Genomic DNA, 144,179 nt, shown 5'->3' on the forward strand with positions numbered 1-144,179 from the left:
CCCCTTTGAGAACCTCTCTTAATGGAAATAGACCAATCTCTTTATCCCATTCTTTTTGGATTTTTATCTTCTACAGCCTTTCTCACGTATTTTTAGGAAGAATCAGGAGAGGGCTTTCTTCTAACTGATATTTTAGTGTTTCAATAAAGTGATTCCTTTAGAGAGTTTCCTTAAGCAGCCGGAGCTCTGGTTACCAAGGGAATGGAGCTCAGGGCAGGACGGGGAGGCTCGGCACAGCTCAGGGTCTGGGGGCTCCAGAGGCGGGGTCTGCAGCCGGGATGGCCCGAGGGGCTCGGCACAGCTCAGGGTCTGGGGGCTCCAAAGGCGGGGTCTGCCGCCGGGATGGCCCGAGGGGATCGGCACAGCTCAGGGTCTGGGGGCTCCAAAGGCGGGGTCTGTGGCTGGGATCGCCCGAGGGGATCGGCACAGCTCAGGGTCTGGGGGCTCCAAAGGCGGGGTCTGTGACTGCGATGGCCCGAGGGGATCGGCACAGCTCAGGGTCTGGGGGCTCCAGAGGCGGGGTCTGCAGCCGGGATGGCCCGAGGGGATCGGCACAGCTCAGGGTCTGGGGGCTCCAAAGGCGGGGTCTGCAGCCGGGATGGCCCGAGGGGATCGGCACAGCTCAGGGTCTGGGGGCTCCAGAGGCGGGGTCTGTGGCTGGGATCGCCCGAGGGGCTGTTCCTGTGCAGACCGAGCTGGAGCGGGGATCGCCCTCACTCGGCTCACGGTGGCTGATCCGGCAGAGACAAAGCCGGGACTGACCCCGGCTGCAGCGGCGGGAGCCGACAGAGTCAGGGCAGCCGGGGATGGGACAGACGGGACCCCCTCGGTGCGATCAGCGCGGTAACCACGGTGCACACGGCAGGACAGACCCCCACCCCCGGCAAGAACGCGGGCCAGGCGGCCGGACCGGGACAGACGGACCGGGACAGACGGACTGTGCTGGAGCCGGCACAGGGGCTGGGAGGGCTGGTGCGAACGAGTGGGGGAACGAACGGGAATGGATGAGGTAATTTGTTCTCAGCTCTGTACTTTCCCCGTTTTGCTTTTTGGATGCTTTGAAATGGTCGACGAGCTAACTGACGACCTTCTCATATTGTTTTTCTCATCACCCTTTTATTTATCTTTTGGCAAAGTATACATGTTTCAGGTACTTGTTTTTTACTCTAAAGGTCTCAATGCACCCATAGTTCTTTTAAAAAAATGATCACACCTAGCCTGTGTATCCCACCGGGCTTTTTGATACACGTCCTCTGCTATTCCCTCGTAAGCGTTTTATTATCTAATTGTCTTCCATATCAAGATGTTTCTATTTCCCCGATTTATCTTGTTCGCCACAATCTTGTTTTAATTCCCCCCCCTTTTTTTTTCTTCATTTGGAGTTAATATTAACTCTTTCAGCTCTATTTTCTGCTGCATCTTTAGCTTCTTGATCTGCCAGTTATTTATTTTATTTCTTCTTATTTCTAGGTCTTTACCTTTTGGTGTCCTTTAATACGTACTATTGCTATCTCTCTTAGGTAATTGTAATGCCTCTAAAACCTCGAAAATAAGTTTCTCATGTACTAATCTTTTTCTTCTTTAATTAAGCAATCTCCCTTTTAAAATTTTTCTTAAGGTATGTGCTACTCTAAAGGCATACCTTGAATCAATATATAACTCTTTTGTGTTAAATTTTCTAATGCTGTTTTTAAGTATATAATTCACAAGTTTGCATGTTTTTTCTCATCAACTTCTGCATACCCTGTATTTTGCAATGAGTTGTATTTCTGTTTGTTAACATAACTCCCAAAGTGCTGTCTTGGGGTATTTCTGTTGGTATTTTTTTTCTGCTTTTCTTTTCCTGTATCCACCTTACTGAATTTCTGTCTCATTTTTCAGTTTTCTATCTATTCGTCCCCTGCTTCTGTTTTTCACTTTTTACTAACAACTTAAATACCACTTTTCTTTCAACTACTTACACCCAAAAAAACCCCTTTTTCTCACACTGCTTTTCAATACAATCCAACTCCCTCCAAGGAGATACGGTAAGGCTTAAAATGCACAATCGACATTACCTATACTTTCATTCGTCTACATTCACTCACTTTTATTTCTCATTCACTTTCACACATTCCTTCACACTCTCAAGACACAGAGTGGATCCTTATTGCTAGAAAATCACAGGTCCTTGTGGCCCCCTCTTTCGCTTTGGGGTTTACCTCCAGGTCTCAGTGTCACCAGGCCCCCTAGAAGGGCCCTGACTCTGGCTGCCTCTGGTGCCCGTTCCCCTGTGAGGCTGTCTGCGTGTCTTTCACACTCTTCAGCTACGGCCCCTCACACGCCCAGGGAACGCTAGCTTGGTTCGCAGGTCACTCGCTCCTCTTGGGCCCAGAAGCCCCCACCCAGCCGGGAGCTGCAGCCTGGTGTGCAGGTCACTCGCTCTTTCCACACCTCCCCCTTCCCACCTGCCCGGGAAGTTGAGGCTGGCTCTGTGTGTGTGTCACTCTCACACACCACAAAACAACAGTAAGGTACCTTTTACTTTCACATCGCCTATTACAAGTTTAGGTGTTACTGGCCAGTCCCGGTGCCATTGGATATCCCTCAACCCAGCTGTGTTATCCAACCCCAAATGCTCTTGGGCAATTTTTCCCTCAATCCTGTCGTGTTGTCCAACCCCAGATGCTCTCGGGTAATTTTCCTTCAATCCAGCTGTGTTGTTCAACCTCAGATGCTCTTGGGCATTTTCTGTCCCTCAACCCAGCGGTGTGGTACAACTACAGATGCTCTTTGGCATTTCATTTGTTCTGCTGTGTTGTCCAACCCTGGATGTTCTTGGGCATTTTTTTATCCCCCAATCTAGCTGTGTTGTCCCACCCTGAGTGTTCCCGGGCATATCCTCACTCAGACAGAATTCTGCTCAACCCTGCTCTTGGATGCTCTTGGAATATAAATCCCTCAACCCAGCAGGTTTTAGGAGCCCCTCCTGTCCTGTTTCCTAGTGGATTGGGCTAGGAAACCTTGCTCCCCACCACCGAGGGGTCCAACCCCTCCCTGAGACCCAGTCCCAGTCACCCCCGGGGATTCTTTCACTCTCTTATGAGTCGCTTTGTCTCTTTACTGGCCGCTTTTCCAGCGCAAAGTCGGAAACGCAGCGTGGGAGACTCCGCACTCACTCGGCAGGTCTGGGACAACCAGCCCGCCTCTCATTCACACACATTCATCCCCCCGTACCTGCCCCCCGAGAAATACTTACCAATCCTTTTTCCTTCCCGGGTTCTTCGTGCGCACTACTACTCTTAGGGGGCAAATTACAGCAGTTGTAGGGACCCTTTTCCCGTTCTCTTTGTTTTATTGTCTCCTTTTGTCCACAGATCGTAACCTGCGTCTGTCGGTCACTTCAGGGGAAGCAGAGCGAGGCTGCCAAAGAGGGCAGGGCGCGCCTTCCCCACTCTGACTCTCCCAAAGCACCGGCAGCGAGGAGTTAGTAACCATCCTCTGCTACCAAACTGTGAAAAACGCCAATCACTTGTTTTTAAAATTTTTAAAGTTTAATAGTAATAAGATGGTTATATAGTAACACAATTAGAGTAATAACAATTTGGACAAATTGAATTAAGACAATATGAGACAATAAAAACAAAGAGTTATGGACGTCCAGGTACCTTTTTCTGGGCATCAGGAGTCTGAAAAAGGACACCCATTAACAAAGGATTAACCCTTAAAAACAACAGCCCGTTGCATATTCATACACTTCATACATGATGCATAAATTCCATTCAAACACAGGATTCTGTCTGACCAGTGTCAACTTCTTCCCTCTAATCCTAATAGCACCTCCAAGGGTGGGAAGAAGTTTGTTTCTTCTGATAAGAAGGCCATAAATTCTTTTTCTCTGAAAGATTTAGGTGTCCTGTGGCTGCAAGTTATCTCGCTGCAAGTCCTTTCTTTTAAACAAAGCATCTTACATAGCATAGTTCTATTTTAACAATTTTTATAACCTAAAACTATATTTAACACAGTACTTAAGAAAATTAATACAGCATTGCTTTCTAATACAACACATATAATATTCATTTTAATATTTGTGAAAAGCCAATCATAAAATACAGGCATTTTTCACACCCCATTCCTGGACATCAGGGCTCTCTGCTCCCCTTTTCCCGGCCATCCCATGGCTCCCAGCCTCCAGACTGGCCATTGGCTTGACCCTGGGACGCCCTGGAATGCCTTGATCCCCCATTCCTGCCTTTCCCAGTCCCCAGCCCCAGCTGTGTGCAAAACCAGAGACCCCCTGAACTCCTCGTTCTCAAACATCCCTGGTGTCCCCACCCTTGTCCCCCCTTTTTGGGAAACCCTGGACTCCCCTTTCCTGGGCTCAAGGACCCCCTGGAACTCCCTTCTACCTCCACGTCCCTGCCCCTGTCTCCTGTCCCTCAGCTGTCCCCTGTCCCTCGGCTCTGTGGGGCCCAGGGTGGCAGCAGGAGCCAGGGCAGCCCTGGGGGAGAACAACCCTGAGCCCCAGCCGGGCCAGTTCCCCCAGTTCCCCCCAGGTCACTCCCAGCATGGGCCCTGTGGCTCCCAGTCACCCCCAGGATGGTCCCAGTCACTTCCAGTTACACTCAGTGTGATCCCAGTATCATCCCAGTCACTCCCAGTATGATCCCAGGTGTTCCCATTCAGCCCTACTATAGTTCCAGACACTCCCAGTATGGTTCCAGTCCTTCCCAGTATGATTCCAGGATGAACCCAGTCACTCTCAGTACAGTGCCATTTGCCCCCAGTATGGTCCCAGTCACTCCAAGTCACCCAGTAGGATTCCAGCCACGCCCAGTAGGATTCCAGTCAATCCCAGATACTCCCAGTATTATTCCAGTGACTTCCTTTATGGTTCTTTTGTGATTCCAGTCACTCCTGGTCTCTCCCAGTACATCCCAGTTGTCCCTAATGTGTTTCCACTCACTCCCAGTTGCTCCCAGTAGCTTCCGGTATGATTCCATTTGCTCACAGCCACTCCCAGTCACCTCCAGCATGATTCCTGTCATTTCCTGTATATCCCAGTTGCCCCAACATGGTCCCAATTGCCCTCAGCCTGCCCCTAGTCACTTCCAGTATGATTCCAGAAGGATCCCAGTCACCCTCAGTGTGGTGCCAGTTGCTCCCAGTATGATCCCATTGGTCCCCAGCATGTCCCCATTTCCTCCCAGTGTGATCCCAGTTGCCTCTAGCACAGACCCAGTCCCTCCCAGTATGATCCTACTCTGATGCCATGATGATCCCAGTTGCTCCCAGCTTGGTCCTAGCTGCTCCCAGTTGCTCCCAGTCTGATCCCAGTTGTTCCCAGTGGCCCCTGTGTTACGTTTGGGAATGGGAGGAAATGTAGGGAAGTGATGCAAAGTTTTTTGTGTATCTGACAGTCTGTTGAGCTGCTGAAAAGCTAGACATGCTTTTGTGAAACACACATGGTAAAGACCAAAAAATTCAGAAACTTTTCTTTTCTTTGTTGGTCGGCAGGGAGGTGCTGGGTTTCGGTTTGGGCTTCAGCTCTGTGTCTGGGCTGGGCTGGGCCGTCTTGCTGCAGGCTGGGCTTCTTTTCTATTTCCTGGGCTGCTTGCTGGCTTCTCTCTCCATGGGCTCTGGTTTGGCCGGGCTGGGCTTCAGCAGCTGCCGGGCAAGGAGACAGGGGAGGCTGCGGAGCTTTAGCCAGAGCAGGGCTGGCTGTGGCTGCGAAGGTCTCGCTGTCAGGCTGCTGCTTCTTCTTCTTAGCCTGGCTGAGACCAGAGACTTCTGTGGCTGGCGTAGAAAACTAAACACTAACTATAAAGCTGATCTGAACACAACTGAGCCACAGCTTTCTGTTAGTAGTTATTGGTGGGTTAGGTAGGCTTCAGGCGTGATGTTAACTTTTTCAGTGCTTCAGTCTTCTTCTGAGTGAGAGAAAAGAACAACATGCAAGTATATTAAAAACAAGATGAAGATATTAAAGGTAATAAAGAAGAAGGTAAGTAAGTCCCAGATGGGAGGGGGAGAAGATGCTTTGTTTTTAGAGCTGAAATCCTCTTGTAAGCTATAAAGAAAAGACTCTTTTCCCTTATAACACATAAAACTATAAGGAAATGAAAGTGTTTGAATTGATATTAGGTAAAGGCTTCTATGTTAAAGTAAGCAGATGTTGAAATAGCTATAATCTCATGAGAAGTTTGCACAAAGAAAGAGCACAGTCTTGTGCTTCTAAAAATGAAGATCTGTGCTCCCAGAGATGAAGATGATTTTAGAGATAGATAATGAGAACTTTTGCCTTTGAACAGTTCATCTTTAAAACAATACCCCATCAATCAACATAGCCCGTCTCCAAGCTGTGGGAAGGTTTGTAGAAATAAGAAAGATTTTACGATAGCAAGGTTCCCCTGGCAGTTGTTATTCATGACAAAATTGAGAACCACGAGAAAACTGTTTTTTTCCTTTTGTAGAAAAGTCTCCATAACTTTATCAAGAGGGTCTTCTCTCCCTAAGTGAACTAAAAAAAGACTCTTTGAGAGGTAGTAAACTGACTAGAAATCTTAAGTTTAGTTTCTTTACATTGTCAGTGAGAAAGAAAAAGTTGTGGGGAGAAGTATTCTAAAAAGTTTGCTTTGATTCTTACTACCTTTTTTTTTCTTTTTACTTACTATTATTAAAATTTTTCTTTCTACCCTTTTAAAGTTTTGAGCCTGCTTTACCTTTCTCCTAATCCTATCTCACAACCAAAAATAAGTGTATTAGTAATTAACCAACACCAAACCCACCACATTCTTTAGTGCATTAGCCAAAAAAAAATCTCAAAATTAAAGAGATCTTATATTAGCAAACCAAAACCACGACACCCTAGCACAGACCCAGTCACTCCCAGTATGACCCCGGTAGGAATCCACTGTGATCCCAGTCTTCCCAGTTGCCCCCAATGTAGACTCAGTGACTCCAGTCACTCTCAGTGTGTTCCCAGTCATCCCCAGTATGGTTGCAGTCACTCCCAGTATATCCCAGTGGGTCCCACTATGATATCTTTTGCCCCAGTTCTGGCCCTGCTGAGTCCCAGTGTGCTCTGATCCTGCTCCCAGTGGGTCCCAGTGCTGGGCACGGTGAATCCCAGGGTGTCCTGGTGTATCCTGGAGTATCCTGGAGTGTCTTGGTATGTCCCGGTGTATCCCAGTATATCCCAGTGTGTCCCAGTGTATCCCAGTGTGTCCCGGTGTATCCCAGTGTATCCCAGTTTATCCTGGTGTATCCCAGTGTATCCTGCCTGGTGTATCCCGGTGTCCCAGTCCATCCCAGCCTGTCCCAGTCCATCCCGGTCCGTTCCCTTCACTGGGAGTGACTGGGATCATACTGGTGGAAAGTGGAATCTTACTGGGCCAAGTGGATGTGACTGGGAATGACTGTGAGTATGCTGAAGGCAACTGGGATATACTGGGAGTGTCTGTAACCATGCTGGGGGTGTCTGGGAACACACTGAGAGTCCCAGCAGGTCCAAGGACACCGTGGTGGCACTATGGAACCTCATGGAACCAAGGGGATCATTGTGGCACCCCTGGAGCCCATGGAACCGAGGGGCCTTGGTGACACAGCGGGGCTTCATGGACTCAGAGACCATTATGGTTCTGTGGGGCCTGATGGAACCATGGAGACCATTGGGACCCTTCAGGGCCTGGTGTCACCAAGGGGGCATTATGGCACCTCAGGGACACATGGAAGCAAGGGACCACTGGGTCTCATGGAACTGAGGGAACATGGAACAGGCCTGGCTGGCTTGGCCTCCCAGGGGCCACCGGACAGCTCTGGCTGATGTTGGAATGTCAAAGGCTGCCTTTCATCAGCTCCTGGAGCACTGTGGCTCTGTGCTTTCCTTGCTAGGAAAGGAACTGTCAATCTCTTCTAATTACTCATGGCCAGAACTGGGATTTCAACTCCAAATTTTTCCCATAGGAATATTGCCAGGACAAGTGTGGCAGGCAATGTTTTCAGGAGAGTCACCTCCCATCTGTCCCCAAAACACTGGGGAAGGCTCCGTGCTTTCCTCCCTATGAGAAAGAACTGTCCTACTTCTCCAGGCATGCATGGCTGAGATTGGTCTTCCACCTCCAGAATTCCCTAAATCCAAAGACTGCTCCCAAAAAAAATCTGCCATTCCTGACAAGTCTGGCTGGCCTTGGCCTAGTGAGACTCTCACCTGCCTTCCAAACACTGAGGCTCTGTGCTTTCCTTCCTATGGAACAAAACTGTCCTTCTCAGCCAGGTGCCCATGGCCACAACTGGGATTTCACTTCCAGCATTCCCTGTTGTGACAGACTGGAGGAGATTGTTGGCTCTAAACATTTTGTGTGGGGGGGAGGAAGGGGCAGGTCCAGCCTTGCCCTGCCCTGGAGCCCCAATCCCCCCAGAGCCTCTATCCCAGCCCAGCAGTGGCTGCCAGTCCCTGGCACAGCACAGGCAATGCTCCACAGCCACCTCTGCAGCCCCAGCCCAGCTCCTGAGGGACCAAATGAGCCCAAGGCCCACCTGGGGGAAGGGCCCAGGAAGACCAAGGGGTATTGAAGGCTGACCACAAGGCAAGCACACATCTTGACCCTACCTCCTGTTGTAATTTCTATCTGAACACTGCTGGAATCCAGGAGTTGGTAACTCTGTGTGTGCTCCTCTGTATCTTTTCAGCCAACAAAGTCAAGGGAAGGCACAGCTCCATCAAATGCAAAAGTCATTCCTCTGCTGGATATTAAATCCACTTTCCACAGCAGACAGCCTCAGAGCAATGGAAAGCACCTTCTGTGCCCAGCACAGATCCCAAGTTCCCCCCAAACCCTCCCTGCCCCAATTCTGCCCAGATTTGCTCTTTGCACACACGAGTCACACACTGAAGTCAGGAGCTCCCTCCATGCCCAGAGGGAGGAAAAGAGAGAAAGGGGATGAAGAGCTCTCCTGTGCAGAGCCAAGGTCCAAGTGCTCTGGGATGTCCCAGCAGCATCTGACATGTCCACCATCCCCCAGAGATTTCCGCACAGGAACAGTTTTAGACAAAGGCAAAAGAAAAGGCAATTCTGTGAGATATAAACACAATTAAGATGTTGACTAATATGATATTTATTTCAGCTTCAGAAAGATTGGGCAATTCCCTGAAGCTCAAAGCATGAAACCAGTCAGCTGAAGGGCACTTGAATGACCAGAAAGCACCGGGAGGAGTGCTGAGGGTTTTTTGGAGGACAATGGACATATGTAACATGTTCACAATCCAGCCTTCATAGAACCTGAGTAAGGTCACCATGCCCTTGAAGGACACAAAAGAAGGAGAACACGCTCAGCAGCAGACGGTTCAGGATGCAAAGGCAGACAAGAAAACCACAGCGAGATGCATGAAGAAGAAAGACTAACTAAAATTAACTGGAATATCAAAATGCGTGCGTAAAAAGGATTTAACCAATCATGTATCAGCTTGAGGTGTGAACAATAGAGAACAGTATAAATATGGCTTGCTTTTTGTAATAAATTGGTTTCCCTTATCATATTAATCATGGTGTGATGTCCCATTAATGATCCTCTGCACCTAGGGACCAGAAATGCATGCAAGCCTCCACCCCAAGAGACATTATGAATTCAAAAAACATGGCCATTAACTGCTTTATACCAACACAGAGTAATGGCAACCAAAATGCAGTCAGAACAGGGTTTTTTCCACTCTCTCTCAAGCCCCACACGTTGGGCACCAAATTTTGTCCTGGTTTAGGGCAAATTTGGGAGAAAACCTCCAAAGGGGCTCCTCCAGAAAGCAAATGCACATTGCCCCTCCCCACAACTGGGTCAGGAAGGATTCCCTGGAGAGAAGTGGAAAGAACCTGTTTATTTAACAGGCAAAGCACCCCCAGCACACAAAATGAACAATACCAGATGACAACACTCTTTCACCACTCTGAAAAAGATGACAAATTCAGAAAGTCTCTCTTGGGAGTGGTCGCTCTGTTATCAGTCCCTCCGGTGCTGGGGCAGCTGCTGCAGCCACAAGGTGCAAACTCTCAGTGTTTCCCAGGTCCCAGTCCGGAGCAGGTTTGAGTGGTTCCAAAAAAGAGAAAGGAAAAACAGTCCAGGGAAAAATTCGGAGTGCTTAGCTAAACTAAGTAATGAGCAGAAACAAAAGCAAGAGCAAAGCAAAAAGCCAAGCAAAAAGCAAAAGCAGCACCATGTACTGCCCTGTCTCTGTGTCCCGCCAGCCGTGGGGGAGTGGCTGATAACAAAACCAAAACAAAACTTCGCTCTTCAGAGCCAGTCTTGAAGGCACAGAACATAATATCCAGCATAAACAGAACACATGGATGGGGATACAAGCATCATAACGTCACCATAGGACAGTCCTGCACCCAAAATTCTGTCCTGCACCCACTGCTGCATCCTGAGTCCTGTCCTGCACCCCGAGCCCCGTCCTGTACCCAAATTCTGTACTGTCCCATACCCCAAACTCAAAGCTGCCCCCAAACCCCAACCCCACCCCTCATTTATCACCACATTCCTGTTCCACACCTTCTCTTCAACTCCTCCCCCTCTCCCACCCCAGTCCCACCCCCAAATTTATCCCATGTCCCTGATCCCCTCCCTGTTCCCTCCCCAACCCAGCCCTTCCCCGCAGGCCAAGTGGGCGGCAGCAGCAGTGGCAGCTGGTGGGGGCCGGTGGAGTTGGAGGAGCTGCAGCCCCTGAGCCTCCTCACCCTGGACACGCTCCAGAAGTGCATCTTCAGCTATGAGACCCACGGCCAGGAGTGATTGACACCTGTCCCCACTGATCATCTGTAAGAGACACTCTGAGGTTTCCCTCAGCTGCCTCACGACCACTGTGATGGAGACTGAAGCCCCCTCCTAAGGGCTGAGACTGAGACCCCTATAACTCTAACACAGGGGCTGGCCGAACTGAAGCCAGATGTTTGCCAAGTGTTGCCTGCAGGTGTGTTCCCTGGACCAAGAAAACAATTGGTCTCACTCACTGCTGAGAACATGGACTGTCTGTAAACTTACCTGTTCCCTCTCGGTGGTTTCAATAGACTTACCTGTTCCCCCCCTTGGTGGAGGACTATAACAGAACCAAGACTTTGAGATTCTCCCTGACGTGACAAGACGGATCTATTGGCTGGACCACGAGGGTTTCATCTCTCCACTGGCAGCTATTCCTCCCCTCTTTCTCTCTCTCTCTCTCTCTCTCTCTCTCTCCTTTATTCTCCTTTCTAATCCTTCCATCACATCTGCTGTGGGCACTCAACAAGAGGTGCATTTGTTTTGATTAATACCAAAATCCCCTTCCGTGTTGCTTTTGCACTCAGATCAGTTAACAAACCATCATGACCCTCGCTTGTACGAGCGGATCATGACACCATCCTGGTGCCCCTACCATTGTCCCTGCTGGCCATCCTGGTGGCTGTGCTGGCTCTGCCATGGTCCCCACTGGCCATCCTGTCCAATCACTGTCCCTGCTGGCCATTCTGGTGGCCCCAATGGTCCTGCTATCATCCATGCTGGTGGCCACAGTGTCCCCACATCGTCCCTGGTACAGGCAGCCCAGCGAGTACATCCTGCTGCTCACCAAGGTGGGGCTGGGGTGGTGGCCATGGGGCATGAAAGTGGTCAAGAGAGTGGTGGTGGCCATGGAAGGATTGACCATAGAGGTCAGTAGGATGCTGGTGGCCATGGGAGGTTTGGACATAGACTGGTGGCTACAGGGGAACAGTGGTGGCCATGGGCAGCATTGACCATAGAGTGTGGAGAGTTTAGTTCAGGCATGGCTTGAAGAAAAAGGCCATGAAGCCATGAAACTGAGAGAAAAGTAACAGGTAGCTGTGAAGCAGTTCCCAGCCTGACTTCCATAAACAATTAGACTCTTTCAGGCATCATTGTATAAACAATAAAGTTCTCAGGCAGTCTTCTCATAACAAGTGTAACACTCTCTCTGGGAAAAGATGGCACCCTGAGAACAGATGTGGAAGTTTTGGGAACCGTTCGTATCACAGTGAGAACACTGGTTTTGTTTCGTGTAAACAATCAATGGTGTAGTAAAACAAAAGGTGTGGTTAGAGTTTTCTCTGTTAGCCTATCATAAACCTGTATTTCAGAATATGCATGAAGTTCGTTAACACTATTATTTAAGCTGACTGATCGATCAATAAACTGAGTTCGATGCATCAAAGGATTGGTCGTTCTCCCCTCACTTCAACAAATGGTGACCACCCGGACGTGATAGCGGATACGACGATCGCGACCACCACGGGGATAGCGAACACCACGAGAAGTGAGGACTGGTTCAGGCTCCGAAGCAGCGGGAGCGGCAAATAAGCGCGAAACCAAAGCGGAGAAAAAAAAAAAAAAAGCCGCCAATACGCGCTGTGCCCTGGCGACCATATAGATGGGTCCAGCTGATACGTGTGGCCGATGCCTGGAAATCGCTGCTAGGTAAAAGTGCGCACTTAAAAAGAGGTATGGAAAGGCAAGCCGCATATGAACTTTTTATTACTTTTTTGCAAAAAAGGCAAATTAAGGGAATAGATTTACAGAAGGAATTGCAAGGTCTTTTGGCTTATGGTCTGGAACGGGGAGTCTTTGTGAATCCCCACACGATTCACGAGCTGTCTGAGTGGCGTAAATTTGGTGATATATTATGGCAGGCTACGTTAGACGATGATAAAACTGCTAGGAAAATGGGTAAATTATGGCGGGTCATTAACACCGAACTGTTGCAGTTTCAGGCGGAAAAGAGGGCTGCCCATCAGGCTACTGCCGCTCACGATCGTAATAAAGAATACGATCGAGAAAGGGAGTTTGATAAAGAGTCGGGGACCCCTCTCGGCCCCGCAATGAGGATGGTTTTATTACCACCCTCGCCACCTCCCTCGGCAAGCCCGGCTGCGAGCCAGGCGCCAAGCCAGGCTGCGAGCCAGGCTGTGAGCCCGGCTACAAGCCAGGTTCTGAGCCAAGCTCCACAGGCCGCTTTACTACCTGCCGCGCCGCTTCCAGCGCCGCTTCCACCGCCTCCTTTAACAAACCAGCCCCCCCTAACGAGCCAAGCTCCGCAGGGTGTTCCGCAGGGTGCTTTATTGCCCGCTTTGCCGCAGGCTATCCGTAGCACTTCTGAGTCTCCCGTATCGCTCGCATCGCAGCAGCCAGAGCCAAAAACGTGTGTTCCGTTCCCGAAAAGTAATCAGAGCCCTGGGTTGGAAAATGATCGAGCGGCGATGATTGCACGGGAAAGACGGGATGCGTGGGCAGCTCTGGCCAAAGATGCAGTGGAAAAGGGAGACCAGGAGTTGATTAGCTTAGCGAGCGAACTGGCTTGTCCGGTTATTTTCACCCCTCAGGCTGGTGGAGGCATGCAAGCGACAATTAGCGCTTTAGATTGGAAGATGTTATCTCAGTTGCGAGCCACTGTTAGTCAGTTTGGCTTTAAAAGCGAACCAGCCAAGCAAATGCTGGACTATATTTTTGACACCAGTATTCTTCTTATTAATGATTGTCGTGGCATAGTCAAATTAATCTTTACCCAACATCAGCAATTGCTTTTTAACGCCCATTGGCAAGCTTTAGTAAATGAGTGCGGGGCAGTACAAAGACAGCAGGGTGACCCCCTCCATGGCGTCACTGTTAATGAGCTTATGGGTCTGGGACCTTTCCTTCGCACTGAAGCACAAGCTTTAATAGGTCAGGAGAAGTGCCGGGAGGCAATGAGGTTAGTCAGACTCGCAATAGAAAGGGTAAAGGAACCAGGAGGGATACCAGTATATATGGGAATTAAGCAAGGTCGAGAGGAATCATTTGGCGCTTTTATTGATAGAGCTGCGGCTGCAATTGAGAGGGCTGGAGTAGCTGAATTTATGCGTGGGGCCCTTCTCAAGCAGTGTGCGATCCAAAATTGTAATTCTGCCACTAGAAACGTACTTAATACCTTAGGAGCAAATTGGACTATTGAGGAGGCATTGGAGAGGATGGCTCTTGTGCCAACTGGGCAGCAGGCTTTAGTGGTAGACGCAATTAAACAGCTAGGAGTAGGATTGCAAGAACAGGCAAAATCTTCTCAGAGTCGGGTTTTAGTCGCGCTTGCACCTCTTCAAGCGTCAGCTGCATTTTCAGCATCAAGTAAAAAGGGCCGCATAAAATGTTTTTGCTGCGGAGGCTTTGGACATACGCGCCAGGAGTGCCAGGCTACTGGAGTCTGGTGCCAGAAATGCCGTATGGATAATCATCATACAAGCGCTTGTAAGCGGAGGTCGGGAAACTTCTCCAGGAGCGCGTATTCCCGCAGCAGCCGCGCCCAGACACAAGTTGCCGCTGCAGAGTTAACACCCCCCCACGCTTTCAACCCTCCACAGCAGGGAGCCTCCAACCCTCCACAGCAGGCAGTCTCCAACCCGCCGCAGCCGGGAGTCTCCAACCCGCCACAGCAGGGAGCCTCGGCATGGACCTGGCAGCCGCAGTAGACGTAACGCTGATGACTCCGCACCCGCAAAAAGTCCCTACGGGGGTTCAAGGACCTATTATTATACAAAACAAAGCGATGGGTGCGCTACTATTTGGGAGATCTTCCGCATCTATGTTAGGACTGTTTGTTTTACCTGGCGTTATTGATGCGGATTACACGGGAGAGATTATGGTCATGGTTTATACTCCTTTTCCTCCTCTCCAAATTAACAAAGGACAAAGGATTGCTCAGCTGGTACCGCTTGAGCAAATGACGAAAGGAATACAACCCATTAAAACCCAAGAGAGGAGAGATAGCGCTTTTGGTTCTACAGGAGGACTTACTTTGTTAACTTTAAATCTTACCGAGAGACCGAAGAAAAAAATTGAGATAGAATATAACGGACAGAAAAGGTCATTTTCAGGTCTGCTGGATACTGGAGCAGATTCCAGCATTATTAGTCCTAGCTGCTGGCCTCATCACTGGCCCTTGCAACCGGCAGCCACTGCCGTATCCGGGGTAGGAGGATTTACCTTGGCAAGCCGTTCACCCCCCCTTCAAGTTCACATCGACGGCAAGCAGCTGACGGCGACTTTCTCAGTGGTGCAGTTACCACCTACTGTTCAATGCCTTATAGGCCGGGACATTATGGCTCAGCTAGGGGTTGTTCTAACAAATGAACACCCTTTGGAGTAAAAGCCATTGCTTGGACTTTCCCAATTCCTATCACCTGGGTCGATGACACCCCGGTATGGGTTAAGCAATGGCCTTTGAAAGGGGAAAGTTTACAACACGCACATCAGCTCGTTTCAGAACAGTTTCAACAGGGACATTTGCGTTTGTCTACCAGCCCCTGGAATACTCCAATTTTTGTAATCAAAAAGAAATCAGGGAAATACAGACTGCTCCATGACTTGCGTGCTGTCAATGATCAGATGGAACCTATGGGTTCATTACAACCTGGATTACCTAACCCAGCCATGATCCCGATGGATTGGCCTTTGCTGATTATTGATCTCAAGCACTGCTTTTTTACTATTGCCCTTCACCTGCAGGATATGCGACGATTTGCATTCACATTGCCCGCGATTAACAAAGAAGCACCCGATCAGAGGTTTGAATGGACGGTTCTTCCGCAGGGCATGCGCAACAGCCCCACCTTGTGTCAGCTTTATGTAAGTGCAGCTTTGCAACCTCTCAGAAAGCAATGGCCTAATACAGTGATATATCATTACATGGATGATGTATTGTTTGCTCAGCCGATGCCTTTCACACAACAACAAGTCCAGGAAATAAGAACGACACTGGCACAATATTCTTTAGTAGTAGCTCCTGAGAAAATTCAAACAACTGCTCCCTGGAAATATCTGGGATGGTCTATGACAGAACAAATTGTTAAACCTCAAAAGCTGCAATTAAAAACAAAAATAACTACCTTAAATGAAGCTCAGAGATTCTTAGGTGATTTACAGTGGTTAAAACCGATGGTGGGAATACCTAATGAATTGCTTGATGAGCTGCGTCCACTGTTAAAAGGAACTGATCCAGCTCATCCGGTGTGCATCACTGATAAGCAACAGCGGGCCATTCAGCAAATTATGGACTGTGTTATGCATGGACATGTTCATCGAAGGGATCCAGAAGTACCCATAGATCTTACCATCTGGAAAGGCCCACAATATCTTTTGGGAGCGCTTACACAATGTAAAAAAGAAACAGGGGAAACACGAATATTAGAATGGATCTCCCCCCCACTACAGCAAAGCAAGACTCTCCTTCAAAAAATTGAAATGTTAGCGAACTTAATAAAGAAGGGCAGAGAAAGGATGTTGCAGGTAGCTGGGTCAGAACCAGCTGCCATCAAGATACCAATGAAGAAGGATACCTTGGACTGGTATTTGAGTAATTCAGAGGAAATGCAGGAAGCCCTTTTGGGTGCATGTCGCCCTATTGAAACACACCAGCTTCGACCAGCATCCATTCAATGGATAGGGGACTGGGACTGGATAACTCGTCCAAAGCGAGAGAATTCTCCTATCTCAGGTGCTATTACTGCATTTACAGACGCTGGCAGGAAATCAAGAACTGCTGCAATAACCTGGCAAGAAAAGGGAGTATGGAAGCATCATATTCTGCAAGCAGAAGCAGTGGACAGTCTACAAACCATGGAACTGTTAGCAGTGGTATGGGCAATGGTACAATTTAAGGAACCTTTGAATGTTGTTACAGACTCTCTGTATGTAGCGGGAGTTGTAGCAAGAACTGAAGATGCTTCCATAAAAGAGGTGCAAAATCAAAGACTATATGAACTACTATTGCAGCTAAAAAGAGCTACTAGATCCAGGGAACATGCTTATGCTGTAATACATATTAGAAGTCATAAATGGAAGGTTGGTTTAGGTGAAGGAAATGATAGGGCAGATAGATTGGTTACTATTACCCAAAGTACACCTCTGTCAAGTCACCAATTGGCTCGAGAAGCTCATTCAATGTTTCACCAGAATGCAAAAGGCTTAAGCAGAGAATTTAAAATAACACTCTCAGAAGCTAAAGCCATTGTGAGGGCTTGCTCTATTTGTAGTCACCATAATGGGGGAAGTGGTTTAGGCCTAGGAGTAAATCCACGAGGCCTGCAAACAAATGAATTGTGGCAAATGGACGTTACACATGTCCCTAGTTTTGGCAACCTAAAGTATGTACATGTGTCCGTTGATACTTACAGCAAATATATATGGGCAACAGCTCAGTCAGGAGAAAAAGCTATACATGTAGAAAGACATCTGTACAGTTGCTTTGCAGTGATGGGTACACCAAAAAGAATTAAAACAGATAATGGTTCTGCCTATACTAGTCACAGAATAGGGAAATTCTTTAGAAATTGGGGGATTGAACATGTTACAGGTATTCCTAATTCCCCAACAGGGCAGGCCATCATTGAAAGGGCACATGGTACCTTAAAGAAGTATTTAGCCAAACAGGAAGAAGTAACTGACCCCCACTCCAGATTACTAAAAAGCTTATTTGTGATCAATCATCTGTGTGTGTTTGGTGATGTAGGGCAGCCCCCAGCAGAACTACACTATAAGTCACCAGAAACTGGTGAGCAGGAGAAAGAGGTATGGGTAAAATACCGGGACCCCAAGACAGGGCTATGGAAGGATCCTGCTAAGGTCCTGTTCTGGGGAAGGGGATATGTTTGTATTTCCACCCCTACAGGAGCATTGTGGGTACCTGCCAAGTGGACTAAACCTGTTCTTGATGCAGCACCTGGTGGATCAACTCACAGAAGAGGACAAGGACCGTCTGGAGAAGAAGCTGTTCCTGATCCTGAGACCACTACTGCTTCAACTGAAGGGACACTCGAAGGCGATCGACAGGGCCATAACACACAGTTGCCGGACAACCAGGGAACTGATTGACATTATTGAATCATTATCATCTTTCCATATAAAAGGACCGGCAAAAGAGAACTGTCTTGAATGTCACAGCCCAAATTGTGCTGCTTGGGTTGCACTGTGTTGTGGGGGTTGTGACAGGACCTTTTGGGTGGATCAGTTGTCACTTTTTCATTTATGGTGTAATACCTGTAATTATAGACATACCTGGGAACATAATTGGGAGTGGGCACTACGGAATGAAACAGGACTAAACACTGCATCAGCTTTAGCTCTTTATGAGTCACATGAGCAGAAAATCTTGGCTTATTATCGGTGGGAGGTACAGTGTATTTTGAAAAGGGTTAAAGCTCAAAGCGCATCATATATTATCTCTGTAAGGTGTAGAAAACTGGTGCCTTTAACACAACATTCCGTTGTAGGGCCTATAAAAGGAGATCCCAATCAGGCATTAGACAACTGCATTAGAAGGTTACAAAGGTGTGGTCTTCGGGCCTCGGGAACAGTAAGGTTAAAAACTGATAAGAAAAAGAAGGTCAAAGTAAAACCAGAAAAATGAGGTTTCCTTTTATTATATTACTTGGTGTAGTGGTAGCTGAAGAATTAAAGGTAACACATTTTAGTCAATCTAGAGATAATGTATGGTTAACACTTGCTAGGCAGATTAATCAGACATCGCTTTGTCTCAGCATTGGAGGAGTTACTAACCCCTTTCGAACATGTTTGGTAGGACTTCCAGTTTGGTCTCCTCAAGAATTCTGCAGTTTATTAATAACCGTGCCTTATGTATGCGCAGTATGGTAAATATTAAATTGCCTAAAGGGTATACTGCCAGTCAGAGTGACGGCTACCATCAATGCCTGTTAATTCAATCACTTAATATTCCTTTGCATTCTCCACCTGAGGAATTGGAGCTCTTCGGGAGTGCAAATGCTAGCATGACCAGCACTTCCGATGGTGGGTGGTTTAGCTTTGATTATTCTAATCCTCAAAAGATGAATCCACATACACAAACGTGGGCTACCCTGGATTCAGCTCTAAAGCCAAACATAGTGTCTAAACAACTCTACAATCATTGTAAAGGCTCTAGCATCATAACACCTAAGAAATTACCTACGGGTATATTTCTAATTTGCGGAGATAGAGCCTGGAATGGTATACCTGCCCAGCCTCAGGGTGGACCTTGTTATTTAGGCAAGTTATCTCTATTCCACCCTAACATATCTGTGCTAATGCAATTAAGCCATAAGATAAGCAGGCAAAAGCATAGCTTACATAATTTAGACTGTAGTCAAATAGGAGATCCATGGTTCTGGAGTAAATTTAAGCAAGTGATGGTTTCAGCTTTCCTACCATGGGGTGCTGCCAGCAAAGCATTGACTCTAGCAAAACAAATAGGGTGTTGGGCTAAGGGTGAACTGAATAAAACTTCACAGATATTAGATATGTTAACTTCAGATGTCCAAAGTGTTAATCACGCTGTTCTACAAAATAGAGCTGCTATAGATTTCTTATTATTAGCACAAGGCCATGGTGTGAAGAGTTTGAAGGAATGTGTTGCATGAACTTATCTGATCATTCTGTATCTATTCATGCTAAGTTAAAAGAGCTACGGCTAGGATTTAACAAACTTAAGGAAGAAGAAGGATTGGGTATTGATGAGTGGCTGAAAAGTTTCGGATTGGGACCCTGGCTAAGAAACCTTATAACATATGCTATAGGGATATTAGGGGTACTCTTATTGCTTTTACTTATATTACCTTGTTTCTGTAGCTGTATCCAAAAGATGGTTAGTAGGATGATAGAGAATACCTGGCAAACTAACCTCCTTTCTCTTAAAGAAAAAAGCGGGGGAAGTGTGGAGAGTTTAGTTCAGGCATGGCTTGAAGAAAAAGGCCACGAAGCAATGAAATTGAGAGAAAAGTAACAGGTAGCTGTGAAGCAGTTCCCAGCCTGACTTCTATAAACAATTAGACTCTTTCAGGCATCATTGTATAAACAATGAACTTCTCAGGCAGTCTTCTCATAACAAGTGTAACACTCTCTCTGGGAAAAGATGGCACCCTGAGAACAGATGTGGAAGTTTTGGGAACCGTTCGTATCACAGTGAGAACACTGGTTTTGTTTTGTGTAAACAATCAATGGTGTAGTAAAACAAAAGGTGTGGTTAGAGTTTTCTCTGTTAGCCTATCATAAACCTGTATTTCGGAATATGCATGAAGTTCGTTAACACTATTATTTAAGCTGACTGATCGATCAATAAATCGAGTTCGATGCATCAAAGATTGGTCGTTCTCCCCTCACTTCAACAGTGGTACTTGATAAATTCAAAGAATTTACAAGACGCATTATTGATGTCACCTGCTAAAGTAGAAACTAGTAAATTAGTGCCTAGAGTTTTGCAATGGATGACAGAATGGAACTGGATCACTCGACCTTTGAGAGAAGAAAACCCCATAGAAGGAGCTATTACAGCTTTTACAGATGCAGGAAAGAAATCAAGGCGTGCTGCTGTTACCTGGCAAGAAAAAGGACAATGGAAGCATCAACTCCTCACAGCAGACCCTGCAGATAGCTTACAAACTTTGGAATTGTTAGCAGTAGTATGGGCGGTGTCCAACTTACAGGAGCCTTTAAATGTGGTCACAGACTCTATGTATGTTGCAGGAGTAGTCAAACGAATAGAGGAAGCAGCAATTAAGGAAGTGAATAATAAACGATTGTATGAGTTACTGATACAGTTAAGGAAGGCTTTACGAGAGAGAAATGCAGCATATTCTGTGATTCATATTAGGAGCCATAAATGGTCTGAAGGTTTAGGAGAAGGGAATGAACATGCAGATAAATTGGTTACCCTACCCATTGATAATTCTTGTCCTATTGACAAGCACACATTGGCCAGAGAAGCACATAGTAGATATCATCAAAATGCAAGAGGTTTAGCAAAACACTTTGAGCTGAGTTTGTCAGAAGCCAAGGCCATTGTCAGAGCATGTCCAACATGTAGTTATCATAATGGTGGGATAGGTCTAGGCATCGGGGTTAATCCTCGAGGTTTAGAAATAAATGAGAAATGGCAAATGGATGTTACACACATAGCCAGATTCGGTAAAGTCAAGCATGTGCACGTCACCATAGATACATATAGTCATTACATATGGGCTACGGCTCAGGCAGGACAGAAAGCTATACACGTTATCAGACATCTGTTAAGTTGTTTCGCTGTTATGGGAGTTCCAAAGAGTATCAAAAAGGATAATGGCCCAGCTTATGTAAGTGCTAGGGTTCGGAAATTTCTGAATCAGTGGTCTGTTAAGCACGTGACAGGTATTCCACACTCTCCTACTGGACAGGCAATATTGGAAAGAGCAAACGGTACCCTTAAGCAGTATATTGAAAAACATCAAGATTTGACAGATCCACAAGCATGTTTGGCTAAGGTTTTTATGTGATCAATCATTTATGCATTTTTGGGGAAGATGATACCTCCCCTGCAATGAAACATCATCCGAGGTCAGGTCAGGAAAATACTAAGGAAACAGAGGTCTGGGTTAAGTATAAGAACCCAAGTACAGGATTATGGGAAAAACCTGCAAAAGTATTATATTGGGGTCGGGGGTATCTTTGTGTTTCCTCACCTACAGGGCCTTTGTGGGTGCCTGCTAAGTGGACTAAACCTGTTTTTGATGCAGCCTCTGGTGGATCGCCTTACGGAGGAGGACAAGGAGCGACTGGGGAAGAAACTGCTTCTAGTCCTACAACCACTACTGTTACAATTGAAGGGGTACTCGGAAGCGGTGGACAGAGCACTGACACGTCACTATCGGACGGCCCAGGAGTTGATTCGTTTCATTGACTCATTATCACCTTTTCACTTAACAGATCCAGCGAAACTACATTGCCTTGACTGTCACAATCCACATTGTGCTGCCTGGATAGCTCTACGTTGTGGGGGTTGTGAAAGAACTTTTTGGATAGAACAATCATTATTACGGGATTTGTGGTGTCATACTTGTGAACACGAGCACACGTGGGGCAAAAGCTGGCAAGATGAATTGTGGAGACAAACGGGGCAAAACGCATATATATAGCTTTAAATCTTTATGAGTCTCCTGAACAGAAAATTCTTGCTTATTATCGATGGGAAATACAATGTATTGTCAATAGAATTAAGGTTCAAAGTAAATCACGTATAGTTTCTATAAGGTGTAGGAAATTAGTGCCTTTAACACAGCATTCAGTTGTAGGACCCTTCCAAGGGGATCCTGATAGAGCATTAGATTGCTGCACTGACAAGTTGCAAAAATTGAGTTTGCAAGTGGCAGGACCAGTAAAATTAGGAGCAGCAAGATTGAAGACAGATAAGAAAAGGAAGGCAAAAAGGGAACGGTCTCATTTGAATAAGGATATCAGTGATTGCTAATTAATTTTCTATGATTAGAACAATTTTACAGTTGTGGGACCCTCAGGAGGATGTAGTTGTTGAGGAGGATAACGAACAAGAACTATGATTACGAAATAAGATACACCTTGTGTTAAAGAAAGAGCTTGAGCTGTTAGCCTCATATAGTAAAAAAGCTGAAGAGGCTTTGCGGTCACCACCATTGAATTGGTTGCTTTGGATTGAAGAACCAGAATTTTATACTGGTCCTTACTTATATTCACTTCCTTGTTATGTTTGCAAAAGGGATAATGATAAGTGCTATGCATGGGTAGCTTTGCATTGTGCAGATTGTAATCAGGTTTATTGGTATTCACAGAGGTCAGTAGATTATTTATGGTGTGCCCCTTGTTCTGGAAGGTGGATTCGAAATAATTTCTGGGTTAGAGCTCTTGAACAAAGTACTGGCCTGCCGGGACGGACAGGATTACAACTCTTTGAGAGTGCAGAACAAGTGGTTATAGCATATCTTAGGTGGAAGTTGCAGGAAGAACTTAGAATATTTGAAATTAATAAAGCCTCACGCATCATAGCAGCTCGCTGTAAAGCTGATTTGCCTGTAAACTTACCTCATGCTATACCTGTGAGCAAAGATGCTGATTTAGAATTAGATCAGTATATTCAAAAATTGACTCAGCCTTACAATAGACAATCTAGCAAACCAGGGAAAAGACAGCGAAGAAAGGAAAAACAACGCAAGCAGAAGGACGAAAAGGAGAAGCAAAGCAAGCAGAAAGAAAAATGAGGTTTGTTTTTGTTATACTGCGCAATGCTGTAGCATGTGAAGCAGTAGGAGTAACACACTTTAGTCAACCAAGGGAAAATTTATGGGTAACACTTGCTAATCAAACTAACCAATCATCACTTTGTCTTAGTCTTGGAGGAGTCACTAACCCATTTCGAACATGCCTGGTGGGACCTCTTGTGTGGTCTCCTGGAGAATTTTGTAGTTTGATAAACAATCAAACCTTATGTATGTCTAACATGTCAAACATCACATTGCCGGTGCAACAAGGGTATACTGCAGGTCAGAGTGATGGCTATCGTCAATGCTTACTAATCCAATCACTTAACACCTCTTTGCATTCTCCTCCTGAAGAGCTGGATCTTTTTGGAAGTACAAATGCCAGCATATCTAACACTACAGCTGGCGAATGGTTTAGCTTCAAACTTTCGGGTGCTCAGAATTTAAACCAACCTAAAGAAACATGGGCCACCCTAGATTCATCCCTGAATGTGAGTGAATTCTCTCCACAGCATTACAGTCAATGTAACGGCACAAATATCACAGCACCAATGAAATTACCCACAGGAATATTTTTGATTTGTGGAGACAGGGCATGGAATGGTATACCAGCTCAACCACAGGGTGGACCCTGTTTTTTGGGAAAATTGTCACTGTTTCATCCTAATGTGTCCTTGCTAATGCAGCTGAGTCAAAATTCAAACAGGAGAAAACGTAGCATACATGACTTAGACTGCAGCAAGATAGGAGATCCACGGTTTTGGGGCACATTCAAACAGGTGGTGGTTTCAACTATCTTACCAGGAGGATCTGCCAATAAAGCCATGAATTTAGCAAAACAATTAGGATGCTGGGCAAGGGATGAGCTGAACAAGACATCACAAATTCTAGACATGCTAACTGCAGATGTGCAAAGTGTTAACCATGCTGTTTTGCAAAATAGAGCTGCTGTAGATTTTTTGCTCTTAGCACAAGGACATGGATGTGAAGAGTTCGAGGGAATGTGTTGCATGAATCTGTCTGATCATTCGGTGTCCATTCACACTAAGATAAAAGAGTTACAACAGGGACTTCACAAACTTAAGGAAGAAGACGGTTTAGGAATTGACGAATGGCTTAAAGGCCTGGGACTCGGACCGTGGCTGAGGAACCTTGTGATCTATGCTATAGGACTGCTGGGTGTAATTTTACTGTTTTTGCTTATTTTGCCTTGTATCTTTAACTGTATTCAAAACATGGTCAGCCGTACAATAGCAAAAACATGGCAAACTAATCTCCTTGCACAAGAAGAAAACGGGGGAAATGTGGAGAGTATTATTAATAATTGGTTAGCTGAGAAAGGCCATACTGATATAATGCCACTGGTTAAGCTGAAGGAGAAAAGTCAGCAGTCAGCAAGCTGAAAGGAAGAGTCAGCAGTGACCTTGCTGCAACATGAGGATAGGGAGTTGAGATTAGTCCTGAATATATCCTGAGAATATGTAGAAAGTATCAAAAGTAGAACCATAGGAATGTAGAAGTAGGCGTAGGTGCTGATATGTAAGCTGACCAATCCTGAGCTCAACTTTTGCAATATGTATGAAGCTCATTATTAACTGTATTTAACCCGATTGTATTTAACAATAAAATCGAGCCTGTGATGATCAAACTGATGTCCTGGTTCCCCTCCGTCGACAAGCCTCCATACATGAGTTATGTTCTTGAGGCCTGCAAATCCCAGCCTGGGAGATCTTTCTGCACTCTCCAAGGTGTTTCAGATGAAAACATTCTGCTCATGGTCTTAGAATATCACCAGAGGCCAAGACCAGGCAGAGCTGTCTATCTGGCCAGCTTTTGTCTGGGAGCAATCCCAGGAGAGATGGAATTTTGGCAACCAAATTCCAATTTTTGCCATGGCCCCTGGACAAGGCCAGTTCTTTTCCATAGGAAGGCAGGCACAGAGCCCTGGTGCTTCCAAGGAGGATGAGATGTGACCACCAGAAGCCCAGGCCAGGCAGATCTGGCAGGTTTTTCTTCTGCGAATAACCTTGCATACAGGAAATTTTTAGTGGGGAATACCAATTTTGTCCATGGGGTTCTGAAAAGAGAGAGAGTTCTTTCCATAGGAAGGAAAGCATGGAGCCACAGTGTTTCATGGGCAGATGAGAGGCAGCCCTTGACATTCCAAGATCTGCCAGACCTGTCAGGTCCCCCCTGGGAGGCCAAATCAGCCAGAGTTGTTCCATGTTCCCCTGGTTCTATGAGGCCCCACAATGTCCCAGTGGCTCCGTTGCTTCATGAGGCCCTGAGGTGTCACAATGGCCCTGTGGTTACACGAGGCCCTGAAGGGTCCTAATGGTCTCCATGGTTCCATGAGGCCCCACAGAGCCATGGTGGTCTCTTGGTTCCATGAAGTCCCACAGTGTCACCATGGTATCCCAAAGTGTCACAATGGTCTCCATGGTTCCACCAGGTTCTCACAGTGTCACCATGGTCTCCATAGGAAGGAAGCAACCAAGCCCCAGTGTTCCAGGGGCAGATGAGGGGAAGCCACCAGAGGCCAAGGGCAGCCAGATTAGATGATGCTGGCAGATTTTGTCAGGGAGCAATCTCTGGATATAGGGAATTTTAGAGGTGGAATACCAGTTTTGGCCTGGAGAAGAAGGACGGTTCTTTTCCATAGGAAGGAAAGCACGGAACACCGGTGTTTCAGGGCCAGATGAAAGGCGGCCATCAGAGGCCAAGGCCAGTCAGAGCTCTCTGTCCTGGCAGCTTCGGTCTGAAAGCAGCCCTTGGATATAGGGAATTTTGCAGGTGGAATCCCAATTTTGGCCATTTCTGCAAATATCTATGATATCTAGGATGGTTTTTTCCACAGGAAGGAAAGCACAGAGCCCAAGTGTTTCAGGGGCAGAAGCAGAGAGAGAAGGCTCCTGAGAGGCCAACTCAGCCAGACCTTTCTCTCCTGGCACCTTTCATCTGGGGGAAATCCTTCCATATAGGGAATTTTGGAGGTGGAATCTCAGATTTGGCCATGGGCACCAGGATAGGAAGAAGAGTTCTTTTCAGTAAGATGGAAAGTACAGAGGCCCAGTGTTTCAGAGGCAGATGAGAGACAGCTCTTCAGAAACCAAGGCCAGCCAGACCTGTCTCTCCTGGCAGCTTTTAGTGTGGGAGAAATCCTTGGATATAGGGAATTCTGGAGGTGGATTGCCAACTTTGGTTATGGGTGTCTGGATGTGAAAGGTGCTTTTTTCCCATAAGAAAGAGAAGCACATTGACCCTGTTGTCTTCTCAAGGCGTGGTGACCTGGTTCTTAGTGCGGCACGGTGGCCCAAACCCCAGGGTCACTCAGTCCATATGCTCCTGACACCAATGTGGTGGACAGCAAATGGCGTTTATTGAGGGGTCACAAGGGTTTTTATAGCTTGGGCAGTCAGTGTCATTTCCTTCTGCCCACGTCCGGCTGGGTGCGGCCAGGTACGGAGCAAAGGTCTGACTGCAGGGGGGGAGATGTTCTGACTGACCGTACAGCCCGATTTCTTCCACACGCTTGTCCCTGACTCTCCACATTTTCCCCCTCCCTCATGATTAGTAAAAATCGTATAAAGTTATAAAATGTAGAGGTTACAAAATTTCATGGGTTAGTAAAATTAGTATAAAATTGTGTGTTACTAACTGGCACACCTTAAAGTAATTGTCGGCGCTCGACAAACATAATGTTAACCATTTCTAAATGCTTTTTAACGAATAGCACCAGTTTGTTTAATATGCAAGGCCCGAAGATTAGGGTTAGTAAGATTATAGCGAGTGGGCCTATTAGGGTAGAAATCAGGGTGGTGAGCCATGGGGACCGGTTGAACCCCGACTCGAACCAGCCCTGTTGAGCTTCTCTGTCCATTTTTCTTAGGTTTAGTCAGTTTCTCAGTTCGGCCATGGAGTCTCTCACGACTCCGGTGAGGTCCGCATAAAAGCAGCATTCCTCTTTCAAGGTGGCACACAGGCCTCCTTGCTGCATGAACAAAAGGTCCAGTCCTCGCCTGTTTTGGAGGACAACCTCTGAGAGCGAGGAAAGGGATTTTTCTAGGGAAGAAATGGATTTCTCGATCCTCTGCAAGTCCTCGTTGACAGTCATCTGCATTGTGCCAGTCCTTGATGTTGTGTTGCAAGGGCCGAGATGCCTGTGGCAGCGCCACTAGCTCCTAAACCGAGGAGCATTGCGATGGTGATGCCTGTTACCACTTCTCATTTGTGGAGCCGGTCGGGTTCCTCGAACAAGCGGTACACCTCCTCTTCCTAGCGATACAGGACTCTGGGGACAATTAAAACTTGGACACAAAAGTCAGTAGAATGATTGAATTTGTCAAGAGGTACACATGGGCTTTCCCCAGATCGTTGACAGACCCACATTCCCAATGCAGCTGGGATCACCCACTGGAACTTCCCTCCCTTAAGTTTGATGAATTCCCGGCAGACGTTGCCCATCTGCTTTGCCAAGGTTGCATTGCCAAAGCATTTACCTAGGCCCGTAACCTGACTTAGGGTAATGCCTCTCCAGGGGGTGTCCCATCTGCATTGGCGTGGATTGTCTGCCTTTGAGAAGATGAATGGGAGATTGAGGGCAACACCTTTGTAAAAAGGGGGTTGTGCATCATAGCATAACCAGCCTGACTCTGTGATGTTTGGGTTGGATTGGTTTAACGATAAGAAGATAGCATTTAACACGCTTAAGAATGGATTGGAGAGGGTTGGTTTGGCTAAGAGATCAGATGGGGAGGAGGTAAGTTTTAGCATCTGTGTTTTGTGGCTAGAACTACCGTTAGCTGCGATCCCCTTCCTGGGTCTACTCATTGCAAGAATCGGATTGGGTCCGACTGATTGGGATATTGGAGGTAGGAATCTGATAACTTGTATGTTCACCCAGATGTGGCGAGAGAGATAAACAAACGCTGTCCACACTTTGCCCATGGCCCAGCCATCATGGCTCGGCTGCAGGATTGTCATTATATAGCCTGTGCAGGTGTGGTGTTTCCCGCCTTGGGGCAAAATCACGTACCCATCCATATCAAATTTTGGTTCGAGACAGCCGTGGGGAGCATACTTAATTTGCAGGAACTTATCAGGCTGTTGTGGTTTCCATCTATTGCTTGTCACAATAGTTTCACACCCCCAATATCCACAATATCCGTACCCTGGGTAATAACAGTAACTTTTTTCTGGGTTGGAAGCAGGGCACAAGTAGGTCTGAAATAATGTTGTCTCCTCAAATTTGGGGTGCCCTGTATGCAAGGGAAAAATGTCTTTTAGCCTGAACTCGAAAGATGGGGTGTTGGCTGTGACAATTTCTTTGATGACCCCCTCACCTGAGAGATGGCATAGAACCCACCTGAATGGCTGGTGAGGGTAATGTTTTGGGTCTGCCTGTCCTCCGCCTGCTAACCCTAGAAACAAGATCACACAGAGATACCGTTGCCGCTTTGATTTTGATGGTGCAAGCTTCTCAGGTGATGTCGGGTTGCTTGGGGGTCTCTCTCTCTTTCCTGGTAGTGGGGCGTATGGGTTGCGGGGGCATCCGACTGGGGGCAGTTAACTGCCACGTGGCCTGCCTGGCCACACTTAAAGCATGCCATCACACTGGTTGTTGCAGTGTGAACTGCTGCTTGGATGGGAGCTAGGTGTTCTTCCTTTGCAACGTGGCTGATCATGGCAGCAACATTGGACCCGGGTGGCAGTGATCTTAAAATGTCCTTGGTGGCTGAGTTGCATTGCTGGCGTAGGCAGTCTGCTACGCCAAGACCCTTTGCCTCTGAGGGTAATGCAGAGGAATCTAATGCTGCCTGAAGGCGGTCCACAAACTGAGTGAAGCTCTCACTCTCACTCTGCTTTATAGTGGACCATGGCGATGGTCTGGCTATTACTTTGGAAGCAACACGGCTGGCTTCTCGGGCAGCACGGGTTGTTGTCATAACCTCAGGGGCCCGCAGGCCCTCAGCCTGTGCCTGGGGGTGATCATAGTGGGATCTGTGCCCATTAGACTCTGTATGCTGGAGCCGTGCAGTGGATGGTCTGCCCCTGTTACTAAGGCTAGCTGCTTTACACAATTGTCCTCCCATTCCTGTTTAGAAACGATCATCCCTGCCCCATCGAAAATCATCCTGTAAGTCTGTTTGATATCAAAGGAAAACATATAATTGCCTCCAAAAACGCTGTCAATGAATGTGGAAACCATGGCAGAATTAATCCCCCTGTCTACAACCGCTTTAACAATTGCCTGTACATTTTTCGGGTTTCCTGGGGAGTAGGTTCTTTGATTTCTGTCTGCCCGCCTCCCCAAGGACTGGGAACACCAGTGTGGCAGATGGAGCCCACTCCGCGCAAGCCATTTTTATTTTCCACCTGTCTGTAAGCAGAGTTTGATCTTTCTCTGATATCCCCTTAACCCATGCAGGAGCGCTGCAGCTAGTGATCTTGTATGCCGCTGCTCCCTTTTTGTTACAGTCTGAGTCGGTGTCGGAATCCTCCGACCAACTTTCGAGCCCGTCTCAACTTGAGTCAGAGTCCGAGCCAGAAGTTGACTGGCCGGAAATTTCCGGGCTGCTCAGCCGTTTTCTCGGGATCCGACCCCGCCCCTTCTTGTAGGGGTTGGGCCGTTCCCTCCCGCTGGCCTCCCCCCGCCTCCTGCTGGGGGAGGTCCTTGCCCTATAAGGACCAAATTTAAAATGAGCGCTTTGAATGGTCTTACGCTCCTACTCGGGGGCCGCCCCTCCTCCCCGCTCACCCACGTTTGCGGTGTTCAGCGAGTCTTCTGCATTTCCTCCCCCCGTGTCATCATTCCAGCCCTGGTCACTCACTCCAGCACCATTTTCAAACGCATATGGGGGGGTGCGTTTTTATCAACCGCTTCGGGGTCCGATATTATAGCAGCATTCCGCGCCTCCTGTGCTAGCCCCTGCCAAAACGTCCGCACGTATTCCCCCCCCTCCGATGGTGAGTCCGGTCGCTGAGGGGGTTCCGGCGTTCGTGCCTCCGCGCACCCGACCGGGTCAAAGTCCTCCACGGTTTGCGTCGCTGCCCCTACCCCCAACTGCGGGGTGGCCAATAAACAAGTTCGCATGGCTTTCCAAGTTTCTTGCTCTTGCTGAGCTTTTTGCAGAGCCTGGATAACCCTGCCCCAGGATTTGAGGGCTTTCCCTGAGCCTGAGGACATGGTTTCCTCGACTAGAGCCTTCGTGCAAATATCCCAAATCTCCGGATGGAGAATTTCTACTGGGCTTTCTATAGCCCCAAGCTTAATCAGTCTTGGCACTACGAGACATAAATCCTTAAGCTTACACTCGATACCCCACTGCGTGTGGATCTGACTTATGACCTTCGCGATAGCGTCCATGCTCCTCGCTGGTCTGGGGGCGTCCCCCCCGCTGCATGAGGCCAGCTGTGCAGCCACCGGTCCCTCATCCAGGCGATCCCTGAACCCCGGGCGGTGATTGTGTCCCGGGTTTTCCGCACCAGATGTTGCCTTCTCAAGGCGTGGCAACCTGGTTCTTAGTCCAGCACGGTGGCCCTAACCCCAGGGTCACTCAGTCCATAAGCTCCTGACACCAACGTGGCGGACAGCAAATGGCGTTTATTGAGGGGTCACAAGGGTTTTTATAGCTTGGGCAGTCAGTGTCATTTCCTTCTGCTCACGTCTGGCTGGGTGCGGCCAGGTACAGAGCAAAGGTCTGACTGCGGGGGGGGGGGGGATGTCCTGACTGACCGTACAGCCCGATTTCTTCCGCACACAGATCCCTAACTCTCCACACCATCCACACTGGAAAGAGGCCCTACGAGTGTCTCCAGTGTGGGAAGAGGTTTCACACCAGCTCCAATCTCCTCTGGCACCAGCGGATTCACACAGACGAGAGGCCCTTCCAATGCCCCGACTGCGGGAAGGGATTCAGAGACAACTCCACCCTCGTCACCCACCGGCACATCCACACTGGGGAGAGGCCCTACGAGTGTCCTCAGTGTGGGAAGAGTGTTGACGGAAGGGAACCCGGACATCAGTTTGATCATCACAGGCTCAATTTTATTGATCAGTATGGCGGGTTAAATACAGTTAATAATGAGCTTCATACATATTGCAAAAGTTGAGCTCAGGATTGGTCAGCTTACATATCAGCACCTACGCCTACTTCTACATTCCTATGGTTCTACTTTTGATACATTCCACATATTCTTAGGATATATTCAGGACTAATCTCAACTCCCTATCCTCATGTTGCAGCAAGGTCACTGCTGACTCTTCCTTTCAGCTTGCTGACTGCTGACTTTTCTCCTTCAGTTTAACCAGTGGCATTATATCAGTGTGGCCTTTCTCAGCTAACCAATTATTAATAATACTCTCCACATTTCCCCTGTTTTCTTCTTGTGCAAGGAGATTAGTTTGCCATGTTTTTGCTATTGTACGGCTGACCATGTTTTGGATACGGTTAAAGATACAAGGCAAAATAAGCAAAAACAGTAAAATTACACCCAGAAGTCCTATAGCATAGATCACAAGGTTCCTCAGCCACGGTCCGAGTCCTAAGCCTTTAAGCCATTCGTCAATTCCTAAACCGTCTTCTTCCTTAAGTTTGTGAAGTCCCTGTTGTAACTCTTTTATCTTAGTGTGAATGGACACTGAATGATCAGACAGATTCATGCAACACATTCCCTCGAACTCTTCACATCCATGCCCTTGTGCTAAGAGCAAAAAATCTACAGCAGCTCTATTTTGCAAAACAGCATGGTTAACACTTTGCACATCTGCAGTTAGCATGTCTAGAATTTGTGATGTCTTGTTCAGCTCATCCCTTGCCCAGCATCCTAATTGTTTTGCTAAATTCATGGCTTTATTGGCAGATCCTCCTGGTAAGATAGTTGAAACCACCACCTGTTTGAATGTGCCCCAAAACCGTGGATCTCCTATCTTGCTGCAGTCTAAGTCATGTATGCTACGTTTTCTCCTGTTTGAATTTTGACTCAGCTGCATTAGCAAGGACACATTAGGATGAAACAGTGACAATTTTCCCAAAAAACAGGGCCCACCCTGTGGTTTGGCTGGTATACCATTCCATGCCCTGTCTCCACAAATCAAAAATATTCCTGTGGGTAATTTCATTGGTGCTGTGATATTTGTGCCATTACATTGACTGTAATGCTGTGGAGAGAATTCACTCACATTCAGGGATGAATCTAGGGTGGCCCATGTTTCTTTAGGTTGGTTTAAATTCTGAGCACCCGAAAGTTTGAAGCTAAACCATTCGCCAGCTGTAGTGTTAGATATGCTGGCATTTGTACTTCCAAAAAGATCCAATTCTTCAGGAGGAGAGTGCAAAGAGGTGTTAAGTGATTGGATTAGTAAGCATTGACGATAGCCATCACTCTGACCTGCAGTATACCCTTGTTGCACCGGCAATGTGATGTTTGACATGTTAGACATACATAAGGTTTGATTGTTTATCAAACTACAAAATTCTCCAGGAGACCACACAAGAGGTCCCACCAGGCATGTTCGAAATGGGTTAGTGACTCCTCCAAGACTAAGACAAAGTGATGACTGGTTAGTTTGATTAGCAAGTGTTACCCATAAATTTTCCCTTGGTTGACTAAAGTGTGTTACTCCTACTGCTTCACTTGCTACAGCATTGAGCAGTATAACAAAAACAAACCTCATTTTTCTTTCTGCTTACTTTGCTTCTCCTTTTCTTCCTTCTGCTTACGTTGTTTTTTCTTTCTTCGCTGTCTTTTCCCTGGTTTGCTAGATTGTCTATTGTAAGGCTGAGTCAATTCTTGAATATACTGATCTAATTCTAAATCAGCATCCTTGCTCACAAGTATAGCACGAGGTAAGTTTGAAGGCAAATCAGCTTTGCAGCAAGCTGCTATGATGCGTGAGGCTTTAGTAATTTCAAATATTCTAAGGTTTTCCTGTAACTTCCACCTAAGATATGCTATAACCACTTGTTCTGCACTCTCAAAGAGCTGTAATCCTGTCCGTCCTGGCAGGCCAGTGCTTTGTTCAAGAGCACTAACCCAGATATGATTTCGAATCCACTTTCCAAAACAAGATGTACACCATAAATATCCCAATGACTTCTGTGAATACCAATAAACCTGATTACAATCTGCACAATGCAAAGCTACCCATGCATAGCATTTATCTTTATCCTTTTTGCAAACATAACAAGGAAGCGAATGTAAGTAAGGACCAGTATAAAATTGTGTATCTTCAACCCAAAGCAACCAATTCAATGGTGGTGATCGCAAAGCCTCTTCAGCCGTTTTACTATATGAGGCTAACAGCTCAAGGTCTTTCTTTAACACAAGGTGTATCTTATTTCGTAATCGTAGTTCTTGTTCGTTATCCTCCTCAACAACTATATCTTCCCGAGGGTCCCACAACAGTAAAATTGTTCTAATCATAGAAAATTAATTAGCAATCACTGATACTCCTATTCAAATGAGACCGTTCCCTTTTTTGCCTTCTTTTTCTTATCTGTCTTCAATCTTGCTGCTCCTAATTTCACTGGTCTTGCCACTTTCAAACTTAATTTTTGCAACTTATCAATGCAGCAATCTAATGCTCTATCAGGATCCCCTTGGAAGGGTCCTACAACTGAATGCTGTGTTAAAGGCACTAATTTCCTACACCTTATAGAAACTATATGTGATTTACTTTGAACCTTAATTCTATTTACAATACATTGTATTTCCCATCGATAATAAGCAAGAACTTTCTGTTCAGGAGACTCATAAAGATTTAAAGCTATATATGCGTTTTGCCCCGTTTGTCTCCACAATTCATCTTGCCAGCTTTTTCCCCACGTATGCTCGTGTTCACAAGTATGACACCACAAGTCCCGTAATAATGATTGTTCTATCCAAAAAGTTCTTTTACAACCCCCACAACGTAGAGCTATCCAGGCAGCACAATGTGGATTGTGACAGTCAAGGCAATGTAGTTTCGCTGGATCTGTTAAATGAAAAGTTGATAATGAGTCAATGAAACCAATCAACTCCTGGGCTGTCCGGTAGTGACGTGTCAGTGCTCTGTCCACCGCTTCCGAGTACCCCTTCAATTGTAACAGTAGTGGTTGTAGGACTAGAAGCAGTTTCTTCCCCAGCCGCTCCTTGTCCTCCTCTGTAAGGCGATCCACCAGAGGCTGCATCAAAAACAGGTTTAGTCTACTTAGCAGGCACCCACAAAGGCCCTGTAGGTGAGGAAACACAAAGATACCCCCGACCCCAATATAATACTTTTGCAGGTTTTTCCCATAATCCTGTGCTTGGGTTCTTATACTTAACCCAGACCTCTGTTTCCTTAGTATTTTCCTGACCTGACCTTGGATGATGTTTCATTGCAGGGGGGGTATCATCTTCCCCAAAAATGCATAAATGATTAATCACATACAAAACCTTAGCCAAACATGCTTGTGGATCTGTCAAATCTTGATGTTTTTCAATATACTGCTTAAGGGTACCGTTTGCTCTTTCCACTATTGCCTGTCCAGTAGAAGAGTGTGGAATACCTGTCACGTGCTTAACAGACCACTGATTCAAAAATTTCCGGACCCTAGCACTTACATAACCTCGACCATTATCTGTTTTGATACTCTTTGGAACTCCCATAACAGCGAAACAACTTAACAGATGTCTGATAACCTGTATAGCTTTCTGTCCTGCCTGAGCCGTAGCCCATATGTAATGACTGTATGTATCTATGGTGACGTGCACATGCTTGACTTTACCGAATCTGGCTATGTGTGTAACATCCATTTGCCATTTCTCATTTATTTCTAAACCTCGAGGATTAACCCCGATGCCTAGACCTATCCCACCATTATGATAACTACATGTTGGACATGCTCTGACAATGGCCTTGGCTTCTGACAAACTCAGCTCAAAGTGTTTTGCTAAACCTCTTGCATTTTGATGATATCTACTATGTGCTTCTCTGGCCAATGTGTGCTTGTCAATAGGACAAGAATTATCAATGGGTAGGGTAACCAATTTATCTGCATGTTCATTCCCTTCTCCTAAACCTTCAGACCATTTATGGCTCCTAATATGAATCACAGAATATGCTGCATTTCTCTCTCGTAAAGCCTTCCTTAACTGTATCAGTAACTCATACAATCGTTTATTATTCACTTCCTTAATTGCTGCTTCCTCTATTCGTTTGACTACTCCTGCAACATACATAGAGTCTGTGACCACATTTAAAGACTCCTGTAAGTTGGACACTGCCCATACTACTGCTAACAATTCCAAAGTTTGTAAGCTATCTGCAGGGTCTGCTGTGAGGAGTTGATGCTTCCATTGTCCTTTTTCTTGCCAGGTAACAGCAGCACGCCTTGATTTCTTTCCTGCATCTGTAAAAGCTGTAATAGCTCCTTCTATGGGGTTTTCTTCTCTCAAAGGTCGAGTGATCCAGTTCCATTCTGTCATCCATTGCAAAACTCTAGGCACTAATTTACTAGTTTCTACTTTAGCAGGTGACATCAATAATGCTTCTTGTAAATTCTTTGAATTTATCAAGTACCACTGTTGAAGTGAGGGGAGAACGACCAATCCTTTGATGCATCGAACTCGATTTATTGATCGATCAGTCAGCTTAAATAATAGTGTTAACGAACTTCATGCGTATTCCGAAATACAGGTTTATGATAGGCTAACAGAGAAAACTCTAACCACACCTTTTGTTTTACTACACCATTGATTGTTTACACAAAACAAAACCAGTGTTCTCACTGTGATACGAACGGTTCCCAAAACTTCCACATCTGTTCTCAGGGTGCCATCTTTTCCCAGAGAGAGTGTTACACTTGTTATGAGAAGACTGCCTGAGAAGTTCATTGTTTATACAATGATGCCTGAAAGAGTCTAATTGTTTATAGAAGTCAGGCTGGGAACTGCTTCACAGCTACCTGTTACTTTTCTCTCAATTTCATGGCTTCGTGGCCTTTTTCTTCAAGCCATGCCTGAACTAAACTCTCCACACTTCCCCCGCTTTTTTCTTTAAGAGAAAGGAGGTTAGTTTGCCAGGTATTCTCTATCATCCTACTAACCATCTTTTGGATACAGCTACAGAAACAAGGTAATATAAGTAAAAGCAATAAGAGTACCCCTAATATCCCTATAGCATATGTTATAAGGTTTCTTAGCCAGGGTCCCAATCCGAAACTTTTCAGCCACTCATCAATACCCAATCCTTCTTCTTCCTTAATTTTGTTAAATCCTAGCCGTAGCTCTTTTAACTTAGCATGAATAGATACAGAATGATCAGATAAGTTCATGCAACACATTCCTTCAAACTCTTCACACCCATGGCCTTGTGCTAATAATAAGAAATCTATAGCAGCTCTATTTTGTAGAACAGCGTGATTAACACTTTGGACATCTGAAGTTAACATATCTAATATCTGTGAAGTTTTATTCAGTTCACCCTTAGCCCAACACCCTATTTGTTTTGCTAGAGTCAATGCTTTGCTGGCAGCACCCCATGGTAGGAAAGCTGAAACCATCACTTGCTTAAATTTACTCCAGAACCATGGATCTCCTATTTGACTACAGTCTAAATTATGTAAGCTATGCTTTTGCCTGCTTATCTTATGGCTTAATTGCATTAGCACAGATATGTTAGGGTGGAATAGAGATAACTTGCCTAAATAACAAGGTCCACCCTGAGGCTGGGCAGGTATACCAGTCCAGGCTCTATCTCCGCAAATTAGAAATATACCCGTAGGTAATTTCTTAGGTGTTATGATGCTAGAGCCTTTACAATGATTGTAGAGTTGTTTAGACACTATGTTTGGCTTTAGAGCTGAATCCAGGGTAGCCCACGTTTGTGTATGTGGATTCATCTTTTGAGGATTAGAATAATCAAAGCTAAACCACCCACCATCGGAAGTGCTGGTCATGCTAGCATTTGCACTCCCGAAGACCTCCAATTCCTCAGGTGGAGAATGCAAAGGAATATTAAGTGATTGAATTAACAGGCATTGACGGTAGCCGTCACTCTGACTGGCAGTATACCCTTTAGGCAATTTAATATTTACCATACTGCGCATACATAAGGCACGGTTATTAATAAACTGCAGAATTCTTGAGGAGACCAAACTGGAAGTCCTACCAAACATGTTCGAAAGGGGTTAGTAACTCCTCCAATGCTGAGACAAAGCGATGTCTGATTAATCTGCCTAGCAAGTGTTAACCATACATTATCTCTAGATTGACTAAAATGTGTTACCTTTAATTCTTCAGCTACCACTACACCAAGTAATATAATAAAAGGAAACCTCATTTTTCTGGTTTTACTTTGACCTTCTTTTTCTTATCAGTTTTTAACCTTACTGTTCCCGAGGCCCGAAGACCACACCTTTGTAACCTTCTAATGCAGTTGTCTAATGCCTGATTGGGATCTCCTTTTATAGGCCCTACAACGGAATGTTGTGTTAAAGGCACCAGTTTTCTACACCTTACAGAGATAATATATGATGCGCTTTGAGCTTTAACCCTTTTCAAAATACACTGTACCTCCCACCGATAATAAGCCAAGATTTTCTGCTCATGTGACTCATAAAGAGCTAAAGCTGATGCAGTGTTTAGTCCTGTTTCATTCCGTAGTGCCCACTCCCAATTATGTTCCCAGGTATGTCTATAATTACAGGTATTACACCATAAATGAAAAAGTGACAACTGATCCACCCAAAAGGTCCTGTCACAACCCCCACAACACAGTGCAACCCAAGCAGCACAATTTGGGCTGTGACATTCAAGACAGTTCTCTTTTGCCGGTCCTTTTATATGGAAAGATGATAATGATTCAATAATGTCAATCAGTTCCCTGGTTGTCCGGCAACTGTGTGTTATGGCCCTGTCGATCGCCTTCGAGTGTCCCTTCAGTTGAAGCAGTAGTGGTCTCAGGATCAGGAACAGCTTCTTCTCCAGACGGTCCTTGTCCTCTTCTGTGAGTTGATCCACCAGGCGCTGCATCAAGAACAGGTTTAGTCCACTTGGCCGGTACCCACAATGCTCCTGTAGGGGTGGAAATACAAACATATCCCCTTCCCCAGAACAGGACCTTAGCAGGATCCTTCCATAGCCCTGTCTTGGGGTCCCGGTATTTTACCCATACCTCTTTCTCCTGCTCACCAGTTTCTGGTGACTTATAGTGTAGTTCTGCTGGGGGCTGCCCTACATCACCAAACACACACAGATGATTGATCACAAATAAGCTTTTTAGTAATCTGGAGTGGGGGTCAGTTACTTCTTCCTGTTTGGCTAAATACTTCTTTAAGGTACCATGTGCCCTTTCAATGATGGCCTGCCCTGTTGGGGAATTAGGAATACCTGTAACATGTTCAATCCCCCAATTTCTAAAGAATTTCCCTATTCTATGACTAGTATAGGCAGAACCATTATCTGTTTTAATTCTTTTTGGTGTACCCATCACTGCAAAGCAACTGTACAGATGTCTTTCTACATGTATAGCTTTTTCTCCTGACTGAGCTGTTGCCCATATATATTTGCTGTAAGTATCAACGGACACATGTACATACTTTAGGTTGCCAAAACTAGGGACATGTGTAACGTCCATTTGCCACAATTCATTTGTTTGCAGGCCTCGTGGATTTACTCCTAGGCCTAAACCACTTCCCCCATTATGGTGACTACAAATAGAGCAAGCCCTCACAATGGCTTTAGCTTCTGAGAGTGTTATTTTAAATTCTCTGCTTAAGCCTTTTGCATTCTGGTGAAACATTGAATGAGCTTCTCGAGCCAATTGGTGACTTGACAGAGGTGTACTTTGGGTAATAGTAACCAATCTATCTGCCCTATCATTTCCTTCACCTAAACCAACCTTCCATTTATGACTTCTAATATGTATTACAGCATAAGCATGTTCCCTGGATCTAGTAGCTCTTTTTAGCTGCAATAGTAGTTCATATAGTCTTTGATTTTGCACCTCTTTTATGGAAGCATCTTCAATTCTTGCTACAACTCCCGCTACATACAGAGAGTCTGTAACAACATTCAAAGGTTCCTTAAATTGTACCATTGCCCATACCACTGCTAACAGTTCCATGGTTTGTAGACTGTCCACTGCTTCTGCTTGCAGAATATGATGCTTCCATACTCCCTTTTCTTGCCAGGTTATTGCAGCAGTTCTTGATTTCCTGCCAGCGTCTGTAAATGCAGTAATAGCACCTGAGATAGGAGAATTCTCTCGCTTTGGACGAGTTATCCAGTCCCAGTCCCCTATCCATTGAATGGATGCTGGTCGAAGCTGGTGTGTTTCAATAGGGCGACATGCACCCAAAAGGGCTTCCTGCATTTCCTCTGAATTACTCAAATACCAGTCCAAGGTATCCTTCTTCATTGGTATCTTGATGGCAGCTGGTTCTGACCCAGCTACCTGCAACATCCTTTCTCTGCCCTTCTTTATTAAGTTCGCTAACATTTCAATTTTTTGAAGGAGAGTCTTGCTTTGCTGTAGTGGGGGGGAGATCCATTCTAATATTCGTGTTTCCCCTGTTTCTTTTTTACATTGTGTAAGCGCTCCCAAAAGATATTGTGGGCCTTTCCAGATGGTCAGATCTATGGGTACTTCTGGATCCCTTCGATGAACATGTCCATGCATAACACAGTCCATAATTTGCTGAATGGCCCGCTGTTGCTTATCAGTGATGCACACCGGATGAGCTGGATCAGTTCCTTTTAACAGTGGACGCAGCTCATCAAGCAATTCATTAGGTATTCCCACCATCGGTTTTAACCACTGTAAATCACCTAAGAATCTCTGAGCTTCATTTAAGGTAGTTATTTTTGTTTTTAATTGCAGCTTTTGAGGTTTAACAATTTGTTCTGTCATAGACCATCCCAGATATTTCCAGGGAGCAGTTGTTTGAATTTTCTCAGGAGCTACTACTAAAGAATATTGTGCCAGTGTCGTTCTTATTTCCTGGACTTGTTGTTGTGTGAAAGGCATCGGCTGAGCAAACAATACATCATCCATGTAATGATATATCACTGTATTAGGCCATTGCTTTCTGAGAGGTTGCAAAGCTGCACTTACATAAAGCTGACACAAGGTGGGGCTGTTGCGCATGCCCTGTGGAAGAACCGTCCATTCAAACCTCTGATCGGGCGCTTCTTTGTTAATCGCGGGCAATGTGAATGCAAATCGTCGCATATCCTGCGGGTGAAGGGCAATAGTAAAAAAGCAGTCCTTGAGATCAATAATCAGCAAAGGCCAATCCATCGGGATCATGGCTGGGTTAGGTAATCCAGGTTGTAATGAACCCATAGGTTCCATCTGATCATTGACAGCACGCAAGTCATGGAGCAGTCTGTATTTCCCTGATTTCTTTTTGATTACAAAAATTGGAGTATTCCAGGGGCTGGTAGAGAAATGCAAATGTCCCTGTTGAAACTGTTCTGAAACGAGCTGATGTGCGTGTTGTAAACTTTCCCCTTTCAAAGGCCATTGCTTAACCCATACCGGGGTGTCATCGACCCAGGTGATAGGAATTGGGAAAGTCCAAGCAATGGCTTTTACTCCAAAGGGTGTTCATTTGTTAGAACAACCCCTAGCTGAGCCATAATGTCCCGGCCTATAAGGCATTGAACAGTAGGTGGTAACTGCACCACTGAGAAAGTCGCCGTCAGCTGCTTGCCGTCGATGTGAACTTGAAGGGGGGGTGAACGGCTTGCCAAGGTAAATCCTCCTACCCCGGATACGGCAGTGGCTGCCGGTTGCAAGGGCCAGTGATGAGGCCAGCAGCTAGGACTAATAATGCTGGAATCTGCTCCAGTATCCAGCAGACCTGAAAATGACCTTTTCTGTCCGTTATATTCTATCTTAATTTTTTTCTTCAGTCTCTCGGTAAGATTTAAAGTTAACAAAGTAAGTCCTCCTGTAGAACCAAAAGCGCTATCTCTCCTCTCTTGGGTTTTAATGGGTTGTATTCCTTTCGTCATTTGCTCAAGCGGTACCAGCTGAGCAATCCTTTGTCCTTTGTTAATTTGGAGAGGAGGAAAAGGAGTATAAACCATGACCATAATCTCTCCCGTGTAATCCGCGTCAATAACGCCAGGTAAAACAAACAGTCCTAACATAGATGCGGAAGATCTCCCAAATAGTAGCGCACCCATCGCTTTGTTTTGTATAATAATAGGTCCTTGAACCCCCGTAGGGACTTTTTGCGGGTGCGGAGTCATCAGCGTTACGTCTACTGCGGCTGCCAGGTCCATGCCGAGGCTCCCTGCTGTGGCGGGTTGGAGACTCCCGGCTGTGGCGGGTTGGAGACTGCCTGCTGCGGCGGGTTGGAGGCTCCCTGCTGTGGAGGGTTGAAAGCGTGGGGGGGTGTTATCTCTGCAGCGGCAACTTGTGTCTGGGCGCGGCTGCTGCGGGAATACGCTCTCCTGGAGAAGTTTCCCGACCTCCGCTTACAAGCGCTTGTATGATGATTATCCATACGGCATTTCTGGTACCAGACTCCAGTAGCCTGGCACTCCTGGCGCGTATGTCCAAAGCCTCCGCAGCAAAAACATTTTATGCGGCCCTTTTTACTTGATGCTGCAAATGCGGCTGACGCTTGAAGAGGTGCAAGCGCGACTAAAACCCGACTCTGAGAAGATTTTGCCTGTTCTTGCTATCCTACTCCTAGCTGTTTAATTGCGTCTACCACTAAAGCCTGCTGCCCAGTTGGCACAAGAGCCATCCTCTCCAATGCCTCCTCAATAGTCCAATTTGCTCCTAAGGTATTAAGTATGTTTCTAGTGGCAGAATTACAATTTTGGATCGCACACTGCTTGAGAAGGGCCCCACGCATAAATTCGGCTACTCCAGCCCTCTCAATTGCAGCCGCAGCTCTATCAATAAAAGCGCCAAATGATTCCTCTCGACCTTGCTTAATTCCCATATATACTGGTATCCCTCCTGGTTCCTTTACCCTTTCTATTGCGAGTCTGACTAACCTCATTGCCTCCCGGCACTTCTCCTGACCTATTAAAGCTTGTGCTTCAGTGCGAAGGAAAGGTCCCAGACCCATAAGCTCATTAACAGTGACGCCATGGAGGGGGTCACCCTGCTGTCTTTGTACTGCCACGCACTCATTTACTAAAGCTTGCCAATGGGCGTTAAAAAGCAATTGCTGATGTTGGGTAAAGATTAATTTGACTATGCCACGACAATCATTAATAAGAAGAATACTGGTGTCAAAAATATAGTCCAGCATTTGCTTGGCTGGTTCGCTTTTAAAGCCAAACTGACTAACAGTGGCTCGCAACTGAGATAACATCTTCCAATCTAAAGCGCTAATTGTCGCTTGCATGCCTCCACCAGCCTGAGGGGTGAAAATAACCGGACAAGCCAGTTCGCTCGCTAAGCTAATCAACTCCTGGTCTCCCTTTTCCACTGCATCTTTGGCCAGAGCTGCCCACGCATCCCGTCTTTCCCGTGCAATCATCGCCGCTCGATCATTTTCCAACCCAGGGCTCTGATTACTTTTCGGGAACGGAACACACGTTTTTGGCTCTGGCTGCTGCGATGCGAGCGATACGGGAGACTCAGAAGTGCTACGGATAGCCTGGGGCAAAGCGGGCAATAAAGCACCCTGCGGAACACCCTGCGGAGCTTGGCTCGTTAGGGGGGGCTGGTTTGTTAAAGGAGGCGGTGGAAGCGGCGCTGGAAGTGGCGTGGCGGGTAGTAAAGCGGCCTGTGGAGCTTGGCTCGGAACCTGGCTTGTAGCCGGGCTCACAGCCTGGCTCGCAGCCTGGCTTGGCGCCTGGCTCGCAGCCGGGCTTGCCAAGGGAGGTGGCGAGGGTGGTAATAAAACCATCCTCATTGCGGGGCCGAGAGGGGTCCCCGACTCTTTATCAAACTCCCTTTCTCGATCGTATTCTTTATTACGATCATGAGCGGCAGTAGCCTGATGGGCAGCCCTCTTTTCCGCCTGAAACTGCAACAGTTCGGTGTTAATGACCCGCCATAATTTACCCATTTTCCTAGCAGTTTTATCATCGTCTAACGTAGCCTGCCATAATATATCACCAAATTTACGCCACTCAGACAGCTCGTGAATCGTGTGGGGATTCACAAAGACTCCCCGTTCCAGACCATAAGCCAAAAGACCTTGCAATTCCTTCTGTAAATCTATTCCCTTAATTTGCCTTTTTTGCAAAAAAGTAATAAAAAGTTCATATGCGGCTTGCCTTTCCATACCTCTTTTTAAGTGCGCACTTTTACCTAGCAGCGATTTCCAGGCATCGGCCACACGTATCAGCTGGACCCATCTATATGGTCGCCAGAGCACAGCGCGTATTGGCGGCTTTTTTTTTTTTTTTCTCCGCTTTGGTTTCGCGCTTATTTGCCGCTCCCGCTGCTTCGGAGCCTGAACCAGTCCTCACTTCTCGTGGTGTTCGCAATCCCCGTGGGGGTCGCGATCGTCGTATCCGCTATCACGTCCGAGTGGTCACCATTTGTTGAAGTGAGGGGAGAACGACCATCCTGTGATGCATCGAACTCAGTTTATTGATCGATCAGTCAGCTTAAATAATAGTGTTAACGAACTTCATGCATATTCTGAAATACAGGTTTATGATAGGCTAACAGAGAAAACTCTAACCACACCTTTTGTTTTACTACACCATTGATTGTTTACACAAAACAAAACCAGTGTTCTCACTGTGATACGAACGGTTCCCAAAACTTCCACATCTGTTCTCAGGGTGCCATCTTTTCCCAGAGAGAGTGTTACACTTGTTATGAGAAGACTGCCTGAGAACTTTATTGTTTATACAATGATGCCTGAAAGAGTCTAATTGTTTATAGAAGTCAGGCTGGGAACTGCTTCACAGCTACCTGTTACTTTTGTCTCAGTTTCATGGCTTCATGGCCTTTTTCTTCAAGCCATGCCTGAACTAAACTCTCCACACTCTATGGCCAATGCTGCCCATGGCCACCACTGTTCCCCTGTAGCCACCAGTCTATGTCCAAACCTCCCATGGCCACCAGCATCCTACTGGCCTCTATGGTCAATCCTTCCATGGCCACCACCACTCTCTTGACCACTTTCATGCCCCATGGCCACCACCCCAGCCCCACCTTGGTGAGCAGCAGGATGTACTCGCTGGGCTGCCTGTACCAGGGACGATGTGGGGACACTGTGGCCACCAGCATGGATGATAGCAGGACCATTGGGGCCACCAGAATGGCCAGCAGGGACAGTGATTGGACAGGATGGCCAGTGGGGACCATGGCAGAGCCAGCACAGCCACCAGGATGGCCAGCAGGGACAATGGTAGGGCCACCAGGATGGTGTCATGATCCGCTCGTACAAGCGAGGGTCATGATGGTTTGTTAACTGATCTGAGTGCAAAAGCAACACGGAAGGGGATTTTGGTATTAATCAAAACAAATGCACCTCTTGTTGAGTGCCCACAGCAGATGTGATGGAAGGATTAGAAAGGAGAATAAAGGAGAGAGAGAGAGAGAGAGAGAGAGAGAAAGAGGGGAGGAATAGCTGCCAATGGAGAGATGAAACCCTCGTGGTCCAGCCAATAGATCCGTCTTGTCACGTCAGGGAGAATCTCAAAGTCTTGGTTCTGTTATAGTCCTCCACCAAGGGGGGGAACAGGTAAGTCTATTGAAACCACCGAGAGGGAACAGGTAAGTTTACAGACAGTCCATGTTCTCAGCAGTGAGTGAGACCAATTGTTTTCTTGGTCCAGGGAACACACCTGCAGGCAACACTTGGCAAACATCTGGCTTCAGTTCGGCCAGCCCCCTGTGTTAGAGTTATAGGGGTCTCAGTCTCAGCCCTTAGGAGGGGGCTTCAGTCTCCATCACAGTGGTCGTGAGGCAGCTGAGGGAAACCTCAGAGTGTCTCTTACAGATGATCAGTGGGGACAGGTGTCAGTCACTCCTGGCCGTGGGTCTCATAGCTGAAGATGCACTTCTGGAGCGTGTCCAGGGTGAGGAGGCTCAGGGGCTGCAGCACCTCCAACTCCACCGGCCCCCACCAGCTGCCACTGCTGCTGCCGCCCACTTGGCCTGCGGGGAAGGGCTGGGTTGGGGAGGGAACAGGGAGGGGATCAGGGACATGGGATAAATTTGGGGGTGGGACTGGGGTGGGAGAGGGGGAGGAGTTGAAGAGAAGGTGTGGAACAGGAATGTGGTGATAAATGAGGGGTGGGGTTGGGGTTTGGGGGCAGCTTTGAGTTTGGGGTATGGGACAGTACAGAATTTGGGTACAGGACGGGGCTCGGGGTGCAGGACAGGACTCAGGATGCAGCAGTGGGTGCAGGACAGAATTTTGGGTGCAGGACTGTCCTATGGTGACGTTATGATGCCTGTATCCCCATCCATGTGTTCTGTTTATGCTGGATATTATGTTCTGTGCCTTCAAGACTGGCTCTGAAGAGCGAAGTTTTGTTTTGGTTTTGTTATCAGCCGCTCCCCCACGGCTGGCGGGACACAGAGACAGGGCAGTACATGGTGCTGCTTTTGCTTTTTGCTTGGCTTTTTGCTTTGCTCTTGCTTTTGTTTCTGCTCATTACTTAGTTTAGCTAAGCACTCCGAATTTTTCCCTGGACTGTTTTTCCTTTCTCTTTTTTGGAACCACTCAAACCTGCTCCGGACTGGGACCTGGGAAACACTGAGAGTTTGCACCTTGTGGCTGCAGCAGCTGCCCCAGCACCGGAGGGACTGATAACAGAGCGACCACTCCCAAGAGAGACTTTCTGAACTTGTCATCTTTTTCAGAGTGGTGAAAGAGTGTTGTCACCTGGTATTGTTCATTTTGTGTGCTGGGGGTGCTTTGCCTGTTAAATAAACAGGTTCTTTCCACTTCTCTCCAGGGAATCCTTCCTGACCCAGTTGTGGGGAGGGGCAATGTGCGTTTGCTTTCTGGAGGAGCCCCTTTGGAGGTTTTCTCCCAAATTTGCCCTAAACCAGGACAAAATTTGGTGCCCAACGTGTGGGGCTTGAGAGAGAGTGGAAAAAACCCTGTTCTGACTGCATTTTGGTTGCCATTACTCTGTGTTGGTATAAAGCAGTTAATGGCCATGTTTTTTGAATTCATAATGTCTCTTGGGGTGGAGGCTTGCATGCATTTCTGGTCCCTAGGTGCAGAGGATCATTAATGGGACATCACACCATGATTAATATGATAAGGGAAACCAATTTATTACAAAAAGCAAGCCATATTTATACTGTTCTCTATTGTTCACCCCTCAAGCTGATACATGATTGGTTAAATCCTTTTTACGCACGCATTTTGATATTTCAGTTAATTTTAGTTAGTCTTTCTTCTTCATGCATCTCGCTGTGGTTTTCTTGTCTGCCTTTGCATCCTGAACCGTCTGCTGCTGAGCGTGTTCTCCTTCTTTTGTGTCCTTCAAGGGCATGGTGACCTTACTCAGGTTCTATGAAGGCTGGATTGTGAACATGTTATATATGTCCATTGTCCTCCAAAAAACCCTCAGCACTCCTCCCGGTGCTTTCTGGTCATTCAAGTGCCCTTCAGCTGACTGGTTTCATGCTTTGAGCTTCAGGGAATTGCCCAATCTTTCTGAAGCTGAAATAAATATCATATTAGTCAACATCTTAATTGTGTTTGTATCTCACAGAATTGCCTTTTCTTTTGCCTTTGTCTAAAACGGTTCCTGTGCGGAAATCTCTGGGGGATGGTGGACATGTCAGATGCTGCTGGGACATCCCAGAGCACTTGGACCTTGGCTCTGCACAGGAGAGCTCTTCATCCCCTTTCTCTCTTTTCCTCCCTCTGGGCATGGAGGGAGCTCCTGACTTCAGTGTGTGACTCGTGTGTGCAAAGAGCAAATCTGGGCAGAATTGGGGCAGGGAGGGTTTGGGGGGACCTTGGGATCTGTGCTGGGCACAGAAGGTGCTTTCCATTGCTCTGAGGCTTTCCATTGCTCTGAGGCTGTCTGCTGTGGAAAGTGGATTTAATATCCAGCAGAGGAATGACTTTTGCATTTGATGGAGCTGTGCCTTCCCTTGACTTTTTTGGCTGAAAAGATACACAGGAGCACACACAGAGTTACCAACTCCTGGATTCCAGCAGTGTTCAGATAGAAATTACAACAGGAGGTAGGGTCAAGATGTGTGCTTGCCTTGTGGTCAGCCTTCAATACCCCTTGGTCTCTCTGGGCCCTTCCTCCAGGTGGGCCTTGGGCTCATTTGGTCCCTCAGGAGCTGGGCTGGGGGCTGCAGAGGTGGCTGTGGAGCATTGCCTGTGCTGTGCCAGGGACTGGCAGCCACTGCTGGGCTGGGATAGAGGCTCTGGGGGGATTGGGGCTCCAGGGCAGGGCAAGGCTGGACCTGCCCCTTCCTCCCCCCCACACAAAATGTTTAGAGCCAACAATCTCCTCCAGTCTGTCACAACAGGGAATGCTGGAAGTGAAATCCCAGTTGTGGCCATGGGCACCTGGCTGAGAAGGACAGTTTTGTTCCATAGGAAGGAAAGCACAGAGCCTCAGTGTTTGGAAGGCAGGTGAGAGTCTCACTAGGCCAAGGCCAGCCAGACTTGTCAGGAATGGCAGATTTTTTTTGGGAGCAGTCTTTGGATTTAGGGAATTCTGGAGGTGGAAGACCAATCTCAGCCATGCATGCCTGGAGAAGTAGGACAGTTCTTTCTCATAGGGAGGAAAGCACGGAGCCTTCCCCAGTGTTTTGGGGACAGATGGGAGGTGACTCTCCTGAAAACATTGCCTGCCACACTTGTCCTGGCAATATTCCTATGGGAAAAATTTGGAGTTGAAATCCCAGTTCTGGCCATGAGTAATTAGAAGAGATTGACAGTTCCTTTCCTAGCAAGGAAAGCACAGAGCCGCAGTGCTCCAGGAGCTGATGAAAGGCAGCCTTTGACATTCCAACATCAGCCAGAGCTGTCCAGTGGCCCCTGGGAGGCCAAGCCAGCCAGGCCTGTTCCATGTTCCCTCAGTTCCATGAGACCCAATGGTCCCTTGCTTCCATGTGTCCCTGAGGTGCCATAATGCCCCCTTGGTGACACCAGGCCCTGAAGGGTCCCAATGGTCTCCATGGTTCCATCAGGCCCCACAGAACCATAATGGTCTCTGAGTCCATGAAGCCCCGCTGTGTCACCAAGGCCCCTTGGTTCCATGGGCTCCAGGGGTGCCACAATGATCCCCTTGGTTCCATGAGGTTCCATAGTGCCACCACGGTGTCCTTGGACCTGCTGGGACTCTCAGTGTGTTCCCAGACACCCCCAGCATGGTTACAGACACTCCCAGTATATCCCAGTTGCCTTCAGCACACTCACAGTCATTCCCAGTCACATCCACTTGGCCCAGTAAGATTCCACTTTCCACCAGTATGATCCCAGTCACTCCCAGTGAAGGGAACGGACCGGGATGGACTGGGACAGGCTGGGATGGACTGGGACACTGGGATACACCAGGCAGGATACACTGGGATACACCAGGATAAACTGGGATACACTGGGATACACCGGGACACACTGGGATACACTGGGACACACCGGGATATACTGGGATACACCGGGACATACCAAGACACTCCAGGATACTCCAGGATACACCAGGACACCCTGGGATTCACCGTGCCCAGCACTGGGACCCACTGGGAGCAGGATCAGAGCACACTGGGACTCAGCAGGGCCAGAACTGGGGCAAAAGGGATCACAGTGGGACCCACTGGGATATACTGGGAGTGACTGCAACCATACTGGGGATGACTGGGAACACACTGAGAGTGACTGGAGTCACTGAGTCTACACTGGGGGCAACTGGGAAGACTGGGATCACAGTGGTTTCCTACCGGGGTCATACTGGGAGTGACTGGGTCTGTGCTAGGGTGTCGTGGTTTTGGTTTGCTAATATAAGATCTCTTTAATTTTGAGATTTTTTTTGGCTAATGCACTAAAGAATGTGGTGGGTTTGGTGTTGGTTTATTACTAATACACTTATTTTTGGTTGTGAGATAGGATTAGGAGAAAGGTAAAGCAGGCTCAAAACTTTAAAAGGGTAGAAAGAAAAATTTTAATAATAGTAAGTAAAAAGAAAAAAAAAGGTAGTAAGAATCAAAGCAAACTTTTTAGAATACTTCTCCCCACAACTTTTTCTTTCTCACTGACAATGTAAAGAAACTAAACTTAAGATTTCTAGTCAGTTTACTACCTCTCAAAGAGTCTTTTTTTAGTTCACTTAGGGAGAGAAGTCCCTCTTGATAAAGTTATGGAGACTTTTCTACAAAAGGAAAAAAACAGTTTTCTCGTGGTTCTCAATTTTGTCATGAATAACAACTGCCAGGGGAACCTTGCTATCCTGAAATCTTTCTTATTTCTACAAACCTTCCCACAGCTTGGAGATGGGCTATGTTGATTGATGGGGTATTGTTTTAAAGATGAACTGTTAAAAGGCAAAAGTTCTCGTTATCTATCTCTAAAATCATCTTCATCTCTGGGAGCACAGATCTTCATTTTTAGAAGCACAAGACTGTGCTCTTTCTTTGTGCAAACTTCTCATGAGATTACAGCTATTTCAACATCTGCTTACTTTAACATAGAAGCCTTTACCTAATATCAATTCAAACACTTTCATTTCCTTATAGTTTTATGTGTTATAAGGGAAAAGAGTCTTTTCTTTATAGCTTACAAGAGGATTTCAGCTCTAAAAACAAAGCATCTTCTCCCCCTCCCATCTGGGACTTACTTACCTTCTTCTTTATTACCTTTAATATCTTCATCTTGTTTTTAATATACGTGCATGTTGTTCTTTTCTCTCACTCAGAAGAAGACTGAAGCACTGAAAAAGTTAACATCACGCCTGAAGCCTACCTAACCCACCAATAACTACTAACAGAAAGCTGTGGCTCAGTTGTGTTCAGATCAGCTTTGTAGTTAGTGTTTAGTTTTCTACACCAGCCACAGAAGTCTCTGGTCTCAGCCAGGCTAAGAAGAAGAAGAAGCAGCAGCCTGACAGCGAGATCTTCGCAGCCACAGCCAGCCCTGCTCTGGCTAAAGCTCCGCAGCCTCCCCTGTCTCCTTGCCCGGCAGCTGCTGAAGCCCAGCCCGGCCAAACCAGAGCCCATGGAGAGAGAAGCCAGCAAGCAGCCCAGGAAATAGAGAAGAAGCCCAGCCTGCAGCAAGACGGCCCAGCCCAGCCCAGACACAGAGCTGAAGCCCAAACCGAAACCCAGCACCTCCCTGCCGACCAACAAAGAAAAGAAAAGTTTCTGAATTTTTTGGTCTTTACCATGTGTGTTTCACAAAAGCGTGTCTAGCTTTTCAGCAGCTCAACAGACTGTCAGATACACAAAAAACTTTGCATCACTTCCCTACATTTCCTCCCATTCCCAAACATAACACAGGGGCCACTGGGAACAACTGGGATCAGACTGGGAGCAACTGGGAGCAGCTAGGACCAAGCTGGGAGCAACTGGGATCATCATGGCATCAGAGTAGGATCATACTGGGAGGGACTGGGTCTGTGCTAGAGGCAACTGGGATCACACTGGGAGGAAATGGGGACATGCTGGGGACCAATGGGATCATACTGGGAGCAACTGGCACCACACTGAGGGTGACTGGGATCCTTCTGGAATCATACTGGAAGTGACTAGGGGCAGGCTGAGGGCAATTGGGACCATGTTGGGGCAACTGGGATATACAGGAAATGACAGGAATCATGCTGGAGGTGACTGGGAGTGGCTGTGAGCAAATGGAATCATACCGGAAGCTACTGGGAGCAACTGGGAGTGAGTGGAAACACATTAGGGACAACTGGGATGTACTGGGAGAGACCAGGAGTGACTGGAATCACAAAAGAACCATAAAGGAAGTCACTGGAATAATACTGGGAGTATCTGGGATTGACTGGAATCCTACTGGGCGTGGCTGGAATCCTACTGGGTGACTTGGAGTGACTGGGACCATACTGGGGGCAAATGGCACTGTACTGAGAGTGACTGGGTTCATCCTGGAATCATACTGGGAAGGACTGGAACCATACTGGGAGTGTCTGGAACTATAGTAGGGCTGAATGGGAACACCTGGGATCATACTGGGAGTGACTGGGATGATACTGGGATCACACTGAGTGTAACGGGAAGTGACTGGGACCATCCTGGGGGTGACTGGGAGCCACAGGGCCCATGCTGGGAGTGACCTGGGGGGAACTGGGGGAACTGGCCCGGCTGGGGCTCAGGGTTGTTCTCCCCCAGGGCTGCCCTGGCTCCTGCTGCCACCCTGGGCCCCACAGAGCCGAGGGACAGGGGACAGCTGAGGGACAGGAGACAGGGGCAGGGACGTGGAGAGGTAGAAGGGAGTTCCAGGGGGTCCTTGAGCCCAGGAAAGGGGAGTCCAGGGTTTCCCAAAAAGGGGGGACAAGGGTGGGGACACCAGGGATGTTCGAGAACGAGGAGTTCAGGGGGTCTCTGGTTTTGCACACAGCTGGGGCTGGGGACTGGGAAAGGCAGGAATGGGGGACCAAGGCATTCCAGGGCATCCCAGGGTCAAGCCAATGGCCAGTCTGGAGGCTGGGAGCCATGGGATGGCCGGGAAAAGGGGAGCAGAGAGCCCTGATGTCCAGGAATGGGGTGTGAAAAATGCATGTATTTTATGATTGGCTTTTCACAAATATTAAAATGAATATTATATGTGTTGTATTAGAAAGCAATGCTGTATTAATTTTCTTAAGTACTGTGTTAAATATAGTTTTAGGTTATAAAAATTGTTAAAATAGAACTATGCTATGTAAGATGCTTTGTTTAAAAGAAAGGACTTGCAGCGAGATAACTTGCAGCCACAGGACACCTAGATCTTTCAGAGAAAAAGAATTTACGGCCTTCTTATCAGAAGAAACAAACTTCTTCCCACCTTGGAGGTGCTATTAGGATTAGAGGGAAGAAGTTGACACTGGTCAGACAGAATCCTGTGTTTGAATGGAATTTATGCATCATGTATGAAGTGTATGAATATGCAACGGGCTGTTGTTTTTAAGGGTTAATCCTTTGTTACCAGGGGTCCTTTTTTGGGCCGTGATGCCCAGAAAAAGGTACCTGGACGTCCATAACTCTTTGTTTTTATTGTCTCATATTGTCTTAATTCAATTTGTCCAAATTGTTATTACTCTAATTGTGTTACTGTATAACCATCTTATTACTATTAAACTTTAAAAATTTTAAAAACAAGTGATTGGCGTTTTTCACAATTTGGTAGCAGAGGATGGTTACTAACTCCTCGCTGCCGGTGCTTTGGGAGAGTCAGAGTGGGGAAGGCGCGCCCTGCCCTCTTTGGCAGCCTCGCTCTGCTTCCCCTGAAGTGACCGACAGACGCAGGTTACGATCTGTGGACAAAAGGAGACAACAAAACAAAGAGAACGGGAAAAGGGTCCCTACAACTGCTGTAATTTGCCCCCTAAGAGTAGTAGTGCGCACGAAGAACCCGGGAAGGAAAAAGGATTGGTAAGTATTTCTCGGGGGGCAGGTACGGGGGGATGAATGTGTGTGAATGAGAGGCGGGCTGGTTGTCCCAGACCTGCCAAGTGAGTGCGGAGTCTCCCACGCTGCGTTTCCGACTTTTCGCTGGAAAAGCGGCCAGTAAAGAGACAAAGCGACTCATAAGAGAGTGAAAGAATCCCCGGGGGTGACTGGGACTGGGTCTCAGGGAGGGGTTGGACCCCTCGGTGGTGGGGAGCAAGGTTTCCTAGCCCAATCCACTAGGAAACAGGACAGGAGGGGCTCCTAAAACCTGCTGGGTTGAGGGATTTATATTCCAAGAGCATCCAAGAGCAGGGTTGAGCAGAATTCTGTCCGAGTGAGGATATGCCCGGGAACACTCAGGGTGGGACAACACAGCTAGATTGGGGGATAAAAAAATGCCCAAGAACATCCAGGGTTGGACAACACAGCAGAACAAATTAAATGCCAAAGAGCATCTGTAGTTGTACCACACCGCTGGGTTGAGGGACAGAAAATGCCCAAGAGCATCTGAGGTTGAACAACACAGCTGGATTGAAGGAAAATTACCCGAGAGCATCTGGGGTTGGACAACACGACAGGATTGAGGGAAAAATTGCCCAAGAGCATTTGGGGTTGGATAACACAGCTGGGTTGAGGGATATCCAATGGCACCGGGACTGGCCAGTAACACCTAAACTTGTAATAGGCGATGTGAAAGTAAAAGGTACCTTATTGTTGTTTTGCGGTGTGTGAGAGTGACACACACACAGAGCCAGCCTCAGCTTCCTGGGCAGGTGGGAAGGGGGAGGTGTGGAAAGAGCGAGTGACCTGCACACCAGGCTGCAGCTCCCGGCTGGGTGGGGGCTTCTGGGCCCAAGAGGAGCGAGTGACCTGCGAACCAAGCTAGCGTTCCCTGGGCGTGTGAGGGGCCGTAGCTGAAGAGTGTGAAAGACACGCAGACAGCCTCACAGGGGAACGGGCACCAGAGGCAGCCAGAGTCAGGGCCCTTCTAGGGGGCCTGGTGACACTGAGACCTGGAGGTAAACCCCAAAGCGAAAGAGGGGGCCACAAGGACCTGTGATTTCCTAGCAATAAGGATCCACTTTGTGTCTTGAGAGTGTGAAGGAATGTGTGAAAGTGAATGAGAAATAAAAGTGAGTGAATGTAGACGAATGAAAGTATAGGTAATGTCGATTGTGCATTTTAAGCCTTACCGTATCTCCTTGGAGGGAGTTGGATTGTATTGAAAAGCAGTGTGAGAAAAAGGGGTTTTTTTGGGTGTAAGTAGTTGAAAGAAAAGTGGTATTTAAGTTGTTAGTAAAAAGTGAAAAACAGAAGCAGGGGACGAATAGATAGAAAACTGAAAAATGAGACAGAAATTCAGTAAGGTGGATACAGGAAAAGAAAAGCAGAAAAAAAATACCAACAGAAATACCCCAAGACAGCACTTTGGGAGTTATGTTAACAAACAGAAATACAACTCATTGCAAAATACAGGGTATGCAGAAGTTGATGAGAAAAAACATGCAAACTTGTGAATTATATACTTAAAAACAGCATTAGAAAATTTAACACAAAAGAGTTATATATTGATTCAAGGTATGCCTTTAGAGTAGCACATACCTTAAGAAAAATTTTAAAAGGGAGATTGCTTAATTAAAGAAGAAAAAGATTAGTACATGAGAAACTTATTTTCGAGGTTTTAGAGGCATTACAATTACCTAAGAGAGATAGCAATAGTACATATTAAAGGACACCAAAAGGTAAAGACCTAGAAATAAGAAGAAATAAAATAAATAACTGGCAGATCAAGAAGCTAAAGATGCAGCAGAAAATAGAGCTGAAAGAGTTAATATTAACTCCAAATGAAGAAAAAAAAAAGGGGGGGGGGGAATTAAAACAAGATTGTGGCGAACAAGATAAATCGGGGAAATAGAAACATCTTGATATGGAAGACAATTAGATAATAAAACGCTTACGAGGGAATAGCAGAGGACGTGTATCAAAAAGCCCGGTGGGATACACAGGCTAGGTGTGATCATTTTTTTAAAAGAACTATGGGTGCATTGAGACCTTTAGAGTAAAAAACAAGTACCTGAAACATGTATAATTTGCCAAAAGATAAATAAAAGGGTGATGAGAAAAACAATATGAGATGGTCGTCAGTTAGCTCGTCGACCATTTCAAAGCATCCAAAAAGCAAAACGGGGAAAGTATAGAGCTGAGAACAAATTACCTCATCCATTCCCGTTCGTTCCCCGACTCGTTCGCACCAGCCCTCCCAGCCCCTGTGCCGGCTCCGGCACAGTCCGTCTGTCCCGGTCCGTCTGTCCCGGTCCGTCTGTCCCGGTCCGGCCGCCTGGCCCGCGTTCTTGCCGGGGGTGGGGGTCTGTCCTGCCGTGTGCACCGTGGTTACCGCGCTGATCGCACCGAGGGGGTCCCGTCTGTCCCATCCCCGGCTGCCCTGACTCTGTCGGCTCCCGCCGCTGCAGCCGGGGTCAGTCCCGGCTTTGTCTCTGCCGGATCAGCCCCCGTGAGCCGAGTGAGGGCGATCCCCGCTCCAGCTCGGTCTGCACAGGAACAGCCCCTCGGGCGATCCCAACCACAGACCCCGCCTTTGGAGCCCCCAGACCCTGAGCTGTGCCGATCCCCTCGGGCCATCCCGGCTGCAGACCCCGCCTTTGGAGCCCCCAGACCCTGAGCTGTGCCGATCCCCTCGGGCCATCCCGGCTGCAGACCCCGCCTCTGGAGCCCCCAGACCCTGAGCTGTGCCGATCCCCTCGGGCCATCCCGGCTGCAGACCCCGCCTCTGGAGCCCCCAGACCCTGAGCTGGGCCGATCCCCTCGGGCCATCCCGGCTGAAGACCCCGCCTTTGGAGCCCCCAGACCCTGAGCTGTGCCGATCCCCTCGGGCCATCCCGGCTGCAGACCCCGCCTCTGGAGCCCCCAGACCCTGAGCTGTGCCGATCCCCTCGGGCCATCCCGGCTGCAGACCCCGCCTCTGGAGCCCCCAGACCCTGAGCTGGGCCGATCCCCTCGGGCCATCCCGGCTGCAGACCCCGCCTTTGGAGCCCCCAGACCCTGAGCTGTGCCGATCCCCTCGGGCCATCCCGGCTGCAGACCCCGCCTCTGGAGCCCCCAGACCCTGAGCTGTGCCGATCCCCTCGGGCCATCCCAGCCACAGACCCCGCCTTTGGAGCCCCCAGACCCTGAGCTGTGCCGATCCCCTCGGGCCATCCCAGCCACAGACCCCGCCTCTGGAGCCCCCAGACCCTGAGCTGTGCCGAGCCTCCCCGTCCTGCCCTGAGCTCCATTCCCTTGGTAACCACAGCTCCGGCTGCTTAAGCAAACTCTCTAAAGGAATCACTTTATTGAAACACTATAAAATCAGTTAGAACAAAGCCCTCTCCTGATTCTTCCTAAAAATACGTGAGAAAGGCTGTAGAAGATAAAAATCCAAAAAGAATGGGATAAAGAGATTGGTCTATTTCCATTAAGAGAGGTTCTCAAAGGGGGGTGATGGATCAGAGTTTGTAAATGCTTCTTTGACTTTGTCTGAGGTCTGAAATTTTAAGAAATAAATAAAAGAGATATTTGGAGAATCCCATAGGCATAGCTGAACAATTAGACCAACTTTTAGGTCCAAACATGTATACTTGAGAACAGATGTGGTTGGTAATGAAAATAATATTTTTCTCAGGAAGAAAAGCAATTAATCAGAGCAACTGAAATAAAAGCTTAAGAAAAAGATAATCTGCAGGGACCCCCAGAGAAGACAAAATGCCAACTGTACCTCCTGAATGGGGTTAAAATAATGAGGAGGGGAGTAAACACATGAACAGTTATTGTAATTACATAACCAAGAGAATAAATGAGACAGCATATCAAAGGCGAAATGTGAAAACAAAAGATTTTTGAGAGACAGCTTTTAGAGGGGAAAGAAAAAACTCCAACTAAATAGATAAACAAACTTTAGAGAAAAAGGAAAATGGTCCTAAGTAAGCAGAAGATCTGAAAATCTTTAAAGAAATGGGCCCATAAAAAAAAAAAAAAAAGTCATAGGCTTTAATTTTTTTGGGGGGGAACAAATACCATCAGGAGCCTGTGATAACTTTAAAAGTGGGTCCCCAAGAAGAAGAATTGGAATTTGTTATAGACACAGGGGCAGAGAAAACCTGCCTGTTAAACGTTCCAAAAGGTTATAGTGTGAGCAAACATATAGTGAAAGTAACAGGGGCAAAAAGAGGAAGTTTTACATTTCTGGTCATTAAAGATGTGGTAATTGAGGGAAGAAACTAAAATTTAGATGGGAGATGTGTTATTGGTCCCAGGGGCAGGTAGCAATTTATTGGGAAGAGTCTTACAAGTGCAATTAAGAGTAAGAGTTATATCAGAAAATAAGAAAATGACAGCTAGAGTTTTGAAATTAAGCCAAGAGGATGAAGAAAAAAAAATCAACAAAGAAGTTTGGGCTGGAGAAAGAAATAGGGGAAGAATAAATATCGACCCCATAAGGGTTACAACTGAGAGAGGAGAAAGAGAGAAGTTGAAGTAGAGAAGTAGTTAGGAAACTCTGAGATGTTAGAATGTGAAGTGATGACATCTTGGTGCTAGAAGAGAGCAGAAGTGTGAATGCAAGTTTTTTGCATGAAAGGCAGAGAAGTATCTTAACACATGGTTGTTAAGAGGTTATTCAATGCCACACTGGGGTCCAGAAAAGCCTTAGCAGAACGGGCCCTCCTTGAAGAGAAAAGAGGATAAGTTGACGAGAGAAAGAGAAAGAATGTCAGGAGCACCTGGGCACGCCAGGTTTGGGGTTGTCAAGGTTGGGAGGTGTCTGAGCGCTCCCTGCGATCGGCGGGGTCTCGGGGGCTGCGGCACGGACCGATCCATGGAGGTGCCCCGGGCGGGGCTGGCAGCAGAGGACACAGGTTTGCGGCCAGGAGCGGGCTGGCTCCGGGGCAGAGCTGCCGGGGGGCTCCCAGACTGTCGGGGTGCCGAGCCCAGGATGGCAGCGTCAGCCTGGAAGTAGGCCGAGAGAGAGAAGGGGAGAGAGAGAGAGAGAGGGAGAGGGAGAGGGCAAAAGAGACCCAGGGCAGCCCCCAGGGTCCCCATGCCCGGGGCTGCTCTCCCCTGCCCCGGCCCTGCAGCCAAGGGGCCGCACCGGGGGAAGGGCCAAGAACAGCACTGACAGCAGGGCTGTGAAAAGAGGGGCAGGGGGGACTAGCACTAAAAGATAAAATCAAAGCAGAGATTGCTGACTCTCCAAACCTCACAAAGCGGTTTGTTTTTCTTAAGTAAGAAGTTTTTTGGATTTTTTTTTTCTTTTGTGTGTTTTGTTTGCCGTTAACGAGAAGGCTTTTTTCCTGAAGAAGAGGCTGCTGTAGAGAAAGCTTTTAGCTAAACCCAGAAAGTTTAGAAGGAAAGTGAAACGTAAAAGTTAATGCAGTATTATCTTTCTTTTATTATCTATGCTATTAAGAAGTCCTTTCCAGGTACTACTGAAGCAACAATCAAAATCACGGAAAGAGAGTGAATTCATGCCAGCAGAATCAAAGGACTTGTGAAGAAACTTGAGGAACGGACTATCATATTTAAACCGGGTGATACTGAACTGACTTTCCAATGGGGACTGAGTGGTAATGGTTTGAGAAAACCCAAATGATCCAAGAAATGTACAAAGAATAACACTGAATTAAGAAATAAGATAATGCTTATATCACTGGATTTGAGCACTGCCTGAATAAAACATCTCCTTGGGGGAGGAATACCTCAGATAGAAAGATCAAGAACGTTTTTGTATTCTGACCTTAGCCCTAGAATTGTACAAGGGAGAAGGGGAATTACTATTTCCATTAGTAAACTTTACTTGATTCATTCCAATACTGGACATGCTAGGTGGGTTATAAGTAAATGCTTAAATTGTAAGAGTAATTAGTGTTGTGATTCGCAAAATTTATGCTCTTATTGCAAAAAGTGTTAAAGTACTGACTTGGTTTTGTGGATGGGAATTATTAGTGCCTGTTAAATGAGAGATACCTGAGGAACAGTCAGAGACCACAGTTAAAGAGTGTCAAAAACAATTTGCCTAGCAATTAGTTAAGAGAAAGTGACAAGAAAATAGAGGGCAAGACCAGATTGGCCTCTGTATTTCACCACCAAGAAGATCAAATAAACCTGCTGTGGGTTGCAACCTCACAGGCATGGGAGGTGGGAGTATAAGCCATACTGGACCTCTGTTATTCCTGTTTCTGGCACTCACTTGTTGTCTTTTCCCTTTCGGGATACCAGCAGGATTGTGTCACAAATGCTACAGAAAGCATCACATAGAAAGAAACTAAAGTTCCTCCTTTATTACACACACCTATGTCAACAGCCACTGTTATAACCCATCCAAATAAAGAACTTGTAGGCAAAACAGAGTAAATTATTAGATTACAAGAAACTTAAGAAAAAGTGGCAATAGATTTAGAACTGAATGTCCAAAAGGAGAGAGAGGGATTTGTTTTAAATTTAATCTTGAAGATGCGGTTCAAGATTTGGAAAAAAAACCCCAAATAAGAAAGGAAAAGGTAAAACCAGCACAGCAATCTAACTCTGTATTGACTCCAAATTATCTGTTGAATTGTATTACAAGACTCCAAGCAGTTATAGAAATGATAGCAAATAAGGCTGCCCAGGCATTAGAGTTAACATTAAGTCAGCTAAGCCAAACAAAAACTGTAGGGTATCAGAAAGGTTCGCTTTAGACTATTTATTGGCCAAAGAAGGGGGTGTTTGTGGAAAGTTCAATATATCAGATCGTTGAAAATTGATGACCACAGAAAAGTCATTCTAGCAAAAGCAAAAGAAATCAAAAAGAAAAATATATACGCATATAACAACCCAGGTACCAGTCCAAAAATTAGAAAACAATGTTAAAATCTAGCTGGTGGGGTAATGTATTAGAAGAAATTAAGATCTTTCATTTGTGTTACAACTGTTTTTATATTTCTTTCTTGTGTAATCCCGTGTTTTATTTTACCAGCATAGTCCAGAAGATATAAGTAGAAAAAAAATATTGCTCAAGCCAAATGATTTACAAAGAGTAAGAGTGGGGATTGTGAAAAATGCATGTATTTTATGATTGGCTTTTCGCAAATATTAAAATGAATATTATATGTGTTGTGTTAGAAAGCAATGCTGTATTAATTTTCTTAAGCACTGTGTTAAATATAGTTTTAGGTTATAAAAATAGAAACTATGCTATGTAAGATGCTTTGTTTAACAGAAAGGGCTTGCAGCGAGATAGCAGCCACAGGACATCTAAATCTTTCAGAGAAAGGGAATTTCTTGCCTTCTTATCAGAAAAAATGAACTTCTTCTCACCTTGGAGGCACTGTTAGGATTAGAAGGGAAGAAGTTGACAATGACCAGACAGAATCCTCTATTTGAATGGAATTTATGCATCATGTATATGTATATCATGTATATCATGTATATGAATATGCAACAGGCTATTGTTCTTAAGGGTTAATCCTTTGTTAATGGGTGTCCTTTTTCAGACTCCTGATGCCCAGAAAAAGGTACCCGGACATCCGTAACTCTTTGTTTTTATTGTCTCATATTGTCTTAATTCAATTTATCCAAATTGTTATTACTCTAATTGTGTTACTATTTTTATAACTATTTTATTACTATGAAACTTTTTAAAATTTTAAAAACAAGTGATTGGTGTTTTTCACACTGACTGTTCACCGCTGCCAATGCTCACAGTATTCTCCTAACACACTTGAGCTTCCTGTCTTTCAGTGAGAGAAAGATTCAGCTAAAGTCAAGGAAAGAGGGCAGGGGAGATGGAAACCTTCCCTTGAGATGCTTTTAGGAAGGCCTGAAGGGACTCTGCCTTTCCTTGGAACAGAGGTGGTCACCATGCATGGTGTTGCCTGACCTGCCCTAGGTGCTCCTCTGTTCCAGAAGGACTTTTGCCCACTTCATCACTTGTCTGTCCCTCCAATTCCAGGGCCTCAAACCTGCTCTGTGAGATACTAAACCTGTAAGTCAGCTGTAAGTTTTCAGAATATGGCACTGACCGTGGCTCTAAGTAAGTTTTTTTAATCAGGCTTACAATATATTTTGAGAAGAAGAAGGAACAGAAGGGGTAGATACCACACAAGAATCCAGCAGAGTCTTCCCAGCTTTTTTGTCTGGGTTCTATGAAGCACAATGCCCAGTGCTTGCATTATGCTGTCTTTTCATGTGTTCTGGTGACCAGAACCATCCCATGGCCAGGCCCAGGATAATTTGGGTGCCAAAGTCCCATTGCCTGCAAACATCACACTCTTTTTTACCCATCTGGTGCTCAGCTCAGCATATTTGCTGAGACAACTTTAGGACTGTTTTCCTTAACTTGGCAGTTCTAGCAGATGTCCTTATGGCCCCTAAATTCTGCATCCTTTGTGTCCACTATCAATGGGCATCCTTCTTCCCAAGCTTTGTCAACCTCCCTCTGGGTCTGAGATCAGTGAAACGGGCCCAGCCCTGAGTCTTAAAAACAATTCTAGCAACAACTACTTTGCTTTTCTAATACCTGGCCATCACTTCGAGCTTGTAGGCTGCTATGTGTGTCACAGGTTAAATGTCTCTTCCTGTTGATCAGGCTTGGAAGCGTGGACAGCCCAGGCATGACAGGATATGTTTTCTTCAGGAAATGGGACGTAGGGCCCAGCTTGCACCAGGTCCAGGCCCGCACCTTCCAGAGCGCCAGAAGGTTCGCGGCGCCATTGCAGGGCTCAGGGCGCCTCCTTGTGGGCAAGAGTCGCCTCGACAGCGCGGGCGCCGCGCGGCGGGGCCAGAGGGCGGGAAAGGGCGGGCGGGTGTGAGGGGCGGGGCGGTTCGTGCCTAGAGCCGAGCCCGCGCTGTACCTCGGCGCCTTCCCGGCTCGGTGTTGGGAGCGAGCCGCCGCTGCTCGGGCTCTGGGAGAAGCGTGCGGCCGCTGCGGAGTCCCAGCCCGCAGATCTGGCTGCTGGCGGAGGCTGCAGTGCAGAGCTGCCATGCCAGAGCTGCCGTGCGCCGTGGCACTGCCAGAGCCCCTGGCAGAGCCGGGCTGGAAGTGCCGACAGCTGAGGGAAGCCCTGCCATGGCAGCGCCCCAAGCTCTTGTTTATCCCACAGAAAGAGAGGATCAGCACCTGGAGGTGACTGCGTCATTCCTGGAAAGGGACTATCTGCTTACAGTTGCGATGTCTGGCAGCAAGCAGGACGGCACTGGTGCCAGGGAGCCAAGTGAGGGCAAAGCAACCCTGTGACAGCCTGGCCCAGGGGCTCTTGTGGCAGCAGGCAGCGTGGGGATCAGAACAGAGGCAGGGGGAGGCAGGAGCTGCTCGGCCATGCCAGGGCTGGGAGCCTCCTTCCTGCCCAAGTGGGGCCCAGCTGGGCCAGGGGGCAGCTCCTGGGACAGCCGTGCCCACAATGGCCCCTGCTCTGCAAGGCCTCCAGCGCTGCCCATCAGCCAGGCAGGGACAGAGCAGCCTTGGGGCCGATGCTGCTGCAGGCTCAGAGCCCCGCACAGCTGCTCATGCCCGGTGCCATTGGCTCTGTCCCCTGCAGCCTGCATGCTGTGTCACCGTGCAGAGGCTGAGCCCTGTGCCTCCCCTGGCCCTGGCAACTGTTCCTGTGCTGCTCCTGCACTGCCCAGGGCACCCACGGGCCCTGCTTGGGCCGCACGCAGACCAGAACCAGCTGGGGCTGTGACAGCTCTGCTGCTCTGGGCCCAGCCCTTGGGCAAAGCACCCACCTGTCCCTGGGCTGGGGGCAGTGCCCAGGCTGGGCTTGGCAGAGCCCGTCCGCTCCTGGAGGGCTGGGGGAACTGCTCTGGCCTGGCCTGGCCCGGCCCTGGGCTTGGCAGAGCCCGTCCGCTCCTGGAGGGCTGGGGGCACTGCTCTGGCCTGGCCTGGCCCGGCCCTGGGGTCCCTTGGCATTCCTGCTTGCCCTTGCATCCACCAGGGATGGGCTGCAGCTCAATGGCCCCGGCCTGGCCGCACACTCAGGCCTGGAGCCTTCCCATGGCTCCCCAGGGCACGAGAGCCTCAGCCCCAGCTCCCAAACACGACCTAACAGGGTTTGCTGATATTGATCCCTGTTAGACCTTTGAAAGCATTTTGAAAGTAACCTTGTTTGGCAACTCCTTCAAGGAACAAACGTGATTCGCTTCTAATCAGTAAAAATTTTATTGGTTTGCTTGCACTTCCTATAGGGTATCCTAATGCTTCCTTTGGCGTTCCAGAAAATAATGAAAATCTAACAAATTCTAAAGAGAAGTTCTTGAATCCACTATGAGGAGAAGTCTCTACATTCACTATCCTTACATACACTTAAGTAGCTGCTCCTGTAACACACAAAGATGTAGTGGTTTACCTGACTGGACCACACAACAGGATGTTATACACACCGCTACACTAAAAAACTCCTCTTCCCTGTTCATCACAAATTTAAAGCTCTTCTCGAGGTCCTGACTTAATTTTACATGCACATTCATACCTGCAATCCCTCCCCATGCTCAGTTTTCACCTAGACTTACCAGGGAACAGATGTTCCATACTTACCTCAAGCAATAATCTACGTCTGTCTTCCTAACCCTCTTTTTCTTCACTGACTTCTACTAATCTACAAAATAACTTGGACCCTCTGCACAAAAGAAACATCCAATTAATAGCCTTAAACACTTGTGAATGTGCTGCTACTTCTAACAATCTTGACCACCACAGCACTAAAATCAGAAATCAATTCTTCACATCCTTCCTGTTCTCCTGCCCCCACCACGCCTTGGCTCCAGCAGAAATGTTCCCTACTGCAGCCTGGTGTGCTAAGAACAATCAAAGGCAGCAGCACTTTTCCTCAACATGCTGCAATCTGAATTGCAGTGAAATTGCAGCTGTTGCATTAGAAGCTCAGCACCAGCACCCCACATCTTCCCCCAGAACTGAGGCCTGCTGAGGCCTGAGCTCTCCATTTCAACACACCCTGTAAATCAGGCTGCCTGGAAGATTGCAGGCTGGTAACTGTGTGAACACAGCAGTGCATTTCAGCAGAGTTATGGAATCAGTCTCATGGAAGGCACATCCTTTAAGCTTAAGACTCTATTCTACAAAATCTGGCCAGCAATTGTTTTGGTGGCCTGTGCAGGTTTTGGGGACTGTGCATGTTTCCTTTGGATGTTGTTTTCTTTGTTTCTAAATACAAAATTCACTGGATTCAGAAGCAAAACCCCAGCTTCATTAGAACAAAGAACCACAGGGACATATGTGGCTGACAAGAACACTCCTCATTTCTAATAGTAACACCAGAAAGAGAGGAAAAAGATAAAGATGATTTAAATACCCGAAAGGATCCGAAATGTCTACATAAGCTGTCAAGTGACTAAGTTTTTGGTAAACTCTAAAAGTCCAGATTCCTATTCGGTAATTGTCTGAAAGAAAAGAAAGCCAGAAAATCTGGTTGACCTTTATTTTGCCAGGACTTTCTCACGGGATTCTACCACAACTTGGATCACAAGTGAGGGTGGCAAATTTTGACTAGAAAACTTTGATAACTAGGCAGCATTTTTTCCTCCTCACTGAATTACAGGAAGGGTTTAAAAGGAAAAAAAAATATAAAAGAGCGTAAAGAAATTCTATCATACCTCTTAGGCGTTCATCATCTTTGGAGAACAAAAAAAAAAAACTCTAGCACTTCCTGTGCATGGTAAAGAAAGAAACCTAGAAAAGGACAAAGGGATTTGAGCATCCTAAATTGTACTATCAAATTTCATGAACACAAGTTAATCCTGTAGTGCTTCAGAGAAATGCCATACATTGAAAAGCTTTATTCCCTAGAAGCCAAATAAATCTTTTTATTTTCCAAATCCTCTTTTAAAGAGAAAACTGACTGTGTCTTTGGCTTTTGGCCAAACTCAGTTTGGAGTTGGTCAAACCAAAATGACCCAGTTAATTTCCTGTGCTCTGCTCTTTCTTTCCATATTCACATTCACATCCAATGGGTTGCTGGGAGTTTTGACTCTGTGCAGCACAAACGGTTTTCTAAGATGACTTTCATTGCTCAGAGGTGTGCAATGTCAGTTTCCCATTCCCTGAGTGCTGCTATTAATATTCCCACAGCATCCAACTACTACAGCCAAGTAGACAACAAAGAGAAATGGAACTTGCATTTCTTGGTCCTGTACAATTTCTGACATCTCAGGCTCATCGTCACCCTCAGAACTGCTGTCCTGGAAACGTGGATCCTCTTGCCATGTGGCTTTTACTGGCTTTATTGTCCCAAGTGCGTGAGGCTCTGCAATGACAGCACCAATAGAGAAAAAAAGCCAAAACCAGATTATTCCTCTAATCATCAGGAAGAATTCCTCCTTTCACGTGAAATACTTACAGTGGAGAAGAGAGATTTAGGAAGGACAGAATCTGACCCTGCCAGATTTTCTAAGCTACATTTCTGCTCCACTTTGTATTTTCCACTTTGTTCCAGGGATCCCTTATGTATTCTTAAACATTTCTCATTGCATTCAGAAGACACTGAATACCTTTTCAGTTCAGCAAAAGTCTGGGGGGCTCGTTGCTTTGTGCTGTTGCGTTGGGTTTTTTAATATTTTGGGTAACTTCACAGGGTTTCTTTTCTCTCCTACATGACTGGGACTTGAGTTAATGTTGTTTCATCTTCATTTCAGACGGCCTCATTTTATCTAAGGTTAGGACACCCCAATGATCATGTGTCATTCCATTTCCTTTTTCTAAAGGTCCAAGAGTAGAATTCAGTAACAAACAGAATGTTCATGGATCTTGGGGCCAGCTCTCGGACTTTGCTCCTCCCTCTACATTAACGCACATTTCCTTAAAAGCCTTGTGAGTTCCTATGAAACTTGATATGACTGGTGTGTCACCTTTTTCCCTGTTTGAGGAATTCAGGGCATGAGAACAAGCTTTTTCACCACTCAGCAAAAACCCCCAATGCCTTCTCAAAGCATGCCTTTCAGAATTCCTGAGATGCAAGCATGAGGCACCTCTCAATAATCTACCACAACCCTAGCAAGCAGAAATGAAGATCAAAATGCTTCTGCCTAATTACTGACTTCTGTTGCTGAAAATCCCCTGCATCCTGACCTTTTTTACACCATATTGCCCTACAGTGCCTGCCAGAAGCTCTTCCTTAGCAATGGCACTGTTAGAAGGGTTCTGCTGTTACCTTCTTTGATGCCCAACTCCTCTGTGCCTCCAAAGAAAGAAAACTTGAAGTAACTCGTCTCCTGAGCTGCATCATCCTCAGGCAAAGGTCCCAAATGGTCATCTGGGGCAGAGTCCTGTGCATCCTCTTTGTCCCAGGGTATTTCCTCAGTCTGGTTTGCTCTTTGAAGGTCTTTCAAAGAACAAACCAGAATAGACGGAGGAAATACCGTCTATTCTGGTTTGTTCTTTGAAAGGCCTCTTTCAAATCCGCAGCAATGGTGTAGGAGTTGTCTTCAGACAGTGAGGCAGTGTCTCATCTCTTTCTTCTTTTTTTGGCTTTACTGAAATGAGATTGTTCAAGGATAGCAACACAGCACACGTCCTTTTCGGACACAGCTTCCCTAAGAGCCACCTTGCTCTGAATGTCTCCCTAAGCATATCCAAGCCCATTAAGGAGTGCTTCATTATCAAGGGTAAGCAGTGGGGAAACATCTGAGGTTGAAGTCTAAAGGCAGGAACAAGAGTCCTTTTTAATTAGCCACATCCTTAAGTGACTTTTCACTGAATACACAGTTACACAGAAATCAAGGTATTTAGCCCAGACTTCTTCCTGCCAGTAGAAACATCAAGAGCTAATAGGGTTTGCCCACAGAGCTGCACATCTCAGGGTCCCTGCACTGACCGTTCTCACCTTCACTTCTGGCAAGGAACACACGGCCTAGAAAGAAAAGATGATGGCGCTACGTGCTGCTGTTGGAGGTCCCAGTTGAGGTCCGACGTCGCTGGTGGGAGCGGCTGCTCCTGCGGGATGTCCCCGACCATGTCCCCCTACGCCTGGGCCTCTCAGCACTCGCTGCTGTCCTCCTGCTCCTGTCCTGGCGACTCCTGGACCGCACAGTTTGAGTCGAGGCCCGGCGCTGCTGGCGGGAGCGGCTGCGTCTGGGGAATGGCCCTGACCATGTCTCCCTTCGCCTGGGCCTCTCAGCCCTTGTCCCTGTGCCACTGCTGCTGCCGCGGCGACTCCTGGAGCGGACAGGTGGACTCTGGGCCCAGCCTTGCTGGCGGGAGCGCCTGCGTCTGGGGGATGGCCCTGACCATGTCTCCCTTCGCCTGGGCCTCTCAGCCCTTGTCCCTGTCCCACTGCTCCTGTCACAGCAGCTCCTGGAGCGGACAGGTGGACTCCGGGCCCAGCCTTGCTGGCGGGAGCGCCTGCGTCTGGGGGATGGCCCTGACCATGTCTCCCTTCGCCTGGGCCTCTCAGCCCTTGTCCCTGTCCCACTGCTCCTGTCACAGCAGCTCCTGGAGCGGACAGGTGGACTCCGGGCCCAGCCTTGCTGGCGGGAGCGCCTGCGTCTGGGGGATGGCCCTGACCATGTCTCCCTTCGCCTGGGCCTCTCAGTCCTTGGCCCTGTCCCTCTGTTCCTGTCATGGCAACTCCTGGAGCGGACAGGTGGACTCTGGGCACGACCTTGCTGGCGGGAGCGCCTGCGTCTGGGGGATGTCCGTGATGGTGTCTCCCTTTGCTTGGGCCTCTCAGCCCTTGGCCCTGTCCTGCTGTTCCTGTCACGGTGACTCCTGGACCAGACAGGTGGACTCTGGGCGCGACTTTGCCGGTGAGAGGAGCTTCGCCTGCGGCTGGGCCCAGCACGTCTGGAATGGACCCTGTCCTCAGGGTCAGGGGACGTGCTGCGTGTTGCCCTTGATCTGCTGATGCTGCTGGTGTCCAGTGAGGAAGATGGCAGCGCCTGCTGCCATGCTGCGTGTTGGGGCCTGCTGTGGCTGCCCGTCTCTGGAGATGGAGGTGGGGAAACCAGCACCAATGGCACAGGGCTGTGGGAGCTGGGGCTGATGGCCTCAGATTCTGACCAGCCACGAGCAGATTGTAGTCCTGACTGTCTGGCCGGCCTGGGGCCATTGAGCTCTGTCTCATCCCTGGAGGCTGTAAGGGCAAGCAGGAATGTCAAAGATCACCCAGGCCCCGGCCAGGCCAGGCCAGAGCAGTGCCTCCAGCCCTCCAGCAGTGGATGCTGCGCTCTGCCAAGCCCGGCCTGGGCACTGCTCCCAGCCCAGGGACACCGGGGACTTTGACTCATACATGTTCCGAGCCCAGCACAGCTGTCACACTCCCATCTCTGTGTGCTGTTCCTCAGGCCAGAGCAGCGCCTGTGGGTGCCCTCAGCAGCACAGGAGGAGCACAGGAGCAATTGCCAGGGCCTGGGGAGGCAAACAAGCTCATAGCACTGAGAACAAAAAGTGTACCAGCACGTGGTTGTCTAACCAAGCGCTTCTGCTTCTTCCTGCTTTGAGCCCTTGTCGAGACACAGGTTCCCTGCAGAGCCCCAGGTGCAGCTTCCCAACTTACCCCTGTTCCTCTGCCTCCTCCCTGCCCCCAGGGTAAAGGCAATCCCTGGCATTGCATTGGCCGTGCCTCACTCCTAGATCTGCGAAGGCATCGTTGTCCTCCCACGTTGGCTGTCTGATGGAGAAAGGAAGAGATGATGAATTTCTTCTCTTCTCCCTCACAGAGGTCCAGGGTGTCCCAGCTCTTTCTCCAGCACTTTTCCAAGTTGGGGGTGAAGCTGAAGCCCAGACTCACAGGACAGGGCAGGGCCAGGGCTCCTGGGGCAGGGCCTGGCACAGCACAGCACTTGCACCCTCCTGGCTGGTGGGCCAGGCAGAAGGACACCAACCTGAAGGGGACTCGGATCCCCAAGATGAACATTTCAACAGGGAATTCCCCACTGTCTCTGCACAGGGGGCACTGGAAATAGAAAGCACCAGCGCGCAAGGCCTGTCCCTGCAGGGCAAACACAGGCAGGGTGAGCGAGGCCCTGCTGCTGCTGCTGCTGCTGCTGAGCACCTGCTGTGCCCCAGGGCTCAGGGGAGGGCTCCTACCTGGATGCAGTCCCTGTGGAACCAGGCCTTTTTGCACATTGGGCACACCAATGTTGTGAAGGTCTTTCTGTCCTCCACAGGTTCCATGCAGATGGGGCAAACGGTGTCCGGCTCAGGAGTCGCATCCACCTCCTGCTCTGGACGGTGCTCAGGGCAGAAAGAGCTGGGGGCAAAGGGATGGGGAAAGTGAGAAATGCTGGATCATTCCCCAGGGGTGGCCATAAAGAGAGATGAGGTACCTGAACGGAGTAACGTATAGATTGACACAGCCGCCCTCCTTGGTACAGGGCAAGTGGAACCATCTGTCACAGTTCTCCCTGCAGCACATGATGGTTGCCCCGCTCTGGCCGCAGACGCAGCAGCGCTGGAAAGAGCCAAGCAGCTGCATCAGCAGCAGCAGCAGCCTCGAGGCCTCCCCAGGCAGCCCCAGGGCTAAGGGCAGGGCGCAGGACGTGGCCGCTGCCGGCTCCCAGCCCACAGAGCCGCCAGCTGGAGGAGGGAGGCTGCTGTGCCAGGGCCTCTGTGCCAGAGCTGCTGGGAGCCAGACTTTGTCCCGACTGTTGGGCCGGCCTTTCTTTCCTGCAGTCTGGGCTAAGCTCTGGCAAACCTCGCCAGGCACAAATCTCCCTGCTCTTGTCAGGCTCTCACCTTCTGTGCCGCCCGCCGCACTGCAATTAGGAGATCTCGAGGGAGAAAGTCCATGAGTCCCCCGCGGTCCGTCTCTTGCCGAAATAGTAGAGTGGCGAAGAACTGCAGCCAAGGGGAGAAGCTGATGAGGAGGGGGCGGGAGGAGCTGCCCATTGCAAAGGTGGAGAGAGCGCCCGGAGCCACTCACCATGCAGAACACGTGGGCACAGAGCCCACCCTTCTGCAGTTTGTCACCGCACATGTCCGGGTCAGCCTCAGCACGGCGACACAGCATGCAGGCTGCAGGGGACAGAGCCAATGGCACCGGGCATGAGCAGCTGTGCGGGGCTCTGAGCCTGCAGCAGCATCGGCCCCAAGGCTGCTCTGTCCCTGCCTGGCTGATGGGCAGCGCTGGAGGCCTTGCAGAGCAGGGGCCATTGCGGGCACGGCTGTCCCAGGAGCTGCCCCCTGGCCCAGCTGGGCCCCACTTGGGCAGGAAGGAGGCTCCCAGCCCTGGCATGGCCGAGCAGCTCCTGCCTCCCCCTGCCTCTGTTCTGATCCCCACGCTGCCTGCTACCACAAGAGCCCCTGGGCCAAGCTATCAGAGAGCTGCTTTGCCTTCACCTGGCTCCCTGGCACCAGGACCCTCCTGCTTTCTGTCAGACATGGCGGCTGTCTACGCTGAGTCTATCTCCTCGAGGGACGTGGTTACTTTGAGGTGCTGTTCCTCTCTGTCTATGGGAGAAAGAAGGGGGGGGGGGGGGGGGGGGGAGTTTGCAGAACAGGCCCAGAACCACGAGGCTCTACTCCCTGCTCAGCCCTGCGTGAGCCCTGCTCCTGTCTGTTTCTCCTCCCGTTGTCGCCTTGAGTAACACTGCAGTGTCCTCTGGCTGTTCCTCTGCTGATTCTGTGATTTTGGGAAGGGAGAGGCAGGTGAGCCTGCAGCACAGGCCCAGAGCCCCGAGGTGTGGGGCCCCTCTGGTCCCTGGGCAGCCACATCCCCGCCCTACCTTCTCCTCCCGTTGTCAGGTCGCACTGACACTCGGCTTGAGCCCCGCGTTCCCTTTTGTGGCCTTGGTGGCACAGGTCACAATGGCCACTCTGACATCAGCACCGTGTACCCAAAATCGGGGCAGCCATGGCCCCAGGTCCCTGGCAACCACTTGTGGCGGCCCCCTTGGGCACCGAGCTTCTAAAATGGTCCGAGCGTTTGCTCAGGGTGGAAGCAGGGCCAGGACTCCTGCAGCAAGTGCAGGGTCAAATGCCAGGCCCTGGGGCAGCCATCCAGGGTGGCACTGTGGGCAGGGAGGTGCTGTTCAGGCACTGCCACACTAGGGCTCCGGCCCCGGCCAAGGGAAATTTCTGCTCCTGCCCCTGGCAGGCGGTGGCCCAGAGAGCCCGTGCGGAGTCAGCTGCACTACAGGGATTCAAACCCTGCTCTAGGTGAACTGATGTTTTCATCAAGACCTGTCTGCAGAAAACTAAGATGAACCTGATTTGATGCTGCTGCTGATCACCATTGGGTACAGGAGATAAACCTGGACACCACCACAGCTGCCTCCGTTATCCTGCCATCATATGAACTAACAACTTTGACTTTCCATATAAATGGAAAAATTAGTATTAAGCTTCTGAGAAGCGTCATCTTTTATACTGACTCAGCAGAAAGACAGAAAATTCACTGAGAATTTTCTGTGTACATTTGACAGGAGAGCTTGCAACTGTCCTCAACTCAAGTCAAATACAGGAGGATGCTTTTCCTACATTATAGGAACTTTGCCAGTTTGGTCCATGCTTTCCTACTAGAAAATACATTGGAAAAAATTAGGAAGAGAAGCACAAACAATTCTTGTCAATTTTTCTCTTTCGTGTCTTTGCAAACATGCTCCTGGAAATGCAGATCCATGACTTGTGGAACAATCAGTGGCATCTCTGGGAAGCAGGGCAGGGACTGACAGGCAAGGACACACTGCACCTGCCTGATGCTGGGGCAGCAGGAGTTTGCCCATTTTCCTGTCTCCATGGCAGAGCCACCTTGGCTGGGAAACGATCCCTTCACTGGTCTAGGAGGGAGGCACAGCCAGTGCAATGCCAGGGAGCGCCTTTACCCTGGAGGCAGGGAGGAGGCAGAGGAAGAGGGGGGAAGTTAGGAAGCTGCACCCGGGGCTCTGCAGGGCTCCCGGCTAGGTCTCGAAGCACAAGGAGCCAGAAGAGCTTGGCCGGACAATCCCGAGCTCTGGACACCTTGTCCTCAGCACCGGGAACCCGTTTGCTTCTCCAGGCCCTGGGCACTGCTCCCGTGCTGCTCATGCAATTACACACAGACACAGAGCTACCTGCTCTGTCTCAACCCTCTTCAGCACTGAACAGCACAACACAGTAACATGTTCTCTTCAGTACATGGTCTAATTATTAATAGTCCTGCAAAGACTCACATTCAAAGCACACACAAAAACCCCAAACCCTGGTACAAACCTTGCATCAACACAAAATGCATGTTGCTGTTCAGAAACACAGGGCAGCACTTTTGGCCAATGCTTTTTCCTATAAGATCTTTCAAAGGATTGCAAAAGTGACATTGTTTGGCAACTTCTTCAAGGAACAGACAGGAGAGGCTTCTGAGTTTTTAAAGATTTATTGGTTTGCTTTCACTTTCCTTTTGGCATCCTTACACTTCACCCAGCATTCCAGAAAATCGTGAAAATCCAAAATAATATCAGGGGAAGTTTCTGAATTCATTCATGTTTCTCCCAAAGACTTTCTTGACATACATACAAGTGACTGGTCCTATGACATACAGAGACGCAGTGGTTTCCCTGACTGGACATTACAAGACAACGTTATAGACTCCACTATACTAAAACACTTCTGTTGCCTGGTAATTACAAAGCCTGAAGCTCTTCTAGAGGCTTTTCCCAGTGCAACTTCATTAGGTTCCTCTCTGCCCAACTCTCGAGCCTCTCCAGGTCTCACTGAAGGGCAGCAGAGCCTTGTGGTGCCTCAGGCCCTGCTCCCAATTCTGTCCCATCAGCAAACACTGAGGGAACACTCTGTCCCTTCTGCCAGGTCACTGGGGAATAAGGCAAACAAGGCTGGGCCCAGCAAGGCGCCCTGAGCTCACAGCTACCTGAGTTTGGAGCTCCCCTGTCCACTTCTCTGCCCCACTGTCCCTGAGCTGCCTCAGGGGCCTGTTATGGGAGGCAGGGACAAAGCCTTGCTGAAGTCCCAGCTGGCAACAACCACTGCTCTCCCCTCACAAGCCCAGCCAGTCACTGCAGCACAGGTGGCTATGGGATTGGTCAAGCATGGTTTCCATTCCTGTTATTCCACAGGCTTAGAGATGGCATCCAAGAGGAGCTGTTCTGTCACCTTTCTGGGGATGGAGCTGAGGCTGACGGCCCTGCAGTTTCCTGGCTCTTTCTTGGTGCCCTTTTGCAAGACTGCAGTGATGTTGGCTTTCCTCCACTGCTCATGCCTCTCTCCAGGGCTGTCTCCTTCCCTGACCTGCTGGCAGAGCACCCTGTGCCAGAGGCAGGAGCAGAGATTTCCCTTGGCCCCAAAAGGGAACACTGGGCTCAGGCCGAGTGTCAGTGCGACCTGACAACGGGAGGAGAAGGCATGAAGGAGCAGAGCTCACACAGGGCTGAGCAGGCAGTAGAGCCCTCGTGGCTCTGGGCTTGCTCTGCAAGCTCCTTGGCCTCTACTTTCTCCACAGAGAGAGAGGAACAGCACCTCAAAGCGACCAGGAAACCCGGCCATGGAGCGAGGCTGGGGCTGTGACACCTCAGGGAAACCGGACACGGAGTGGGACTGGGGCTGTCAGCCCTCAGGGAAACTGGCAATGGAGCGGGGATGGGGCTGAGACACCTCAGGGAAACTGGCCATGGAGTGGGGCTGGGGCTGTGACACCTCAGGGAAAGCGGCCATAGAGCGGGGCTGGGGCTGTGACACCTCAGGAAACCGGCCATGGAGCGGGACTGGGACTGTGACACCTCAGGGAAACTGGCCATGGAGTGGGACTGGGGCTGAGACACCTCAGGGAAACTGGCCATGGAGTGGGACTGGGGCTGTCAGCCCTCAGGGAAAGCGGCCATGGAGCGGGGCTGGGGCTGTGACACCTCAGGGAAACCGGCCATGGAGCTTGACTGGGGCTGTCAGCCCTCAGGGAAACCGGCCATGGAGTGGGACTGGGGCTGTCAGCCCTCAGGGAAACCGGCCATGGAGTGGGACTGGGACTGTGACACCTCAGGAAACCGGCCATGGAGTGGGACTGGGACTGTGACACCTCAGGAAACCGGCCATGGAGCGGGACTGGGACTGTGACACCTCAGGAAACCGGCCATGGAGCGAGACTGGGACTGCCAGCCCTCAGGAAACCCGGCCATGGGGCTGGGGCTGCAGCTGTGACACCTCAGGGGAAGCAGCCATGGGTGTGGCTTGGCCTTTGACACCTCAGGGAACTTACCATGGCAGCCACCTCCAGGGGTTTTGAAGTACTTGTTTCTTGGTTTAATGCCCTTCCAAGATCAATTTTCCTGATCCTTATCCATGTTTTGGACAAGTATTGCCTCCTGAACAGGCCACCTCCTGGATGTGCAATGATTCCATCTGATCCAGCTGTGCCTCTTCCTTTCTCAAGGGATGGACAGAGGGGCTCTATTGAAGGTGGCATTTCCTGCAGGAAGGGAGGCGATGCCAGACACAGCCACAGGAGGTAGTTGCTCTGCTTCTGGGCCTGAGCCCTGCTGAGGCTTGAGCTGCCCTCTCTGCTGCTTGGCACTGCGGGCACAGCCCGGATAAGATGGGCACAGCCCAGAGGAATTGTCCCGAGCAGGCTCAGGGCACTCGGGTACTGAGCTGTCCTGCTGGGCTCCCTCCGTGGGAGACATGTCCCGAAACCTGGGAGCAGCTGCACGGGGTGCCCGTGGTGGGGAAAGGGCAGAGGGGGAGAGCAAGGCTCCAGTGTGTCCTGAGAGGGCCTGGCTGTGTGCCCATGTGATGTGGGAGCTGTTCCATGGGCAGGTGGGCGGGCAGGAGGGAGGGACGGAGGTTGGGAGTGACAGCTGTGGCACTGCAGATTTCCCCAAGCATTTAGTGAGGGTTTCCTGTGTGGCAGGGAGAGAGCCCCAGGGCCCTGGGCTGCTCCAGCTGCCCCTCCAGGCATGTTGCACAGGACCTGCAAAGAGCGTGGAGAGTGACCAGGAGCCACAGGCTCCCGCAGCCTTACCCCACCCCCTTGCAGTCCCCAATTCCCCAAGGGAGAAGGGGATTCCAGCACACCATGGAAATGGTTCTGTAGCATCTGTGATCCCTCCTCGACTGGGATCATGACTTGGATTACTTGGAAATGCTGGTGAATGTTGCTTTGAAGACCTTGCCAGATGTTGGAGGCATGTTCTGAATGTACCTTTCCTGACAGAATAATCTGTGTCAGTATGCCAAGAGCTTACCATGAGCCAGTTCCCTTAAATTTCACTGAAGGTAGATCAGTTCTGGAAACCTTACCCTGCTCCCTTCTGGAGCCCTGAGGGATCCCACAGGATCACTGTCAGTGGGAGGAAGAGGCATTTAGCTGTCCATCCTCCTCCCGTGTGCAATGGCACTGTGTCCTTCTGTGTGCTCTGTGCAGCCACAGAGAAGAGCAGAGAGGGAAGGGGCTGGGCCCAGGGCTGTGCCTGGGGGCTGAGCCTTTCTCATCTCCTTTGCAGCCCCCAGGGAGCCCGAGCTGCTTCTGCTGCCACTGCTAAGCCCTGGCCCTGCCTGGGGCTGGGTTTCAAGCTGCTGGCTGCTCCAGGGAGTCCTTTCTGCCCCGACTGCCCCGCAAGGGGCTCCTTCCATCCCAGTGTGGGGCCACTGCAGGCATGAGGTCCCCCTGGCCCTGCTCCTGAGTGGAAGGCAGAGCCAAGGGAGTGCCTTGGAGGGCACCAATCACCCAGATGCCCTCACTGCCACTCGGGCCTGAAGGAGAATCTTCAGCAGTGCCATTGGAGCTGTTGTGTCCTGCCTTTCTTTGCAGCTGAGCCTGTTGCTAAAGGTGATCTGGCTTCCCAGCCCACGTTCAGGATTGAGCCTCTGGGAGATGGTGAGGGTACGCCAAGGCCTTTCCCCTGTGAGACCTGCCAGCTCAGAGCCCAAAGCTCGGCCAGGGGGGCATCGCTGCAGGTGCCAGGACAGAGCCATGCATGTGTGTGCCCTCACCCTGCACGATCCACTCACAACTTCTGCTCAGCACTGGCAGGTGTTTGAAGGACGGTGGGCCATGGCCCAGCTGAAAAAGCCCAGATGATTTGTTGATTTTATCCGATTTTGCATAAGCATGACGTTCTGAACATGCCATTAAAGAAATGGAGAATTTCTCCATCTTTTAAGGTGTACTTTTTGTTTCTCAAGTGATGGGCCAAAAGTTAGGACAGAAGGAGGTGTTTCCCCAACAAAGCAGAGGCCGATTGGCAGCCCCTGCTGCAGGAAGGAAGTCCAAGCCAAGCACAGGCATGGGCACAGGCACAGAAGGTAATTGCTGTGCCAGGCTCAGCAGGGCTCAGCCATTGGCAGAGCTGTGTGGCTGCAGCTCTTCTTCTTCTACCAGGGCCTCCCTTGCACAGCCCGGCAAAGCTGGAGGTGCCTTTGGAGCTCGTTCAGAGCCCTGGGAAAAGGGGACTCATGCACCAACGTCCCTCCCGCTGCAGCTGCTCTGGAGCTGGCCCTGAGTGCCCAGAGGCCCAAGGCACAGAAGCAGCCCAGAGCGGGAGCCCTGCCGCGAGCCCAGGGCCAGAGCCAGCCTTGGCTCCTGACTGGGCAGGGGCTGCACTGGGTCCTGACAGGGCCTGACTCTGTGCCCTGGGGCTGGGGGAGCTGTCACGGGGCAGGGAGGGCCAGGGCTGGCAGGGGCTGCTCAGGGATGGGTGTGGCCCGTGTCCCTCCAAGCAGCGACTGCCCAAAAAGCTGCGCTGCCCCCGGGCTCTCCTCTCGGCCTGCTGGGCTTTGTTGGGTGGCACAGCCTGTGCCAGAGGGTGGCAAGGTCCCTGCAGGCCCCAGCTCTGGGGGAAATGGAGAATGTCCTGCCCGCATCCACCGTGCTGCCAGCTCAGCAGTGCAGCACAGCACGGGCTGACGATCCCCATCGCTCCCACAGGTGCAGCTGGAACCACAGCACATGTTCCTGATTCCCAGAAGGGCCTTGGAAGGGGTTTCTATCAGGGAACAGGCTTCTGGCTAGGGTTACTGGCAGGCCTGCTTGTCTTGGAGCTGATCTTCATCTTATGCTCTGTCCGAAGTAGGACTTGCTGGAAGAGAAAAGGGTGAGTGTTTAGTTCACCTTTCCCTCAAACAGCTTCTTTTGAAAGTCTACGTCAGACAGAAAACATTCCCAGTGAGGTTGCAGTGTAGGGGTGGCCGGTCCTTGATTGTCCAAAGAACTCTGCTGAGGGTTCTGCTGCTGCCCAGAGCTTTCATTGGCCTCCTAATTGCTGGGCCTTGTCCTGGGGGGGCCCGCTGGGGCTGCAGCCAGTGCTGGCTCCCACTGAGGCTGCCTGGCCAAGAGCAGCCCCAGGGGCACTGAGCAGAGGCAAAGCACGGTGGGGAGGAGAAAGAGCAGGGACGAGATTGCCCTTGAAAGGCAGAGGCGCTCTGGGGCCCGCTCCTGGCCAGGGAGCCTGCCCAGAGCCGTGACCTGCTGGCCGGGGCCTTGAGGGACAGCTGTGCAGCTGGGCCAAGCTGTGCCAGCAGCTCCAGCCGTGCTGGGGAGCCTTGCCAGCTCTGGGCCAGCTGTGCAGGAGGCTCCCTGTGTGCCACTGGCAGCTGGGGCCCCAGCCACCTCTTCTTTCCACAGTTCCACCTCTGGACAGGAGTTTTAAGATGGTGGCTGCATGTCACACCCAAACAGCAGGAGCACCTCCTCCAGCAGTTAGAAGGGCCTGGGCAGCCCTGTCATGAGTTCTGAGAAGAAGACTGCAGAACAGCCATCGACAAGGAAATCTCCTATTCTCCTGGATATCCCACTGCCACCTCCTCTCCCCATGTATATCCCCAAGCTACTTCCATCTCTTTTTTAATCCTCCTCTGTCCTGTCCCGACTTCTTCTATAGACCCCAGGAGCAGCCCAGCACCCTCCTGCCCCTCCTGAGTCCAACATGTCCCTTCCTCTGCCCCTGAGCCCCCTGGGCCTGCCCTCTAAACAACACTGAAGTTATCCCCGCTCTCTGCCAGGCTAGGTGATGGCCCTTTCTTTAGTTGCACTAAAGGGAAGGTGCCGTCACCCCAGTGTTTGGGTGGCAGCAGCAGCAAAGCCCAGCCGGCAGCACCACTGGCTGAGCTCCATGGCCAGGAGCAGCCGTGGATGCCCACGGTGTGGGCAGGCAGGAGCCAGGCAGGGGCTGCTGTGACCAGCGGCGGGGTCCCGAGGGCTGGGGGAGCCCAGTGGGCAGGCAGCAGCATGGGGCTCCCGAGAAAAAGCAACCCCATTTTCTTAATTTTTCACTTTTAGATATTAGAAATTTGTAGAAATATTTCAAAATATTTTTTCTGTAGACAGACACCCCCAAATATTTCTTCCCAATTCCTATAGTACTTAAAGATTTTTTAAAGTAGTTTTAGAATCCAAAAAAATGACCTCATTTTGTCTTCCCTTTTCATTTTTAAAAATATTTAGAGATATCTCTTGTGTAGAGAAATCCTCATATGTTTCATTCCTTTTTCCACAACACATCTGTATTTTTGAAACTGGTTTTAGAGGTCTGGAAAATATTTTCCCCTTATACAATAAAAAATAAAATTGCATTTCAGTGGTAATCTTTATTCTAGGAAGAAGTAAGACACCTTCAGCCAGCCAGCCTGCTGCAGAGGCTCTTTTCCCACAGGAGCTTTGTACCTAGTCACAACCAACATACATAAAACCTTTTCCCAGATATTTCCTGGGATTTATGACAAGCTCACGTCTTAATTTTCTCAGACAAATTTTGAGCACAGTGGGAATGTCTTCAAATTACCATCTTTGTTTGCTTCTGGTGGAACTCCCTCCGTTCTAGAGCAGGGCCTTCTCTCAGCTTCCTGCTGCGCCCGGGCTCTCCTCTCGGCCTGCTGGGCTTTGTTGGGTGGCACAGCCTGTGCCAAGGGGCAGCAAGGTGCCTGCAGGCCCCAGCTCTGGGGAAATGGAGAACGTCCTGCCCGCATCCACCGTGCTGCCAGCTCAGCAGTGCAGCACAGCACGGGCTGACGCTCCCCATTGCCCCCACAGGTGCAGCTGGAACCGCAGCACATGTTCCTGATTCCCAGAAGGGCCTTGGAAGGGGTTTCTGTCAGGGAACAGGCTTCTGGCTAGGGTTACTGGCAGGCCTGCTTGTTTTGCAGCTTATCTTCATCTTATGCTGCGTCCGAATTTGGACTTGCTGGAAGAGAAAAGAGTGAGTGTTTAGTTCACCTTTCCCTCAAACAGCTTCTTTTGAAAGTCTACGTCAGACAGAAAACATTCCCAGTGAGGTTGCAGTGTAGGGGTGGCCAGTCCTTGATTGTCCAAAGAACTCTGCTGAGGGTTCTGCTGCTGCCCAGAGCTTTCATTGGCCTCCTAATTGCTGGGCCTTGTCCTGGGGGCCCGCTGGGGCTGCAGCCAGTGCTGGCTCCCACTGAGGCTGCCTGGCCAAGAGCAGCCCCAGGGGCACTGGGCAGAGGCAAAGCACGGTGGGGAGGAGAAAGAGCAGGGATGAGATTGCCCTTGAAAGGCAGGGGAAGGGAGAATGTTGCTTATCGGAAGAAGCCCCAAAGAGCGGCTGGAAGGGGTGCTGCCTGATCAAGGACCCCCGAGAAGCGGAGGGAGGGCGTATCGGCTGATGGTGTGTCCCGAGGAGCGGCTGGGGAGAGTGGGGGTGTCTCTTAGTGGGGAGGAGCAGCTGGAGCGCTTGCCCGGTCCGGTGGTGGGGAGGCCGGCGGGGCAGTCGGAGTAGGCTCAGCCCGGCCGGTGGGCACGGCTCACCCCGCCCGCCTGCAGGACCACGGCGCAGTTCCTGTTGCAGGCGGACCTGCACGGGCTGCTGAAGCTGGACACGCTGATCCCGAACGCGCTGCCTGCGCCATGGCAGCGCAAGGCCAAGGAGAGCGGCCCGGGGCCCAGCCCTGTCGGCGTGTCCCCCATAAAGCCGGCATGTCGCTCCCACAGCCCCAGCAAGACGCCATCGAAGACACCCGGTGAGCGCCGGCCACCGGCGGCAGAGGTTGAGTGCGGGAGCCTGGCCCAGGCTGCTTGTCCATAGCCATGGGGCCCTGGGCTCCCTGCCACGCTGCCCTACCGGCTGCTGCTCAGGCAGGAGGAGGTGGGCTGTGCTCCTGACAGCCACCCACCTCCTTGCCAGCATGAGGGGCAGAGCTCTGAGCACTGGGGCTGGCGAGCTGCTTTTCACCCAGCTGAGCCTTGCTGGCACAGCTGTATGCTAGGACGAGTGTGGGCAGGACTGTCAGCTGACAGCTTTACATCCTGTGAGTGTTTTTGTATCTTCCCCTTATCTCTGGACTCTGGAATTGTTGCACTAGACCCAAGGAGTTGCACCACACAGTCCCTAACCAACTTGGTGGCAGGGAGGAAAATATAAGTTAATTGGGACTGGGTGGCATGAGACCTCAGAGTCCTACTTGTCTGGTGGGTGTGATGTGGAAGAGTGTTGGGTTTGCTCCCGTGAAAGCTCTAATACAGGCTGTTAAATAGCTGTAAGACAATATTTTCATATGTGAATGCAGGTAAATCTGGATCCAAAATTCAAAGCACCCCAGCAAAGGCTGGGGGGGATCGCTACATTCCCAAACGCAGCACTATGCAGATGGAGATGGCAAATTTCCTCCTAACCAAAGAGAATGACCCTGCTGAGGATTCCCCTACCAAGAAGATGAGCATGTTGCTAAGTTACAATTACTTCAATAACTGCTACGCCTTCCTGCCCCTTTACAGAGCAGTGAACAATAGGTTCTATCAAGGGGGCACACGGCACTGACAAGTCCCAGCCATCACTACTTGCAGCTCTGGGCTTCAGGAGCCTAGGATGAGACTGAAGCTGTAGAGACTGCCATGCACTCGAAGCCTATGCTGCTTCTGGTAGCAAAATTTAGCTTTTGACTAACGAGGCTTTAAAATGTAGCAGGCAACAAAAACACAAAGCTGTAAGCCTATGCAAAGTGAAACTGCTGGTGGTAGCTATTCTAGGACAAGGTCTCCACAGGGAACACTTCTGGAATGTTTTACACTGTGTTCTGAAATCTGTTTATGAAGCATTTGGTCGCTTTGTGGCTGTGGCTTTTCCCTCTGGCAATGACACTGAATTTGCCATTGTTTGAAAATGTGAGCAGGACAATGTATGAAAGTCTGAGGAAAACTGCTTTGACCTGCCTCTGTGTGACTGACCCTTGCAGCACAGTCAAACATCTTCAGATTCTAAGAGAAGGGGACTTAGATGTCTGTTTAAATTGTAGTGTGGGAATTGTTTTAAATGCATTGCACTGAGGGTGATTTGTCTCTGTAGGAGCAACAGAAAGCCTGGGCAGTGAATCTGAATGGTTTTGATGTGGAAGAGGCAAAGATCCTCCACCTCAGAGGAAAACCACAGAATGCTCCAGAAGGTATGATACAGGCTCCGTGTGAGCTGAATCAGCAGGAGGGATCAGGTCAGGGGAACAGCAACACAGAGGCTCTGTGTGTGGTCACAGGAGAAATCAACTGGTTTCTGAGAGCTGTACAGGCTGGAGTCTCCTTTCTTAAGGTTCCTGAGATCGAGGGAGGGCATAACAGGTAAAGTGAATTTATTTAGGAGAGTTGCTATGACTGCCAGTTGGTCACCTGTTACAGGGCTTGCAAGGGTCTTCAGGGTGGAGAGAGAGATGAGAATCTTGACCTCATGTTCAGAAGGCTTGATTTAATATTTTATGATATATATTACATTATTACTATACTAAAAGAAATAGAAGGAAAATTCTCAGAAGCTAGCTAAGCTAAGAATAGGAAAAGAATGAATAAACAAAGGGCTGTTTCTCAGCAGAGGGTGAGACCCAGCTCCGCTGTGAGTGGTCAGTAAATCCAAACATTCACCCAAGACTGATCACGCATCCACCTGTTGCATTCCCCAGCAGCAGATAACCATTGTTTACCTTTTGTTGCTGAGGCCACAGCTTCTCAGAAGGGGGAAAAATCCTAAAGAAAGGATTTTTATGGAAAGATGTCGGTGACAGCTACCGGTACTGCAGGTTCCAAACGTTCATGAAGTCTGTAAGAGCATCAAACCCTCTGCTGTGCACTTTCTAGCTTAAACTGCAACTAAGTATAATGGGATTCAAAAACCCAAGTGTTTGTTAAATTTGTTTCCATGAATGAGGAAATTGTAGCTCACCCCTGCTCAGCAGTTCATTCTGCCAGTGATTTTAGCGCACTGCAGGCTTGTGAGTGTTTCTCTTAGGACTTTATTTTCACTCCAAGGGATTCCTAGTTGGGTGAGCAGCACTCAGCTGGGAGGAAACTAACTCAGGTTAACAAACCTGTTCCCCTGCACACAGACTATCAGAATAACTTGAAAGTGCTCTACAGTCAGAAAATGGCACCTGGATTGAGCAGGAAGAAGAGCAGATATATTCCCTCAAAGCTAGAACGGGTCTTGGATGCACCAGAGATATTCAATGACTACTGTAAGTAGGCTACAGGTGTGGAGAGTATTATTAATAATTGGTTAGCTGAGAAAGGCCACACTGATATAATGCCACTGGTTTAGCTGAAGGAGAAAAGTCAGCAGTCAGCCAGCTGAAAGGAAGAGTCAGCAGTGACCTTGCTGCAACATGAGGATAGGGAGTTGAGATTAGTCCTGAATATATCCTAAGAATATGTAGAAAGTATCAAAAGTAGAACCATAGGAATGTAGAAGTAGGCGTAGGTGCTTATATGTAAGCTGACCAATCCTGAGCTCAACTTTTGCAATATGTATGAAGCTCATTATGAACTGTATTTAACCCGCCATACTGATCAATAAAATTGAGCCTGTGATGATCAAACTGATGTCCTGGTTCCCTTCCGCCGACAAATGGTGGAGAATGCGGGCATAACCGAATCTCTGCCCTTTTTCTCAGATTAAAAGAAAAAGGGATTACGCCACGGTCGAGGAAGTTGGGTTTGGGTCCTTGCAGCTGGGACGGTGCCGGAATTTGAAGCACCCTTAAGGTTCACAACTGTGACTTAAGCCAATACGTGTCCGCCGGAGCCTGGAGAGCTGCAACAGCGCGCGCTGATTAATAGGTATGGATAGGCAAGCGGCATATGATTTATTTACTGCCTATTTAGAGCGGCGTGGGATAAAAGGGATAGATTTAAAAAAGGAGTTACCAGGGTTATTAGCTTATGGCCATGCTAAGGGTATCTTTTCTAATCCTCATACAGTTCATGAGCTAGCAGAGTGGAAGAAGTTTGGGGAAATATTGTGGGATACAATACTAGACGATGATAAGTCAGCAAAGAAATTCGGGAAGTTATGGTGGGTGGTGTATAACACGTTACTTCAGCAGGTCTCTGAGAGAAAGGCAGCAGAAACGGCAACAGAAGCTCATAAGAGGAATATAGGGTATGGTCGTGAAGATGATCCCCTGGCACCTTCTGTAACTAAGGTACTTATGCCTAAGAGTCCCCAGAAAAGTGGTGTGGAAGATTTTTCTATAGGCGCAGTGGAACTGTCTGCACCTTTCCTGTCAGAGGGGGAGGGCGAGTCGGATAGTGGGGGTAAGAGCAAGCCAGCTTTGCCTCCGCCACCAGCCTCAGGCGGGTCGGATGGTGGGGGTGGGAGCAAGCCAGCTTTGCCTCCGCCGCCAGCCTTGCCTCCGCAGCTACCCCCGAGTGAGCCGGCTCCGGTTACAGCTTCGGCGGGGGAAGGGCCCATTCCCCCGCCCGAGCCGGCTCCAGCGGGGGGGCTGATTGCCTCCCCCAGGCCGGCTCCGCTTGAGTTGGCTCCGGTTCCACTGTCAGCTCCAGCGGGGCTTCCCCCGTGCGAGCCAGCCTCTGCTTCACTGCCTTCCCCGCGCGAAAACTCGGTGTCTGCACCGAAGCGCCAGCAGCATAGCACCCTTAAAGAGCCAGATCCCATCCCAGGGGCGCACCGTGATCCATGGGGGGAGATGGCTAAACAGAGGAGGGAAGCTTGGGCTGCTTTGGCGAAAGAAGTAATGCAAATGGGGGATGGTGAGGCGTTGGAAATAGCTTCTAGTCTTGAATGTCCAGTTACATACACACCACAGTATGATGCACAGGGGGACCTTACGCATAATATAGCAGAATATACTCCCTTAGATTGGAAGCTGTTAACTCAGCTACGTTCTACGGTTAGTCAGTTTGGAGTAAAAAGTGAACCTTTTAGGCAAATGTTAGATTATCTTTTTAATACTCAGGTTTTATGTCCTAATGATTTAAGAGGAATAGTTCGGTTGATATTCACTCAGCATCAGCAGTTATTGTTTAACGCCCATTGGCAAGCGTTGGTAAATGAATCGGTTGCTGTACAACGAGCCCAGGGAGACCCATTACATGGGGTGACAGTAGAGGAGCTGATGGGCTTAGGGGCATATTTACGTACAGAGGCACAGATGATATCGGGAGAAGATAAACTTAGAGAGTCTATGTGGTTAGTGCGTGCTGCAATAGATATGGTTAAAGAGCCAGGAGGGTTACCGGCTTATATGGGCATTAAACAAGGTAGAGAAGAATTATTTGGAAATTTTATCGATAGAACAACTTCACAGGCATTTATAGCAGAAGCCTTAAAGGAATTAAGATTAGGGTTACAAAAGAAAGCAGAGTCCACTCAAAATCAGGTGTTAGCTGCTCTTGCTTCTCTCCGAAATGGCTCACTGGCATTCACGCAAGGAGGCTCGAGACCATTCATCACACAAGTTGCCGCCGTGACATCGGAGACACCAGCAGCTGCCGTGACATCGCTGCCACCTCCTGTCTGCAACCCGCAACAACACGGAGCTTCGGCTTGGATTTATCAGCAGCAGTAGACGTCACACTAATGACGAACCGGCCTGAGAGGATACCCACTGGAGTAAAGGATCCTCTTATATTAAATGGACAAACATGTGGAGCATTATTGCTGGGACGTTCCTCTATAACTATGTTGGGATTATTTGTTTTGCCTGGTGTTATCGATGCGGACTTTACAGGGGAAATACAAATTATGGCTTACACCCTTTATCCTCCGATTAAAATTACAAAAGGACAACGCATTGCACAATTGATACCACTGTCACAAATGACATCAGGAATACAATCATTTACTGGGCAAACACGGGATGAAAAAGGTTTTGGCTCTACTGGTGTTACACTTTTAACTGTGGATTTACAAAATAGACCAAAGCAAAAGGTTGAAATTACCTATGGGCATCAAAGCATAACCCTTTATGGATTATTGGATACAGGAGCAGATACTAGCATGATTTCTCCAGAAGCATGGCCACAACATTGGCCTCTATATCCTTCATCAAACATGCTCACAGGAGTAGGAGGATTTACATTGGCAAGTAGATCGCCGTCTTTGTCTGTGTGCATTGAGAATCAACAAATATCTGCTGTGTTTTCAATTGTTCAACTGCCTCCTACAGTTTCCTGTTTAATTGGAAGGGACATTTTAACACAATTGGGAGTGGTGTTAACTAATCAGCACCCTTTGGGGTAATTGCCATTGCTTGGACTTTCCCCATTCCACTCACCTGGAAAACGGATACACCGGTGATGGTTAAGCAATGGCCATTAAAAGGGGAGAGTCTTATGCATGCCCATGAATTGGTACAGGAACAATATACAAAGGGACACCTGCGACTATCCACAAGCCCTTGGAATACACCTATTTTTGTAATCAAAAAGAAATCAGGGAAATATCGTTTGATACATGATTTGAGGGCTGTAAATGACCAAATGGAACCAATGGGGGCCTTACAGCCTGGTCTTCCAAATCCAGCTATGATTCCAGAACACTGGCCACTTTTAATTATTGACTTAAAGGATTGCTTTTTCACTATTGGCCTGCATCCTGATGACATGAAGAGATTTGCTTTTACTTTACCAGCAATAAATCGTGGGGAATCAGATAAAAGATTTGAATGGACATCTCTTCCGCAGGGCATGCGCAACTCCCCCACTTTATGTCAGCTTTATGTTGATGCAGCATTACAGCCACTACGTCGCAAATGGCCAGCAACTATAATATATCATTACATGGACGATATTTTGTTTGCACAGCAACAGCCATTCTCCGCTTTATAGATTAACACCATTATAAATACTCTTGCTGCATATTCACTTGTTATTGCTGCAGAGAAAATTCAGACTACAAAGCCCTGGAAATATTTGGGATGGACTTTGACGGATCAAATAGTAATACCACAAAAATTGGAATTACAATTGGACATTAAGACTCTACATGATGCACAGAAGTTGCTGGGAGACTTACAGTGGCTGAAGCCTATTGTGGGAATACCAAATCACTTATTAGAAGCCCTACGGCCTTTGTTAAAAGGTGTGGACCCTACTACTCCTGTACACCTGACAAAGGAGCATCATCTTGCCTTGCAGCAAATTAGTAACTGTGTACAGCAAAGGTATGTGTCTCGTCGACAACTCGACCACCCCATTGACCTTACTATTTGGAATAGCCCTTGCCACTTGCTTGGTGCTCTCTCTCAGTTGCAAAAGAAAACGGGGGAGATACGGGTGTTGGAATGGTTATCACCACCGCTACAGCATAAGAAAACAATATCTTCAAAAATTGAACAATTGGCTGCATTAATCAAAAAGGGGCGTCTCAGAATTCTTGAAGTGGATGGTAGAGAACCTGCTACTATTAGATTACCTATGGAAAAAGAAACCTTGGACTGGTACTTGATAAATTCAAAGAATTTACAAGAAGCATTATTGATGTCACCTGCTAAAGTAGAGACTAGTAAATTAGTGCCTAGAGTTTTGCAATGGATGACAGAATGAACTGGATTACTCGACCTTTAAGAGAAGAAAACCCCATAGAAGGAGCTATTACAGTTTTTACAGATGCAGGAAAGAAATCAAGGCGTGCTGCTGTTACCTGGCAAGAAAAAGGACAATGGAAGCATCAACTCCTCACAGCAGACCCTGCAGATAGCTTACAAACTTTGGAATTGTTAGCAGTAGTATGGGCGGTGTCCAACTTACAGGAGCCTTTAAATGTGGTCACAGACTCTATGTATGTTGCAGGAGTAGTCAAACGAATAGAGGAAGCAGCAATTAAGGAAGTGAATAATAAACGATTGTATGAGTTACTGATACAGTTAAGGAAGGTTTTACGAGAAAGAAAGGCAGCATATTCTGTGATTCATATTAGGAGCCATAAGTGGTCTGAAGGTTTAGGAGAAGGGAATGAACGTGCAGATAAATTGGTTACCCTACCCATTGATAATTCTTGTCCTATTGACAAGCACACATTGGCCAGAGAAGCACATAGTAGATATCATCAAAATGCAAGAGGTTTAGCAAAACACTTTGAGCTGAGTTTGTCACAAGCCAAGGCCATTGTCAGAGCATGTCCAACATGTAGTTATCATAATGGTGGGATAGGTCTAGGCATCGGGGTTAATCCTCGAGGTTTAAAAATAAATGAGATATGGCAAATGGATGTTACACACATAGCTAGATTCGGTAAAGTCAAGCATGGGCACGTCACCATAGATACATACAGTCATTACATATGGGCTACGGCTCAGGCAGGAGAGAAAGCTATACAGGTTATCAGACATCTGTTAAGTTTTTCCGCTGTTATGGGAGTTCCAAAGAGTATCAAAACAGATAATGGTCGAGGTTATGTAAGTGCTAGGGTCCGGAAATTTTTGAATCAGTGGTCTGTTAAGCACGTGACAGGTATTCCACACTCTTCTACTGGACAGGCAATAGTGGAAAGAGCAAACGGTACCCTTAAGCAGTATATTGAAAAACATCAAGATTTGACAGATCCACAAGCATGTTTGGCTAAGGTTTTGTATGTGATTAATCATTTATGCATTTTTGGGGAAGATGATACCCTCCCTGCAATGAAACATCATCCGAGGTCAGGTCAGGAAAATACTAAGGAAACAGAGGTCTGGGTTAAGTATAAGAACCCAAGTACAGGATTATGGGAAAAACCTGCAAAAGTATTATATTGGGGACGGGGGTATCTTTGTGTTTCCTCACCTACAGGGCCTTTGTGGGGGCCTGCTAAGTGGACTAAACCTGTTTTTGATGCAGCCTCTGGTGGATCGCCTTACGGAGGAGGACAAGGAGCGACTGGGGAAGAAACTGCTTCTAGTCCTACAACCACTACTGTTTCAATTGAAGGGGTACTCGGAAGCGGTGGGCAGAGCACTGACACGTCACTACCGGACGGCCCAGGAGTTGATTGGTTTCATTGACTCATTATCAACTTTTCACTTAACAGATCCAGCGAAACTACATTGCCTTGACTGTCACAATCCACATTGTGCTGCCTGGATAGCTCTACGTTGTGGGGGTTGTAAAAGAACTTTTTGGATAGAACAATCATTATTACGGGATTTGTGGTGTCATACTTGTGAACACGAGCACACGTGGGGAAAAAGCTGGCAAGATGAATTAAGGAGACAAACGGGGCAAAACGCATATATAGCTTTAAATCTTTATGAGTCTCCTGAACAGAAAGTTCTTGCTTATTATCGATGGGAAATACAATGTATTGTGAATAGAATTAAGGTTCAAAGTAAATCACGTATAGTTTCTATAAGGTGTAGGAAATTAGTGCCTTTAACACAGCATTCAGTTGTAGGACCCTTCCAAGGGGATCCTGATAGAGCATTAGATTGCTGCATTGATAAGTTGCAAAAATTAAGTTTGAAAGTGGCAGGACCAGTGAAATTAGGAGCAGCAAGATTGAAGACAGATAAGAAAAAGAAGGCAAAAAAGGGAACGGTCTCATTTGAATAGGGGTATCAGTGATTGCTAATTAATTTTCTATGATTAGAACAATTTTACTGTTGTGGGACCCTCGGGAGGATATAGTTGTTGAGGAGGATAACGAACAAGAACTACGATTACGAAATAAGATACGCCTTGTGTTAAAGAAAGACCTTGAGCTGTTAGCCTCATATAGTAAAAAGGCTGAAGAGGCTTTGCAATCACCACCATTGAATTGGTTGCATTGGGTTGAAGATACAGAATTTTATACTGGTCCTTACTTACATTCGCTTCCTTGTTATGTTTGCAAAAGGGATAATGATAAATGCTATGCATGGGTAGCTTTGCATTGTGCAGATTGTAATCAGGTTTATTGGTATCCACAGAGGTCATTGGGATATTTATGGTGTACATCTTGTTTTGGAAAGTGGATTCGAAATCATATCTGGGTTAGAGCTCTTGATCAAAGTACTGGCCTGCCAGGACGGACAGGATTACAGCTCTTTGAGAGTGCAGAACAAGTGGTTATAGCATATCTTAGGTGGAAGTTACAGGAAAACCTTAGAATATTTGAAATTACTAAAGCCTCACGCATCATAGCCGCTCGCTGCAAAGCTGATTTGCCTTCAAACTTACCTCATGCTATACTTGTGAGCAAGGATGCTGATTTAGAATTAGATCAGTATATTCAAAAATTGACTCAGCCTTACAATAGACAATCTAGCAAACCAGGGAAAAGACAGCGAAGAAAGAAAAAACAACGTAAGCAGAAGGAAGAAAAGGAGAAGCAAAGCAAGCAGAAAGAAAAATGAGGTTTGTTTTTGTAATACTGCTCAATGCTGTAGAAAGTGAAGCAGTAGGAGTAACACACTTTAGTCAACCAAGGGAAAATTTATGGGTAACACTTGCTAATCAAACTAACCAATCATTGCTTTGTCTTGGTCTTGGAGGAGTCACTAACCCATTTCGAACATGCCTGGTGGGACTTCCGGTGTGGTCTCCTGGAGAATTTTGTAGTTTGATAAACAATCAAACCTTATGTATGTCTAACATGTCAAACATCACATTGCCGGTGCAAAAAGGGTATACTGCAGGTCAGAGTGATGGCTATCGTCAATGCTTACTAATCCAATCACTTAACACCTCTTTGCAGTCTCCTCCTGAGGAATTGGATCTTTTTGGAAGTACAAATGCCAGCATATCTAACACTACAGCTGGTGGATGGTTTAGCTTCAAACTTTTGGGTGCTCAGAATTTAAACCAACCTAAAGAAACATGGGCCACCCTAGATTCATCCCTGAATGTGAGTGAATTCTCTCCACAGCATTACAGTCAATGTAACGGCACAAATATCACAGCACCAATGAAATTACCCACAGGAATATTTTTGATTTGGGGAGACAGGGCATGGAATGGTATACCAGCTAAACCACAGGGTGGACCCTGTTTTTTGGGAAAATTGTCACTGTTTCATCCTAATGTGTCCTTGCTAATGCAGCTGAGTCAAAATTCAAACAGGAGAAAACGTAGCATACATGACTTAGACTGCAGCAAGATAGGAGATCCACGGTTTTGGGGCACATTCAAACAGGTGGTGGTTTCAACTATCTTACCGGGAGGATCTGCCAATAAAGCCATGAATTTAGCAAAACAATTAGGATGCTGGGCAAGGGATGAGCTGAACAAGACATCACAAATTCTAGACATGTTAACTGCAGATGTGCAAAGTGTTAACCATGCTGTTTTGCAAAATAGAGCTGCTGTAGATTTTTTGCTCTTAGCACAAGGGCATGGATGTGAAGAGTTCGAGGGAATGTGTTGCATGAATCTGTCTGATCATTCAGTGTCCATTCACACTAAGATAAAAGAACTGCAACAGGAACTTCACAAACTTAAAGAAGAAGATGGTTTAGGAATTGACGAATGGCTTAAAGGCTTAGGACTTGGACCGTGGCTGAGGAACCTTGTGATCTATGCTATAGGACTGCTGGGTGTAATCTTACTGTTTTTGCTTATTTTGCCTTGTATCTTTAACTGTATTCAAAACATGGTCAACCGTACAATAGCAAAAACATGGCAAACTAACCTCCTTGCTCAAGAAGAAAACGGGGGAAATGTGGAGAGTATTATTAATAATTGGTTAGCTGAGAAAGGCCATACTGACATAATGCCGCTGGTTAAGCTGAAGGAGAAAAGTCAGCAGTCAGCAAGCTGAAAGGAAGAGTCAGCAGTGACCTTGCTGCAACATGAGGATAGGGAGTAGAGATTAGTCCTGAATATATCCTGAGAATATGTAGAAAGTATCAAAAGTAGAACCATAGGAATGCAGAAGTAGGCGTAGTTGCTGATATGTAAGCTGACCAATCCTGAGCTCAACTTTTGCAATATGTATGAAGCTCATTATTAACTGTATTTAACCCACCGTACTGATGAATAAAATTGAGCCTGTGATGATCAAATTGATGTCCTGGTTCCCTTCCGTCGACAAAGGTCCCCAACATCTCCAATGTCCCCAAGGTCTCCAATGTCCTCAGTACCCCCAAGGTCCCATCACCCCAACATCTCCAGTGTCCCCAACGTTCTCCAATGTCCCCAAGGTCCCCAAGGCCCCATAACCCCAGTGCACCTGATGTCCCCAGTGCCCCCAATGTCCCCAAGGTTCCAAAGGTCTCCAACATCTCCGATGTCCCCAAGGTCCCCAAGGTCCCCATTGCCCCAACATCTCCAATGTCCCCAGTGTTTTCCAATGTCCCCAATGTCCCATCACCCCAACATCTCCAGTGTGCCCAAGGTCCCCATCATTCCAATGTCCCCAAGGTCTCCAATGTCCCCATCACCCCAACATCTCCAATGTCCCCAACATCTCCAATGTCCCCAAGGTCCCAAAGGTCCCCAACATCTCCAATGTGCCCAACAACCTCCATATTCCCAAAGTCCCCAACGTCCTCAAGATTCCCAAGGTCTCCAACATCTCCAACATCTCCAAGGTCCCCAGTGTCCCCAAGCTCCCCAAGGTCCCCAAGATCCCCATCACCCCAACATCTCCAACATCTCCAAGGTCCCCAAGGTCTCCAAGGTCTCCTCACTCGTGTCCCCTCTCCCCCAGGCTCGTCCCCGGTGTCCTGCCACCCCGTCCTGGCGGGTGACGCGCTGCTCCTGGTGGTGGCCCAGCCGCCCCGGGTGTTCCTGTGGGGGGCCGGTAGCTTCGCACCGCACGCGGACATCCCGCACAGGGACATCCCACACGGGGACATCCCACACGGGGACGTCCCGCACATGGACATCCTGCACAGGGACATCCCGCACGTGGACATCCCGCACGTGGACATCCCGCACAGGGACATCCCGCACAGGGACATGTGGTTATGGGGGTCCATCAGGGTAATGGGGTCATGTGGTTATGGGGGTCCATCAAGATCATGGGAGTAACCAGGGTCATGGTGTTATGGGGTTCCATCAGGGCCATGTGGTTATGGGGGTCCATCAGGGTCATGGGGTTATGGAGGTCCATCAAGGCTATGGGGTTATGGGGGTCCATCAGGGTCATGGGGTTATGGGGATCCATCAAGGTTATGTGGTTATGGGGGTCAATCAGGGTCATGGGGGTCCATCAAGGTCCTCGGGGTCCATCAAGGTCATGGGGTTATGGAGGTCCATCAAGGCCATGTGGTTATGGGGGTCCATCAGGGTGATGTGGTTATGGAGGTCCATCAAGGTTATGGGGTTATGGAGGTCCATCACGGTCATGTGGTTATGGGGTTCTGTCGTAGGAAGGAGACCAGGACACCAGGTGGTTCATCACAGGTCCCGTTTATTGAAGAAAGCATCAAACACTTATACAGCAAATAATAAACTCATGAATATTCTGTAAGCCAAGCAATCTATTGGTTAAACTATACCATGAACTCTTCCTCATTCCTTAGGGGTTACATCTCTCTTTTCTCATGTCTCTTTCACTATTTGTTATCCTACTACAGCTAGGCCCAAGGACACGCTATCTCATGGGTGCAGGACTTGGAATTAGCCACGGCTTTGTACTTTTCCATTCTCCAGCCTCCTACATCTCCCAACACTTCCCTTGTTTTTATTTTTTGTGAAAAGCAAAATTCTATGGGCTGTGTCACACTCTTTGCAACACAAAACCAGGCAATTCTAACAACTAAACAGTATTTCAAACAGTATTCTCAGCTAGCAAGGTTTCTCTCTTACAAGGGATCTAAGCCAGGGAAACAAACCAAAAAGGCTGTCACTATTTATAGGATATGCTATATAACAGATCCAAAAAGAATTCTATGTGCTACAAGGCTCAAACAAAACTCAGGTATGCTAATACAACTTACAAAAATAAGCTAAAGGAGTAACATGTGCGCAGGTTTCACCTGTGTCAACTGTCTGGTCAGTTTGCTTTCTATTCTCAAACAGCAGATATACTTCAAACAGGAATGGCTCTACTTACAAATGCTTCTGATTGTCCTTTTTTAACTAGAGTTTCTCTGATGTTCACAACAACACTTTACACACGTCATAAAAATAAACGCCTATCGTAAAAGGATAAATCAAACTAACATCACTTAAACTTAATAGTACCTAGACTTAAAATACCTAAACTTAAAATATTTAAACTTAATAGAACTTAACGTTACTTAAACTTATCTTTACTTAAACTTAACAGATTTTTAAATCAACAGAACTTACATGTAAAATCACTTAAATCTAACAAAACTTTAACAAAATTAACTGACTTTAAATTCTACATAACTTAAACCTAATATAATTTAAACAGAATCTAGCTTTACTTAAACTTAATAACACTTAAACTTAACAGGAGATAAACTTAACAAAACTAAACCTTAACAGTATTTAACATTTAATGGCACTTAATAGATAATTTAACTTAAACTACTTAGCAACGGATGATACTTACTATAGAAATAAAATATAGCATTTACTATAACTTACTTACAGGCCTGATTCTAAAATACTAAACTAAAACAAGTTTCTTCACGTATTTGATGCAGCATTTTTATACTTGAATGCACTTAAACATAAGAAGCTTGTTCAAGGTATACCTGTGGAAAAATTCTTTTAAATTCAGTGCTTGCTTTTACTTTTATGACATCTAAACAAAGCTTAAAAAATACAAAAACCACACTCATTACATCTTACTTCTACAACCACTTTAACACATTTTTAACATTTTTAAATTTTTCAAAATATAATTTCAGAGTTTGATCTTCCACCGATTAAAGTCTGTGATTCTGATTTTTAAAGTCTCTGTTAATACAGATGATTTTAAGACAGCATAACGGATGCTGAGCCAAATCGGCCGAAATTTGACTCCCGCATTCACTACGCTGATTTGTCTTTCACAGTCCCTGCTAGGAAAAACAAAAGGTCTTTCTAACTTAGGTGAAAAACGTCTTGACCATAATTGTCCTTGGTGTCTTTTGTTTATTATCACTGGCTTCTTAATTGCAGTAGAAATCTTTCTTTTGTTGACAAGAGTCACATTTATTAAGCTGTTAGGTCTCACACTGAAGCTTTTGCCGGCTGCGGGGCGGAGGGAGAGCGCTCCCGCTGGAAGAAGCGCTCCGGTCCCGCAGCGCTTGTGTCGGAGGGGGCGAAACCCCCCCCGCGCTGGGCTCCTTGTTTCGCGAGACTTGCCGGCGGGCTGAATCACAGCATGCGCTGCAGACACCGCTGGTCGGGTTGCTCCCCCTGCAGTGGCTCGGCTTCTTTGCTGGCTTATCATCTTCTAACACTGCTTCCCACAGTATATCCCCAGATTTTCTCTGTTCTGAGAGTTCATGGACCGTATGAGGGTTAAGGAAAATTTCTTCAGCGTATCTGTAGGCTAATAACAAATCTATCCCCTTTACCCCTTGCCATTCTAGATATGCGGCAGATAACTTATGTGCTGCTTGCCTTTTCATACCTCTTTCATGAGCGCTCTTGCAGCTTTCCAGGCTCCGTCAGCACGTAAATGGCTTGAGTCACCGATGTGAACCCCAAGGGTGCTTCAAAATTCTGGCACCATCCTGGCTGCTCAGGACCCAACTCCAACTTCCTCGACCGTGGCGTGTTCTCCCCCTTTTTCTTTTAGTTGAGACGAGGGGTCAGTGTTCGGGGTCAACCATTTGTCACAGGAAGGAGACCAGGACACCAGATAGTTCATCACAGGTCCAGTTTATTGAAGAAAGTATCAAACACTTATACAGCAAATAATAAGCTTATGAATATTCTGTAAGCCAAGCAATCTATTGGTTAAACTATACCATGAACTCTTCCTCATTCCTTAGGGGTTACATCTCTCTTTTCTCATGTCTCTTTCACTATTTGTTATCCTACTACAGCTAGGCCCAAGGACACTTTATCTCACAGGTGCAGGACTTGGAATTAGCCACGGTTTTGTATTTTCCATTCTCTAGTCTCCTAAATTTCCCAACAGTATCCGCCAAGTGGAGTTGGAACTCTGGCCAAGTTCTGATTCTACTTAGATGGAATACCAGTCAACCCAGAACTTTTCCTGTGCCAAGGGGTCCAAAGGGTGTTTTGGGGAGAACATGAGTCCAGACATGGGCTCTCCAAAACACCCTAGTTTTAAAGTCAAACAGATTTCAGATTCTGGGAGGACAATTTGGTGCTATGATGACAACACATAAGCTGAGCAAGTCCTGCAAGAATGCCCGAAGTCACAGTTCAATCAGCCCCCTGACAGATCGCCCTGTGTTTTAAATAAGTTCATATTTTTTTTTCGTAGAAAACCAGTTAGAGGTAATTAGTTTTTTGTGTGCGTTACATTCTTTAACTTTTCATTTGTTAAATATTTACACTCACAAGTTTGTTAAAAGTTGCTACAGTTGTTTGTTTTGTTGCAATTACAAGTTTGTTACTGTCCCACGAGGCAGTTTTAACATTACCGTTTCCTATGTTTTTAATAGGTCATGAAGGGGGAGGGGAATGTGGGTTTAATATATCGTGTTATCTGGGAGATCTCGCGATATTATACCTAACCCCTCTCCCTTTACTGTTGCCCTGCTGTTACCCCCGTTATAAATTACCCCTGTTGGCAGTTAATAAAGGCCATTTCACTGTCCACCACATTGGTGTCAGCGTGTCTTGGTCCATGTGGCACGGGTGCTGCCAGAGAGCCGTGCTCGACCCGGGACACCACACCATAGCCCCTGTAGTGGTGGCAACGCTCTGTGATGTCACAGCCTGCTCTGTCATGTCACAGCCTTCTCTGTGATGTCACAGCCCATTCTCTAATGTCACACAGATGGTCTCTGATGTCACAGATGGAAACCACACAATGCCCATTGTGTGAGAAGGGGAACTAAAAGTTTACCAGCCTCCTGCCAGCTCAGCCTGCCCCACTGGAACATTGGGGTCCACGACCACCAGGGACCACCAGAGAGACCCCAGGACACAAGAACACATGGGAAAAGGGGAGGGGAAATATGTTAATGATTTTGGGGAAATTATTATCATATTTATGTTTAGTCTGGGAAAATCAATGAATATGTGTGCAATATACAGAATATAAACAGAAACTTTCCTGTACTCAGCCTGCATGGCTTTGGGAGGAGCTATCCCCCATGCATCCAGCTGAATAAAGAATGCTGCTTCTTAATGCTATACTGGGGTTAAGGAGTTTTCTGTTTTGCTGAATTTTTGGTAACAGTCCCACTGCCAAGGAAAGCTCTGTCTGCTGCTGTTCACAAACAGAGAAGGGCTGGTGGCAGATGTGGGGCTCAGAGGCTGCCTGGGGCACAGTGACCATGAAATAATCAAGTTTTCAGTGTTCTGTGAAAGAAGGAGGGACAGCAACAAAACTTCTACACTGGAATTAGAAGGGCAGACTTTGGCCTATTTAGGATGCTGATTTGGGGAGTACTGAATCAGGCACTGATTTTTTTTAAGGAAAACATCCCTTAAAAACCAAGGGATCCAGGAAGGATGGACACATTTCAAGGAAGTAATCTTAAGGGGGGAAGGAGCAGCCTGTCCCAGTGTGGCAGAAGATGAGCTGGTGAGGAAAATGACTGGCCTGGCTGGCTGTGGAGCTTTTATGGGAACTCAGGGGAAAAAAAAGGACGCAACTTTTGACAGAATGTCATGAAACTTAGGAAGTGTTTAAGAATGTTATTTAGTGATGCAGAAAGAAAAGTTGAGAAGCCAAAGCTCAATTAGAGCATTACCTGACCACTTCTGTAAAAAATAATAAAAAATGGTGTTGCAAATAAATTAATAGCAAAACATGGGATGAGGAGAACATCTACTCCTTTTTTGGATGCAGTGGAGTATACAGTAATTAAAGATAAAAGGCTAAGCTACTTAACACCTTGTTTCTCTCAATTTTCAATATTAGCACAGGTTTTCCTCAGGACAAGTGTTCTCCTGAGCTGATGGATGGGCACAGGGAGCAGAACAGTCCCTGTAATCCATGAGGAAGAAGTTGTTGACCTGCTGATCCTCTCAGATGCTCACAGGTGTCTCTGTGACTAGATGGGATCCATCCTAGGGGGGTGGGGGAGTTGGTGGATGAGCTCCCCAAGCTGCTCTCCATCATTTACCATGAGGGCTGGCTCAGCAGGGAGGTCCCAGAGGACTGGAGGTGCCAGTGTGAGCCCATCCCCAAGAAGGGCTGGAAAGAGGAGCTGGGGAACTCCAGGCCTGTCAGCCTGACCTGGGTGCCCAGCAAGGTTATGGAACAGATCACCTTGAGTGCCATCACAGGGCACCCACAGGATGGCCGAGGGATCAGAGCCAGCCAGCGTGGGTTTCAATATCTGTACTGATGATCTGCATGAGGAGACTGAGTCCAGCAACAGCAAATTTGCAGATGACACCAAACTGGGTGTGAGTGTGGATCTGCTGGAGGGTAGGAGGGCTCTGCACAGGGACCTGGACAGGCTGGATCCAGGGCCCAAATCCAACAAGGTGAGGTTTAACAAGTCCATGTGCCGGGTCCTGCCCATTGGCCACAACAACGCCTGCAGCGCAACAGGCTGGTGACAGAGTGGCTGGACAGCAGCCAGACAGAAAGGGACCTGGGGCACTGTTGGACAGCAGGCTGGACATGAGCCAGCAGTGTGCCCAGGTGGCCAAGAAGGCCAGTGGCTCCTGGCCTGGCTCAGGAATGGTGTGGCCAGCAGGATCAGAGCTGATGGACTCAGCACTGATCTGGCCCACGCTCTGCACTCAGACATTGCTGCTGCAGCTCCAGAATAGGGAACACAAGGGGATCACTGCAGAAAACTTCGCTGGGAGATCATTTAGCTCCTTTAAAGACACCAAGACCACAGCCCCTCATTGACACAGTCTGTGGACACAGGGAAGGTGCAGAGAAACAAAATGAGAAATAGCACAAACAATGCTTTTACTTTGTGGACAATAATAAAAAACTAAAACACAGGGGGAAAAAAGGACAAATCCAAAAGAACTATCCAAGATGATGATTTATATTACAAATTATTTATATTACTTGGCCTATCCCTGCTGCAGCCCCAGCACTGCCACCCCCAGGGCTGTGCCCGGCCCCGAGAGCACTCAGGCCCTGCAGCAACACCAGGGCCACCAGGGCAGTGGGGCAGGGCCATGGCAGCAGCACTGGCAACACCAAGTGCTGCTGCTGCTGGGCACAGCTGCTGGGCCCACCCTGATCTGCCCCCAGCTCTGCACACAGACATTGCTGCTGCAGCTCCAGAGAAGGCAACAAAAGGGCATCTCTGCAGAAAACTTGGCTGGGACATCCTTTATTTCCTTTAAAGTCACCCAGAGCGCAACCCCTCACTGACAAAGTCTGTGGCCACAGGGAAGTTGGAGAGAAACAAAATGAGAAATGGCACAAACAAAGACATTTATTTGTGGACAATATGAGAAAACTAATATAAAGGAAAAAAAAAAAAAACCTACAGTCAAACCAACAATAAGGTGACTTCTATTATAAGTGGTTTGCAGCAATTGGCCATCAAATTAATGTTCCAGAAAGCATCCAGCAATCAGTCTCCACACTTCAGCCTTGAGCTCCTGGTTCCTCGGCTGTAGATGAGCGGGTTCAGGGCTGGAGGCACCACTGAGTACAGAATTGACAGGGTCAGATCCAGGGATGGGGAGGAGATGGAGTGGGGCTTAAGGTAGGCAAAGGCTGCAGTGCTAACAAACAGGGAGACCACAGCCAGGTGAGGGAGGCAGGTGGAAAAGGCTTTGTACCGTCCCTGCTCAGAGGGGATCCTCAGCACAGCCCTGAAGATCTGCACATAGGAGAAAACAATGAACACAAAACAACCAAATACCAAACAGACACAAACTGCAATGAGCCCAAGCTCCCTGAGGTAGGATTTGGAGCAGGAGAGCTTCAGGATCTGTGGGATTTCACAGAAGAACTGGCCCAAGGCATTACCATGGCACAGGGGCAGGGAAAATGTATTGGCTGTGTGTAGCAGAGAATAGAGAAAGCCACTGGCCCAGGCAGCTGCTGCCATGTGAGCACAAGCTCTGCTGCCCAGGAGGGTCCCGTAGTGCAGGGGTTTGCAGATGGACACGTAGCGGTCATAGCACATGATGGTCAGGAGGAAAAGCTCTGCTGAGATGAAGAACAGAAAGAAAAACACCTGTGCAGCACATCCTGAGTAGGAGATGTTCCTGGTGTCCCAGAGGGAATTGTGCATGGCTTTGGGGACAGTGGTGCAGATGGAGCCCAGGTCGCTGAGGGCCAGGTTGAGCAGGAAGAAGAACATGGGCGTGTGCAGGCGGTGGCCGCAGGCTACGGTGCTGATGATGAGGCCATTGCCCAGGAGGGCAGCCAGGGAGATGCCCAGCAAGAGGCAGAAGTGCAGGAGCTGCAGCTGCCGCGTGTCTGCCAATGCCAGCAGGAGGAAGTGCCTGATGGAGCTGCTGTTGGACATTTTCTGTGTCTTGGCATGGGGATCTGTAAAAAAGTAATCATGGCATAGTTGGGTTTGGAGAGGACTTGAAATATCCGAGCACAGCCTCGGGAAACTTTCCCCCCACTGCCTGCCTAGGGCTCTGCTGCCTGGAGCTGTCCCTGCCAGCAGCTGCTTCCCTGTGCCCAGGGCTGGGCCCTGCCAGTGCTGCCAGAGCCCAGCCCAGCCCTGGGGGCTCAGCTCTGCCCTGCAGAACCCTCCCACCTCTGGCACTGCCCAGGGGCAGCTCTGGCTCTGCAGGCTCTGATGGCTCTGTCAGAGCAACCCTGAGGAGGCTGAAAAAGAAAAACTGATGCAGCTTCTAGGGGGCCCTGTGCAGGTTTCTGTCACTGCCTGGCTTAGTAAGATCTGAGAAAAAGCTATTTTCTTTTTCTGAATCTTAACTGAGAGATTAATATCAATGTGCAATTTTTCATCCTGGCAACAGAAAGCAGTAGATTAAAAAAGCAAGATTTTCCAATTTATGCAGCCCCAGCCTTGCTGTGCTCCCTGTATAACCTACTTGGAAATATTGTACAGCTAAATGTCATGCTGGGAGCAGTCCTGAACAATGCAGAATCCTCACCACACAAAGAAAACACTTCCAAGACTGACCAGCTGTCTCCTCCCACCCAGACCTTGTCCCCCAGTGCTGGGAGCAGCTGCCAGGGCTGGCTGAGAGCTGTCCCTGGCAGACAGCAGAGTCCCTGCCCCAGCACAGCACCCTGGGCTGCAGGACCCTGCTCTGCACGACAGCCCTGGGCACCCCTGGCTGCTCTGCACAAGGGACAATCAGAGAATGTACTCACAGGGTCTGTAGGCATTGGGATGTTCCAGCTTTAGGAGATGGCTCCAGGAGCTGCAGCTGCATTGTCCTGCAGCCCGAGGTTCCTGTGCCAAGGGCTGGCAGTGATTCTGCCCCAGGCACTTCTCAGCACCTTCCCAGCCCTGACTGATTGAAGCTCTCTGTGCCTCTGTGCTGTGCCCAGGGTGGTTGCAGGCAGTGCCCCAGCCCTGCTGGGCTGGAGAAAAGCTGCTCATTGAGAGAAATGTGCTTTTGAAGCTCTTCTTGGTTACCAGGAGCTGCCTCTGTGCCAGGAGCCCAGCCCAGCTCAGCAGCACAGATACAGCACCAGGACTTTAATGAGCCTCTGGGGCTTTGTGCTCAGGCCCTGAACATCAGTCCCTGAGAGGGAGCTGAAGAAACTTCTCCAGAACTCCAAGTCAGAATCCAACTCCAAAGTTCCTTGGACTTTTAATGGGTCCCACTGAGGGACACAACTGAGAAAGTGTCCCCAGGCCCCAGGCAGAGCAGAGAACTGGAGACAGTGATGACAGGTGGGGACAAAGAGAAGCCAAGTCTTGGTGCCCTGGGGCACAGCAGGGTCTGTGCCAAAAAGGGCTGTGAGGAGACACCTTGTCCTGAGGCACTGAGGCCTCCTGGCACAGCCCCAGCCAGGCTGGGCACTGTCAGCCCCTTGTCCTGCCCTCAGCATCCCCCCCTAGCCCACATCCCAGTGGCCTCAAGGATCTGCTGGAAGGAGTCCCTGGGGAGCCTTGCTCAGCAATTGCTCTGGGGGCTCCTTAATGCTCCCTGTAGGGACTGCAGGTTTTTCAAAGGACTTTGGGTTTGGCTTTTGTCTTGCTGTCTCTGAGAGGTTTGTGCAATCATGGCCTCCAATTATCTGCTGTAATTAGTCCCTGGAGAGGCTTTATGAGTAACAACACTCAGTGGGGCTCATTAATGCTTCAAGGTACTTCAGTTTTTTTAAGGTACTTGGTGTTTCCCTTTTGATACAGACTCTGTGAGAGGTTTGTGCAATCATGGCCCCAATTATCTGCTTTAGCGAGTCCCTTGAGAGCTTTGTACTGACACTAAGCAGGGCTCATTAATACTTTGAATTACTCAAGATTTTCAACGTACTTTGGATTTTCCTTTCCACTCTCAATCTCTTAGATGTTTTTTGTGCCATCCTGGCCTCCAGTTCTCTCCTCCATGGAGCCCACGAGGAGCTTGTGTTGGGGATGGACCTCAGTGAGACCCATTCATGCTTTGAGACACTTTTTCTTCTGACTTTGACTCCTGGAAAGGTTTATGCTATCTCCCCCAGATCCTGAACTTCCAGGGCTCAGCTCCAAATGAACCACCGGGCTCATTAGGATCAAGCAAATCCTGGCTAACCATGGCTCTGCCTTGATTTCCATCTGGTCTGATGCAGTTCATTAGGAATATTTCCTTTTACAGTTATGAAGAAATATGTCAATGAGCTTCTAAGAAATATGTATTCCTTTCTTAAAGGGTGTTCTTTATTGCTGTTCTTATTATACAAGAGGTGGTTGCAGCATTCTGTGATTGATATTGATCCAGGGTCTCTCCTAAGGAGGTCTGGCCAGGTCAGAGAAGTTTTACGTTGATAGCTGACCCAGTGTGGACAACCCTGCCTCACATTCCCCAACCCCATGTGAGAAACGATTTTCACTATCAAAAATTTAAATGCTTCATTAAGACCTTATCAAAATACAACAGAAGACTGAATAAAGAAATGAATACAGCACCAGGAGCAAAGGATTCAGTCACCATGTACTTATCTCTAAAATGGATGTTCTGTCTTTTATACCACCAGACCCTCCCGAAGTCTTGTCAATCAACTCCTTCTTTGCTGTCCAGTGGTGGAGATCACTGTCTTACACCTTAATAGGAGGTCAGGTGCTGCCATAGTAACAAGCCGACCCTCCCAAATGCCCCAACTACTGAGGCCATCCTGTGATAACAATGCAAGGGGGAGGGGAAGGATAAGTATACATCTACAAAATGTCTTTTAACATGTTTAATATTCACCCCTTAATTGTGAGGGTCAACCATAGAATTACTCATCTGTAACAAACCCCCCTTTTCTCTTTCTCTAGTCATTTTACTCGAAAAATTAGGTAAAAAATTTTCTCTCTCTCTTGAATGAGTCATACCAGCCACTGTTGATGTCAGCAAGGACAGTGGGAACAGGAGAAAATAATCTCAGGTTTTCCTTAGATACATGTATTTGGAATGCACAAAAGGGCATCCCAGAAGTCCAGTATGTCATTGACTCCCATCTATTGTGCCTATGTGGCTGCTACCCATAGTTGGTGTATCTTAGGGGTGAGTACAGAGGGCAACTCGGTCCTGCTCTCCAGTCTCTGTTGAATTAAAAGACAACTGAGGAATGATAGAGGTCTGGTATGGCCTTTTGTCCCCACCTTACCATGCCTACGGGGTTGCTAACTACAGCAGTGCTATGGAGCCTTCTTGGTAGCAAACAAAGGGGCTAACATGGTCTTGCCCTCCTTCCTTTGTCTTATTTTCTTAAAGAAGCTTTCCCATTACATTTTACAGTCCCTTGTGTACTTCCCCTCAACAGATGCTGGTAATTCCCACCCATTAAAAGAGGAAGACAGTTCTCGAGCTGGTTGGTGAAAGCTTAACTCTACTTTTTGGGCATCTTGGTGTTTTTCTGGTTGTCTTTCAGTCTCTGCTTGAAAGTCAATCTTGTTTCACCCAGCCTGGTTGTTACAGTCCATTCTTTGGGTTCTTCTACTGGGCCTTTCACTCTGTTGCCATGAGTCCATCCCCACTCTGCAGTTCTCACGGCCGATTTGGTGGTGAGCAGTACCTGAAAGGGACCTTCCCACTGAGGAGTTAGAGGCTGATCTCTCCATGACTTAATCATCACCCAATTCCCAGGATTAATATTATGGATTCTGAAATCGAGGGTGGTAGTTTGAGGAATTGCCCTTTTATGTCTTAGTCCTTCTAAGGTTTGTGCTGTAGACATCACTTATTTCTTGGCATAGGTTCCCCTCCCTCATAGGTGGCAACCTTCTGAGGTGAGGTCAGGAAGGGTAACCCAAACATCATTTCATAGGGTGAGACACCCAGATCTGACTGGTGTTGGCTTCTAATTCTTAATAAGACCAAAGGGAGAAATTTTATCCATGACATTTGGGTTTCAATCATTAGCTTAACTAGAGCTCTTTTAAGAGTTTGATTCATTCTCTCAACCGGACCAGAACTCTGTGGATGCCATGGAGTGTGTAATTCCCATTCACTCCCAGGGCCTGAACAACTTTCTGTAATGGCTTCGATGTGAAATGAGTTCCCCATTCTGAATCAATCCTGTTTGCCATCCCATATTGGGGAATGATTGATTCTAGAAGTGTTTACTCACAACACTGGCATTGGCTTTCACAGTGGGTGCCACCTCTACCCAGTGAGTCAAGTGATCCACTATCACTTGCAAAAACTTCCACTGTTGTACCTGGGGAAGCTCAGTAAAGTCTACTTGGATGTTTTGAAAGGGCCTTAAAGCTAGTTCTCGCCCTCCTCTGGGTGTTTTCCTCACGATTTTCTTATTCACTTGTTGACATATCACACACTGTTCAGTTACTTGCTTAGGTATTCTGAAAATTCCTATGCAGCCCCAATCCCTTAGAAACTGGTCACTTACCGCTTTTTTACCCCAATGTGTTGTTCCATGTATGCCTTCTAGCATTTTTTTGGTCAGGGGTTTATTCAACATTTGCCTCCCATCTGCTAATCTCCACTTCCTTTTGTTATCTTTCTTGGCTCCTATTTTAAGGAGTTCTTTCTTTTCTGTCCTACTGAATATGGGGACTTTTTGCATTTCTCTCATGGTTGTTAATACTATTATTAGTTATTCTGTCTTTGATTCAGTTGCATTTTTAGCTTCTAAATTGGCTAAATTGTTCCCTTGCTCTCCTTTTTGATGTCCTTTAACATATATCACCCCTACTTTCTCTGGTAATTGTAAGGTTTCTAACTCTTCTAAAATAAGTTTTTTGTGAATCAGTTCCTTTCCCCTTGAATTTAGAAACCCCCTCTCTTCTCAAAATTTTCCAAAGGTATGCACTATTCCAAAAGCGTATTTTCAGTCTGTATCTATTATTCCCCTTTTCTGTGCTAATTTTTCCAGAGCTCACTTCAGGGCATAAAGCTCACACGCTTGGGCTGACCAGTTGGAAGGTAACTTTCTCTTTTCTATGGCCACTAACCCTTCATGCACTATAGTGTACCCCGATATCCTGTGCCCCTTTATTACCCATGAAGATCCATCGAGGTACAATCATTTTCCACCTTGGAGTGGTTGATCTGTTAGGTTCTCTTCTACTCTAGTTTGATGATTTATAACCTCCAGGCAATTATGTATTAGTTTCTCATCTGTTTCTCCATCCAGAATCTGGGCAGAGTTGAGTTGGTTACTCACAATTAGCTCTAAACCATTTTGTATTAAGGTGTCTTCATACTTTAGCACTTGGGAACCAGTGAGCGATTTCTCAGTCTTTTGGCTCAGGATACTCCTTACTGAGTTTGGGATATATATCTTCAATTTTCCCCCAAAAGTGTAATTTTTTGCTTTCTGCTATGAGTAGGGCAGTCACTGCCACAGCCTGAAGGCAGCTCAGCCACCCCCGGCTGACAGGGTCTAGTGATTCTGATAAATAGGCCACTGGTTTCCTGGATCCTCCCCAGTCCTGGGCTAATATTCCATGTGCTACCCCTTTTTCTATAGCCACAAACAATAGAAGGGTTTGTCTGAGGCAGGAAGACTCAGTGCTTGTGCACTGACTAATTTTTGCTTTAAAGCTTCAAACTTTTGTTCATCACCTTTTCCCCACCTAATCTCTTCTTCAACTAACTTTTCATACAAGAACCAGATGGCCTGCATGTAGCCTTCAATCCATAGCCTACAATATCCCAACAGGCCTAAAAACCGTCTGACTTCCCTCTTAGTTTTTGGTCATGGCAGTGAGACTATCCCCATAATTCTCTCAGGGTTCAGCTGCCAGCTCCCTTGACAAATCACGTCCTAGGAATTTTACTTCCTACTCTACAAATTGTATTTTCCCTTTTGATACCCAAAGTCCTTGATCCCCCAGAAAATTTAACAATACTATAGTGGATTCCCAAATTTTTTTTTCTTCCTGTCCCAAGAAAAGCAAATAATTTACATATTGGACGAGCTTTAACTCAGGTTCAATGGAAAAGTGTTGTAGTTCTTCTCTCAAGGCTTGACTGAAGAGGTTTGGGAATTCAGAAACCCCTTGGGGTAAACTTGTCCACCAAACCTCTTGCTTCCTCCCAGAATTGGGGTCCTTCCATTCAAAGGTAAATATATCCCACTTTCCTTTGCCGGTGAGCACACCCAAAAAGCATCTTTTAGGTCTATCACACTAAACCACTGGGATGTTACTCAGTACGGTAGAGAGGTTAGGCACTACTGGGTACCGATTCACTGTTCTTTTGTTCACTTCTCTCAAATCTTGAACAAGCCTGTAAGTCCCATCTGACTTCTTTACTGGTAATATGGGTGTAGTATGGGGGGACATACATGGTTCTAAGGTCCTGTCCTCAAGTAAGTCCTGGATCAGTGGCTGCAGTGCTCATCTCCCCTCCAGGGAGAGTGGATATTGTCATACCCGAACTGGATGGTTCTCATTAACTATTCTATTACTATAGGTTTCATGTTCAATTTACCTCGTTCTTTTGGTTTTGCCCAGAATTCATCTCATGAATTTTGTCCTCATCTTCTTCCCTTAATTGGAGAAGCCTAACTACCATTTTCCCTTCCTCTGGAAGCACTCCAATGTCAAACTGCACCTGTAAATCCCGTCCTGATAAATTTCACCCTGCTTCTGGAATTAAGAATATCCCCAATTCCTATTTTGTTTGTTCCTTCAAACTTTATTTGCTTTATAACTGAGGCTTTGAACCCTTCCCCTTTAGCACCTGCTACTTGCACAGTATCTTGACCTTTTTTGCACCCCTTTGGGATTCTACAAACACAAGTTCTTTCAGCCCCTGTGTCTACTAAGAATTCAAATGCTTCCTCCTGGGATCTATTTTTGAAGTTATCAAGGGCTCCTGATGGTATCCTGTCCCCAGGAGGTAGAGCCCCTGCCACCCCTAATCTTCCACTTCTCCTTTTTTCTCAGTCTCATAGATCCTCAGCTCCTTTTCCCTCTGGGGGAAATTCTTTCTGATATGCCCTCTCTCTTTACAGTAAAATCAAACTGGTCCTGGGTTCCCTTATTTCCCAAATTCTCCTTTTTGTGCCCAGTCCCAAGGAGCTGCATCCCCCCTCCATCCATCTTCCCGCACTTGGAATTCCCCTTCCTTACCTGGGTAGTTCTTTATGTTCTGGTTTCCTTCCCTAATGGCAGTTACCATTACCTTGGCTTTTGCCTTGGCCTTCTCTTAGTCCCTCTTTACATACTCCTTCTGTGCTTCTCTTAAAAGATCCTCTGATCTTCTTTCTTGCCATCTATCGAGCTTTTCTAGCTTCTCCATATATCTGCCCAGGCTTGAGTGACAAAATTTATCTTTAGTAAAATCTGTCCGGCCACCGTGTCAGGGTCAACTCCTGAATATTGCCTCATTTTTTTCCTCAACCTTTCTAACCACTCTGTTGGAATATCTTCCCTCTTTTTCTGCTCATCGAAAGCCTTATGGGCATTTTGATTACATGGAGCCGCCTCTTTGATGCCTTTTGCAATCAATGTTCTGCATTCCTCCATGTCTTGCCTTCCCCCAGTGCTGTTGTGGTCGCTGCTGGGGTGCACTATGGGCATTTTCAGATCCCCAGGAGGTCCTTGCACATGCTCCCTTTCCCATATCCATATCTCAGCTGCATGGATCATCTGTCTTTCTTCTGGTGTGAATGGTCATTATTGATCGCATCTCTTCCCATGCATAAATATTGGGCCCCAGAAACTGATCTAACTTTTCCACTAATCCAATGAGGTCCTCTAGTAATCCTTTCTATTATTTCTTGAACATTCTCACATCAGAAGAACTGAGAGGCACGGTTACAAATCTAATCCCTCCCTGCACCTCACACAGTGGTACTTCCCTCAGAGGATACAATCCCACTGCTTGATTCCCATACACTGATCTGCTTTCCTCGCATTGTGCCACCCTGTTTGTGGTGTTTTGACTAGGCCCATCAGGGGGTAGGGGAAGTGCATCTGGGGCTATTGGAGGTGGAGGGGGTAAGTGTTCTAATGGGTCCCATTCTTTATTTTCTGATACCTTAAACATGTTCACCTTTGAGGGTGAGGTCTCCCTCCCACAGCAGGCAGCATAGTCACTCTCTTCCTGATTGAATGGTTTCTTAGCTCTTACATGGATGTTTAATGCCTGACACATCCATCCTTCATCTGACCCATACCTCGGCCAGTATACATGATTGCTCCTAATTTCCCTTCTGGTCCATTCTACCATGCACTAGTGAATCATTTTTAGCTCATCCTTATCTCTGATATTTGGGTCATTTTCCACCGGGCTAGTTTCCTTCCCAGTGGGCCATCTGGGGCTATAACTATTGGTACCTCTTCAATTTCTACTCCTTCCCTTGGGGATTCCCTATTTGCCCACAGTCCCATCCTGACCAGCCGATCACAGGCCCTCCTCTGACAGAGCCCACCTTTCCAACCACAGGCCCTCCGGACAGAGCCTGCCTCTCTCAGAATGGAAAAGGAAAGGGGGAGTGGGAAAAAAAGAAACAAGGAATGAGAAGGATAGGGAAGAGAGAGAAAAAAAACCAAAAAACTGTACTGCTTTTTGAAAAGTAAAAATAAAAAACCTCACGATCCAAGGGCTTCTCTATCACCGGATTGGTCCCTGCCCTTCCTCTCCTCCTCGGTTCAATGCTCTGGTCCCACGGTCACACTCTGCTCCCTGTCCCGCCTGGCTCAGCTCGGCTATGACCTGCCCCTGGCCCAATTATCCTCGGCAGCTGCAGTCCCACCCCTGGCCTGACCTGCTCAGCTTTGGTGGCTCCACCTGCCTTGATTTGACTCAGCAGTTTCCATCCCACTTCTAACCCAACTTGGTTCAGCTTCAGTGGTTTCTCCACCCCAATTCAACTCGGAGGCTCTGCCCGCCCCAGTTTGGCTCAGCAGCTGCAGTCCTGCCCCTGGCCTGACTCAGCTCAGCCTCAGCGGCTCAGACTGCCCTGATTTGGCTCAGCTCAGCAGCCAGCCCAGCCTGACCCCCTCAGTTTGGCAGCTCTGCCCTGACGCAACTTGGCTCGGTGGCCGGACTGCCCCAACCCCTTAGGCTCGGCAGCACACGAACTGCTGGGTGACCCACTGCAGCAAACCCCTCGGTGGCCACCCCACTTCCAGCCTGGCTTCAGCTGGCCCTGGAAATTACAGCGCTGGCTGCGCCCCAGAGGCTGCCCCTGCTCTGAGCACTGCACGAGCCACCGCGCCATGTGGAGCTTATAGGTGGCCATTGAATTTTAGTATGTATTGTATAGGTGGCCTTTGAGTCCTAGTAAAATATATGTATTGCATAAGTGGCCTATGAGTCTCGGTAAAATATATGTATTGTATAAGTGGCCTTGCCCCGATCCTAGTTGTTCTAGATGAGCTGCAGCTGTGATGTCCTTAATTGGGCGGCAGCTGTGGCTAATGAAGATAACTGGGATAAAAGGGGGTGAGTTGGCTGGTCAGGGAGAGCCTTGGAGGAGCACTGATGAGGAAGCAGGAACAACACTGCTGTGTAGAGCTGCTTGTGAGAAAACCCCCCAGAAGGTGTGGGACTCTAGAAATATGGTAACAACAGAGCTCACCAGCTCCCTTGGCGTGTGTTGGCTGGGAATCCCGCTGTGGGTCCCCATCCAGGCAAAAACACAGTTTCCCCAATGGGTGAACCCAGTTCCCAAGTCCCCACTAACCCTTCAATCCTACATGTCCCACCGGCCATGGGGTCCTTGTCTATGGGATCCATGCTCTCCTCCCCCGCCATGTGTTCCACTGTTCCTTTTTCCTCTCTACCATCCAATATCCTGACACTTCAAGAGACCGGGATGCATCCAGTATATTACTAATGTGAAGCTCACTTTCATACACTGGAATTACAAAGTCACAATCTGGCCAAAAATAGTTATGTGGGTGGTGCTCACTCCCCTTCTCCTCTTTTCTTTATCCCAAAGTCTCCTGGTGTCTTTGGGCTTCCAACCTGCAACCATTGGTGGAACTGGGAGAGTCCGATAGACTCTGCCAAATCTGTGGCAGGGGGTGCCCCTTTTGAAAACTCCTAAGGACACCAGGTGTATTTCCCAGACGAGTCCCCATTTGTGAGAAATGATGCTCACTTCCAAAAATTTAAAAGGATAATTAAAACCTTATCAAATGTACAACAGAAGACTGAACACAGAAAATATTACGGCACAGGGAGCAAAGGATTTTTTTCAGCCATGTGCTCATCCACACAATGGATGTTTCGCCTTTTAACCCTTTAGCCCCTCTCAAAAGCTTGTTAATCAACTCTTTCTTCACTGTGCAGTGGTAGAAGTCATTTCCTGACATCTTGATTGGGGGTCAGGTGTTGCCATAGTAAAAAGCCAACCCTCCCAAATACCCCAACTACCAGGAAACAACAAAACAATGGGGGAGTAAAACATAACTATAAAACTATGAAACTTGTCTTAGGATATCCATAATATGTGCCTTTTAATTGTGAGACTAAACCACTGCATTACTCATCTATATCACAATTATTTCAAAACTGCTTCCTGTTCCACCCTGACTGTCCCTGCAGAGGAACAGGCCATCTTTCATGCACTTCTGCAAGCTCAGGCTTCTCATTTTATGAGGAATCTGGCATGGAAATGGCCATATTAAGATGGAGAAAAGAAGAAGAAATGGATTAGAAATTCTTAGAAAAAATTACCCTTCTTACAGGCAAAGTTCACCAAGTCATTCCCTGCATTTCTCCTTTCCAGATTCTTTCAGTCTTCTACTCTGGGAGATGCAGCTTGTTCTGCTGCTTATCATGAACTGATTGTTTTCATGTTCTTGATTTATACCAGCACAAGAGATGTGTCACAGTCGAGGCGGTCACGACATAAAGCAGAGACCACAAGCAGTCTCAGTTGGTAACACTTGGCAACAGTTTATTAATGAAAATGACTGATCTTTTATACACTTTCCAGTTGTTTACCCTTCCTCTACCTTAGCTATTGGCCACAATAATTCAATACCATGCCATTGGTGAAAAGTTACTCTGACTCCACCTAACTTTCTAAAAATGCTTCATCCAGCTGCAGAATGCTCTTATCTTCCTTCTCTCGATCTCCTTGGTTACGGCCTTGGAGAAAGCTCCTTATCAGCTTCTTCTTCTTCTTACTTCTCACTCCTTTAGCTAACAGGCCCGCTGCTAGCCCCTTCCACAATTCCCCCTTTTTTGTTTTTGACCTGTAAATACAGCTGCTATGGATTTTTGCAGGGCCCTTTGCAAAAACCCAAGCAGAGAGGGGACACACAAAATCACAATCACAACCATCAACAAAATTCCCATTCATCCATCTTTAAGTACTGATGTATGGTCTTAGCCAGTGTCATCCGCACGTTCTGCTTCAGCTGCGGAGCCATTGATCCTGTCCTTTCCCGCACGCTCTAGGTAAGGTTTAACACAGCGAGCAGGAACCCATCGAGGACCATTATCTGTCAAAACACAAGCATAACCCCTTCCCCAGGTTACCAGTTCCACTGGACCAGACCATATACCAGTAATCAAATCCTTGACCCATACCTTGACATTTCTATGGAAATTTGGTTGCTTAGAATTCAAAGAAGAAAAATGGCAAAAGATTGGAAATAACTGTGAGTCAGGTAGGGGACGCAAGAAGTTTAACACATAAACAGCTTTATCTAATCTCACTTGAGGTGACTCCTGTTGCATTCCCCCTTTTTGTTTTGAACCTGACGTTTAAGAAGTCCGTGAGCTCTTTCAATAATTGCTTGGCCCATGGGGACATGTGGAATACCTGTTGAATGCTCCATGCCCCAAGCACGAAAGAAGGCTTGCATTTTCCACGTAGCATATGCTGGGCCGTTATCTGTTTTTACATGACATGGAACACCTAGAATAGAAAAGGCATGATAAAAATGACGAATAGCATCTCGAGTTTTCTCTCCTGTGAATGCTGAAGCAACCATTGCGTGAGAAAAAGTATCAACTGTAACATGAACATACTTAAAGCGACCAAATTCTGGCATTTTTGTAACATCAGTTTGCCATTCTTCTAACGCAGAAAGACCTCTAGGGTTGGTACCATAATACTGAGTGACATGAGTCATATGACAGTCGGGACAAGAGGAAAGAATAGATTTTGCTTTGGCAGTAGACAATTTGAATTGCTGCTGTAAAGCTTGAGCACTCTGATGAAAAAATTGATGGGATAAAATTGCCTGCTGCAACACATTGTGTACAGTTTTGATTGCAGCAGCAGCTACTAAAGAGTCTACATAGGCATTGCCTTCAGCAAAAAATCCCGGTAATGATGTATGGCTGCGAATGTGCATGATAAAGTAAGAATGTTTTCGAGCACCAATAACTGTCCACAACTTCACTAATATAGTAAACAATGGTTTCTCTTGAATATTATACAACACTGCTTGATCTAAATGCTTAAGCAAATTTGCAACATAAACTGAATCAGTAACTATGTTTACAGAACCAGGATGCCTGACAGCAGATCAAACAATGGTTGCATCTGATGATTAGTTATGCCTAAATATGATCGAACCTATTAAACCAACCAATTTCTGTACATCAGTAGCAGTTTTAACATCAATGTCTAACTTTACAGGTTGAGGCATAACTTGAGTGTTGGTCACCAACATACCTAGGTATTTCCAAGGCATGTGTTCCTGCACTTTCTCTGGAGCAATAATCAAGCCAAAGTCTTTCAAATTTGTCACAGCACATTGTTTAAGAGCTGACAACTGTTGTTTGTTGTCAGATGCCAACAAGATATCATCCGTGTAATGATAGCAGTAGCAGTTTTTAAATTGCTCCCTCACTTTTGACAAGGCCTGTGCCACAAATCATTGACAAATAGTTGGCGAATTTTTCATGCCTTGTGGGAGTACCTTCCATTGATATCTTTTATCAGGTTCAGCATGATTTATAGAAGGCACCGTAAAAGCAAATTTTTCTTTGTCCTGCTCAGCCAATGGAATAGTGAAGAAACAATCTTTTAGATCAATGACAACTATTTGCCATTCTTGTGGAATCATTGTGGGTGTAGGAAGGCCTGGTTGCAAAGCTCCCATTGTTGCCATTACAGCATTTATCTGCCGTAAATCATGTAAAAGTCTCCATTTTCCCGATTTGTTTTTTATTACAAAAACGGGGGTGTTCCAGTGACTGAATGATTCCTCAATGTGTCCTGCTTGTAATTGTTCTGTAACTAATTCTTGCAGGGCAGTAAGCTTTTCAGTAGTCAGGGGCCACTGGCGAACCCGGACAGGCTTATCTGTCAACCATGTCAGGGGTACAACTGGACGTTCATTGCCCTGCAACACAGTGGCCCCCATTAAAAATCCGTAGTAATTTTGACACCCCATTGAGGTAAACAATCTCGTCCCCACAAACTTTGAGGAGCATCGGCAACATAGGGTCTGATGTTAGCTTGTTGGCCATCAGGATGTTTCACATTAATTACAATGGCTGACAGGCCACCTGTTGTAGCACCACCCAACCCGAGGAGTCCAAAACTTGCATGAGTGAGAGGCCACAGTTGAGGCCAGCAAAGTCGTGAGAGTATTGTGACATCTGCTCCAGTGTCAATCAAACCTGTTACTGATATAGTTCCTGGATGATGTCCACTGGCGGTGAGAGTGCATGTCTTTTCTGGACGGCTCTCTGTTACTTTCTCAGTCCAAAACACTTGAGGTACTCCTGTCAATCCAAAGCTTCCTGTGCCGCGACTTCGGTCCACTGCATTTGGAACAGAACTCACAAAAGGTACAAGCTGAGCAATGCAAGTTCCTTTCTGAATAGTGACAGGAGGGTCATCAATGGATACCATAGCATGAATCTGCCCTAAATAATCAGCATCAATAAGCCCTAGATGCACATGAATACCTCTAAGTGTAGTACTTGATCTCCCTATCAAAAACGCACTCAATCCCCGTCCTATCGGACCATAGGCATCAAGAGGCACTTTACATATTTCTTTTGTGAAAATGGTTACTGTGTCAGCGGTGGGTATATCAATCCCTGCGGACCCGCTTGTTGCCCCTGAGAATTGTTTGCAAATGGGTAGCTTTGCAGGGCTGGGAAGGCCCGCATTTGCTGTTGTGGTTGTTGGGGTATTTGTTTCCCCACGCGCCCCTTCGCGCTCCTCTTTGGGTTTCCTGGCAATAGCTGACCATTTGCATGATATCTACTTCTGCATTGCTTAGCATAGTGCCCAGATTTAGCACAACGGTTGCATACAACATCGCTACTTGCACTTGGCCTAAATGTTGTTTTCTGGACAGTACACTGTGACTTTACATGCCCTTGTTGTCCACAATTATAACACTTCACTGAAGGTCTTAACACTGCAGCAAGAGCTGCCATTTTATGCTCGACTGAACCAACTTTCGAGCAAGCAGTAACCATTTCAGACAAGGTGGGTTCCCCAGGCAAAGTATCAATAATCTTTCTGCAATCTGGGTTTGCATTTTCTTTAGCCAATTGTACACACAATTTGTCTCGCAAAGTTTCATCATCTACTTGTTTCTCAATAGCGGCAGCAAGTTTTTCTGCAAACTGCAAAAATGGTTCTCTTGTTCCTTGTTGTATAGTAACATATTTCTGTTTTGGAGCTGCCATTTCCATTGTTTTAGTTAAGGCACTCATGCCAATTTGCTGAGCTTGTGCCAAAATCGAAGGATCCCACCTTGCCTGTAAATCTGGATTAGCAAAAGGCCCAGAGCCCATTAGGGCATCAACACCCACAGCATGACGAGGGTCGTGTTGAGGCAACTGCATATTTGTTAAAGCAGTGCGCTCAGCCACTCGCCTCCAAGTTTCTTGAAATACACCATATTGTACTGGCTGGAATAGAATTGTAGCAAGATGAGTGATGTCATAAGGTGCAAGCAAATCTGCATTAATCACACGTATTAATTGCATTACCTCTGAGGAATTAATACCATATTGAGCTACTTTTGATTGGAGGTCTTGCACAACCCTCCAGGCAAAGACATGACGACTGTCGTTCTGTCCTGTTCCAGGAACTGCTTTGAAAACTGGAAAAGCCATAGGGTTATCACAAGCAACATTTGCAATGGCACTGTTCTCTTGAGGTACTCTTGGAGCACCTAACCTTTCTATGATGTCCCAGTTCTTTTCTTCAACTGCTTTCCTCCTAACAAATTCCCAAAACTCCTGAGGGTGTCGAGGAAGCACAGTGACTTGGCATGGAGGCAAAGTCCATGGGGCAGTAAGACTAGAGCTCTTAGAAGATGAAGAAACCAGAGCTCCCTGCCCCAACTCAGGTGTTACTGCGGGCGACTCATCACTTGACTCACTGTTGTTGTCACTGTCAGGTAAAGGAGGATATGGCCTTGCAGATTGTTCAAGCATCTCAGAGGGGAGCGGGGGGGCAGACGGCTGGACCAGAGAGGAGGGAAGCGGGGGGGCAGATGGCTGGACCTTTCTCTCTGCTAAAGACATTTCAGCTAACTGGCGTAGCGGTGTAGTATATACAGGCACCATCTCGAGCTGCTGCGCAGGTGTGAGATAAGGAGGCTTAGGAGTCTGATAAGAAGAGGCTAGCGCAGGTTGCCCAGAAGTTTTGGCAGCTTTCCCAGAAGCCTTGGCAGCTTTCCCAGAAGCTTTGGCAGCTTTCCCAGAAGCCTTGGCACCCAGCCCAGAAGCTCTGGCAGCCTTCCTGGAAGCTTTGGCAGATTTCCCAGAAGCTCTGGCAGCATGCCAGGTAACTCCCATGGCATCCGAACTTTCTTCACCAAGTTCCCCATCAGAGCCCCCTTCTACCTCAGCCCCCCCGTCAGATATCAGCCCCGACTCTTCGTCCGCATCTTGCTCCGTTTCTCTCTCTATTCTCCATTCCTTTAAAGCCTCAAAGAGCGAGTTCCAGGTTACTGCTAAATCAACAGCTGTTTTATCTCCCGCTCGAATAACTTGCCAAAGTCTGTCCCTGACTTTCTTCCATGCCTTAACACTAAATGCTGTGTTGGGATCAGTGCCAAAATTCTGTGATTTAGCCCACAGCAATATATTACGAAGCTCATAGTCTGACGTATTAATTCCCTTATTTCTTAACAAAACTTTCCATGTAGACAGAACACTTTCTTCCTCTTTAGATAAATTTTGTCCCATTATTACTAGTTGGTGGCTCACCTACTTCCAGGTGTCTTGATTGGAGGGAATCAGGTCCGGACCTCCCTGTGGCTTCCACCTGCCACTCTCAGCTGCACCAACGCCGCCTCCCCCACTACGTCCCCGTGGGTCACGGTTGCCAATTACTAGGACCCCGTATGGGCCCCCACAGACTTTGTTCTTATCACGTCGGCGTCTCCAAAATGTCGCAATTGAGGCGGTCACGACATAAAGCAGAGACCACAAGCAGTCTCAGTTGGTACCTTGGCAACAATTTATTAATGAAAATGGCTGATCTTTTATACACTTTTCAGTTGTTTACCCTTCCTCTACCTTAGCTATTGGCCACAATAATTCAATACCATGCCATTGGTGAAAAGTTACTCTGACTCCACCTAACTTTCTAAAAATGCTTCATCCAGCTGAAGAATGTTCTTATCTTCCTTCTCTCGATCTCCTTGGTTACGGCCTTGGAGAAAGCTCCTTATCAGCTTCTTCTTCTTCTTACTTCTCGCTCCTTTAGCTAACAGGCCCGCTGCTAGCCCCTTCCACAGGCTGGCATTCTGGAGGCATGGCCCAGGCTGAAGGTGGAATGATTGAGAGTGGGGGCGTGACCTGCAGTTCTGGGGGTGGAGTCTGGAGGTTCATTCAGGGTGGAAGAGAAGGTTGTGGTAGCAGGAATTGGAGGAGCCAAGATGGAGGGAGGACAGTCAGGCTCAGGGGCATCTGGAAAATTTTTAATGATCCACTTCACAATTGATTTTTATTTGTTCTTTGAAGATATTTGGTCATGATCAGTGAGAATTAACTTAGAGCATCCATATATGCACCTTTCTACTTTGGAGATTCGGCTGCCCATTTTTCTCTTTCTCCACCTTAGCTGGAACAGCCACTGGAACACCCCAAATCAATAATAGGACGTGGGTGCATATTGTAAAAACACAGTGGCAAAATGGGCAATAATTGCCCTGCGTTTCCCTAAACCCACCTGCAATCCTACACAGGTCAAACTGTCGTTGTCCCTGGGAACCTGGCCGAGATCCCTTAAAACAATGATGAATCTGCCAGCCTGACACAATCCAAAATCCTGGGGAGCACTGGTCTATCCATCAGCTAACCACTCTGACGAGACTAAATGTCAGGGTCTCTGGGCGGCAAAGGTCGCAATGAGGTTGGCTGTGACAAACCTTTCTGGTTCCCCAGCTTCAGGGCAAGGGTGGTGAAAACGAAAAGAAGCAGATGCTGGGGAAGATGAGACAGGAAAGCCTTATAAATATGATTGCCTGGCAAAAGATTTTGAGAATATGGAAACTATAAGTGAGATTAAAATGAAATCAAGCTTTGAGACACCAAGCCTTAGTTACTGAACAACTGGAAAAGAATGGTATGGCCAGCTGAAAGTAATCTTCCTTTGATGAAACAATACCCTCTGCTTGCAGACAGGTCCAAGGGTCAGAGCAGACCCTACTAGCTTGGCAGAAGGAGTCTAAAGAGTAGTTTTTAGGGTTTAAAATGTAGCACAGTATGGTAATGTAATCATTCTTATAGGCTGTATATAAATGCTATAAGATTTGTATCTTGTACTAGATTGGTTAGTGAAAATTAGAATATGCAGCACAGTAGAAGATTTATTGTATAGTATTGGGAAGTCCCCTCCTCTTTTGGGCATCCATTTTGGGTGTCTCTTTCGAGCTCCTCCTTCAGGCCTGCTCCGAGCTGGGGCTGGCAGCTCCAAACAAGGCCCCTGCACCCACACCCTTTGCAATAAACCACAAGTTCCAAGACCTGGCTTCAGATATCTCGTCTCTGTCCGTCCCAACCGTCCTAGCCCCCAGGGATCCTACAAGCAGGATCAATGGAGTTGCCCAAAAGAAGTCAAGCACAGTACAAGGGTTGGGATTCAAAGACCTGAGATAAAGGCGAAGCAACAATATAGTGACCAGTATCTTAATGGTCTATTGGTTCCATGAAGGCTCGCTGTGTCCAATGGCCCCTTGGTTCCATTGGGGCCCAGTAGTGCAACAATGATTCCCTTGGTTCCACAAGTTCCCAAAGTGTCACAATGGCCCATCCTTCCATGAGGCCCTGCAGGGTCACAATGGTCTCCATGATTCCAATGGGCCTTGCAATGCCACAATGTTCCCCATGGATCCATGGTGCCCTGCAGGATCACAATGGCCCTTTGACTCCGTGAGGCCCTAAAATGCTACAATTGTCTTTTGGTTCCACAAAGCCTCAGGGCTTCACACTGGCCCCTTGGGACCATGCAGCTCAACAGAGCCACAATTATGCCCTTGGTTCCACAAGGCCCCACAGTGTCACAGTGGCCCCTTGGATCCATGGTACCCTGCAGGATCAAAATGTTCCCCTTGGTTCCACAAGTTCCTACAGTGGAACAGGGTCCACAAGGGCCTGCAGTGTCACCATGGCCCATTGGTTCCACAATCCTCTACAGTGTCACAACAATCAAAAATCTCCATAGGAAGGAAACAAGTGAGTCCCAGTGGTGCAGGGGCAGATGAGAGGCAGTCACCAGAGGCCAAGTCTAGCCAGGTTTGACTGTATGGGCAGATTTTGTCTGGGAGTAACCCTTGGATATAGAGAATTTTAAACATGGAATCCCAATTTTGGTGAAGGCGCCTGCACAAGAAAGGCAGTTCTTTCCCACAGGAAGGAAAGCACAGAGCCCCAGTGCTTCGCAGTCAGATGGGAAGTGGCCCTTGACATGTCAAATTCAGTGGGACCTGTCAGACAGCCTCCAGGAGGCCAAACCAGGCAGACTTGTTCCATGTTCTTTTGATTTCATGGATCCCCATACTGTCACAATGGTCTCATTATTCCATGAGGTCTCGCAATGTCACAATGGCGTCTTTGTTTCATGAGCCCCAACAGAGTCACAAGGGTCCATTGTCTCCATGTAGCCCCGCTGTGTCACAATGGTTCCTTTTATATATTGGTCCCACAGTTTCATTATTGACCCTTCCTTCCACAGGGCCCCCTGAGTTGCACAACAGTACCCTTGATTCTTTGAGGTTCTGTAGTGTCACCATGGTGTCCTTGGATCTGCATTGTCACAACTGACCCATGAGGTTCCGTAGTGCCACCGTGGTCGCTGTCAGAGGCTAGATGAGATCAATGTCCCAAGACACCTTCGGATGCTCGGAACACCCATGTGGGGCCAGGGCTGGGTCAGGCCTTGGTTTGTGGTGGGACAGAACCCCACCAACAGCCCTGACCTGGCAGAGCTGTCAATCACATAGCAGATGCTGTGCCAACCCCACTCTGATTGGCTGAGCTGTCAATCAATCACACACTACCAGCCGGTGCCTACCCTAAACCTGATTGGACAAGCACCTGGCAGTCCCACCCCAGGGGTGGGCCCATGAAGGCCCCGCGAGGTTAAAAGCCAGAGCACAAGGCCAGCCCCTGGCGTGCATCCCAGTTTCTCCTGGGGTTCCTCTGTTGGTGTAGCTGGAATCTGAGTAGTTGGTACCTATGTGTGTGTCTTTCTATGGATCTTCTGTCTTTCTGATGTTCTCTAGTTGTTCTCCTTCTAATCCTACTTACCTGGAACATTTTGGGTAACTAAACATCTTAAGGGTTGAAGGTCTTTTGGTTAAATGGGCTAAGTTAATGTAGTTAATGCTTTGATAAGAGTTTTATGTTGAAGTGGGTGTTGTAATAAACCCTTTGCCCAAGTTCCTTGACTGTCGATATTTTGCCAGTAAAATTTTGTGTCATTTGGTCATCTTAGCTCAGCTGGTTTTTGCATGGTGCTGGTATCACCGAGGCTGTGGGTTCAATCCCTGTGTGGGCCATTCACTAGCCATTCACTAAAGAGGTGGACTTGATGATTCTTGTGGGTCCCTTCCTACCAATAATATTCTTTGCATCTGCCCATGTTGACAATATCTGGTTGGTGTTTCTCCTGTGCACCAAACACAAATCAAGGAACCTTTGGTTACCCCCAGCATTTCAGTGTTCTGGGGCGTTCCAGCCTTGTAGGCTGACAATGGCCTCTTGTTCCCAATAGGCCCCACAGTGTCACACTGGCCCCTTGGTTCCACGGGCCCCAACAGTGCCACAATGATCCCCTTGGTTCCACAACTTCCCACAGTGTCCCACTGGTCCCTTGGTTCCATAAGGATCTGGAGTGTCACATAGATTTATGACATTCATCCTTGCTGCTCCTCACATCCCCCTGCCCCATAAACAGCCCCAAGCCACTCGTGAGGGACAGGCCCTGCTGGCCCAGGCTGGGCTCAGGGCTTGGCCTTTCTGCTTTCCCCAGCCAGCCCAGGTCTTGCTCAGCATTGCAGTTCCCTGCTCAGAGCCTTTGACTCCCTGCAATCCTGGCCTCAAGGATCTGCTCTCAGCAGTCCCTGGGGAGCCTTTGGCACTCCCTGCCCTCAGTGGGGCCCAGCAATGCTCCAAGGCAATTGGAGTTTTGCTTCTGACTCCTTGAGCAGCTTCTTCAGCCTTCTCTCAGTGCCTGAGGGTCCTGGACTCAACCCCAAATCCACTGTGACGATCATCAAAATACAGAAAGCCCTCAGGAGCTCTTTTCCTTCCCTTCCTTCCTTCCTTCCTTCCTTCCTTCCTTCCTTCCTTCCTTCCTTCCTTCCTTCCTTCCTTCCTTCCTTCCTTCCTTCCTTCCTTCCTTCCTTCCTTCCTTCCTTCCTTCCTTCCTTCCTTCCTTCCTTCCTTCCTTCCTTCCTTCCTTCCTTCCTTCCTTCCTTCCTTCCTTCCTTCCTTCCTTCCTTCCTTCCTTCCTTCCTTCCTTCCTTCCTTCCTTCCTTCCTTCCTTCCTTCCTTCCTTCCTTCCTTCCTTCCTTCCTTCCTTCCTTCCTTCCTTCCTTCCGTCTCCAGGGTTTGTGCAGATGATTGGAGTCAGTTTGGAGTTCTGCTAAGGAGAAAGATTTCAAAATGCACCACATACTTTTTTTCTTTAATCAAGTGAGTATTTATTATTTTCCAGATCAGAGAAGAGCTGAGAGAAGTATTCTCCAGGTGATCCTAATGCTGAATGTCTCCTTAGGAGGTCTGGGCCCAGAGAAGAATGAGCCCCTTGAGGGCTGACCCTGTTTGGACAAGCTGCTCCTCACCCCCAGCCTCACCATGTCTGACATGGCCCACCTGGCACTGGCATCCCTGTGCCCCGCAGCAGAACCTTGTCCCCTGAGCTCTGCAGCTCCATGTCCAGCCCATTGCACCATGTCCCACCTGCTCTCCTCAGGGCTCTACCTCCACACAGGCCCAGGAGAAGTTTTCCTTTTGGGAAGGAAAGAATGGAAAAGCCTGAGCAGGTTTCCTAAACAACAAACCCCACTCAGGAACCACCTGCTCAGTCCAGGCTGCCTGGAATTGTGTCACCTTTCTCCAAGGGACAGTGTGAGCAGAAATGATCTCTGGGAGCAAAATTCTCTGAGTCTCCCAGCTGAATTCTCTGTCCCTGTCCTTTCCCTGGATCTCTGTTGCAGATAGAAGCTGCTGGTGCCATCCTCACCGTTAACATCTCTCTTGAATGCAAACATATATTTCCAGGTGTATTAAGCAGGATTTTTCCTTGTTTCTACAAAACTTTTGTGTTCCTCAAGGAACGAAGAGCCCCTTTTTTGCAGTGAGGGGGTGATGTGGAAGCAAGGAATCAATTGTGACACTGGAGTCCCATGGAACCAAGGGGCCATGGTGACACAGCAGGGCCACGTGGATCCAGTGGTCCATTGTGACACTGTGGATCCAAGGAGACCATGGAGACACCCCCAGAACTTCCTGGAACCAAGGAGTCCATGGTGACCCAGTGGGGCTGAATGGAGCCAATGGTCCATGGTTACAGTGCCCAATCCAAGGAGTCCATTGTGACACTGCAGAAGCTCATGGAGCGAGGGAGGCCATTGTGACACTGAAGAACTTCATGACACCAAATATCCATGGTGACACATCCATGGGAACCAAGGAACCGCATTTGGCAGTAGGGAAACTCATGGAACCAGGGGCTGTTGTGGCACTGCAGAACCAACAGAGCTGCTGGACCTTGTGCCCTGGCTCTGCACAGCTCCTTGGGAGGCACGGCAGGAGCAGCACCCTGGGAGCCTCAGGAATGCCCAGGATCCACGGCACACACTGCCAGGGGATGGAATTCCAGTTACCAGCCAGGAAAAGATTTTCCTGCCCTTGAAGACAAAGCTCTCAAGAAAGGGCTGAAAGCCAAGTGGAGTAAGATCCTACAGTGATATTTCACTGCCAGCCTTCATAACTTCTCCCATGGTTGTTGTAGCTCGTGGATTGGAAATTAACTCAGGACAGGGTCTTTTGTGGGAGCTGCCCTTGGTCAAGGAAGACACTGAGAGAGAAACAGAGCATGGAAAGAAAGGCAAGAGAGAAAGGAGTGCACAAACACAATCAGCTGAGAAGGTGGCATTCTGAAAAACAAACCGGAATTGATGGAAAAGGATTGGGACAGAAATCAATAATTCTGGAAGTTTTATTTACTATCAAAATAGATCACACACACCCAGACCTACACTCCTGATCCCACACCCTCAAATTTGTATGCCACTTCTCCCAATCTCCTTCCAACCCCATCTCATCCTGGAGGCTATGGAACTGAGTAAATTTGGCATGGGACAGAGTTTTTTTGAGGTGGGAACAAGGCAATTTGAAGTTGGATTGAGCCCTTTGGGGTAAGATTGTGGTGTTTTCCGTAGGACTGAGTCGTTTTGAGGTGACAGATCAATCCATCTTGACTTTTGGAGTGCAAAGATATGGAGAACACTTCCTGAAATCCCCCAAGAACCCACAAATCTTCCAGAATATGCCCCAAAACAATAAATTCCTGCTCAAGTAACTGTTAACTGATGGAACTTAAGATGTCTTTGATCAATATCTTTCATTTTAGTCCTATTTCAGGTGTTTTTAAGTGATAAAGAAAAATCAGAAGAAAATTTGGCCAGGGGCCAAACCAAAAGGATAACCAGCCAGGTGTCCTCCCAGTGCAAATCACAGGGAATGTAGGTCACCAGGGCTCTGCCTGACGTGGATCCTCCCATGGGGGATGGAGCTGGAGCGGTGCACAAAGCTCTTCCTGCAATTGGGGCATTTGCAGGGCTCCCCTTACCGGTGCGTCCGTAGGTGTCTGGTCAAGTGAGAGCTCATGGAGAAGCTCTTCCCACACTGGGGACACTGGTAGGGCTTCTCCCCAGTGTAGATCCTTATGAGGCAGATCAAGTGGGACTTCTGCCTGAAGCTCTACCAACATTACCCACACTCTTAGGGACGTTCCCTGCTGTGGGTCCTCTGGTGGTAGATAAGGTTGGAGCTCTGGCTAAAGCTCATCCCACATTCCCGACACTCATAGGGCCTCTCCCCAGTGTGGATGCGCCAGTGTCTGACAAGGTGGGATTTGTGCTTGAAGCCCATCCTGCAGTCGGGGCAGTGGAAGGGCCTCTGCTGGGTGTGAATCCGCTGGTGCAGGAGGAGATTGGAGCTGGTCGGAAACCTCTTCTGACACTTGGGACATTCATGGGTCCTGTTCCTGGTGTGGATGGGTTGATGGATGACGAGGATGGATTGGTAGCTGAAGGCCTTCCCACATTCCCCACACTCATAGGGCCATCCTCTGGTGTGGATCATCTGGTGGCTGATCAGGGTGCTGCTCTGCCTGAAGCTCTTCCCACACTCCAAGCACTTGTGGGGCTTCTCCCCATGATGAAGCTGCTCATGGACCACCAGCTTCGAGCTCTGGCTGAAGATCTCTCCACCTTCCTGGCTCAGGGTGGGTCTTTCCTCCTAAGAGCATCCTGTGCTGGGTTTGGAGCCCACCCTCATGCAGGATCTCTTTGGCTTTTCTTCCCTGTTGGATTCCGGTTCCCTGGAGTCACTCAAAATGGCCTCTTCCTTGAGGTTCTGCCATGGGGATTTGTCCTGCCTAGTCTCCACCCCCACTTCCTTGTCTGGGGGAGGAAGGACAAGGAGACAATGGGATTTGCCTCCGTGCCAGAGGGAAGGGGAAGGAGATTCCCCCAGTGCATCCCTGGGAGGACGGCATTGGCAGCAGGGTTGTCCTGCAGCTGGAGGCTGTGCTGGGCTGGGAGATGGAGCAGGAGAGAGAGGGAAAGGGGCACTGAATTCCTCCTCACCTGCCTGGGTATCCCAGGGCTCCTTCCTGTTCCTCGCATCCTCCTCCTCCATCTGGCAAAGGTTTGGGGATGGGAAATCCTGTTTAGGGAGGAAAACAAGGGATGAGCACACTGTTTTTTGTACTAGTTGTAAGGCAAACCTGGGGAGGGTCTAAACCAGAATTACAATTTAATAAAAAAATTTAGATCAAGACAATGATACAGAAACACTGCCTTAAACTGACAGAGTCAGGATATAACCTGACACCCTGTTGGTCACGGTGGTGGTAGCAGTCCCATCAAATGGTGCCGGCAGTCCTGTTGGAGTGATCAAGGTGATTCTGTCAAAGCAGATCCTGCAGAAGGGTCTGGTCTTTCTCTCAAGGTCCAGTGGTGGTTGTGGAGCTCTTGTCCTCTGGGAATCCAGTAGGCAAGGTGCTCCTGGTGCTTCAAGCCTCAGCTTATATCCAGGTAGGAATGCTTGGATCCTCCCCCTGGGTGGACCCTCCCACAATGGGATGATGGAATTTTATCAGTCCTGCAGTGACATTCAATGGCCCATTCACAGAAGATATCTCCCTTGGAGGGCGTTATCAGGGGTGAGTCATGGAAGAGATAAAGAACACTGCCCCACCTGTTTATAGCAGTTGATGAAGATGGGGATTGAAAACATGCATTTGGTTACATCTTATATTTCAGCCTGAAGGAGTGGGGTAATCGCTGCTCAGGGGGTGAACACCACCCCCCTTACCCAAACTGGCTCAGGTGTAAACCCCCACCCTGGGAAGGCCACATACACAGGGGACAATGTCACACTTGCACCCACGTCAGGGGAGTGCTCTGTCCCTCTCACTGCCTTGATCTTCCTCCTTTGCTTTTTCACAGGCTGGGGGCCTTTGTCAAATGTGAGAATCATTTTTCTCTTTGTCCGTCCTTGTCCTGTCACCTTGTGACAGCTTGTCCTGGGGTGACATTATGATGCTTGTATCCCCATTCATCTGTTCTGTGCCTTTAAGACCAGCTTTGAAGAGTGGAAGGTTTTTTTTTGGTTTCTCCTATCAGGGACACAGAGACAGGCAGTACATAGGGCTGTTTTTTGCTTCTTGCTTTCGGCTTGCTGCTTTGCTTGCTCTCTTTCTGCTCTCGCTTCTGCTCTGCTTTGGCCTCTGCTTATTAGCTAGTTTAGCTAAACAGTCCAAATTCCTTCCTGGACTCTTTCTCTTCTCCTTTTCTTCGACCATCTCGAACCTGCTCCGGACTGGGGCCTGGGAACACCGAGGGTTGGCACCGTTTGGCTGCAGCAGCTGCCCCAGCGCCGGAGTGACTGAGAGCAGAACAACCACCTCCGAAAGAGACTTTCTGATTTTGTCATCTTTCTCAGAGCGGTGTCATCGGGTATTGTTCATTTTTTGTGCTGGGGGGTGCTGTGCCTGTCAATAAACAGGTTCTTTCTACCTCTCTCCTAGGAATTCCTCCCAAAGCATTTGGGGGGAGGGGCCGTGTGGGTTTGCTTTCTGGAGGGGCCCTCCTTTGCAGATTCTTTAACAAATTTGCCCTAAACCAGGACAAATATTGGCGCCCATCCTGGGGGCTCGAGAGAGTGGAAAAACCCTGTTTTGACTGCATTTTTGTTGCTATTAATCTGTGTTCATTTAAATCAGCTAATAGCCATGCTTTTTGAATTCATAATGTCTATTGGGGTGAAGGTTTGCATGCATTTCTGGTCCCTAGGGTTTTTAGAGTATTTGATACCTCTCTGGTCCCTAGGTTTATTTTCTTATCCAGAAATAGCTTTAGTATTGTCCCTAATACGTAGTTTTTACAGCAGAGGGGCAGTGACCAGAGTAGCTATCCTGCTGGGCTTGGTGGCAATGATGTGCAAGAAGTTTATAAACATGCTAGGGTCTGCTCCAGGTATGAATGGTTCATGGCTGTGGTTATGCATCCAGTTTGTTGCAGGAGGAGCAGGAGGGAATGAGGTTTTTCAGCATCTGCTTTCCTTCTCCTAGGAATCAGTTGCATCACTAGTGAAGGATATTCAGTTTCCCCTCAATGTTAAAGAAACCATCTTTCTGGAATTCAATTTGGTAACCTTCCTCTATACAGCCTGCTGCTTCTCTAGAATGAGGGCTGAGATTTCTAGACGGGCTGATGAGACCCCTGACTCAGAAGTAGACCCCAGTGTGGAAAATCCTAAATGGTGTGGAAAATGGGAGGATATGGGCCAAATCCTGAAGGAATTCTCTGACCCTATAGTCTGTGATTTTCCCCTTGAACAAATTCAGAACACAGCTGAGGTGGGGAAATATCTGAAAGAGAAGTACCAGGATGAGCCTAAGGAGAGGAAGATCATTGCAGTGAGCTGGGCCCTGGCCTATGCTTATCGCACACTGCTAGATACTGTCGGGCAGCAGACAGAGGCAGGGGGGCAGGGAGATAAATCAGCAGCTATCCCAGTGACTCAGGCTGCAGCCAACAGCCCAGGCTTGAAGCCAGCAGCCAAACCAGACAGTGAGCCTAAGCCAGCAGCTAAACCAGACAATAAGCCTCAACCAATGGCTGTGGCTACCAGCACTAGAAGTGGAAAGTGCACGGACAAGACCAATTGACCAGTGGATGATGATGATGATGATGATGATGATGGTGATGGTGATGGTGAAGGAGAAGGACCCTCAATGCCTCCTGACATAAAATCAGTAGTCAAAGCAGCAGATGTAAGATCAGAAGCCAATATTGAGTCCTTTTCCCTGAAGGACCTTCATGGCCTAAGGAAGGATTACACTCAACGACCTGATGAATCCATAATTAGTTGGGCCTGCTCCAGACTGGGACCTGCGAAACACCAAGACTTTACACCCTAGTTAGTCCGTCTCTGGGATGTTGCAGGAGAGGCTACAATTCTGGATGGCACTGAAGCGAGGCATTTGGGATCCCTGTTACATGATCCTGTTATTGACCAAGGAATGATGAGGCGGGCTAACGCTCACAGCCTCTGGGCAGGGGTCTTGGAAAGTGTTGCACAAAGATACCTGTGTGCAGATGATCTCTATATGCAGCAAATCCAGTGGAAGACCATAGAGCAAGGGATCCAACACCTGAGAGAAATGGCAGTGGCAGAGATTGTCTTCTCAGATGATGTAACAACTAGGAACCCAGACTTGGTACCATGCACGTCTGTGATGTGGCGAAAACTCGTATGACTTGGGCCACATGAATATGCTTCTGCTTCAGCCATCATGAAGAGGGATAAGAGGGATGAGACTGTGCTTGACATGGCAAGGAAGCTCCGAGCATATGCAGATGCTGTACATGGCCCGACACATGCCAGAATCAGAGCGGTAGAAACACGTCTGCAGAAATTAGAGGATAAGATAGAGAAGAATCATAAGAAGCTCAGAGAGGAGATTAAAGAAGACCTTCTCCAAATCTCAGCAGTACAGGTCAGAGGTTCTAGTATCCAAGGCAGATATTTCCCAGATGGAGAGAGAAGGTACACCCCATGAGCTGAGCTGTGGTTCTACCTGTGTGATTGTGGGGAAAACATGAGAAGGTGGGATGGAAAACCTACTGCTGTTCTGGCACGACGGGTGCATGAATTGAAGGAAGCCACGAGAAGGAAAACAGCTCCAGTTGCCCATAGCCGAACTGCCGGGTATGATGATGATGACATGTCTGATCCCCTTGAAGGCACATCCAAGACATATGTCCAGTGAAAGAAGGATAACCAGGCTTAGAGGGGCCCTGCCTCTAGCCAGGTAGAGGCTGGGGAAAATCTTGTTTTCTGGTCTGTGTGGATTCGGTGGCCTGGCACATCGGAACCACAAGAGTATAAAGCTTTGGTTGATACTGGTGCTCAGTGTACATTAATCCCATTGAGACATGTGGGGACAGAGTCTGTTTCTATTGCTGATGTGACAGGGGGATCCCAGGATTTCACTTTGGTGGAAGCTGATGTGAGCCTGACTGGGAATGAGTGGAAGAAACATCCTATTGTGAGTGGGCCAGAGGCCCCATGTATTTTGGGCATGGAGTACTTCGCAGTGGGTATTTCAAAGACCCGAAAGAACTCAGATGGGCTTTTGGCATAGCTGCTGTAGAGGCCGAAGACATTAAGCAGTTGAACATTTTGCCTGGACTATCAGAAAGCCCATCTGCAGTAGGACTCCTGAAGGTGGAAGAGCAACAAGGGCCAGTTGCCACCTCTACAGTGCACTGTCAGCAGTATCAGACAACTCGAGATGCTGTGATTCCCATCCACAAAATGATCCATGAGCTGGAGAGACAAGGAGTGATCAGCAAGACTCACTCACCCTCATCTGGACTGTGCACAAGTCTGACAGAGAATGGAGATTGACTGTGGACTATCGTGGCTTAATGAAGTGACTACACTGCTGAGTGCTGCTGGGCTGGACATGCTGGAACTCCAGTACAAGCTGGAGTCCAAGGCAGCAAAGTGGTTCACCATCATTGACATTGCCAATGCATTTTTCTCCATTCCTCTGGCAGCAGAATGCAGGCCTCAGTTTGCTTTCACCTGGAGGGGCGTGCAGTACACCTGGAACCGACTGCCCCAGGGGTGGAAGCGCAGCCCCACCATCTGCCATGGACTGATCCAGACTGCACTGGAAAAGGGTGAGACTCCAGAACACCTGCAGTGCATTGAGGACATCATTGTGTGGGGGAACACAACCGCAGATGTTTGAGAAATGAGAAATATTTTAAAAAGGAGAAAAAAATCATCCAAATCCTCCTGAGAGCTGGTTTTGCCATCAAAAAGACTAAAGTAGAGGGACCAGCTCGTGAGATTCAGTTCCTGGGAGTGAAGTGGCAAGATGGACGGTGACACATTCCTACAGACGTCATCAACAAGATCACAGCAATGTCTCCACCCACCAATAAGAAGGAGACACAAGCTTTCCTAGGTGCCATAGGCTTTTGGAGAATGCACATTCCTGAGTAGTGAGATCGTGAGCCCTCTTTACCTGGTCACCCACAAGAAGAACAATTTCCAGTGGGGCCCTGAGCAGCAACAAGCCTTTGTCCAGATTAAGCAGGAGATTGCTCATGCAGTAGCCCTTGGCACAGTCAGGACAGGACCAGAGGTAAAGAACGTGCTCTACTCTGCAGACGGGAAGAATGGCTTGTCCTGGAGCCTTTGGCAGAAGGTGCCTGGGGAGACTCGAGGTCGACCACTGGGATTTTGGAGTCTTAGCTACAGAGGTTCTGAAGGCAACTACACTCCCACAGAGAAGGAGATCTTGGCTGCCTATGAAGGAGTCCAAGCTGCCTCAGAGGTGATTGGTGCAGAAGTGCAACTCCTCCTGGCACCCCGAGTACCGGTGCTGGGGTGGATGTTCAAAGGCAAGGTTCCTTCCACTCACCATGCCACCAGTGCTGCATGGAGCAAGTGGATTGCTCTTATCACTCAGCGTGGCTGTAAAGGTAAACTGAATCGCCCTGGGATTTTGGAGGTAATTGCAAACTGGCCCAAAGGTGGGAATTTTGGTGTCACAGAAGAAGAACAAGAGCCTGTGACACAGGCTGAAAAAGCTCCTCCCTATAACCAACTGCCACCAGAGGAAACACTCTACCCTCTTTTCACTGACGGTTCCTATTGCATCGTAGGGATGAACCGGAAGTGGAAAGCAGCTGTATGGAGCCCCGCACGACAGGTTGCACAAGCTACTGAAGGAGAAGGTGGATCAAGTCAACTTGCTGAACTCAAAGCCGTTCAACTGGCCCTGGACATTGTAGAAAAAGAGAAATGGCCAAAGCTCTACTTCTACACTGATTCATGGATGGTAGCCAATGCTCTGTGGGGATGGCTGGAGAGCTGGAAAGAGGCTAACTGGTAACGTAGAGGGAAAATGATCGGGGCCGCTGATGAGTGGAAAGACATCCCTACCAGGGTGGGGAGGCTACCTGTGAAAGTCTGCCATGTAGATGCCCGTGTCCCCAAGAGTAGGGCCAATGAGGAGCACCAAAACAATCAGCAGGTAGATCGGGCTGCAAAGATAGAGTTGCCCAAGATGGATCTAGATTGGGAGCACAAGGGAGGTGTCATGGTTTGCCCTGGCACAAAGCCAGCGCCTCCATGAGAATACCCTCTCCCTGGTGTCTGTTGTGAGATGTGACTGTCCTGTTCTCGGCTGTTTTTTATGGCCTGGAAAGGCTCGGGATGGCCTTGGACAGCCTGCGCTCCAAAGGACGAAAAGAGTCTTCAGGTTTTTTCTCGGTCTTCAGTGTTTATTAGTTTTTATCTACAAGATTTTCTCTCGGCCCAACAGAGGTCTGCACAGCAAGCCAGCCATGAGCACACTGTGAGCCCCCAGGGCGGTCACTTATCTTTATACCCAAAACTACGTATAAGATATTTACCTATTTTCCCCAATACCTTTCACCCTTATTGACAAGTGCACTTTTAGTAAGAACCAATCCCAATGTGCCACCACCACCACAGAAGATGGAGGCCAAGAAGAAGAAGAAGAAGGACAGGACACGCCCCAATTCCTCCATCTTACCTCTCTAGACCCCCCTGTACCGAAATTCTAAAACCTGTGTTTCACACTCTAATTAACCTATCCCTTCACCATTTATCCCAGTGAGATCCTCCCATCCTCATACAGGTGTCGTCTCCTGTGCAGGATCAAAGTCCTGCCACCAGACACTTCTGGCAACATTCCAGGACCTCCGAGTCCCCCAAGGGTTATCTCGGTGTCTCTGCATATCAGGTCTGATGTGCTGAGATCCCACATGTGACCAGGAATAAGAAAAGCAGGCTCCTGCTTAGAAATAAAGATAACCTTGTTAACTAAACTACAAGAAAAGAAGAAAGAAAAAAAAAACATGAGGGAAAAAATGAAAAACTTTCCTCCTCCCCCCCACCAAATTTCCCAATGCATTACATTCCCCCAAAATCACCAACTCTCAGTCCAGCACAACCCTTTAGATTACTCAATCTTCAGTTCATGAAGAGCAGAGGAGTCCTTCCTGCACCATAGGCTTCCCCTGGAAACACGTTGAAACCTCGTGTGCTTCCATGTCACTCAGCACCGCCCGGAAAGTGCTTTGCCATCATGAAACCTTTCCTTCCATGCCCAGTGCTCTCACCACTGTGCATGGACCAGAGCTGCTTCTAGAATTGTCTTTCAAGGATGCCTTGTCTCACTCCAAAAAAAGGCACAGCCTCTCCTTTGGGACTGTCCCCCCCATTTTTTCTCCCTCTGGGGCTGAGGGGTACCCACACTCAACCCTCCTGGTTCTGAGGCACTGCCTCCCCCTAAATGCAGTCTCTGGGTCACAGGAATAAAACTGGGTGAGTCTACGGCTACACAAGAAAAGTCCAGCCAAAAGGCCACTACAATAATCTCCCCCCACTCAGCCAGTCGTCTCCATGTCCCTTGGGCCTAGTTCTTGGTTATCTCATTTCCTATCTTTCTTCTTATTCAGCTCCTAGGAGGATCAGCATTTGCAAGGTCTCAATCATGCAAGAAAAAGGGTTAAAAATTTCAGTGTCTGCCTGTCCCAGAGCTCTGGCACTCCCACACTGCCCTCGAACTCCCCCCGCTTCTCCTCCTGGGCCAGCGCTGCTATTGAATTCAGACTCCGGCTCTCCCTCTCTCTCTCCTAGGGGGGAATGGCTGCCCGATGTCTCTTGGTGCTCTTCCACCCTTCCATCCTTGGGCTGGGCCTACCTCATGGCTCCATGGCTTTTCCCCTCCCTCGCCCAGCCGGCAGCTGGGACAGGGGGAGAGATCCAAAGCCTCTCCTGACAGAAGTCCCAAGAGACTCTGGGCGGGCGCAGCTCTGGGTTTTAACCCCTGTGTTTTTCTCAGAGGCGGTCCTAGAATCTGAGCATCCATTGGCCTGATGGTAGTGACCCCAGCATCCCAGAAATCCCATTTCCGGTCCAACCACCACAACTGGGAATACTGGGGCCATTGCAGAGAAGACTGAGGACACTGGGGCATCCTGTGGATGTCACTGGGATGAACTGGGAGGGACTGGGAATGGGCACAGGTGTATTGGGAGGGACTGGGCTGTACTGGGAGGGACTGGAGGGGCACTGGGGTTGTGCTGGGTTTTACTTGGGGTCAATTGGTCTGTACTGGGGTTGTACTGATCTGTACTGGGGTTATACTGGTGTGTACTGGGAGGGACTGGAGAGGTTGAATTGGATGTTCCTGCCTCTGCCGCATCCCATTTGCCGAGGTTTCTGCCCATTACTGCCCAAAGCCAATCAGCACCTGGTTTAGGATCTCGCAAGCAGTGCCTGATATTGGCATGACTTTTTTTTGCCTACAACTCCCGTCATGCCCCACGGCCTGATTGAGACCCATTGAAGCTGGACTACAACGTCCACCATGCCCCGCACTCCACAGAACCCCGGGATTGTCCCCCACCTGTCCCTTAAGTGTCCCCCAGATCCTCCAGGATCTCTCAGTGCCCCCTCAGCACCCATTCAGGACTCCCAAAAGCATGCTTGGACCCCTGAGTGCTCCCAACCCCACAGATGCCCAGTATAGCCACTTCTGGGAATTCATCTCCTCTCATACCCCGCGACCCCAGAGGCCCTCAGAAAAATCCTGTGACTAAAACTCCTGCCGTGCCCTGCACCCTAAAGAGCCCGGTTAGAGATGACCGAGCTCCCCGCAAGTGTTCCCGAACTGTTTATGTTCCCCCGAGGATCTCAAGTCGCAACTCGGACGCAGCAGTGTCCCCCAAGAGCCTTCCCGGACCCACTACCAAAGCGTTCCAGCCACTTCCGGAACTATGGCTCCCATCATGCTCTGTGGTGCATGTCCAGTGCTCTTGGAGCCAGGACTTCATCTCCCGTCATGCTCCGCGCCTCCACCGAGAGCCATTGCAGCTGCGCCTCGAACTCCCGTGATGCTCCGTGGCCCCGTTTAACAGTATTACACCCACGTTTTCAACTCCCATCACCCCCCGGGCCCCAGAGAGCCCTGTTCAAGCCCCACAAGGGTCCACCCAGACCCCGAAGGGCCCCAGATTTCCCTCCCTGACCTCCAAGGGCCCCCCTGGACCCCCAAGTGCTGCCCCGGACCCCGAACTGTCCTTCAGAATCCCTGAATGCCCCTCCAAGTGCCCACCCGGCTCCCCCAAGTGTCCTCCAGACCCTCAAGTTGTCTCTGAATTCCCTCTCCAGACCCTGAACTGCCCCAAATGTGCCCCAGAAATGTCACCAGGGACCCCAAAGTGCCCCCCTTGACCCTTTCTGAGAAAACGATGATAAAAAAGGTGACAAAAAGACTCAAATATTACTAGTTACCAAAAAGGGAAATAAATAAATAGCCAATGGAGATTAACGAATGAATGAAGGGCATTGCATTACTTAGAAACAATGACCAATAATTTTTTTCGTTCCTAAAAATGCATTGGTTTTTTAATATAAACGAAATAAATAGGGCAGGAGATCTTTCTCCTTTTTAATATCTTTATTAAAAATCAGCTCAGGTGGGGTGATCCGATGGGTCTCACACTGCCGCTGCCCCCAGAAGTGGCACAGAGGAGGAGGAAGAGTCCAGTTTGTCCACTGGTGTGCCGGCAGAGCTGGGGGTTCCTTCCTCACCAGAGCACGAGTTGATTCCCAGTATTTTGGTTTGACATTCGAGGTCCTCTTTGCAGCCAACATGTTTTTAGGTTACGGTGAGTGGTAAAAAGGGTCTTAGTGGACACTGGATTCTGTTCTTCCCATCTAGACATCACTTTGACCCCTCAATTCCATGTTGGTTTGTTGTTTTTAGGGGTTTTTGGCTAGGTTTGGTGAGGGGCTTCCTCATTTGCTTGCCAACCCCAATGTCATTTGCATGCCAATCAAATTATTGTCCCATCCTTGGTTGTCCCCTCCTCTTCACTGTCCCGGGTGCCATCCTCCAGGAAGCGGCAGGGTGCCACTCGACAAAAAGGGGAATTCCCAACCATCAACAACAGGTAGTTAATGAAAAACTATTAACAACAGGTGATTACAACCACAAACAGTTAGAGCTCCACCCTGGCAGCAACTGGCCCAACCTGGGAACTCTGCAACCTTTTAATAAAATGGGCAACTTTTCTACTCATAACAGTATGACATCACAGAGAGCGCTTTGTGACATCACTGAGGGAGTTGTGACATCATAAAGCTTCTGTGACATCATAGAGTAGGGTGTCTGGCCATAGAGGAGATCCTGCCATCATAGAGGGTGGCTCTGTGGCATGAGTGAATGGATTGTGACATCACTAGGTGGCTGTGTAACATCATAGAGCAGGTTGTGAAATCACAGAACAGATTCTGACATCACCTTATGGCTTTCTGACATCACAGAGTCTTTTGTGACATCACAGTGCATGACATTCCAGGCTGACATTCCAGAGTTGGCTCTGTGACATCACAAGGGTGCTCTGTGAAATGCTAGAGTGGGCTGTGACATCACAGGTGGCTGTGTGACATTGCTAAAAAGCTGTGTGACATCACCAGGGCTCTGTGACATCACAGGAGCTGTGTGACATCACAGGGGCTGTGTGACATCACAGGTGGCTGTGTGACATCACAGGAGCTGTGTGACATTGCAAAAAAGCTGTGTGGCATCACTGGAGGCTCTGTGACATCACAGGAGCTGGGTAAGGTCACCGGGGAGGTCACTCTGCCCCAGCCCCCCTCACAGTTCCCCCCACAGCAGTCCAACCCTGCTCGTGCACAGTGGGGTCCCCTGTCCCCCCAGGTCCCCCTGCCCCCAGCCCTGAAGCTTCCCCCAGAGGATGTTCAATGAGATCCACCCCAGAGCCTGACACGGGGACAGAGGGCCAGGGCCCTGGGAGTGGGACAGGGGGACAGGGACCCCCTGGCAGCGTCCCCGTGTCCCCCAGGGCCAGAGCCTGGGACAGGACTCCTTCACCCTGTTACGAACGAGGCCTTGAGAGCGCTGAAAATATCCCCAGCAAGGGATCAGCAAAAAACAGATTGAATATTAAGGGACAGCAGCACAAAGTTCCTTGGGAAGAGTCATTCTGCTCCTGACTGGACACTTCAGGCACACCAAGGAAACAAGGCAACAACAACACCAAACATAAACCAGGCAATCAAACCAAAATTTAACAGAGAACTGTCCCTCTGTGTGTGTGTGAGACACAAGGACAATGAGGGCAAGGATAAAAGGAATATGGTCCAAAAGCTTAACAGAGCTCAAACTTAACAGGACTTAACTTATTCCTTAACTTTACCTGATCTTGTCAACTTCAAAATTTAGCAAAAGAGCAGCACTTAACAATATTTAACCCAAAATAAAACCTATGACTTAGAAATTAACAGAGGAATAACACTTAACAATCCTTAACTTAGCTAATAACTTAAACTTAACAACTTACAAACAGTGCAACTCTTAGGAGCATTTAACTTAGTTTAGACCTTCTGACTTGACCTTACCTACTGATATCTGGATATCTGACTGACTCAGCTGTCCAAGGCACTCCAACCCCTCAGAGAGCAGCATTTCTGCCACATCTCCCCAGCACAGGCACTCCTGTGTGCACACAGACACAAAGAGTCAGTGCAAGGCACCGGTGAGCAATTCCCCTGAGGGCAGGGAATGCTCCCTGTGGATGCTCTGCCATCTCCCCAGTGGGTGAAGAGTTTAGCCTGGAGGAGTGGGGGGATCGGCACAGGCTCTGTGGTTGCTCAGGATCCCTGAGTGCAGCAAACGGGAGAGTTCCCGGCTGGGAGAGGCCCCACTCAGAGGGAGTCGCTAGCCCAGGAGAGCTCCAAGGGCTCCTTTTGGAGCGCTGTTTGCAGGGCCCCAAGAGAGGGGCTGCAGTCCCAGCAATGGCTCATCCTGACTGCACTTGGCATCAACAGCTTCCTTTGGCAGGGTGAGAACAGGAATGTTGTGTTACTGAGGGAACACAAACAGCTCCCAGGGCTGCTGGTAAAGGAACCAGGAGCTGTTTGGGCAGCAGCAGTGCCTGGAGCAGACAGTGTTTGTGATGAGCTGTGGAGGGGCTGAGCCCAGGGGCTGTTGGCCAAGGCCGCGGCCCAAGGAGCATTTCTCAGCTGGCAGGGCGGCCTGAGAAGGGGAGGGGGGAACGCAGCAGCACAGGGCCCATGGAACCAAGGGACCAGTGTGACACTGTGGGGCCCTGTGAGACCAAGGGACCACTGTGACACTGTGGGGCCCTGTGAGACCAAGGGACTGTTGTGACACTGTGGGGCCCTGTGAGACCAAGGGACCATTGTGACACTGTGGGGCCTCATGGAATCATGGAGACCCCTGTGACATTGCTGGGCCTCATGGAATAAGGGAATTGTAGTGATAGTGTGTGGCTCCATGGAATGTAGGGATCATTGTGACACTGGCAAGCCCCATCAAACCAAGGGTCCACCATGACTCTGTGGAGCCTCATGGAACCAGTGAGACAATTGTGACCCTGGGGTTCCTTACAGAACCATGAGGACCATTGTGATACTGTGGGGCCTTGTGAATCCAAGAGGCATTTGTGACACTTCAGGGCTGCATGGAACCAAAGGTCCAGGGTGATATTGCAAGGCCTCATGACATCAGTGGTTCATTGTGACACTGGGCAACCAAAGGAGACCATTGTGACACTGCAGGCTGCATAGAACCAAGGGGCCATGGTGACATTGTGGAACTCCATTGAACTAAGAGTTCATTGTGACACTGCAGGCTTCATGGAACCAAAGCTCCAGGGTGACACACAGTGGCCTCCTGTTATCAATGGTCCATTGTGACACTGTGCAGCCAAAGGGAGACCATTGTGACACCACAAACCCCCAGGATCCAAAGGCCCATTGTAACATTGCAGGCTGCTTGGAACAGAGGAATCATGTGTCATTGTGGGGCCTGGGGAACTGTCGGGTTCATTAGCTTAGCAGAGTGACCCCGAGAAAAGTTCGAAAGTCTCTTTTCCCAGCCCGGTGCTTGAAGAAGGAGTCAGGGCTCTTCATTTCTCGGTCTCAAGGTTGTTGATTTTATCTTATCTAATAAAAATTTTCTAGTTCCCTGCCGAGGTCAGCTCACAAAGACAGTCCGAGGCATTCTGCCTGCCCACAGGGTGGTGTTATGTCTTTATAAAAAAACTATGTATACAATGTTTACAATTACTTTCCAAAACCTATCACCTATGTTAGACCTTGAGCTTCTACTCTAAACCAATCTGTAAGTGCCAACAACACAGCAGAAGATGGAGGCCAAGAAGAAGGAGAAAGGCTGGACACACTTAGTTCCCTCCATCTTGCCCCCATACCAAAACCGCAAAAATCTACTTTTCCACCCTGTGATAACTTCACTAATATTCTATTGAAACTGTTGTGGCTTGCTGATCTTCATACAAGGTTGGTAATTTGCTCCACGGGTCATAATCAAAACCACAGGGGCATTTTGGGCCCTGTGCCAGGGTGTCTGAGACCCCTGACAGGGGTCTTGGCTGCTCAGGACAGCCAGAGGGATGTCCTGGGTCCTGACAGGGAACCACAGAGACCATTGTGACACTGCAGGGACTCATAGAATCATTGGGACCATTGTGACACTGTGGGGCCTTATGGAACCAAGGGGCGAGTGTGACACTGCTGGACACTGTGGAATCAAGGCGCCATTGTGACACTATGGAGCACCATAAAGCCAAGGGAACACAGAACAGGTCAGGCTGGTTTTGCCTCCCATGAACTGCCTGACTGGTCCAACTGATCTTGGCATGTTGAAGGTCGCTTCTCATCTGCTGCTGAAATACTGGGGCTCTGTGCTTTCCTTCTGATGGAAAAGAACTGTCCTTCTTCTCCAGGCACCCATGGCCTGAATTGAGATTTCACCTCCAAATTTCCTTTTATCCAGGGATTGTTCCCATAGGAATAATGCCAGGACAAGTTTTTATGGCAGTGGTTTTGCAAGGGCCACCTCTAATCTTTCCCCAAAACACTGGGGAAGGCTCTGTGTTTTCCTTTCCACGGGAAAGAATTGTGCTGCTTCTCCAGGTGTCCATGGGTGAGCTTGGTCCTCCACCTCCACAACTCCCTAGATCCAAAGACTACTTCCCCACAAAATCTGCCATTCCTGACAAGTCTGGCTGGCCTTGGCCTAGTGAGCCTTTCAGCTGCTTTCAAAACACTGGGTCTCTGTGCTTTCCTACCTATGGAACTGTCCTTCTCAGCCAGGTGCACATGGCCAGAATTTGGGTTCCCTCTCTAACATTTCCTGTTGTGAAAGACTGGAGGAGATTGTTGGATCAAAACTTTTCATGTGTGAGGGGAGGAAGGGGCAGGTCCAGCTGTACCCTGCCCTGGAACCCCAATCCCCCCAGAGCCTCTCTCCCTGCCCAGCAGTGTCTGCCAGTCCCTGGCACAGCACAGGCAATGCTCCACAGCCACCTCTGCAGCCCCAGCCCAGCTCCTGAGGGACCAAATGACCCCAAGGCCCACCTGGGGGAAGGGCCCAGGAAGACCAAGGGGTATTTGAGGCTGACCACAAGGCAAGCACACATATTGACCCTGCATCCTCTTGGAATTTCCATATGAACACTCCTGGAATCCAGGAGTTGGTAGCTCTGTGTGTGCTTCTCTAAATCTTTTTTGTATTTCTCTCTTTCCATGTCTTCTTATGTTTCTTTGCTTCTGCAGATATTGAATAACATGAAATTGAACAGGCTTAGAGTTTGTGAAGTCAAATGGGCCAAGTCAATGCTTAGAGATGTGTTTTTTGTTGATTGAATGTCTGTTGTAGTTTGACATGAGAAGAATTTAAAAAAGTAATACAAAAATTTTGTGTAACTGACAATCTGTTAAACAACAAAGACACTGAACATGCCTCTGCTAAATACATATGTTAAAGATGAAAAAACCCAGGAACCTCCTCTTTCTTTTCCAGTCAACAAAGAAGCAGCGGGCCCTGGCCCCAGCCCCCATCTCAACCAAACCAAACCAAACCAAACCAAACCAAACCAAACCAAACCAAACCAAACCAAACCAAACCAAACCAAACCAAACCATGCAACCCTGCCGTGGGCTGAGCCCCTTCCTCCCTCCCCAGACCGCCCCCCTCCATTGGCCCTATTCTAACCAAACCACACCCCAACAACTCCCAAACAGGAAAACAAAAGAGGCTACAAAACCCCAACCAGAACAAAGCTGACCACAGCAATTAAAATCTTACCATCAAGTCCCCTCCCCCAAGACAATTAAAACTAAAAAATTTACAACCTACAACCCATACAAAATAACCCTACAACTAATATTAAACACAATAAAAAGCCCCAAAGCAGTCATAAAAGCAATCCTAATAAAACTCAACCACAACTTCCCTCCACAAGTTATCAGCGGGTCAGGTGTAAATCCTTTCAATAATTCAATCCTCTCTCAACTGAAAAAAAAAATAAAAATCAAAACAAAAAACCATAAAACCATAAAAGTCAGTAAAAAGTTAAATCCTTGCCCCAAAAAAGAAGAAAAAATAACTTTATCTTAAAACTAAAATCTTCTTATAAACTATAAAGAAAAAACTCTTTTTCTTAATAACACATGAAACTATAAAAAAATTCAAATTAATCAAAATATTTCAAATTAATCAAAGAAAAACCTGCATGTTAAATAAATAAATGTTAAAATAACTGTAATTTTACAAAAAGTTTAAACAGGGGGGAAAAAAGTAATCCAGTATCCCCAAGAGAAGATCTCTACTGTCAGAGATAAAAATAATTTTAAAAGAAAACAATAAAAACCTTTACCTTTAAACAGCTCATCTTTAAAACAATACCCCTTAAGTTGACATGACCCATCAAAAAGCTGTAAAAAAGCTTGTAGCAATAAAAACATCACAATAACAAAGATCCCCACACAACTGTTATCCATGACAAAACTAAGAACAAAAAACAACCTATTTTTTCCTCTTGTAAAAAAATCTCCATAACCTTAACAAGAAAAACTTCTCTCCAGAGTAAATTAAAAAAATTCATTCTAGAAATAGTTAACTTACTAGCAATTTCTAGTTTAGTTTCTTTACATTTTCAGTAAAACGAAAAAGATGCAAAGAAAAAAAAGTATTCTAAAATATTTATTTTAATTCTTACTACCTTTTATTTAATTTTACTTTTAATAAATTTTTATTTACACCCTTTTAAAATTTTAAGCCTACTATGCCTTTCTTGTAATCCTATCTCACAACAAGATAAATACATAAATAATTAACCAGCACTAAAACCCAACATACTCATCAGTACATTAATTAGGAAATCTCAAGATTAGAAAGATCTATAATTAACAAACAAAAAGCACTACAGTGTCATAAAAAACATTTTGCCAAAGTTTCTCTGATTTTCCAAAGTTGCCAGTAAAGCCTGTTTTGTTGTTTTGAGTTCCTGAGAATCTCCAGTTCGTATATCTCTAGGGAGTCCAGCTCACAGTACCCAAGCAATTGTAATTCTTTTCAAATGTCTCCTCGAGAGAATTGTTGGCGTTTAGGGGGCAGGGCTTGTGTGTCCTGCTTGGCCCAGCCCAGGCAGGGCTTTCCCAGCCACATTCCACTCTCCATTTCCCAGCTGGAGCCGCTGGTGCCTCTGAGTTGTGCTGCCCCAGCCCCAGGGACGCTCTCCTCGTCTGCCCATTCCCCCACGGTCTCTGGGCAGGGATGGCCTCAGTGGGGGCTGCTGACATCCTCAGCACCTTGGAGGCTGCTGCTGAATTTTCCTGCTCCAGAGGCTTGTTCAGCCTTCAGCTCTTGAGTGCAGGAATTCAGTGTCCCAGGGCTCATTAACATTCAGAAGAGCTAAATAAGCCAAGCCTCTGGGAATAATTTTATTTCAGTTTCCAAATCTTGTGTGGTTAAAAAGAGAGATTTCAGAAGTGCATTCAACTGAATATGTTCTATTTAAAAATACTGTGAGAAAACATTTTTTTGGACCTGTTTAGTTTTGGTTTGTTTTTTTTTTTTTTTTTTTTTTTTTGTGTTAATAGCAATCTCCACTTGACATTGAAACCAAGTACCTCCTCATGCAGTTTGAAGATATAAAAATCAAGACCTTTCATGGCTGACAATCAATCAGACTCTGTCCCTATCCCCACCCCAGCATTTCCCCCATCCAAGCCCTGGCACTCAGAGCAGCCTTGTGCAAATCTGAGCTCCCTCCAGCCCAGGCTGCACCTGCAGCTTTCAGCTCCTTGGCTCCAGCTCCCACCTGCTTTCCTTGGAGAAGGAGCTGCCCAAGACACAGAGGGATGTTCATTTCTTCTCAGCCAACAAAGCCAAGGGAAGGCACAGCTCCATCAAATGCAAAAGTCATTCCTCTGCTGGGCTCTGCCCTGCCCCTGATCCACGCAGCCTGTCCTGTTTCCTTCATCCCTCCTTTGTCAGGGACTTTGTGGTACAAGGGAGCTCAGCTGTGGCTATGGAGGGAGGTCCAGGTGCCACCACTGGAGTGGGAATCACAACTCATCATGTTTGTGTCCTTTTGGGGGTCAGGAACTGGTGAGACTCAGAGGCACAGAAAGTTTCTCTTCATGGCCAACAGACCATAGTGGAACAGGACACAATTTAATATCAATCACACTCTTCCCTGAGCTATGTACAACACCCCAGCAGCGTCTGATGAGTCCACCATCCACAAGTGATTTCCGTACCAGAATTATTTAGACAAACATGGTTCTATGTTCGATGTAAACACAATTAAGTTCTTGTATCAGGATGCTCACCTAGATTGGGTGCAAAGCAGCTCAAACAATTCCTGATTTGGAAAGCTGTCAGTGGTGGATGGAGAAGGGAAGTCAGGCTGCTTTTGGTGTTGAGGAAATGCTGAAACCAGCCTGACTCATTTCATCTCCTCATGCCCTGGCTGATCTCCCCTCTTTCCCCTTCTACCCATTGGCTCTTTTTTTCCCCCCAGCCCCCTGTCAAGAGCCTGGCTCTGTGTTCTCCATCTTCTCCTCGCTGGCACTGCCAGGCTGGCATGAGCCCCTCAGCCTTCCCTGCTCCGGGCTGGACAAGCCCAGCTCCTTCAGCCTCTGCTCACAGCCCAAGGGCTCCAGCCCCACCTTGGAGGCCCTTCCCAGACCCTGCTCCAGCTGCCAGACATCTTTCCTGCCCTGGGGAACCCAAACCAGGCCACAGTGACCTGGATAACCCACGTCCTTGATGTCCTGGTCACACAGCCCTGGCCCCTTGTCCCCATGTCAGGCTCTGGGGTGGATCCTGTGGAACATCCTTTGGTGGAGGCTGTGGCTCCAGGTGGGCCGGGGGGATCCTGGGGGACAGGGACCCTGCTGGGCATGAACAGCATTGGACTTGTTGGGAGAAACTGTGAGGGGGAGCTGGGGCGAAGTGACCAACCCAGTGACCTGACACAGCCCTGCTGGGATGTCACACAGCCCCTCTCTTGCGGGCTTAAGGTATCGTGTTATCTGGGAGATCTCGTGATATTACGCCTAACCCCTCTCCCTTTACCGTTGCCCTGCCGTTACCCCCTGTTATAAATTACCCCTGTTGGCAGTTAGTAAGGGCCATTTGTCTGTCCACCACATTGGTATCAGCGTGTCTTGGTCCGTGTGGCAGGGGTGCTGCCAGAGAGCCGTGCTCGACCCAGGACACCACACCATAGCCCCTGTAGTGGTGGCAACACTCTATGATGTCACAGCCTGTTCTGTCATGTCACAGCCTTCTCTGTGATGTCACAGCCAATTCTCTAATGTCACACAACTGGTCTCTGATGTTACAGCCAAATCTGTGATGTCATCAGCTGCTCTGTGATTTCAGACTGCTGCCCTGTGCTGTTACAGCTTGCTCTGTGATGTCATAAATGCAACTTATGATGCTGTAGCTTCTCCATGACATCCTATCCTCCACTCTCTGATGTCAGAGCCCACTCTGTCACCTCATGTTACCAGATGATCAATTGTCTACACCAGGTGAGCTCACACCTGGAGCTTGTTCTCCAAAACCCCAGGCCTATGGAAGCCACACAATGCCCATTGTGTGAGAAGAGGAACTAAAAGTTTACCAGCCTCCTGCCAGCTCAGCCTGCCCCACTGGAACATTGGGGTACACGACCACCAGGGACCACCAGAGAGACCCCAGGACAGAAGAACACATGGGAAAAGGGGAGGGGAAATATGTTAATGATTTTGGGGAAATTATTATCATATTTATGTTTAGTCTGGGAAAATCAATGAATATGTGTGCAATATACAGAATATAAACAGAAACTTTCCTGCACTCAGCCTGCAGGGCTTTGGGAGGAGCTATCCTCCATGCATCCAGCTGAATAAAGAATGCGGCTTCTTAATGCTATACTGGGGTTAAGGATTTTTCTGTTTTACCGAATTTTTGGTAGCACTTCCACTGCCAAGGACAGATCTATCTCCTGCTGTTCACAAACAAAGAAGGGCTGGTGGCAGATGTGGGGCTCAGAGGCTGCCTGTGACCATGAATAATCAAGTTTTCAATGTTCGGTGAAAGAAGGAGTGGCAGCTACCAAACTTCCACACTGGAATTAGGAAGGGCAGACTTTGACCTGTTTAGGATGCAGAACTGGGGAGTACCAAATAAGTACTGATTTTTTGAAAGAGAAACAGCCCTTAAAAACAAAGGGGACTGGGAACATGGACGCATGTCAAGGAAGTAATCTTAAGGGGGAAGGAGCAGCCTGTCCCAGTGTGGCAGAAGATGAGCTGGTGAGGAAAATGACTGGCCTGGCTGCCCATGGAGCTTTTATGGGAACTCAGGGGAAAAAAGAGGATGCAACTTTTGACAGAAGGTCATGAAAATTAGGAAGTGTTTAAGAATGTTATTTGGTCATGTGGAAAGAAAAGTTGAGGGGCGAAAGCTCAATTACAGCATTACCTGGCCACTTCTGTAAAAAATAATAAAAAATGTTATTACAAAAAAATTAATAGCAAAACATGGGATAAGGAGAACATCTACTCTTTTTTTGGATGCAGTGGAGAATACAGTAACTAAAGATAAAGAAAAGGCTAAGCTACTTAACACCTTGTTTCTCTCGATTTTCGATATTAGCACAGGATTTCCTCAGGACAAGTGTTCTCCTGAACTGGTAGATGGGCACAGGGAGCAGAACAACCCCTGTAATCCACAAGGAAGAATTTGGTGACCTGCTGATCATCTCAGATGCTCACAGGTGTCTCTGGGACTAGATGGGATCCATCCTAGGGGGGTGGGGGTGCCGGTGGATGAGCTCCCCAAGCTGCTCTCCATCATTTACCATCAGTGCTGGCTCAGCAGGGAGGTCCCAGAGGACTGGAGGTGCCAGTGTGAGCCCATTCCCAAGAAGGGCTGGATAGAGGAGCTGGGGAACTCCAGACCTGTCTGCCTGACCTGGGTGCCCGGCAAGGTTTGGGAACAGATCACCCTGAGTGCCATCACAGGGCACCCACAGGATGGCCGAGGGGTCAGAGCCAGCCAGCATGGATTTCAATATCTGCATTGATGAACTGGATGAGGGGACTGAGTCCAGCATCAGAAAATTTGCAGATGACACCAATGTGGGTGTGAGTGTGGATCTGCTGGAGGGTAGGAGGGCTCTGCACAGGGCCCTGGACAGGCTGGATCCAGGGCCCAAATCCAACAAGGTGAGGTTTAACAAGTCCAAGTGCCGGGTCCTGCATGTTGGCCACAACAACCCCTGCAGTGCTACAGGCTGGGGACAGAGTGGCTGGAGAGCAGCCAGACAGAAAGGGACCTGGGAGCACTGATGGACAGCAGGTTGGGCATGTGGCAGCAGTGTGCCCAGGGGGCCAAGAAGGCCAATGGCTCCTGGCCTGGATCAGGAATGGTGTGGCCAGCAGGATCAGAGCTGATGGACTCAGCACTGA

The 144,179-nt window shown here is 48.0% G+C and overlaps 1 protein-coding gene across 1 annotated transcript; it reads right to left on the minus strand.

Annotated features, from left to right (window-relative positions):
* Positions 1-29,844: 29,844 nt before the first annotated feature.
* Positions 29,845-98,665, minus strand: LOC134420884 (olfactory receptor 14J1-like; the record flags this gene model as incomplete). Its single annotated transcript, XM_063161295.1, has 2 exons — positions 29,845-30,081; positions 98,204-98,665. Coding segments are annotated over 2 exons (699 nt in total), but the record flags the coding sequence as incomplete, so codon positions are not given.
* Between the last annotated feature and the right edge of the window lie 45,514 nt (positions 98,666-144,179).

This window comes from Melospiza melodia, chromosome 7 (assembly GCF_035770615.1).
Source record: "Melospiza melodia melodia isolate bMelMel2 chromosome 7, bMelMel2.pri, whole genome shotgun sequence".
Lineage (NCBI taxonomy): Eukaryota > Metazoa > Chordata > Aves > Passeriformes > Passerellidae > Melospiza > Melospiza melodia.